At 43.5% G+C, this 142,711-nt stretch overlaps 4 protein-coding genes and 1 non-coding gene across 11 annotated transcripts; 2 read left to right on the forward strand and 3 right to left on the reverse strand.

The window, feature by feature from the left end:
• Window positions 1–9,628: 9,628 nt before the first annotated feature.
• Window positions 9,629–9,701, reverse strand: TRNAR-UCG (transfer RNA arginine (anticodon UCG)). Its single transcript has one exon. It is a non-coding gene; the product is annotated as a tRNA-Arg (tRNA).
• A 322-nt stretch (window positions 9,702–10,023) lies between these two features.
• On the forward strand, window positions 10,024–37,788 carry POLG (DNA polymerase gamma, catalytic subunit). Of its 2 annotated transcripts, none has more exons than XM_088657122.1 (23): window positions 10,024–10,328; window positions 11,794–12,415; window positions 14,073–14,259; window positions 15,622–15,789; window positions 17,333–17,479; window positions 17,786–17,865; window positions 18,998–19,180; window positions 20,228–20,373; window positions 21,868–21,991; window positions 23,041–23,265; window positions 25,125–25,245; window positions 25,563–25,622; window positions 26,152–26,256; window positions 26,910–27,070; window positions 27,541–27,594; window positions 28,775–28,892; window positions 29,314–29,449; window positions 30,128–30,374; window positions 31,218–31,340; window positions 32,386–32,554; window positions 34,372–34,580; window positions 35,181–35,341; window positions 37,407–37,788. In XM_088657122.1, exons 2-23 carry the CDS (start codon window positions 11,832–11,834, stop codon window positions 37,469–37,471), a joined length of 3,573 nt encoding a protein of 1,190 aa, XP_088513248.1. In that variant the 5' UTR covers window positions 10,024–10,328; window positions 11,794–11,831; the 3' UTR covers window positions 37,472–37,788. The 2 variants fall into 2 exon arrangements, with proteins under 2 accessions (XP_088513248.1, XP_088513249.1); XM_088657123.1 differs by having other exon boundaries at window positions 10,038–10,328; window positions 11,777–12,415.
• On the reverse strand, window positions 36,779–66,186 carry FANCI (FA complementation group I). Of its 3 annotated transcripts, none has more exons than XM_088657120.1 (39): window positions 66,118–66,186; window positions 65,802–65,872; window positions 65,221–65,345; window positions 63,306–63,378; window positions 62,283–62,413; window positions 60,118–60,274; window positions 59,967–60,024; window positions 59,063–59,104; window positions 58,445–58,568; window positions 57,891–57,976; window positions 57,577–57,709; window positions 56,229–56,321; window positions 55,931–56,067; window positions 55,405–55,585; window positions 54,819–54,906; window positions 53,588–53,718; window positions 52,923–52,993; window positions 52,108–52,222; window positions 51,892–52,014; window positions 51,446–51,514; window positions 49,728–49,829; window positions 47,726–47,926; window positions 47,513–47,634; window positions 46,837–47,001; window positions 46,455–46,634; window positions 44,531–44,697; window positions 44,002–44,081; window positions 43,620–43,736; window positions 42,950–43,001; window positions 42,290–42,417; window positions 41,883–41,951; window positions 41,618–41,708; window positions 40,829–41,010; window positions 40,320–40,376; window positions 40,151–40,210; window positions 39,863–39,949; window positions 39,364–39,459; window positions 38,370–38,495; window positions 36,779–37,937 (listed from the first exon to the last, which is right to left on the reverse strand). In XM_088657120.1, the coding sequence occupies exons 3-39, from the start codon at window positions 65,302–65,304 to the stop codon at window positions 37,872–37,874; spliced, it is 4,044 nt and encodes a 1,347-aa protein (XP_088513246.1). In that variant the 5' UTR covers window positions 65,305–65,345; window positions 65,802–65,872; window positions 66,118–66,186; the 3' UTR covers window positions 36,779–37,871. The 3 variants fall into 3 exon arrangements, with proteins under 3 accessions (XP_088513246.1, XP_088513245.1, XP_088513247.1); XM_088657119.1 differs by having other exon boundaries at window positions 66,019–66,156; XM_088657121.1 differs by lacking the exon at window positions 65,802–65,872 and having other exon boundaries at window positions 66,019–66,169.
• Window positions 66,187–72,190: 6,004 nt separating this feature from the next.
• RLBP1 (retinaldehyde binding protein 1) lies at window positions 72,191–90,256 on the forward strand. Its single transcript, XM_035132221.3, has 8 exons — window positions 72,191–72,407; window positions 73,602–73,641; window positions 75,449–75,577; window positions 78,580–78,784; window positions 82,608–82,786; window positions 85,566–85,724; window positions 87,876–87,986; window positions 89,181–90,256. The coding sequence occupies exons 2-8, from the start codon at window positions 73,630–73,632 to the stop codon at window positions 89,337–89,339; spliced, it is 954 nt and encodes a 317-aa protein (XP_034988112.3). The 5' UTR covers window positions 72,191–72,407; window positions 73,602–73,629; the 3' UTR covers window positions 89,340–90,256.
• On the reverse strand, window positions 88,559–136,225 carry ABHD2 (abhydrolase domain containing 2, acylglycerol lipase). 4 transcript variants are annotated; one of them, XM_088657125.1, is made up of 11 exons: window positions 135,875–136,225; window positions 125,760–125,841; window positions 123,317–123,518; window positions 112,616–112,791; window positions 110,861–111,028; window positions 107,982–108,165; window positions 104,522–104,614; window positions 102,725–102,835; window positions 101,061–101,130; window positions 100,505–100,589; window positions 88,559–89,032 (listed from the first exon to the last, which is right to left on the reverse strand). In XM_088657125.1, exons 2-11 carry the CDS (start codon window positions 125,806–125,808, stop codon window positions 89,025–89,027), a joined length of 1,146 nt encoding a protein of 381 aa, XP_088513251.1. In that variant the 5' UTR covers window positions 125,809–125,841; window positions 135,875–136,225; the 3' UTR covers window positions 88,559–89,024. The 4 variants fall into 4 exon arrangements, with proteins under 4 accessions (XP_088513251.1, XP_088513252.1, XP_034987113.1 ...); XM_035131222.3 differs by lacking the exon at window positions 88,559–89,032 and adding an exon at window positions 94,002–99,868 and having other exon boundaries at window positions 135,875–136,222; XM_088657126.1 differs by lacking the exon at window positions 125,760–125,841 and having other exon boundaries at window positions 135,875–135,973.
• Window positions 136,226–142,711: the final 6,486 nt, after the last annotated feature.

Consider the following 142,711-nt stretch of genomic DNA (forward strand, 5'->3'; position numbering starts at 1 on the left):
CTGCACGCCAAATAATCCCATTTACACGTGAGAAGCGAAGGATCCCTTTTGTTCCGCGGAAGGCGGGACTGCTTGTTTGAAAATCCTGGTTCACAAAAAAAACCACAACGCCCCCCCACCCCACCTCCCACCCCAGCACTATTTTCCTACAGCTGTATATGTGCCCTTCAGCCAGCCCGATATTGGAGGCTACTGGGAGACATCATAGCCATGCTGCTTCCTGTTTGCAAAGAAATAACCCCGTCTCCACGCGCGCTGCAAAGTGCAGGGGACCGCAGTCGTTTCCCCCCAGGATTCGGAAATACTAAACGTTATAAGAGAACATCATCGTCTCCCACCCGTCTCCACCTCGTCATTATGAATATGCTTTTGCAAACAAACCTGGTACTTCATTGTATTTTTTTTTAACTGGCAAAGGCCGTAGCTGAGTGGCGGAGAGAAGGCTTTGTTTCAGAAGGTCCCAGGACCCACGTTCAATCCCCGATGCCTGAAACCTTGGAGAGCCGCTGCCAGACAGTGTGGACAACACTGAACCAGATGGCAGCTTCTTGGAGTTCTCTGCGTCTTATCTGAACAGAGAAAGCTGTTTTCCACCCGCGATTGTTCAGGATTTTCTGCCTGCCTGGTGTGCCAATAATATTTGGGATTTCTGGCGAGGGTTGGTTGAACAGAATTCATTATTCACTAAATATATACACAGCTAAGCCCCCTCTTCCTAAGACAGGGTTGGGCAGAAGGTCGACCTGCTGCATCTCCTGGTAGATCTCTGAGTGGTTCGCAGTAGATCGGCAAGGATTTCTGACTCCCAATGACTTAACAAGGGCAGCAACAAAACGACCCTACTACCCGCTAAATAACGCTGCTGCGATACTTGGGGTAACCAAGAGGGAGTTTTGGTGTGGCGAGTTCAGTTCAGTTCTGGTCTTCAGGGCAAATTCCTGGTCTTTTGCACCAGGCGCCAATTGGCTCATCAAAGGGTTTCAGTTTGTGTTTCAAAGTAGATCCCACAAGCCTGAAATCTGCCTTCCTTCGTAAGGAAGCTGAGCTCTTTCTCGCTGGGGGGAAAGCATTCTGAGTCTGCTTTTTTCCTTGTCCCTTGCTTCAGAGCAAACCCCTTCGGAAATGCCCATGTGTCATGACTCTAGAAAGGAGTCATTCGAAGGTATTGTTATCATTCACTTACAAAAACGCCTAGAAGAAGCCCAGATCCTTGCCAAAAGGGGTCTTTTCAGAAATCATGCCAGCTTCCTTTCCTTGCACGACCTCTGCTTGTTTCCTACACAAGGGAGCATTTTTGCATGAGAGAGAGCATGGAAGAATCCTAATTTAACAAACTGATCTGTTAAGGAAATCCTACAACCCAAGGGAAGGAAGGAAGGAAGGAAGGAAGGAAGGAAGGAAGGAAGGAAGGAAGGAAGGAAGGAAGGAAGGAAGGAAGGAAGGAAGGAAGGAAGGAAATGAGTTCATATGGGAACAATTGTGATCAATAAAGCTATAGAGCCAGTGGGATAAGAGTAGAAATCCAAGGTTGGGAGGAAAATGAAGTGATTTCATCTCTCATTGAATTAGAAGTGTCTATAGCACACACAAAAAACATATGTATATATTATTATTTCTCTCTCTAAAGAAAAGAGTTTTAAATAAAGATATAGCGCCAATGTGTATTTGGAGAGCAATAACGTCCTGGCACACATTTTCAGCTGGCCTCATGTGGTTGCAATGCCAAGTATCTTTTGTTCTTAGCAGAGGATATAATTCAGCCAAAGTTAAGCATATTTAAGTCTCAGTGGAAGTAGCTGATTGGTGTCTTGTCACTGAAATCAAAGCATTTTTTTCAAAAAAAATGTTTTAACTATGGCTGGATTGCATCCAAGTAGTTTGAGTGTGTGTGTGTGTGTGTGTGTGTGTGTGTGTGTGTGTGTTCTTTCTTTAATGCACTAGACTAGAGTGTGAGATTAGTGATGGCCATTTGAGCAGGGTATGAAAGCTTCCTGTAATTATTCCCTTTTAATTTTAGGGCTAGCACAATTTTTTCCTCTCCTGCTCTGTGTGGACCTGGTGAAGGGCAGATAATAAATCTAACACCAAGAACATTTTCAAGACACAACTGAAGACTGCAAAACAAGATGCAATTATGAGTCTATATGTATATATTTCTTGACTGGCTCACTTGCATGAAGTTAACAAGATCTTGAAGCACTACAAGTTCCTGCAAAGTGCCAAAAACAGGGGTGCCAACTTGAACAAAATATTGAGGGGGGCAGGTAAGCCCTGCCCTGCACAACTGATCACATGATGCACACCATTTCAATGGCAATGCCCATCAACACTATCATGAGTCCCTCTAACTACTACACCAAACTGTTGCTTCAGATTTATTCTTGTCTTTTTTTCAACTTGACCTTCCCTGATCCGTAAGATTGGCTTCTTGTTATTTATGAACTCCTATGATTTATCCACTTTTGTTTCTATAATGCTGTTTTTAACTATGCCATTTTATTGGTTTTTTGTTGTTTTTGCAAACCGCTTGGAGATTTGTTGTTGTTGTTGTTTTAAAAAAGTGGAATAGAAAGACTTTAAAAACAGAAAACAAATATGTGCTGGTCTGGCTACAAGTTATTTGTTGTTGTTTGGTCATTTAGTTGTGTCCGACTCTTCGTGACCCCATGGACCATAGCACGCCAGGCACTCCTGTCTTCCACTGCCTCCCGCAGTTTGGTCAAACTCATGTTCGTAGCCTCGAGAACACTGTCCAACCATCTCGTCCTCTGTCGTCCCCTTCTCCTAGTGCCCTCAATCTTTCCCAACATCAGGGTCTTTTCCAAGGATTCTTCTCTTCTCATGAGGTGGCCAAAGTACTGGAGCCTCAGCTTCAGGATCTGTCCTTCCAGTGAGCAAGTTATTTGTTACCTGTTTTTTTTTTAAACCCTGCTTTTCAGACAATTATTTTCCCCCAAGATGGCTCACATAGGGGGGGGTGCCCATGCCATTCTGTTGCCTGAGCCAAAACGAGAAGGCGCCACCATGCAAATGCGCTACCCGCTACTCACCACCCATTGCCACCCCCACCGAAGCCTCACTTACCTGGGTTGTGCAGCTCGGCTTCTGAGTGCTAGCAATATCTTGAAAGACCTGCTTTAGGCCTGGGCGATGTAGCAATACATTGTCCAGGACTGGTTTGAGAGCCAGAGGATGATGGCGTTTAGACCCAGCGGTATATCACAGGTGGGGCTTGCCTACTGGCCGGCGCCTTAACTTCCTTCTCTGACCGTAGTAGCAGGTGGGCTACTTCCTTCACCCCTGTGCCAGGCACTGGTGGCGGCAGGAGTGACCGCAGCTTCATTCCAGAGCCTCACAGGGCTAGGGCCAATGCTCCTTCCTTTCCAACATCATGATGTATCACTACGTCGTGATGTTTCGCTGGCGATACATCACAGTGTTGAAAACCTGATTATCGCCCAGCCCTAATCTGCTCCTCCTCGCTTCACTCTGGCAGCAAGGGGCGTGCTTGCGGAGGTGCCCCTCGGATTCCGCTGCCTGAGGCAGCTGCCTCAGTCTGCTTCACAGAGGGACCGGCCCTCATTTCCATAAAATAATGAAGGGCAGGGGCGCTGCTACAAGGCTTACAAAGGTGAAATGTACAAGGATAGGGGACTGGTAAAACATGGCAGAAGGGAGGTCCCAGTTCAAGGCCAGAACACACTGGAGAAGTATACAGAGGCATTTATATCCAGCTCAGAAACACCAGTTCATTTGAAGCCATCTTATACCGCTTAAACAGCCATTGCTTCCCCTCCACATGCAAAGAATTCTGGGAACTGTAGTTTGTTAAGGGTGTGGAGAGCTGTTAGAATGCTGCAATTCCCAGTTATACGAAATAAGGCAGGCAAATGGGCTTGGAGGAATCAAGACTAAGGTTGGCATAACAGTGCTCTATTTCCCTTGACGGACCAGCCACCAGTGCCCTTCTGTTCTCCTACCATAGGGCAGCTCCTGCCCCAGAGCAAAGCACTCAGGAGATTTGACCCATGTCTTGTTCAGGAACTGTACACTTCCTTTCCCCTTCTCAGCAAGGCGCACCCTGTTAGCCACATAGGGTGGCATTCCAATATGTGACAAGTCCCTGGTGTGTGTGTGTGTGTGTGTGTGTGTGTGTGTGTGTGTGTGTCCCCTCTGTTTCATTTCAGCTGCTAAGATTTAAAACAAATTCCTGGTGGGCTTCTCGAACTGCCCCAGACCCTACAATCGTCATCTGAGCATCCCCTCTGTGTGCCCCCTTCCTGGGAGGTCTGGAGGGTGGCAACATGAGAACAAACCTTTACGGTGGTGGCTCCCCACTTGTGAAATGCTCCCCCTTTGTTAACCATATTCCAGACTGGCATCTTTGGGGGGGGGGGTTAGGTCAACTATAATTGTTCTCGTTCTTTCTTTGCCCTGACCTGCCCCTACAAAAGGAGGCTGAGATCACAAAACATCATGGAATCTTTTTAGATTCACGAGCACCCAGAAGCGGGGGAAATGACAAGTTTTACCAAACTGTGCTGCTGAGATTTATGGTTGTGGGTCTCCACAACAGCACTGAAGAATTGAGAAGCAGGCCCGTCCTTCCTGCAGCTCCCAATATCTAGGAATTGTTATTTAAACCATTTTAAAAGCCAGGATAGGCACCCAGCCCAGCTGTTTACTGGAAGCTTGCCATCTCATTATCAGGAGTGTCTATTTGAAGGCATTGCTCCAAGAACAAGCCTAAGGCATTAACTTCACAACCATTACGGGTGGTTATTGGAACATACGTTGGATCGTAACATCGTTATAAGCCAATAATGGCTCATAATAATATCTCACTTTTAACCCCACTTGTCACAGTCAGAGGCTAAAGCCTCGCTTCCAGCTTCTTTCTTGAACAGCCTGGTTAATCTAAACAGGGTTCTCCCCCAAAATCAGTTGGGGGAGGGCAGGAGGGCTTGTCCTGACCCTGAAGCTGAAAGTTGTTGTTGTTGTTTTACAAATTTAGCTAGGTGTTAAGTTTTTATGCGCATTGGGTCAAAACGTGACACAGTCTTGAAGCAGTGTATACATGGCATTAGCCACAATTCACCCGTAGCCCGTAGTTTCTTGAGAAATACTCCTCTTGGATATGTTTTCCCTCAAATCAGCTTCCAACCAATTAGAAAATGGAAGCCTCAGGTAAGCTGAGGTGTGTACATTGGAAAGAGTCGTTGCACACATGCAGACGACAACTTCAGTGAACTGGCATTTGGATTGGGGAAGCCAATGAGGTGATGTGCCTCGGCCGAAGACATTTTTGACCCATCTCCAGTGTGTACAGCAATGTGTCAGGAGTATGGGCAGGAGTCAGGCTCTGGGGCCTGTAGTGCTTTGCAGGTCTGGGGCCTGCCTCAGCTTGTGCTGGGGAAGCAAGGCGTGGCCACACAGGTGAAGACATCAGCTTGTGCTGGAGAGGCAAGGAGTAGTCACCCAGGTGAGGCCACTTGAGATCTCACTGCACCTGGTGGCAGGAGCTGGGAGGGATAAAAGCCCAGCATTTCCCTTCAGCTCTTGGCCACAGCAACGCTATCCTTGCCTGATTGCATCTGGCCTCCTGCTCCTTGGACCCTTGCCTTGTCGACGCCTTGCTCCTCGACCCTTGGACCTTCACCTTGCTTCTTGTTCCTTGGACCCTCGCCTTGTCGACGCCTTGCTCCTCGACCCTTGGACCTTCGTCTTGCTTCTTGTTCCTTGGACCTTCGTCTTGCTTCTTGTTCCTTGATCCTTCGCCTTGCTCCTTGCTCCTGGGACCCTTGCTTTACCTTCGCCTTGCTCCTCGACCCTTGGACCTTTGCCTTGCTTCTTGTTCCTTGGACCTTCGCCTTGCTTCTTGTTCCTTGGACCTTCGCCTTGCTTCTTGTTCCTTGGACCTTCGCCTTGCTTCTTGCCCCGTGGACCTTCGTCTCTGCCTTGCTCCTTGACCCTGCAACTGCCTGCTGCTGGACCCTCAGCCCTGCACCTGTTCCTGCTTCTTCACCACCATCTTGCCTCTGGTCCTGATGCCCGCCGACCGGACCGTGTGTCAGGAGTATGGGCAGAAGTCAGGCCTGTAGTGCTTTAAAGGACTGGGGCATGCCTCAACTTGTGCTGGGGAGGCGGGGCCGCGCGGGTGGGGTCCTCGGCTTGTGCTGGAGAGGCGAGGAGTGTTCACCCGGGTGAGGCCAATTGAGATCTCGCTGCACCTGGTGGCAGGAGCTGGGAGGGATAAAAGCCCAGCATTTCCCTTCAGCTCTTTGCCACAGCAACGCTATCCCTGCCTGGTTGCATCTGGCCTCCTGTTCCTTGGACCCTTGCTTTGTTGCTGCCGTGCTTCTTGGACCCCTGCCTCGCCTTCGCCTTGCTCCTGCCCTGTGGACCTTCGCCTTGCTTCTTGTTCCTGGATCCTTCGCCTTGCTCCTTGCTCCTTGGACCATTGCTTCGCCTTCGCCTTGCTCCTGCCCCGTGGACCTTCGCCTTGCTTCTTGTTCCTGGATCCTTCGCCTTGCTCCTTGCTCCTTGGACCTTTGCTTCGCCTTCGCCTTGCTCTTGCCCCGTGGACCTTCGCCTTGCTTCTTGTTCCTGGACCCTCGCTTTGCCTTCGCCTTGCTTCGTGCCCCGTGGACCTTCGCCTCTGCCTTCGACCCTGCTTCTACCCCACCATCTTGCCTCTGGTCCTGACGCCCGCCGACCGGACCGTGACAGTGTGACACAATGTAAGAAAGTGGCTTGACAGGGGGAAATGACCTCACTGCATTTCAAGCCGCTAATGCTTACATGGCCTCAGTTTAAGCAAATAAGAGATGTGACTTGGTAAAAGGCAACCGATTTAAATTTTGTCATATTAGAGAGTTCAGAATGCTCATAAATATTAATAAATATGTATCAGATCTGATGGCACAAGATTAGACTGTGATGAACATGTTCCCATCAGATCAGAGGATTGTAGAAACCACTCAATCTTTTTTTGGTGCCCTATTTTGTGCCATCCCCCCAATGAAAACTAGGGGTTCTCAAAAGTTGGGCCTCTATGGAGAAGGCCTGCTCTTCAGTGGTGGCTGCTGTCCATTGCAAGGGACAAATAAGACAAAGACGCCCTTAGCACTGAAAAGATTATGGTGCCCCCCCATATGTTATTCAAACAAACAAACAAACATCTTACACAATATACACTATTTTTATGTTTGTGTGAGTGTTTGCGCATGTGTATGAATGAATCAAATACATATAACACAGAAGAATATATCAATAATAAAAACCGAAGATTTACTGCAACACATGACAAGACTGGATTTATTAGCATTACAGTGGTACCTCAGTTTAAGAACAGTCCTGTTTAAGAACGATTCGATTTACAAACTCAGCAGAACCGGAAATAGTGTCCCGGTTTGCGAACTTTACCTCAGTCAAAGAACGGAATCCGAACAGTGGAAGGGCACCGGCGCTGGGAGGCCTCATTAGGGAAAGCGCGCCTCAGTTTAAGAACAGTTTCAGTTTAAGAATGGACTTCCGGAACGGATTAAGTTCGTAAACTGAGGTACCACTGTACTTCAGTCTATGTTAGTGGGGCACCCCCTGGTTTAGCTGGGGATCGACAGCACTATATATTCCAGAAAGCAGTTTATCTGCCTGTCCATTTGCTTGTTCTCTACGTGTTCAGACACCTCTTGAGATCTCATCACCAAGCTCAGCATGATGCTTTCTGAGGTGGCAGTCTCCCTCAATGTTTAGGTGCCAGGTGCAATTTTGAATCAAGATGGTAGACTGAAATGAAACTTTGACTTGTCTTTGCCCATTTTTTGGCATACCGTAGGTTCGGCCATCCCTTGATATATCATTACCACCAAACTTTGCACAAAGGTTCCTGAGATGGGGGCAGAAATTTTCATTGGCGCTTGGATCCCACACACCATTTTGAATCAAGAAGGCAGACCAAAACACGACTTTGGGTTTACTCCACCCAGTTTTTGGCATGATGGGTCCAAATGTACAAACTGCACTATTTATTTAAAATAAATTTAAAAATTGCAACATTATTTGGTTTCTAAAAATACCTGGGCAGCACATGGCACTCCTCACTACTAAGTAATAAAAACAGAACAGAAAAATAGAGGAAGAGTGTGTAGTAAGTTCTGATTTTTCCCTATGATGACTATTTCCATGCTTAAAAGCACAGAAAAAGCACCTATTTAGCCTGCCTAAATTTAGCCTATTTAGCACAGATCAGTAGGGCAAAGGTGGAGCCAGAGCCAATGGGAGGCAAGCCAATGGATTATATTTACCCGGTACTGAGTTCTAATCCTAAACACACTTTCTAGGAAGTAAGCCTTGTTTCAGGTGATGAGGATAAGCTGGAAGTGCAACAGCTGGGATCATTCCATTTGTAATTGGAGGGTTAATTAACCAAGCAGGGTGGTGATGGAGGTGGCGTTTGGAGCTGCTTGCAGAAAGCTTGAAGGGCTCTCCAATAAGCAGGAGGGAACTGAGGAAACCATCAGGGTCATCCGTATGCCTTATTGGCAGAAGGAGCAAACACACACACACTAGGAAGAGAACACAGATAGACATAGAGAACTTCATGAAACCTCTACCAACTTCTCAGCTTAGATGAGAACATGCATGGGCAGAAGCTTCCAAACTTTCAGCTTTTGGGGGAATGCTTTTCACATCAGCTTTGCAAAGGGTTCTGGGGCTCATTGTCTGCAGGGAGCATTGGGCAGGCCAGTAGGGAAATGTTGCTGCCCTCTTTGGAGAGCCAACCTTATAACAGACCCATCATTACAAACAGCAAATGCTTTCTTATAGAATGATTCCTCAGGTTTCTGTAGCTTGAAAGTTAGCAAAGAGTGTTAAATACCAACTTATGTATTTTTATTATTAAGAAGCGGACAAAACTGCCACCTGGTGTACAATAGGGAAAATACTTCCTGGTGGAACAATTTAAGGGCCCCTTAATTTCAGACTAAGTGCAATTCAGACGACTAAGCTTCCTTATTTGCTTGCACAAAGCTTAGGCAGAGGTTATCAGGCATCCCCAAACTGCGGCCCTCCAGATGTTTTGGCCTACAACTCCCATGATCCCTAGCTAACAGGACCAGTGGTCAGGGATGATGGGAGTTGTAGTCCAAAACATCTGAGGGGCCGAAGTTTGGGGATGACTGGGTTAGGTGATATCCAGTCTTCATTGAGCATTTTTTCCTGATTTGTTTGCAAGGAAGGTCTGTTTGCAAGGAAGGTCAGTGGACACTGAGCATTCATCCTGATTTGCTTGCAGGCTGTTTACACGCCTTCCCACACTTCCGACAGTAACATGCAGAGGCGTAAGCTGTTACGGAGTTGCGAGCCCTGTTGAGCGCACGAAGACTTCCAGCGCAATAGTGTCTACTCAGAAGTAAGCTCGACTGAGTCCAACGGCTCTTATTGGGGCGACAGCGAAAATGCAAAGGTACCAAATGTTAGCGGAGGAGAACAAGGCGATTGCTTAATTACGGAAGCCAGTGATTCTTGCCAAGATGATAAATATACATAGAAATCGCGACTGCATAAAAGCAGCAAAAATGCAACTTTGCCACTAAGTCCCCTGCCACTCAGTGGCGAGCCCTCTCGACCGCGGCAGGACTCGAACCTGCAATCTTCTGATCCGAAGTCAGACGCCTTATCCATTAGGCCACGCGGCCGCGCTGGTTATAGGGTCTCCGCTAGACCTATAGGAACTTGAGAAGCCGGGAGCTGGTTCTGAACCATCCCGGGAGATACCATTTCCTAGCGAGTGTCAAGGGGGAGAGGGAGGGGGGAAAGTGGGTGGGTGGGTGGGAAACAAAACCAGCACAGCCTCTCTGTCTGAGGCAAACTCATCGCTTTCTCTTTTTTTCTTCCTTCTGCCTGTCCTCTCAATATTTGGGCTGTGTTTAAGACGCGAGAGGATACTTTGGTAGGTTCCATGTAATATTCCCCCCCCGCATCGGGCGAGCTCACTCCAGTCGCGCGCCGGCGGAAGGCTCGCCTCGTGAGTTCTGGGGCGGGGCGGAGTTTGGGGTCGTGGGCAAAAAACACCTCATGGTGTTTTGGGTGCTTCGTGCACCCACGAAAGGGGGCGGGCGGTGGGTGCTGCTGTATAGCTTCTTCCCCCTGCCGCCACCCCATTTTTGTGTGAGGAGGGGCAGCCTTGGGAGGGGGGTAGAATAGCCCAGTTTGGGGAAATGGATAGTTTGTGGGCGCCCCTATTGGGTTGGGGTGCTAGTGAGGAGAATAAATATTAGCTCCTTTGGGTGGCATGGAAAGGAAAATAAGCTAAACTGAGGGGGGTAGGTAAATTTTGAGATAATCTGTAGATATATCTATTTTATTTTTTATTTTTGGAAGGGGGGAATTTGGGACGTTTGGTGTACAAAGTGGTGTTGTTGGTGTTTTTATTGTGTTTTTAATTTTCTGTCTGGAGTCGACCAGAGGGGCTGGGGCAACCCAGTTAGATGGGCAGCATATAAATACTAAAGTTATTATTACAGTCATACCTCATGTTACATTTGCTTCAGGTTACGTGTTTTCGGGTTGCGGACCATGGGAAACCGGAAGTACATACTGGAACAGGTTACTTCTGGGTTTCGCTTCTCACGCATGGACAGAAGCATTAAACAGATGTGCAGAAGTGCCAAATCGTGCAGGCGCGGCACTTCAGCTTGTGAACACTGCAGGTTGTGGGTGTGCCTCCGTCACGGGTTACGTCCACAACCCGAGGTTCCACTGTACAGTGGTACCTCCGGTTCCGAACGGTATCCGTTCCGGAGCTCTGGACAGATCCCGAGGTTTCCGCAACCAGAGGGACTGCTTCTGCGCATGCGTGCAGCGCAGTAGAGCGCTTCTGTGCATGCGCGCACGGCGAAACCTGGAAAAATACTTCCAGGTTTGCCGCATTCGCATCCTGAAGGATACGCAAAACCAGAGGTGTGCATATCCAGAGGTACCACTATTGTTATTGTTATTATCATCATCATTTGGAGCAACCAGAAGGGCTGGGGCAACCCAGTTAGATGGGTGGCATATAAATACTAAAATTATTAGTGTTATTATCACCATCTCAAAAAGACAAGTATGATCATCAATGTTTTCATGGAATTGTAGAGTTGGAAGGGGCTACTCTTAGCAGTCGCAGAAATTGCTTTTCAATTTCATCCTCCAGAGAGCCCGGGACACCTGTATTTATTTACGTGGCACATAGTTAAAACTAGGGAGCTCTCTCCCACAGAAGGTAGTGATGGCTTCCAACTTGGTTGGCTTTACAACAGGATGAGACAAATTCATGGAGGCTCTCCTTGGTTAGTGGCCATGATGGCTATGCTCTGCCTCCACAGCTGGAGATAGCAATGCTTCTGAACACCAGTCACTAGAAACCAGGGGAGAGGAAAGTGCTCTTGTGCTTGGGTCCAGCTTGTAGCTTTCCCAGAGACATCTGGCTGGCCACTGTGAGTACAGGATTCTGGGCTAGATTGGCAGTTGGCCTGATCCAGCAGGCTCGTCTTCCATTCCTATACGTATCCTCATTTACCCTCACAACAACCTTGGGAAGTCAGCCTGACTGAAAGATAGTGATTTGACCAAAGTCATTTTGCAAGCTTTGTGGATGAGTGAGGTTTTGAATCCTTTGTCTGAATCTGGAACACTTGTCTAGGCACTTGATAACTTAAACACTATGTGCCCAGGATCTTGGGCAGGAAGATGGAAAAAATTCCACACTAAACCTTGATTCTGTTAATAGTTTTTGTCTCCTGATAGATCTTCTGTATCCTCCATGCTGCTCCTTTCTAGTGAAGATGAAGCGTTTGGTGTGGAATACAGGTCCATTCAGATTACGGGGAATGCAGAGATGGTCCTCGGGTTCTTCTGCCAGCCGCCTGGTTCAGGAGGAGATGGCACAAGATACTGGTTCTGTCCCCAAACAGCAACGCATCAATCCACTTGGCATCCAGATGCTTTCTAAGCATCTTCATGAGCAGATTTTCCGGGGTGCTCAGGTTGAATATTCAGAGGAAGACATCCAGAAGAGTGTGGCACATTTGCAGAAGCATGACTTGTGGGGCAAAGAGACAACTATTCTTCCTGATGTGGAATTGCAGCTGCCCCAGTTGTATGGGGTCAACATCGATGAGCACTTCCGTATCTTGGCACAGAAGCAGAGCCTCCCATATCTGGAGGCTGCTAAGGAACTTCTCCAGTTTGGGATCCCACCAGTGCCCCTGGAGTGGGCTTGGAAATCTGGGTGGACACGATATGGACCCAATGGGGAGAAGACAGCTGTTGATTTCCCTGATGAGCGGGCCTTGGTGTTTGATGTGGAAGTGTGCATGAATGCAGGCCAGTGCCCTACGCTTGCAGTAGCTGTTTCCTCAAATGCCTGGTAAGATGCCGACAGCTCTGGTAGAAGGGTGAAAGTTTTTGTTCCTACAAACTTTGTGTAAAAATAGAACCTATTGGGCAACAACATGACTTAGCCAGTCTCCCACTACTTCTGTTCCCTGTGTTCCAAAATACTTTTTTCATTGTTCATTGGTTTATTCCTATATACCACTTTTTGGCCAAAGGCCCCTGATCAATCAGCACCCCACATCTTTCTAACAGACCACTTCTCCTTCCTGTTCTTATTCACTTCCAGGTCTCATACCATAGGGCAAGGCTGGGGAGCCTCAGTTCCATGCAGCCCTTCTAGGTCTCTTTCTGGCCCTTAAAGGCTACACCGCTCATTGGCCCTGTTTCATACCCCCCCTTTTTTTTTGAATGATTGAAATGTGTCCTTGCACTTTGATAATGTTTCTTGCTTGCCTGTAATTAGCTTATGGTACATAAGTACAATTTGTATTTGTTGCTCTGCCAATGTTTGCCTTTGGTCCCATCCATCACTGGCATGTGGCCCTCAGAGGTTTGTCCAGAGAGAAATGTGGCCCTTGGGCTGAAAAAACCCCTCTCGCTTATACATCATGCTGCTTTCTTTTCTTCTGGCGTTCTGTTGTGGAAGAGTACCAGAATGAGAATAAATGTCTCCACCCAGGAGTTTCCTGGGTTTTTGTAAAAGAGCAAGAACAAGAAACTCTGCTTCCGAAGAGACAATTAATGTTGTATAGGGGGGCGGGGTTTGTGTGACCTTTCTTTATATATTTGGATGGAGCCCTCTTTGTTGACTCACGATTTCTAACCAGATGTGTGGGTTGTGCACAGATGCTGTGGGACGGTCAGAGATGTGTTAAATTAGAACACTGGAACTCACCTCCTAAACTTATTCAAAGCAAAGTGAGAGTTGAAAAAGGGGTGAGCCCCTGTGTTTTCCTGAACTTCTAAATAACTTGATCTTATGAACCCTAGTTTAGCTATCCCTGCAGTACACGTATACAATATGTAAAAGGTAAAGGGACCCCTGACAGTTAGGTCCAGTTGCGGACGACTCTGGGGTTGTGGTGCTCATCTCGCTTTATTGGCCAAGAGAGCCGGCGTACAACCTCCGGGTCATGTGGCCAGCCTGACTAAGCCACTTCTGGCAAACCAGAGCAGCACACAGAAACGCTGTTTATCTTCCCGCCGGAGCGGTACCTATTTATCTACTTGCCCTTTGACGTGCTTTCGAACTGCCAGGTGGGCAGGAGCTGGGACAGAGCAATGGGAGCTCACCCCGTCACGGGGATTTGAACCGCTGACCTTCTGATCGGCAAGCCCTAGGCCCATGTTAAATTAAAATTTTAAAACAAAATAAATAAATGCTGGTGGTGATGATTCAAAGTGTTTTTACCCTACTCTTCAGTTGGAAAACCCCACAAAGCAACTTAAAAAATTAAATAACACATTATTTGCCCTCATGCTTACAAAGCTATGGAATGAAAGCAAAAAGGGGTTTGGGAGGGAAGAGCCAAACAAGAGGCACCAAATTCTTGATGTTGGTTCTTATAATGTTCTTTCTGAAATTACTAAATTTCAGATCTAGAAAGAAAGGAAGGTGGGTTCAGGTGTTCTATTATGCCCTGGAAAGAGCGCTTTAGTTCACACAGCTGGGTGTGTTTGGTCCCCAGGTACTCATGGTGTAGCAAGCGACTGTTAGAGGAACGGTACACCTGGTCCAGCCAGTTGACTCTGTCAGATCTCATCCCTCTGGAAACAGGCAGCAGCCTTGCCAAGCAGGATTGGCAAGAGAGGCTGGTGGTGGGTCACAATGTCTCTTTTGACCGTGCGCACATCAAAGAACAGTATCTGATTCAGGTAAGTCATCTTTGTCTTCCAATCTGTTCTGCTTACTTTGTATGCAAGCTGTTATTGGTGGCTGAAGGCTAGATGTTTGTGGCAATGTGTATCAATTCAGTTATTATAGCCATGAGCCATAACTGTTAGGAAATTGCACAACAAACAAGATACAAATAAATACTTGTCGAAATGAAGCTTAGCAGGTCAAATATTAGATCTGTATTGGTGCAAAAATTTCCCTGCAGCAGTTAGCTAGTTTTTGTATTACAAAGTCCCTGTGAATCTTTGATGCTACAGGTGCAAACAAAGCAGCTGTCCTTGTTTGTTTGTCCAATGATAGAGCTACCGGTATGTGTTCTGCTATTGCCTTGTATCTTTAAAACCCAGCCATTGCTTCTCTGCAAACTGCTGTCAGGAGGGTACTATTTGTAAGGGAAAAGCCATAAATGAGAAGGAGGGGTGATTAATGCTTCATTCGCCTGCCACTTTTCTCTCCAGCAAGGTTTCAGGCTCCTCTTTGGATCAGATGTATGAGTCTGGAATCCTAGCTGGAGAAAAAGTGGTTGTGGGAAGGAGCTGCAGGTAGATAGAGGCAGAAGAGGGAAGGGTTAAGCACCACCCCTCCTGTCGGCTCCCCACTCTGATGCTGCTTTGCAGGGGAGAAGCCGCAGTCAGAATTTCAAATCCTCAGGGTGGAGATAGCATGTATAGTTTGGGTATGAGGCATTTGGCTAGAATTTCACCTGATAGCAGGGTAGTTAAATTGTGAACTCTGAGTTTGAATGTTGGCATCACAGCCTGCCTGTGATCCCTTCCTGAGGTATGTATTTGGCTCCTGTTGGTAAGACATGATGCTGAACTTGACCCTCAGTTGCCCTGCTCCTGAACATACAGCATAGCAAGTTCTGTGTGATACTCTTTTATCCTCCAGGCTGTTCCCCTATTGTTGTTGCTTACTGGATTTCCTATTTGCACTTCACCATGAGGTCCCAAGGCAGGCTATAACAATATACAGTAAAAAGATAACTTTAAAACTAGTTAAAATAATTTACAATAGGAAGAAGAGGGTTGGCCCTTATAGCATATATCCTAGATGTCATGGTCTAGGGCAGGCATGTCAAACCTGCGGCCCTCCAGATGTTTTGGCCTACAACTCCCATGATCCCTAGCTAGCAGGACCAGTGGTTGGGGAAGATGGGAATTGTAGTCCAAAACATCTGGAGGGCCGCAGGTTTGACATGCCTGGTCTAGGGTATAAAGAGGTGTATTTAGCATATAACAAAAGCTATACCATGCTGTTTTTTTGTTTGCCATGTATGGCTCTTTGTGTAAATGAATGTCGAAATGGCAGTGTATGTGACATTAAAACAACTATTTCAGGGCTCCCAGATGCGTTTCCTGGACACCATGAGTATGCACATGGCCATCTCCGGGCTAACAGGATTCCAACGCAGCCTTTGGATGGCAGCAAAACATGGCAAGCGAAGAGGGCAGCAGCAGGTGCAGCAACATATCAAGAAAACACGGAGTAAAACTGATGGCCCTGAAGTGAGTTGGAAAGGCACAGAGGAGTTGCATGTTAATCCCTCCTTTTCTTCACAAGGCCTCCCCAATTTATATCTATAGGGCTTGCAAAGCGGCAGCGCTAGATAAGATGTAATGTACTCCAGTGTATATTGAACTGGAAATCCCCCCCCCCAAAAGAGCAGAAGGCAGTTTGGAAGAAGGATCACTGCTTGTGGTCTGGATGCTAGCTCCTCTTTGGTCTCCGGTAAACATATTTTTAGGATTATATATTGTTTCGCAAACTAACAAACCCATTTGTCTAGAGGTGACAGTGAAACAAAGATAAATGTGTATGTACATGTTGAGAAGTAAAACTCCTTTCCAATTCATTTTAAGTTTTAAAAAAACTTTTTTGTTTTGTTTTGAGTGTCAAAGTCCTTTCTGGCTCTACATTCAGCATACTTGATCAAGTCATAGTTATATATAACATGGGAATGAGAATGTCTGGCCTTGTTGGATTGTTGTGAGAATGAAATGAAGCTCGGAAGGCACTTTGCAGAACTAAAGTGCTATCTATATTTCATACATACATCACACTTGAATAACTGTTTTTTAATACTCTGTCCTATGAGAGGAGTGGAGAAAGAGGTAGATAGAGATGTCATTTTTATACCTGAGGTTACATTAGCTGGGACTGAACACTTTATTTCTCTCTTTCAAAATAACTTATTGCCCTCCCTCCCTTATAATTGCACGTCTTAATGTGTACAATTTTGCCTCTTACTAAAGTTGCAAAATGCAATTCCACCACCATGAGGTTTTTAGTAGAAGACTGACAGAGATCACCATAGACAGTTGGGAGAGATTTTTTTGGCAAAAGCATTCTAAATTAGTAGTAGAGGGGGAAAGTGCAGAGCCAGCATGGAGGAGACTGGCAACATCCTAGATGTGAGAAAAGTTTTGTTAAGTAATATGGACTTCTGTTGCCTCTTGCATTGTCATTGTTTCATAGGCAATCCTCTGATAGAGGCCTGCCAAACTATAGCTATATTTCTGTATGGATGCCACAGTAAGTCTGATCTACAGATACATCAGAATGAGGTGGTGGAGGGCTGAGATGGTATATGGTTTCACTTTAGACAGAGGGATCATATATTAAAATAGTCACATTTATTTTTTTATTAAAAAAATAGAAAACAAACATGGTTGACAAAGGACTAGGATAGAACCTTTCTCCCTACTGTGCTATTTTTCTCTTGGCAGGGAGGATTTTTTTCTTATGTAGAGGAGCATTCAAAATTGAATTATTTGTCTGCAGTAATGCTGTTCAATATACCATCTCAACTTTCTGCCGCCTCATTCACATGTATAGACTAGGCCTCCTAGGACTTGCCATTCTTGCAAAGATCCTGGACTGTGTAGATGTTCTGTATAATTCTGAGAGTTAGAACTAATCAGAATGGAGGTCTTATTCCTACAGATTGAGGACCCAATCTGATGGTTTCTTAAATGTTTTAAATGCTTTTCATCCCAAAATGGGCATTTGGGGGGTTTGTGGACTAGTTACTGCCTTACTACCTTGCAGATTGCCTCCTGGGACTGGGTGAACATTAGTAGCATCAACAATCTAGTAGATGTGCATGCCTTATATGTTGGAGGCCAGCCACTGGAGAAAGAAGCCCGGGAACTCTTTGTCAAAGGGAGCATGAATGACATCAGGAATAACTTCCAGGTAGGGAGATAATCTACAGGATGGTGCTTTTTAAGGGAAGGATTCAAGAGACCACTGCTCTGTTGTAGAGCATATTCTTTGCATGTAAAATGTTCCATGTTTAAAGTCTGGCATCGCTAGTGTGAAGGAAAGGGTCTTGGTATACCTGGGAAAGATGTATGATTTCAATCTGGAGCACTTTTGCCAGTCAGAGGAGAATACTAGGATAGACTGACCAGTGATGCGACTTAGTGGAATGTGGCTCTTGATACAGGTGTACATAATTTATATTCCCATTCCCTCTATTCTCTCTGCCTCTCTTCCAAGGACCTGATGAGATATTGTGCCCTTGATGTCCAGGCTACTTATGAAGTATTCCAGGAGCAGCTTCCTCTCTTCTTGGAAAGGTGAGGACTTGGGGTGGGCGGGTTCTAAACTGTGGGATTCTTTTTTTATGGTGGATCCTTCTTCCTCCTCTTCTTCTTCTTCTTCTTCTTCTTCTTCTTCTTCTTCTTCTTCTTCTTCTTCTTCTTTGGCGATCACTCGTATCCATTTATGAGATAGCTTGCTCTGGATTAGCCAATAGTCTTAGGTTGCCTTTGTGTGCCAGAATCATCTTAGGGACAATATGGTGTTCGATTATCAATAAACCCCTTTACACTTTACCCTGCTAGGGATTCCAGTCTTGCCTTTCTTTAGATACAGATAAAACTTGAAAGGTTCAGTGTAGTGGTAAAACATCAGTACAAATCAACCAGTGTTTCAATTTTGCAAGAAAGAAACAAGAAGCAGTATCTCCCCAAACATCTTAATCCTTCAGAAGTGGTACAAGTGCATATATACAAAATTTCTTAGTGAAAGAAACACATAATAGTTAACTAGAATTTACAATGCACGTTGGAAAACTGAGCCAAATAATTATGGGAGTTACATCAAACAATGTACTAGATTATCGTATTAAATAAAATGTCTGTCGTGATGGGCAGGGAGAATGTGAGGGGAAAGCTTGTACAATGCAACAACCTGGGGTGGGGGGTGGGAGTAGGCACATAATCTCTTGTCTCTTGTGGAATTTCATTCCACCAGGTGGGAGGAATAGCCCTTGTGGGCAATCTGTCCTTGCGGACTGCCCAGTGTCAGGAGTAAAGAGTACACTTTTGACTTTGCTATATAAAAAAAAGAGTGCCCCAATTCCAGAACTTAATTTTCTCCATTGGAATTAATGACATCCGTTCACATATGGGAGAGAGTGAAGGGGTTCACAATGAGAACACCATTGTGATGGGGCTAAAACTGTTAACTGAGATTGGTGTTCCCGGCTATTGGACCTTGTTCCTAGCAATGTGGCCTCGGCCTTTCGTCTACATGGATCCATCCTTGGTTCTGTCTGTTGGTCATGCACAGTGTGACAGGCTCTTAGAATCTGCTTCCATTGTATGCTAAGGTCAACAAAAGCCTAAAGTTTATATAGCTTAGTCCAGTTGCTTCTAACATACTGGCTCCACTCTGTTATTACCCCCTTTTCTATTTCTTTGTTAGGTGTCCCCATCCTGTCACATTTGCAGGGATGCTGGAAATGGGAGTCTCCTACCTGCCTGTCAATCAGAACTGGGAGAGGTACCTGGATGAAGCTCAGGTCACTTATGAGGAGCTGCAAAAGGAGATGAAGAAATCCTTGATGAACCTAGCTGACAATGCCTGCCAGCTGCTTCATGAGGCAAGGTAGGGATATTATTATCCTAATCACTGTTACAGTGCACTGCTGCTTAAGCCAGAGCTTCATAATTGGTGAAGACTTGGCTCTCCACTAAACAGTGGCAGGAGAGAACATTATGAAGCAGAAACGGAGCTGGAAGGAGGATGCAACTCTCAACCCTCCCTCTGGTTGGGGTCCCAATTGCATGCTTCCTACATCTCAGGGAAACTCAAATGAGGAGGTGGACTGGGACAGAAGATGAAAAGAGGGAAAGATGTGGAAGAATTAAGGATGCACACACACCTGCCACATCTCCCCCTCATCTTTGCAGTTGGAGAACTGGGTTTTCAGACCTCAGTTTTAGCTGACCTTTAGTTCTGGCATTAAAATCTGTAGTATGTTTTATGGGGTAGGCAATTCCCAAATGGAGGACTGCAAGGATGAGATAGAATTGTGAAATGCAATACTGTTTCATTAAGCAGACTACTACTTAGTAAAGGAATTTGTTTGGCACAGTTTCAGCAGTGGGTGCATCTAGATAAACTGAGACGTTGTTATATGACATGGTGGAGAAAAGTACCCTTTCAGCTCCTCTCCTTTGCTGTAAATAAACAGGAGCTTGTAGACCAAGATCTCACTGATGGAAATAGAAAAAAGTATTCTTCAAATTAAGGGACACAGGTGGCGCTGTGGGTTAAACCACAGAGCCTAGGGCTTGCTGATCAGAAGGTCGGCTGTTCGAATCCCTGCGACGGGGTGAGCTCCCGTTGCTCAGTCCCAGCTCTTGCCAACCTAGCAGTTCGAAAGCACGTCAAAATGCAAGTAGATAAATAGGAACCGCTACAGCGGGAAGGTAAACGGCATTTCCGTGTGCTGCTCTGGTTTGCCAGAAGCGGCTTAGTCATGCTGGCCACATGACCTGGAAGCTGTACGTCGACTCCCTCGGCCAATAATGTGAGATGAGCACGCAACCCCAGAGTCGGTCACGACTGGCCTCATAGTCAGGGGTCCCTTTACCTTTACCTTTATTCTTCAAATTAACCTGTGGTGGTTGGTCTGATGTATCAAAACAGGTACAAATGTGATCCCTGGCTATGGGATCTAGAGTGGGATCTCCAGGAATTTAAGCAAAAGAAGAAAAAAATTGGGAAGAAGAAGAATGAAGATGTTGAAACGCCCAAAGCCATGGAAAAAGCCTCCATGCTGGAGTGGCAGGAAGGTAAGAGCATCATCATAATTAACTACTAGCTTTCTAGCACACAGCAAATCACAGATGTCCCTGTTAGGATTTTGTGTACCCAATGCTAGGTAGTGTGATTAGTATAAATCACATGAGATGTCTGACAAGAGTGCGGGAACGGAAGACTGTCTTATCTCTGAGCATGTTATTGTTACTTTACTTTCACTTTTGCTGTATGCAACCGTCTTGTTCTGCCTGATCTGGAGAACACAGACGTGATTATGGATTCTCTGTACATAGTGTGAATAAAACATAGTTTAGATCTACGGATGATTCTTTCTTCTTGCTGTGTTAAATGCGAGAAGACTTGCGTACATTTATCATAAGAGAAGTGTCGCAGAGAGGCACTCTGGAGTGAAGGGGCATGCCATTCCGGAGACATGCCTACTGGGAGATGCACAGAGGCACCGGGGGTTCGCCGTGTCCCCAGGTGCATTTTCCAACAGTCCCCACTGTCTACTGGCAGTTGTAATATTTCTCTCCTAAATCTTGATCAGAAAGAGAGAAAGAATATACCTTAGGTGGAATGAGACCTTTTGTCCATCTGGCTTAGCATTGTCTGTACTGATTAGCAATAGCTCTCCTGGGTTTCAGATAGTCTTTACCAGCCTCACCTGGTGATGCTAGGGGTTGAACCTGTTACCTCTTGGATCCAAAGCATGTAATCTACCCTTGATTCAGATCCCTTCCGCTAAGCTGTCTTTGCAATTGGGTAGGAGCAAGCATCCTTTTAAATCTTATTTACAAGCCTGAAACACATACCTCAGTGTGCATTGCAGGCAGAATGTTTTGCATCCAGCTCTCAAGTGATTTCAAAGGATGATAGTATTACCAGAGAATTTTTAAAAAGTCCTGAGATCCCAGAGGTGCCGTTTTAAAAAGGTGTTGCATTTTTATGGTGTTGCATTTTTATTTATTTCTTAATTACAGTCTTGGAGGATAAATATGGAATACACAGGTGTTTGGAGTGCAATATAGAGGCAGTGGAGGAACATAAGAACTATGGAGTGTTACGGAGCTGACACATTTCAACAAGAAAACATTTCTTTGCTGACCATTAAAGTTACATTTCTACTCTTCCATAGGGTACTGTGCGTTAAACACTCATGTACTGTATTTGAATTCTTCTTTGCCATTTAGAGCAGGCATTCCCAAACTGCGGCCCTCCAGATGTTTTGGCCTACAACTCCCATGATCCCTAGCTAACAGGACCAGTGGTCGGGGAAGATGGGAATTGTAGTTCAAAACATCTGGAGGGCCGAAGTTTGGGGGTGCCTGATTTAGAGTTTTAGAAATTTGCTAGCTGTCAAATTCTGCATTGGATTATAGGCTCTGCAGGCTACCGAATAACTGCGTCCATGTAGATTCTTAAGCCTTTTAATGTAATATGTACTGTAGTTATAAAACAGCCTTGTCAACAACTGTACTCATTGAAAAATAATTGCTTTCTGATTTGTTGTATCATGGAAACAGATCCAGGACCCCCAACTGAAGAGGAAGAACAGCAACTCCCTGAGAGCCGATTGTGCTTGGACCGTCTGAAGGGGACTGTAGCTTTGCAGCCAAAGAGAATTCAGCACCTGCCTGGCCATCCAGGGTGCGTTACTAAAGGGAAGTTGTAGACAGTGACCTTCCTAGGACCTTCTGTTCATCTCTTTGTCAGGAAGTAGGATTCCAGTTTAGTCTTTAATATGTTTTCTCTGTGCTCTGTGGATTTTTTTTTATAAGGAGCATTTGCCCACGAGAGCCTCCACCTGTTATCAAAAGTGTGCAGCTTAGAGATAGATTTACCCATGTTCCTGAGAAGTAGACCTACTTTACAGTTGGCTTTTAAACAAGGGCAAAATAAATTGTTAACATTCCTGTAATGCTGAGTGGATTTTTTTTTGTCTAAAAGTTAGAACTGTTTGATTTGCATGATTATTGATCAAACAACCACTTATTTGTCTGAATTATTCCGTTTGCTGTGAACACACAGAATTCCGTTGGCAAGGTCACAGGCCTATGCAGTGTAGTGAAGATTACAGGTGGCTAACTTACAGCCCATATCCAACCTTCACAAAAGTATTTTATGATCCCCAAGCCTCCCCAAATTCAACCTCTTTTAAAAATGATTAAATTTAATTATGAATAATGAATGATGAATAATTATTTTCAATAGAGTAGAGTGGCTGGTGGGAAAGTCTTTCAGAAGGCAGCCTTTTGAATGGCAGCTCTTGCCACACCCACTTCTTACACTGGCCACACCCAGTTTCACACGTAACCCCTCCCCCCAAGGGTTGGCCATAAGATAGTGCGGCCCTCAGCCTGAAAAAAGTTTACTACTGCTGCTAACGAAGCATAACATTGTCGAATGGAAGCCCCACCCTATAATTAATTTCCTGCAATGAGGCATGCTTCTTTGTATTCAAACTCAGCGGGCCACCTGGAAGCATCAGTGACAGAGGAGGTAGCTTTTGTTAAACTGAGTAAAATCAACCCTGACAGGAGATGTAATTATTATTTAATGAATTTTCATACAGCTCCTTGGTAAAGGCCTTTGAGCAATTTGGTATAAAATTTAATCTGAACAACCAATACAAATTATCTAACATTATTGAGGAAAGCTTTTTGTTGACTTTGTGGTCCACTCTCCCCTTGCAATAGGTGGTATCGTAAGCTGTGCCAGAGACTGGATGATCCCAGCTGGGTGCCTGGGCCCGGCCTTATCAGCCTTCAGATGAGAGTGACCCCAAAGCTCATGAGGCTCACCTGGGATGGCTTTCCATTGCACTACTCTGAGAAATATGGCTGGGGTTACCTGGTGCCAGGGAGGAGTGACAACCTGCCAGAGGAGACTCCAGATGTTGACTTGCCTACTTGCCCCTTCAGGTAAGAAGTGCATTTTGGGGTGAATAAAGCAACAAAGCTGCCATGGTCTATAATTGTTGCTAGTAATAATATTATTTGATGCAGTGCAATCCGTGTATTCATTGCATCATACAGTCACACAAAAAAGATATGTCCTTACCCTAAGGAGCTTATAGTTTAAAATTGCTGAGTTTGCAGTGGAAGGCAGCAAAGTAAGAGGTAGGACACAGAGGTAACAAAGAGGGGAGAATTGTTAATTATGCTTAGTGAATAAAGCACTACTGGGTTGCTGCCACCAGAGTTATACTTGGAACCCAAAAGAGGGGATAATTGTGAGAAGCAAGTTTTAAAAAGTTGCATGCATGGTTCTCCAGGAGATTCACCTCCTTTCATAGACCATTTGTTGTACCCTGCAGGTGTGATTATTTTAATCTGCTTCCGGCCTAAGCAGTTGCCTCCAAAGACAAGCAGAGAAAGTGCTCTCAGCAGGAGAGAGCATCATTTAGTCACTTTGATACCTTTCAGGGACCGCCCAGGTGGATTTTTTAGGGTGCGTTCTGTAACATATTTATGCAACAGTAGTGGATTTGTACTGGATAGTCCGCACATCATTCCATTTTATTCATTGTTCTGTGATGGTTTCCAGTTCCAAGAAAGGGAGGGGCAGAGTTCAGTTTTGAAATCAGTGGCTAAAATCAGTGCAAAAGGTTCAGTCTGCCACCTTGATTCAAAACGACATCCAGTTGTCTCCCAAAATAGATGAAAACATGCTTTTTGATCTCAGGAACCGTAATGCAATTTTTTTTTTAGCAGGCCCCAAGGTAGATGGTACTTCCTCAGGCTGCCTACAGCTGTGTCCCAGTCAGCTGCCCTCTGCACACTCAGTTCTGGGTATAGCAGATTTGTTGAGTTTCCAGGGGGTCCAAAAGATGGGGATAGGGGCCCCCACCACTCACAGCTCTTTCTTCATCCTCCTTTCCTCCTCCTCTTCTTTCAGCCCCACAGTGAATTGCAGTGAGATGTAAGAAATGTTCCCTAGCCCCGGAGAATTACATGTAAGAGCCAGGCCTTGTAAAGCAGTGGTGGGGAACTTCAGGCCTGGGAGACCAAACTCCTGGCCTCTGTCTGGCCCTCAGGACTCTCTCCAGGCCACTCCATCCTCCAGTTGTTTTGCCTGACTGGAATTTGTTCATGAATGGCAATAATGCCTCTTGCTTGTCTGGATGTAGAAATGTAGGCATAGGAACATCTCACTTCTGTATGGCTGAACTATAGGTAAAGGCAAAGGGACCCCTCACCATTAGGTCCAGTTGTGACCGACTCTGGGGTTGCAGTACTCATCTTGCATTATTGGCCGAGGGAGCCGGCGTACAGCTTCCAGGTCATGTGGCCAGCATGACTAAGCCGCTTCTGGCGAACCAGACAACACACGGAAACGCTGTTTACCTTCCCGCTGGAGCGGTACCTATTTATCTACTTGCACTTTGACGTGCTTTCGAACTGCTAGGTTGGCAGGAGCTGGGACCAAGCAATGGGAGCTCACCCTGTCGCAGGGATTCGAACCGCCGACCTTCTGATTGGCAAGCCCTAGGCTCTGTGGTTTAACCCACAGCGCCACCCACGTCCCGGCTGAACTATAGCCAATTGCAAAAAGGAAAGATATTTTTAGGTCTGATATTTGCAAATGAGTAAAGGTGTGAAGTGCTCAACATCCTTCAATGAAAAACTTCTTTCATTAAAGTGAGCAGGCCCAGTGCACCAATCTCCTTGTTACATAACATTCTTGTGGCAAAGTTTAGCCTTGCTTTGCAAATGGGATCAAGAAATAGGATAATTTGCTGAATTCAGTGAAAGCAAAATTACTTTCCCCTTAACCGTAGGGTTATTGAGCATCTGTACCGGGAACACTGCAAGGAGAAAGGCAAAGAGCAACCTATCTCACTGGACACCACGCTGGAAGAAGAGCTCATGTTAACAGAAAATAGCACTTTCTGGCATAAGGTACCAATTGTGTGTCTCAGAGCTGTGATACATGATCAGTAGAATTATGTGGTGCAGTTTTTGCTAAACTGTACAACTTCAGGTAGCTGGTAAAGGCATTGCATACGTGATTTCTCTGCATATTAAAAAGAAAACTCACTGGATACAGAAAACTAGCATGTCAAGGATGAAGCTAAGCTAGGTTTCTACACACAAAGAGTTTTTGTTTTTCTCACTTGGGAAAGACCTCCTTGGTCAGATGGGGATCAGGAAAATGATTAGATGTGGGAGGAGAGAATGAGCTTAGCTGTTAAAGAGATCTCTTTCCCTCATGCCAGGTTGAAGAGCTCAGCCGTGCGGAGATGGAGATGGATTCAGATCCTGTAACCTTTAGTGAGGTAATGGTATACCTCCTTGAGAGAAAGACAGTAATTGAGAGAAAATCAGTATTCATGTATTGCCTAAACCTGTGTGCTTTGAGTAGTAGATCATGGGAGTGCTGGGCAAAAGCCTGAATGAGGGGCTCGTCTGATTGGGGAGGTAGGAAGAGCATTCCCAAATGCCCCAAACCCTTTGTCTAGTCCAGCAACCCTTAGATATAGGAGGGGAGGAACCATAGCAAATTGGTGGCATCAAGCATTGCAGAATTTTGAGAGCAACATCAAGAGTTCCTAGAAAGATTGAGAGGGATCTATTTTCCCAACTTTTTGGTGATTGTTCCTCTTAAATATGACAGAGGTGGATGAGGCCCTGCTGGCATGAATGGTAAAAACATCATTCAGATATCTAATCAAGAATGCTTCTCTAAATGCTTTTTGCTTTGCCTTTATGAGGTGGGGTATTCCTACATCTTGAGTTGTCTATTTTGTTTTCTTGTACATCCTTGTACATTCAGGTCCAACTAACCCTATGTTGGTTTGCCAACAGAATGAACTGGACCATTCAAAAAGTCATCCTGATTATCACCATGGCAATGGTCCTTACAATGAGGTCAATATCCCTGGGTGCTGGTTTTTCAGGCTACCTCACAAGGTGAGCAGGAATTTCTTGTATATAGAAATAAATTGATGATTCAAGTTCAGTTAATTGAACTTTAAAATCAGAAATGCATGAAAGTATGTATGCAAGAAAGTGTCCGTGATATATGGAGGATGTTACACACCACACAGGGAACATCCCCCCACCCCCTTGAATATACACTAATTTTCCCCCACTTGATTATTTTTCTTTTTTCTAATATCCTTGTAGGGGGGAAAATAAGAGTGTAGTTATGGTTTTATAGACCTCTCAAGGCTATGCACCTTTGCCACTGAAATGAAGCCTCTTATTAAATTCTATTGGAAATGTACTGTAATATTTCTTTCCTGAATAAAACAAAGTATGTGCAAGAGGTGCCAAGTGTTCAAATCGGCCTAGAAAATGCAGCTTGTGACCTAGAAGTCTTTATCCCTATTGCCAGATGTGCTCCAAGACATTGCTTCTTTAACATTTCACTAGTGTTAAGGAGGCCATAATCCAGTTGTCGGAGTCGCTGCTGGTCAGAATAGATGCTGCTGGACTGGACCGTTAAGGGTTTCTGTAAGGCAACTTTGTATGTAGTAGGGAGGAGGGTTTTATGCCGGCTAATCCTGTTTTATAACCGATACCTTGAGCTAAAGCAAACTTCCATCTTCTGCTGTTAAAAGGATGGGAATGAAAACAACGTTGGAAGCCCATTTGCTAAGGATTTTTTGCCCAAAATGGAGGATGGCACCCTGAAAGCTGGCATAGGGGCCACAGAAGGGACACAAGCTCTTGAAATCAACAAGAAGATCTCCTTTTGGAGAAATGCTCACAAAAGAATCAGGTGGGGTGTGACTTCCTTTGAATTAAATTACCAGTCTGCAGAACTGCATGACAGACTTTACTCCATGCTCCCATGCTGTATGTTGATAATTCAAGTTCTGCTTTCAGTACCAAGGTAAATGTGCTTCTTGTGCCATGAACCATTCAGCTTGTATACTTTACTCCAATCTTTAAATTTTTATCTCTGCAACATGAGAGGATCCCCTCCCCTGAATCATCTTCAATTTGCTAAGAGCTCCGGGGAGGTAGGTTTCTTTTTTGAGGTGTGTGTGTGTGCTTGGTATAGTTCAATCTTATTAGTGGGCTTGTTGAGCCCTGGATAAAATGCTAGCTCAGCTCAATTCTTCCTTTCATGGCTAAGGGCTTGAAACTTGGTGTGCTCAGGCAAGGTGACAAGGGCCAATGTAAGACATTAGTTATTTAGCTTCTGCTGTTTGCTTTCTGAAGTTTGTTTCTCTTTTGTTTTGTCAGTTCCCAGATGGTGGTGTGGTTGAAGAGAGGAGAGCTGCCTCGATCTGTGACCAGGTACACACACAGAGATGTTCTTTTTCCTTTTATTTCTTCCCCACTTTTCAGCCAACTTTAGTTACCAAAGTGACATAACTAAAATAGTAATAAAATACAATATAATTAGGGATGCATTCACGAGTCTCTTCTGGTCTCTGGGAGTAGGGTGTGTGTCTAGGTTCCAAACTTTTCTGTTTTTCTGCTCATTCTTCAAAGATCTTCAGTCTTACAAATCAGACTGGCAAGTTGCATAGCTGGCTGCTCACAGAATCAGCGTTTTTGTTTGTTTCTATTGTACTACATCTCAGTTTTCCCTGTTCCCCCCTCGTCCAACTCCTGCGGAAAAATAGCAGCCCTGTTTCGCTATCTGATTTGTATCACCACCAGCTTTTCCTGCCTGTTGCTGGAGAATCTTTTGAGCTGTCAGCAGACAGAGTTTATGCATGTTCAGGCTTCTCTCCCCTGGCAAGTGTAATGTGTAGCCAAGCTGTAAATTACCTGGGCTGTGAAAGTAAAAGGATTCTGTTTTGGGAGAGCAGCTGATACTCAAAGAATCATAGAATGGTAGAGTTGGAAGGGACCACAAGTGCAATCTAGTCCAACCCCCTGCAATGCAGGAACCACAGTTAAAGAATCCCTGACAGATGGCCATCCATGTCTTTGCTATTGGGCAGGGGACCTTTCCCCCTTTTCCCCTTTTGTATGCTGCTATTCCATAAGTCTAGATGGGCTAGTAGCCTGACTTGGAATAAGTTCTGTGTCCTTTCACGAATCTCCACCAGGTTATTGGTTTTCCAAGCAAATAGCAAAGATGTATATTACCTGAAGAATAACAGCCAGTTAAGAGTGATAAATGTTCACAGTTACTCCAGCAAAATCTTTTAGAACCCTTGGCCTCTGTAGGATGTGTTGGTTTACCCAGGGCCGGCTCTTCATAGACCCCCAGTGGCGCAGTGCACCATGGCGCGGGGCTGGTAAGCTGGGCGCTGGCCCGCCGCGCGGAAACCAATTGCGCCCTGCGAGGGCGGGGTGGGCGGCGGAGCGATCTCCGCCCCTCAGCACCAGGGCGCGCGATCTGCTCAAGACGGCCCTGGGTTTACCTGCAGTCTTAGCTGTTCCTGTCAAGTAGCTACTTGATCACTAGCAAGGCTGGCTTCCTCATGTTATATGAAATGGGCTCACCCTGATGTTTCTGTAGGCACCCAGACTATGACGAGGAGAATAGCTATGGAGCCATCCTGCCACAGGTGGTAACTGCCGGGACAATAACTCGTCGAGCTGTGGAGCCCACCTGGCTGACAGCCAGTAATGCCAGAGTATGTATGGATTTTCTAATGCTTTTTATTCTTACTGAGAGAGAGAAACTGAAATACAGTTGCCCAAAGATATGTCCATCCTGCTTTTCTTGTCCATAATGAGAATTCCAGTCTATAAGAAATAGACACCTTTGGCTAATTTACAGGAATAGAGAAGTCATTCTGGCAAACATAATTTATCGGTTCGTTTATTCATTACTACAAAGTCCAATTAGTTAATTAGCTATTTCAAGTTTTGGAGCATTGATTTCCAGTTACAAGCTCAGGCTATCACTAGAAGATTCTGTAATAATATATCCATGAGCAGGAGAGTGCTATTGCACTCTGGGCCTGCTTAGCCACTGTGTGAACACAGTGATGGACTAGGTGGGTCTTTGGTTTGATCTAGCAGGAATCTTCTTATGTTCTCTGTGTTCTGCAGACTGACCGGGTGGGCAGTGAGTTGAAAGCTATGGTCCAGGCCCCTTCTGGCTACCATCTGGTTGGAGCTGATGTGGATTCCCAGGAACTTTGGATAGCAGCTGTCTTGGGAGAAGCTCATTTTGCCGGCATGCATGGTGAGCATTTCCACTCACAACACCCCCCTCCCCTGTCTATTCCTTCAGCAGCTGGTAGTCAGGGGAATACTTACTGCCTGGGAATGTGAAAGCTCTGTTCAGCTATCATAGCTAATGCTGTTTTGAAATACAGTTTTTTATTATAAAATTTTACAGTACAGTGAGTAAAGAAACTGCATATTAGAAATTCCACTTTTCGCCTTCAGACCAACATATCTCTTTAAAATAATTTATAAGGGTCTAGAGACTCCCATATATTTGTGTCCCGAGCTCACTCAGCCAAGGAGGACAAATGGCTCGCAGTTTAATTCTTTATTGACAAAAGCAGACACTTACAGAAGCTCCTAAGGTGCACAGAATACACATACACACACACTTCTGGCAGCTTCATAGCTGTCATTTTTTCCAAGCTTGTGCCCTGGCTGAACAGTTGGAGCAACAGTGTAGCATCCCGCAAGTACCCTTGTCCGACAGTGTGCATTATGGTACCTAGGCAACCATAAGGACTACAAACTTGTTTTTAATTGAAATCTGAGGTTCTAAGCTCCATTTTGTATCCAGTGCCATATTTTGTTCCTGTACAGAATTTCGGAGATACACTTGGCCCCGTTTCACTCCAAGCTCCCTTTTATCACACCCACTTCAAGACCACACTAACCTCTTCTTTCCCCACCAAAGGCAGCACAGCTTTTGGCTGGATGACCCTTCAGGGGAAGAAGAGCAATGCCACAGACCTGCACAGCAAGACGGCCTCCACAGTGGGGATCAGCCGAGAACATGCCAAAGTGTTCAACTATGGGCGCATCTATGGGGCAGGGCAGCCCTTTGCAGAGCGCCTCCTCATGCAGTTCAATCATCGCCTGACACAGCAACAGGCCAGTGAAAAGGCTCGCCAGTTGTATGTTGCCACGAAAGGGATTCGGCGGTAAGACGCACTTGGGGAAGAGCCCACCTCTGATTAATCAGTTGGATAGTATCATGTTCGTGCTCTGTAGTAATTGCTCCAACCTTGATTTTAAAAAAGCTTTGGTCAATTAAAACCACTCCTTTTAATTGGGCAGTGTACTTTCTAAACAACAAATAAGTGATTAAAAATACTACTGCCTGCAGTTTGTATATCTGGAAAGAACCATTCCCTCTCATTGGAGGAAATGGCTCTTCTCTGGTGGTGCCTTAGGGTAAGTCCAGTCTAATTTGTATTTCCCTTGTTTTTGAGAATGTCAGTGAACATAGCAATGGTCAAGTAGACATTGGGTACTTGGACTTTCAAAAAGCTTTTGGTGCAGTACCACACCAGAGACTCCTGAGCAAGGAGGTCCTCTTATGGATCAGTCACTGGTTAAAGAGCAGGAAGCAGAGCTTGGGAATGGATGGACAGTTCTCAGAATGGAGAGATGTAGAAAGTGGAGTCCCCCCAATAATTGGTATGGGGGCCTGTGCTTTTGACTTGTTCATAAATGATCTTGAATTAGAAGTAAGCAGTGGGGAGCCCAAGTTTGCTAATGACACCAACTTTTTCAGGATGATAAGAGGATGTTGTGTGAGGAGAGTGGGGATGTTTCTTTCCCAGATCATGTGATTTAGCTCTAAACAGTTTACCACCAAGGCTATTAGCTCTCCCTAAGTACTTGTTTGGCTCCAACTTGAACTATGGCCCGAACTGCCATGCTGAAGGCCCTACTTAGTTTGGACTTTGGGGGTGTTTTGTGTTGGCAGTTTTGGGTCCCTCCCAACTCCTGTGGTTTCTTATTCCATTCTTCTCTCACAGCTGCTATCTGTCCGAGGAAGGGGAATGGCTGGCGAAAGAGCTTGGCATCCCCATAGAAAGGGAAGAGGATGGTTCTGTGTCCCTGGAAGATGTGCGGAGGATAAAGAAAAAAGCAGGAAAATGGTAAGGTGTTTTCTATGTTTTCTACTGGAAGGTTATGCATGGCACTAAAGTAAAATAAAACTTTTTTTAAAAAAATCAAAATTTTGTGCCATGGTCATCTAAACTCCGTACCACAAAAATCTACATGCTTCTGTTCCATTTTACTCAGTTCCTTCTCCTGCTGGTCACAGACAAAGGCAAAAGGTTATGTGGGCCACTGAAGCCTGGCCACTGGAAAAATTATTTAGCCATCCTTGTGGCTTCTAAGTATCACTAAGCACGCTTAGCCTAAGGGTCACAAATGTGTTTTGGAAAATGGAAATCCTTGAGAAGCTGAAGCCTATCCCTCCTATTACCACATAATGTCCTCCCCCACCCCGGTGGTGGGGCGGCATATGTGCTGTAGCTATTCAGTCCTCCTTTGGATTTCAGAAAAGTCTCTGGTGCTTTGCAGGTTTATGGGATACCAGAACATAACTGGATTGTGAACAACCATGGCCTTTTCTCCAGAAGATGATGAAGTTTTAGAGATAACTTTTGATATTCTCTCTTACTTAAGGAGAGTAACCCAAAACAGATTATCTGTTCCCATCCATGGTCAAGGCAGTTTGTGCAAGCCTGATTTTAGGGAGGAGTCCTTCCCCCTGCCCCACCCCCTGCCTGCTACTGAGACAAAGCATTTATCTGAGCAACTCTATCACTGGGATTTAATGCCTTGCTTTTGCTTAACTTGAGTTTTTTCTTTCTCCACTCTGAGCACTTAGTGGGACGGGACCCAGTGTTTATATTTTGGGTGGTGGCTTTAATTTGTGAGGCCTACAAGTAGAGGCAGTTACAAAACTTTTGCAATGTAAGTGGGAGAAAGAGAGATGTCTAATGGAGAAGAAATAGGTGGGCCGGAGTTCCAGATGTGTTTTCCATGCTGCAGAGAAAAATGTCAAGAGGCGGGTAGCTGGTGACAGAGTAAGCACAATCCATGAACCCTGGTACCTGCATGTTGGCAGATCCCTAAAGAGAAGTCTGTTGCTGAATGGCTAGTTCAGCTCTTACGTTCTTCCTATTGCAGGTCTCGAAGGAAAAAGTGGGATGTGGTGAACCGGCGAGTGTGGGCCAGTGGGACAGAGTCTGAAATGTTCAATAAACTGGAAAGCATTGCCATGTCAGAATCTCCTCGCACCCCTGTGCTGGGCTGCCACATCAGCAGAGCATTGGAGCCAGCTGCTGTCAAGGGCGAGGTGAGAGGGAACCCTCTTGACTCTCATCTTTTGACTCTGAATTCTAGCCCAGGCACCCCCAAACTTCGGCCCTCCAGATGTTTTGGGCTACAATTCCCATCTTCCCTGATCACTGGTCCTGTTAGCTAGGGATCATGGGAGTTGTAGGCCAAAACATCTGGAGGGCCGCAGTTTGGGGATGCCTGTTCTAGCCCTTGCTTCAATACAGTGTGTTTTGGTGGCAGCAGTAGTTGGCCAGCTTGCATTGTGAGGGTGTTCCCTGGAAATGTGTTACAGTGGTACCTCGCAAGACGAATGCCTCGCACAACGGAAAACTCGCAAGACGAAAGAGTTTTGAGTTGCGCGAGGGATTCACAAGACAACGAGGTTTTCTATGGCCGCTGCTTTGTCTTGCGAAGTGCGGCCATAGAATGTAGCGCGGGAAGGCGGCAAAGGAAGATTAGCGTGGGAAGCTGACAGCTGATCTTCCTTTGCCTTCTTCCCGCGCTACAGCTGGTTTCCCGGGGGCTGCCCCCGCCTGTCTTCCCAGAGCCAAGGGGAAGACGGGAGGCGGCAGCCCCGGCAAGCAGCACCCACCGTGCTTCGGCTCCGTCTCCCGGAGCCGCCCCGTGCGCTGCGTTTGCCCTAGGGCCGGGCTGGGATTGGCCGCCTCAGCACTGCCGCCGCCTGGCTTCCCCGAGCCAAGCGAGCAAGCGCCGCCACCACCAGTCCCCTGGAGCCCATAGGAACGCATTAAATTTCAGTGCGTTCCTATGGGAAACGGTGCTTCGCAAGACGAATGTTTCTTAAAACGAATTGACCGGTGGAACGAATTAAATCCGTCTTACGAGACGCCACTGTATTAGAAGAATGGGAAAGGAAAGATGGAGGTATCTAGCCAATGACCAGCAACATGTAGGAACAATATTTCATTTAAATTGTCCAGTTGCCTGTATGAAGCCGAGCGTGCAGCAAAAACGTTTGCTGTTGGGCATTACTCCATGATGTGCTTCATGCCACACAGTGCATGCCAATATTCATGTACATGATGTGATTGTGCATGCTGAAGGCAGGTGGGGGGGGGAGGTGCATTCCTTTCCAGGTCCATGATTGTGGAGAAAGGCTGAGAATGATTCTGGCAGCCTTCCCAAGAAGAGCAAGAGCTGTAGTGCAGGATTTCACTGCCTGCAGTGAGTAAAAATCACCACTAGACAACCAGGCAGGGGAGATCTACAAGGGTTAGTAATTTATTACATAACAACAGCAAAAAAGCAACATGTATTTGCAGGAGGTTGGATAGTAGAAATTGTACACCTAGTAAGTCTTAAAGTTACAGTGGTACCTCTAGTTACGAACTTAATTCTTTCCGGAGGTCCGTTCTTAACCTGAAACTGTTCTTAACTAGAGACATGCTTTTGCTAATGGGGCCTCTTGCTGCCGCTGCGCAGCTGGCACACGATTTCCGTTCTCATCCTGGGGAAAAGTTCTCAATTCAAGGTAACTTCCAGGTTAGCGGAGTTTGTAACTCGAGGTACCACTGTATTTGCAAGGTGGTTGTGCTTTTGGTTATCCGTAGGTAGTGTAGCAAGCTATGTCGTGGATCAAGTGTTTGCAACAAGTTGTCTTTTCCATGCCAAGTGCTTTCATTGTATCTCTATGAGCAGCGCAAGCTCCCAGCCACCTTAAAAACATGTTCAGATATTGTGCAGTAAAGATCAGGGCTCAATAGTTTTCAGTACTTGTGTACACTGATATGCTGGTCATGCTTTTCAAGATGTAGGCAGCCAACAAGAAAAGCAGAAGTTTACAATAGAAAACAGTCTCTCTCTCTCTTCCAGTTTGTAACCAGCAGAATAAACTGGGTGGTTCAGAGCTCGGCTGTAGATTACCTGCACCTGATGCTTGTGTCAATGAAATGGCTCCTTGAGGAGTTCAACATTGATGGACGGTTCTGTATCAGCATCCATGACGAAGTGCGATACCTGGTGCAAAGTGAGGATCGCTATCGGGCAGCTCTTGCCCTGCAGATCACAAACCTCCTTACACGGTAAGCACCATTTTTGTCATGGCATCCTACAGGCCAATGTTCAGGATATCTGTTCAGCTGGAAAATAAGGGACTGCCTGAAAGATTTCTTATAATACTAGCCTACCTTCCATGGCTGAGAGCAAATGTATGAAGCACTTGGGAAAGCAACTACATAGAGAAGACATAGTATATCAACTTTGGGGTTGTGGGGCTCTCTAAATCCTTGCAATAAATACTTTTTCTGGGTAGAGTGAACGAGGTGTCCATCCCATAATGTATTAAGCCCTGTTTCCACCTGAGAGATGTGAGGAACTACATGACCAGCTTTCATAGACTATCCTCCACTCCTGTCCTTGCCTCATGTTCCTGTGAGTTCTGGCTGGGGAAAATGCCCCGACTGTTGGAGGCATTATGCCTCTGAATATCAGCTGCTGGCAATCACAAGTAGGGAGAGCACTACTGCTCTCAGGTGAGTTTGGGTTTGTTTGTCTTTAAAAAAAGAAAAAGAATTGTAAAAGCATGTGAGGATTTGGGCTTGTAGTTGATGTGATAACTGAAAGCTGACACCTTTCAGAAGAATTTCCTAAATCTGTACTACTTGCCTTGCTTGCATTTTCAGGTGCATGTTTTCATATAAACTGGGTATTCAAGATCTGCCTCAGTCAGTGGCCTTCTTTAGTGCTGTGGACATTGATCGGTGCTTAAGGAAAGAGGTGACAATGGATTGTGTCACTCCATCTAACCCAACAGGGATGGAAAGAAGATACAACATTCCCCAGGGTAAGTATTGTGCCACTTTCTTAATTCTAGAGAAGCTAGGACCTCCTTTTCTCACAGAAATATTATCTGAATCCTGTTGTGCTACTACTGAATAATAAATAATTATGTCTACTCGTTAGAATAGCCATGTAAACCAGGAACGCCATATATATTGATCCACTTTGCATATGACACTAAGCCAAACCATGGTTCAGCACCAAATGAGTGAGTTCCTGGAATGAAGATCATAGTTCCTGTGCTACTACCCAGCGAAGGGTAGCTTGTCTCTCATTCTGGATGAACCAGTTTGTCTAGAGCAAGGGTCCCCAAACTAAGGCCCAGGGGCCAGATGCGGCCCAATCGCCTTCTAAATCTGGCCCGCGGGTGGTCTGGGAATCAGCATGTTTTTACATGAGTAGAATGTGTCCTTTTATTTAAAATGCATCTCTGGGTTATTTGTGGGGCCTGCTTGGTGTTTTTACATGAGTAGAATGTGTCCTTTTAGTTAAAATGCATCTCTGGGTTATTTGTGGGGCATAGGAATTCGTTCAATTTTTTCCCCAAAAATATAGTCCGGCCCCCCACAAGGTCTGAGGGACAGTGGACTGGCCCCCTGCTGAAAAAGTTTGGTGACCCCTGGTCTAGAGTGAGGCAAACCACAAGACTGGCTTCAGATACAATATGGGAAGCACAGCAGTAAAACTGGCATGAGCACAACAGCCATGACCTGCACTTTGGGAACCCATGACTTTATTTCCACTAAGCCATGGTTCTATGTGCAAACTAGGCCATCCCCAGTATATGGTTTCGGCCCAAAACTTGTAAATATGTCCTTTTAAAGCCTTCCAGTTCAGCAAGGCTCTGCTTGGATCTCCCTTCTCCTCTCCCTTGTCCTCGGAGGGAGTCCAGGAGCCAGGCTTGCACTTGCATGTTCCCTTCGCCATAGGAAGAAAAGAGTGACCAAACAGGAGATCCCTATCTGCTTCTGTAACACTGGGGCTGCCACTCCTGCTTGTCTTGCTCTGCTACCCCTCTGTTTACACAAGCTCCATCACTGTTGCAAGGCTGCTTCCACCCTCCTTCCCTTAATGGCAAGCAGCCCTTACTCAGCCAGGCCACTCACTCATTTGGATCTTGAGCGTCCTTGTGTTTGTGTGTGTGTGCACATGCAAGTAGGCAGCGGCGACACAGGGAATATGGGAAGGCCTTCCTCGGCCACCTGCCTGCTCACTCACCCCACCTGCGGTTGTCATGTTGTAGTTTGTGTTGGTGCCACAAGTACTGCAATATGATAACACCTTACATTTTTGTGCATGTAGAAAGATAGCCATATTACCCAGCAGAAAACCTCTCAATTCACTGACGCTAATACTTAGGTAAGTATGCACAGCAGCCTTAGTTTCCCATGGAAAGGAAAGTCTCCATCTTCACAATAACTGTGGGATGTCCCAGTCAGTCTTTGTTTCTTTGTCCAATGTAACATTTTATTCTGCTTTGATACATTTGCATTGGAAAGCCATTCCTCCGTACTGCTTGTTCTCACTCCATCAGCTCTAGGCTTATTATCCAGCCACTGACTGGAAACAGTGCAAAGGTACAGTGTAAATAACAGAGTGCTTACAAACACTTCAAGATGAAATCTTGTATCACAAGTAGTAATTACGCTCAGCACTTGACATAATCACTTTTTAATTGGCGTGAATTAATGAGTGTTTAAACAACTTATAACTAAAGCTTGTTAATTATTGAGCTGCAATGGCAATTTTGTTTCAACTACGACAGGTTGAGAAGAAACCACTGCAGGAGAAGGGTTCATGTATTTTATTAAGCTCTGGCAGGAATCCTTTAAAGCAAATCTTTTAGGGAAAATGCATTTTAGAAAAATGGCAGTCAGTCCTACATTTGGGAATATTCTCCACCATTCTCTTGTAATATCAGCAGTTTTGGAATAAAGTGGTGTTGATTATATTCCCTTCCCAGCTTGCTAGCTATTTCAAGATCAACAAGTAGATTTAAAAGTGGATTTCAGTATCTGTTATTTGGCTGGGGTGTGTGTGTGTAAACATGACTATTTAATTTCTTTCAGGTGATGCTCTTGATATATATCAACTTCTCAAAATAACCAAAGGCTCATTGCAGAAACAAAAATAAGGTGCAAGACTTCAACTTATCAGCTCAATAAATCCTCCCAGAAGCAGGTTAAGCAAGGAGACCTACCCACTCCCTGTGATTTGCACTTTCTTCACTGAGAAGAGGGAGAAGACTTTGGGACTATCATTAAAACAGGCTACAGCTGCAAAGATGAATAACTGACAGAACATCCAGACAGGGCCATAAGGACAGATTGCACTTTAACTGGGTTGTGTCAGGATGGTTATTCAGTAGCCTGTTGTGGTACAAGCATTCAGAGAATTGCATGTCACTTGTATGGCAAGCAGAAATCTAATTAAAGCCCATCTTAAAAATGAGACATTCATCTTTCTCCATTAATGCTTCGCAGGGCAAGCAGAACCAAGCTACAGTAGTCACTTGGGAATGACCAAGGCAGCTCTTATTTTTTACGTCGCCTCTTAGTTTTGGGTTCCTGGCTGGTGTTGGATTGGGTAGATGCAGTGCTCTAAAAGAGATGAAAACGAGGGAAGGAAAACGAAGCTATTAGTAAATGCACCAGAGGAGTCCTGAGTTACTGAAACACAATTTTAAAACCTGCTGTTTAAAGCAATTTTTACTCTGAAAAACACCTTCTCTGAAAATTAACTTCTGCTAGAAAAGTGTCATGTTCTTCATTTTTGTCATCTTGTTAGCATTCATGTATCTTCCTCACCCCCACAGTGGCTGCTGAGACTCAGGATGACGCAGAGGGGTTATTACCCACACTTCAAAACAAGTTGCCATTGTACAGAACTGGGTATTTACCATTAGCATACAACTGACTAAGCTTCATAGGAATTTCATAGAAGGCACCTTGGAAGTACAGATTTACATTTATATTGGCAGAAAATAGTTTGCTCTAGCTTGGATCTTTTTAGAACGTCTACTACCTACTGACCTGGTCGTTGGCTGGCTCATTCTCCCTATCTTCATCATTCTGTTCCTGTAGAGCGCTCTCCAAAGTAGACACATTGATACGGAAGTCCCGGGAGGTGCTCAGTTTCATATATTGCATCAGGTTGACCTGCAGCAAGCAGCCCAAAGGGTAGTCAGAGTGAAAGCTTGCACCAACTTATAGGCATAGCTTATGAAAACTTAAAATGTAGAAGCAAAACAAAAAACAAAAACAAGTTTATACACAACTTTTCATCACAAGTGACCTCAAAGCCATTTAGATACTGAAAATTACAGAACACAAATAGTAAGATATCAGTAGTGAAACCAGTGTCAAGGCTCAAAAAGCTAGTGAAAACATGTACTTTTTGTACCAAAAGTGATTCAGACCATACCGAATCAATATCATGAATATTGGATACATAAAGGAGCAGGTGTCCCTTATTCTAAGATCTACAGTATATTCCTGATGAACAGCACTTTGAAGCACAGAAGGAATTTGTTGAATTATTTACAAAAAAAAAATTACTAACATTACTTTTATTTATTTATTTGTCTGTATTCCTTGCAAACGGTAGGCACAGACCTTTCTGGGTTTCATCTTGGGTTCTAACAGATGTGACTCATTACACCAAAGTACTTAATAAAGATTACCAATTACATTTTACAAAATGTATTTGATAAATGAGTAGTCTGTTCAGCAGGGACAGTCCTTCATTTGAACTGCTTAGCTTTTTAAGTGTCAATATAATAATTCAGCTTCCTGTTAACTTGCATGATTTTCATGGAATCAGAGTTCGAAGGGACCACAGGGGCATCTAATCCAACCACCTTGAATTCAGGAATCCTTTGGCCCAGTGTGGCCCCATGACCAAGAGTCTAATGCTCTACCAGCTGAGCTATCCTAAGAAGTTAATTGCTAAGGTGCCCTAAAGTTGCAGCTAGATTCTTAGACTACTGTATTACCTAGATCTTAGACTAGATTCTTAGAATGTTACCTTTGACTTTTTCGAGAGATGGATCAGAAAATTCTCATATTGTTCTATGGCAAAAATCAAGTTAGGAATTGGCTTGGATTCCCGCAACACTTTGGCCTACAGAGGGAAGGAAAACGGAAGTATATTAAATACAGCGGCAGCACAGTTACAGGATCTCACAGTAAATAGCTATGTAGGCCTTTCAATCATTTTAAATCTCATTCCAGAGTCAGTATTATCCACATGATTAGGTAATCAAATTTAGGGAGATATAGATGCTCTGAATTTGATTAGACCTCTGAGTGACAAAACTGACTTGAAAAACATAGCTATTTGTGCAACTTTATCTGTCCTCCACAATTCAAATTGCACCTGTGAGTATTCAGTGGTAGTTTACGCTGCCATCCTCTGCTACTGAAGGAGCAGAGACTTAAGGCTTTAAGTACACCCCATTGAAACTCAAATAACTAAGGGTCCAGTGTATTTCTGGGCAAAGTACGGCACAAATAACCATCCTTACCATGACGGTGGACACCTCAGCTGTTGTCTTGTCCTTTTTCTTCTTTTTCTTTTCTCCTGCCATGCTCAAGTTTTCACTCTGGATATTCTGAAAGGAGAAGTTGCTTGACATGTAAAGATAGGGGATTGAGTCTCTGTATTAAGAGGGTTAACAAGCTGGTATACAATGTTGGAGCAATTCATAAAAAGAGAAAGCCCCTTTTACAGGAAGTGTACATTTCCCCTAGGTTAATAGATGCACTGTTAGGGATTGGGAGTGTGAAATGGGAAATTCAACTTTTTGACTTACCTGCACATATGTGATGAAGGCATAACACTGGGGGGTCAAGTGGGAGCCAGAGAGTCTAACCTAGAGAAGATAATGCCACTTATTCCAAGAATTTTCTTCCGGAATTAAAGCAGAAAGCATTTATTCAGCACCTACTAACAGGCATTGTACAGGATCTCGTAACACCCACCAGCTTTTCTAGCCGTCCTGGAATCGCCCATGTTGTGGTTCGGCATACTTGGAGATACTAAAAAAAAAAGCAATGCAAGAGGACATGGTATATGAGCCATAGGAACTCCCTGCTACAGAATGCAAATGGTCTGGGCATCCTTGCCTGTTGTTAGCATTTGTGTTTTCTAAGATCAACAGCAGAGAGCCTACAGAAATAATACTTTCAGTGACCCCCTCAACTGAAATTTGGCAGGTAGCAATTTATTAAGAGTCAGGGTGTTCTTAGTAGTGGTGGCCTTCCACTGGGATTTTCTGCCCAAGTAGGCTAACGTAAACCACCATATGAATTAGTCGGGCTAGATAGCAGGTAATACATTTTAGAAACAAACTTACATGATGTATGCACTACTGGCTACCTGAGAGTAGCCCATCATCAGTTTTTAGACACCCAGGCTAAGTTGGGCTTAGGGAAAGTTGATGATCAGGCCCTCAAACCCAAACCTCATGCCTTGGGTCAAGAGCACTCACATATTTCACAAGGGTTGTAAGAGTGGTGTACATCTTGCTGACACTCCTGAGCAGTGTGTCCACACAGCTTCCCGGAGGCAAGGCTGTTTGTACCAGTTCATGGTATGCAGTCAACAAAGTCCCAAGCTGAAGAATGATTGCCTTTTCCAGAGGCTGGGCTGGGCTTGCTGCTTGAGAGGCATCTACAAAAGGAAGAAAAAAGCTTGGTAAAAACCAAACAGACAAAGGTCCTTGAGATCTAGAAATAGGTACATAGCCTGTTTGAATGGGTTTGCATTCCCCTTTAAAAATCAGGTACAGTTTAAAGGTGTTCCAAGTTCAAGCCTAGTTCCTGGTTGGTCAAATAGCAGCAGCATCAATTAAGTTCACTTCTTACAGCTTTGATTTATGTGTCTTTTCCTTGAGATGCTGGCCTTGGTCGTCATATCCTGATCACTACTGGAACAAGCTCTACTTGGTGTTGTTCTTGAATTCAGTTTGGAAATTTCATTTGGTCTAGAATGTGGCTGTCATCTGTATTGATTAACAAATTTGAGCTTAATTCAAACCATTTCACTGAGTTGACCATGTTTGGGGCAGATGGGCTGTTTTTTGTCCTATGAAAACTTGTTTCTCTGGGGTCTTTTCCTAAAAACTGTGCCAAAGGGCCTTTTGTCCCTGATCCTGTGTTGTTTTTTCTTGACTTGACAATAAGGATGAGAGTGGGAATCATCAGCTGAGCTGTTCTTAACAAGAGACAATGCAATAGGACAGTGCAATGCATTTGAGAACTGCTGTTCTTTCTCTTACCTGCTGCCTCCAGTCCCAAATGACTTTTCATCTTATTGATCAGCCAGTCCACCTCTTCGAGGACCTTCTCTGCTCGACTCAAAATCAGTAACTAAGAGAGAAAGAAATTGCTTTGAATAGCACATTGTGCCTTGCAGTCGCAGGAAATTGCCAAGCAGAATTTACTTGTCACATTTATGTATCACTTTTCATTAAATTTGAACCTAGTTTATTATTATTATTATTATTATTATTATTATTATTATTATTACACAAACCAACTCACACAAGCTGTAGGAGCTGCTGTCTTGGCATTCACAATAGCAAAGTGGGACTGGTGCTCCATTTCAATATCCTAGGCAGGGAGTGGGGGATTGAAAAGATCAAACAAGCAGTAATTTAGATACCTATCGTTTTTTTTATTCCACCATTCCTTTTTATCTTCACAACAACCCCACGAGGTAGGAGTCACTGGTTCAGTGTCACTCAAGTGAGCTTAGTCTCTAAATGGGGATTTGAACCCAAAATTTCTCTGGTCTAACACTAACCACTACACCAGACTGATTCTACGTTCTTTCAACAGCTATATCCAGGAAGGGGATTTGGGGATACAGAACAAGCGCACAAGCTCTGCATTGGCAAGTGCATGCAGACTGATAAGCTCAGTCTAAAATGCCCAACTGATCCTGTTACCTGGTCTATGTCCCCAAGCTGAGCATGGATATCCTGGGCAAGCTCACGCAATACACTGCCTGGGCTCTTGATGAGAACATGCAGACTGAACAGCAGGGCTAGCAAGCCCTTGCAGCAAGGGGCATCATCTGCGGAGAGCGAAAACACAAGTAAGCTTTGGAGACACCATGGCTGGGTCAGGCCAACAAACAGCCCAGCCCAGCATTCCATCTCTTAACAGGCCTTCTGCAAATGTAAGACTGCTTAATCTCATTTTCTCATGTTCAAAGCAAATTAAAGTTAGCGTGACATCCACACTATCATACTTTTCACTAACCAGGGCTAAAAAGTGTTATTTAGTGCTGCTTTTGTCAAAAAACACTGATACCGGCATAATTCTGACCGCAGTTCCAAAAATGATAAGGGAGAGACAAAGAAGAGAATGTGAGCCCACCTAATCAAGGCAAGGAAACCAAGCAGTGTTGCACTTGCATTAGGCCACATGAAGATGTTTAGTGGCACAAACTTCTGTCAAACAACTTTAGGTACCCTTATCTCCCATTAATTTATTTAACCCTTTCTTTGAATCTGGATGCTACATTTCATTTGATAACCTAAGCTGCAGAAGTCATAAGGCCTAAGAGGCAGGGGAATGAAGTCTTACCTGGTCAGAAATCTTACCTAGGCTAGTTTCCTTGCAAATCTTGACTGTCCAGGATAACAGCTGCATGAACTGCACAAGAACAGAGTGGGTGACTTTTCTCATTACAGAATTATTAGTGTTTATGTTGTTGGACGCAAGTGGCGCTGTGGTCTAAACCACAGAGCCTAGGGCTTGCTGATCAGAAGCTTGGTGGTCCGAATCCCCGCGACGGGGTGAGCTCCCATTGTTTGGTCCCGGCTCCTGCCAACCTAGCAGTTCAAAAGCATGTCAAAGTGCAAGTAGATAAATAGGTATCGCTCTGGCAGGAAGGTAAATGGCGTTTCCGTGCGCTGCTCTGGTTCGCCAGAAGCGGCTTAGTCATGCTGGCCACATGACCCGGAAGCTGTATGCCGGCTCCCTCGGCCAGTAAAGCGAGATGAGCGCCGCAACCCCAGAGTCATCCACGACTGGACCTAACGGTCAGGGGTCCCTTTACATTTATGTTGTAAAGCCACCATGAGAGCTTTTTTCAATGTGGGTTGAAATGCAGATCAGAAGAGTTAAGAGAGAATAAATGATACATATTAAAAGCAAGAGCTTAATCAGATAGATTGGACTGAGGGCTGGTCTACATGTAACATAGAGACCAGCTTAAACATGAGGAAAGGCTGGTGAATCAGGCCAGTGGCATCACTCTGCAGTATATACCTGGAGGGAGGAGGGCTCCAACAGTTTGGAAAGAGTTGCAAGGATGTTGATTAACAGAAGTGCTTCCTTGCTGCTGAAGTCATCATCAGCGTTGCTGAGCTGGTTCACTAATGACCTCTGAGAAGGAGGGGGAAAGGAAAATGAATTTCATGAGCAAACAACAAATGTAGGAAAGGAATGAAAGGAGGGGAGGAAGTTGGGGTGAAAATTTGTTGAGACTCAAACTTTCTGTTCCTGTCCAAGTATTCTTAGGCAGTTCCCTAAGTAGGAGATGCTCCTTTCCTAGATCTGCTCCAATGGCTTTGCAACTGTAAGCAGCAAACTGAGAGTTGATCCATCCCTTCAAGCAGTTCAGCCCCAGCACCACCTTTCTGCAGTTCACCTGAAACTGTCGAATCTGAAAGGCCGCTTTCTCAGTGACGTTAATGTCCCCGTCTTCTTCCGCATCTTCGTTTGCAATATCTGGCAAAAGGGGGGGAAAGGAGGAGGGAGAATGGCAACAAGGTAGAAGTTGAGATCAGGAGAGAGAATTCATCACAGCTATACACATGCAGATGATCATTACTTTGAAAAGCAGTGGCTGACAGTATATCTGTTTATCTTTATAAAAAATAATACTTGTATACTGCAATTTCTTTAAAAAATATCAGTAGTCTACAACAATTTTATATGCATATACAATTTTTAAAAATGCAAAAACTTAAATTCACAGATCATCAGCTAACTATGACAGAAGATAGCTTTCTTAATTGTCTGCGTAAGCTTGGCAGCATAGAAAAGTGTTTAGCAGACACCCAGAAGTTAACAAAGAAGGGGCCTGCAGAATCTTTATGAGCATTCCACAGGAGTGTCCCAATGACACTTCCAGCCCTTCACTGACAATTCAGCAGAAAACTAGCCTCAATGCTTACCCAGTGCCTGCAGAAACTGTGGGATCTTTGCTGGATACAGCTGTTGCACAGTGTTAAAGATCCGCAGCAAACCCTCCAAGCACAACAGTGAGATGCTCTTGCCCTTCTCCTTCTTGCCCGATTCTTCAGCTGCGGTTGGGATTGAGGTGTATCTCCACAGCAGGACTCTGGGGAAAGGGGAAAGTAGGGGGTGATTTAAGGCAGGCTTAATGGCCAAGTGTGATGACTAGGAACAGCAAACCCTTGTACCCAAACTACTCATCCACTATTGCTGTGCTTAACTCTCTATTCATGCATGCAAAGGAGTATGGGCACAAGTTCACATCAGGTCATCTCTTACATGTGCCTCTTGCTCAGTACAGTCAAAGTCAGGCCTGCACAGTTTGTGGCCAACAAAACCAAGCACAGCCCGCAAGCCACACACTGGGCACGCCAGCTGCTTGATAATTTATCAGGTTCCTGCCACCTCAGGCAGGTAAGCAAAAACAGAATATCAAATCCCAGGTCGGCCACTATATATAGCTGAAAAGCTGCACCCTACTGTGAGTGGGTTACAAAATATGCAAAAACATCTTATGACAAGTCCTTCATTATGGCTAGGACTTCCCCAGTCCTCAGTGGCGCAATGTGATCCTAATAAGAACTGGCCAGGAGTCCACCTAGTCCAGCAGCCCATTCTCACAGCGGCCAGCCTGTGGGAAGCCTGCAAGCAAGAGCTGAGGGCAGAGGGCAAGAGCATTCTCTCCTCATGTGGTTTCCAGCAACTGATATTCAGAAGCCTTACTGCCTCTGGGGGTGGAGGCAGAACATAGCCATCAGGTGTACTTAACATGCTGCAGCCTGTGCAGGGAACCTAGCTGTCACCTGGCATCCCTCCACTAGTGTATCGTTCGCCACTGTAGCTGGTGAATTTCGGTAGAGGACCCTGAAAAATGTATGTCCTCCCCTGGACTTCATTCTGCCCCTACTGCCGTCGAGAAAGAGCAGAGCGAGGTGGGTGGGTGGGCACAACGAAAGGCAAAGAATTCCTGCCCCCAGAGAGAAGGAAAACATCTGGTTGCTGAGTATTAAGCCTAGAAGCCTACCTCCCCACCCCACCCCCGTGGCTTCTGTGGGCATCAGCAACATCAGCAAGAGGGTAGGGGAGAGGATTTTAAGAATCACTGTCTCTGCATTGCCTCCAACTTTCAAGAGTGCTGAGGACTGCGGGTTATTGATACCAGTAACACCAGAAATGCCTGATGGACTCTTAACTTCCCTTTGCCCCCACTGTCCCTGAGGAAGAGCAGAGTCAGGGGAAGCATGGAAGATGAACATCTGCTCAGGTTTGCTTGCTATCATTGGGAACCACCGGCAGACTTAAGACAGACAGCTTCAAGAAACAGCTCATTTCTCTTGCCCCGGGGATTCTCTCAAGCCAGAAGGATAAAATATATTCAGGATGCATATTCTTCCTGCCTAGATACACTTTATGATGGCAGTATCTTCTGCCTATATTATAGATCTGAACTTATTATTGGAAACATCTATGATAACTTTGTTTACAATACTGCAAAAACCGTACAAAACAGTTTGACTTAACTACTGAAGTCTGCTGCTCAATAGCCTCAAAGACCAAGAGGCTACTTGCTCAGAATCCCAACACTTGCTTAGTTTCAAACTCCTCTTTGTTTTCTTTCTCCACCTTTTAATATGTAGAGCTTGAGATATTTAAGAGTTAAAGGTATAGGGACCCCTGACCGTTAGGTCCAGTTGCAGACAACTCAGGGGTTGCGGCGCTCATCTTGCTTTATTGGCCGAGGGAGCCAGCGTACAGCTTCCAGGTCATGTGGCCAGCATGACTAAGCTGCTTCTGGCAAACCAGAGCAGTGCACGGAAACACTTTACTAATACCACAGCAAAGTCTTCAGGCCATGTGACTCACCGAGTGATTTTACAGAGGTTCTGGAACATCTTATCTCTGTTCTGCCCATCAGGCCCATCTGTTTGTCCCGTCTCCTCCAACTGCTGCACTTTCTGCAAGGCCACATTGACAGCATAGCGCATAAACTCATTGCTGGAGCGCAGAACAGCCAAGCTCTCCTCGTGGTTCTGGGAACAGTCCCTGGGGCATCAGAAGAAAGCAAATTCTCAATGGTCGTCAAGATGGCAAAAAGGAATCAGGGGTGGAGCCAGAAGAGAAAGTGGTGTAATCTCAGGTGACTTAAGCTACCCCTCAAATTGGGTAAAAGCACATTCAGGCATCAAGAGAGAGAGAAAATTTCTAGATACCCTAGATGAACGTCCCTTGAAACACAGGTCCTTACCTAAAGAGACTTGTAAGTAATGTGCACACAAAGCCCATGGAAAGGAAGCTTCGGGCAATTTTATTTGCCGAAGTGGGTTTGTTCTTCCCAGCTTTCTCTTTCAGGATTTCGCAAAGTTTGGTATAGCACTTGAACAGGCCCAGAACATCTTCAAACTTGTTCTTGCTGCAACACACATTGCAGAAATAAAAATGCAAAAAACCATGAGACAAACTATTTCAAAACAGAACCTAGGTACCGGGTATTTTTATTTCATGTTTCACTCATGAAAGACACAGACAAACATGAAGATATTAGTCATTCACTAGAACAGATGGGGAACTTAGTTGGACCCGTTTGCAAAGCTGTTTTAAACGAAATTGAGGGAGGGTAGGACAAAGTAACGTCTGAACTCATTTCCATCCTACTGGGATTAAAGGACCACTACGACATGAGGAGAGCTGGGTTTAAAACCACTGGCAGTCACTTGAACCCAGAACCTTCGGAGACTTAGTCAAGGGTCCAAGTGTTAAGCTCAACAAGACCATATAGGTTTTCTCACTATTTATGCTACCAGGAATTGTGCTGAACTTGCAAGCTCTATTCCATGCAGTTTGCAGCTGGGAAGTCCTACTGGCTGTATAGAAGCATAGATGCTGGTGGAGGTCAGAGGGAGGGTGATAATTTCATTCCTTACCTGAAATTCCCTATGCTAAAGTTATACTCAATGAGGACCTCACAGACGCCCATCACTAAAATAGCATAGATATTGTTCTTCAAGCCCACTCCTGTAGACTGAGAGAAGTCTGCCGACTTATCCTGAGCATAAAAAGGAAAGAAATTAAAATCTCATCTCCAAGGCTTTGCAAAAAGAAAGAAAGGAGCAGTCTTCTCCCTGTTCCTAACTTACCAGTTCAAAATCTTCTAATTCACTCTTGATCATTCGCCGTGTGATCGACTCCAGCATCTCCTCCAAGTCTTGCTGGAGACCCTTATCATCATTATCATCATCATCATCATCTGGGTCTTCTTCTTCCTCAGCCTGTCGGCGCAGGCTTAAGGTACTCTTATACCAGGTCAGGCAATGCTGAATACAGCAGAGTAGGTGAGCCTGAAGGAAATTGCAGCATCAATCATTAATGGTCATGCAGGTTGCTCAGATGCTTCCTCCCTCCTCAGGAAAACATTCTTGCCACAGATACCTGTAGAAATTGGGGTTCTTGGTGAAGTCCAGAAATAAACACTAAATTTGAAGAACTCGGGCCAGGAGGAAGATGAATTTCAAGTGAATCTTCAAAAGGTTTTATTTATGTAATGAAGAATTCAAATAGGAATCAATTCCACTATAATAGGCAAATAAAAATAAATTCCAGTGAAAAAATCCCAGGACAAGGCCCTGTTTCGACAATTCTTCGTCGGCAATGTTTTAATGGTCAGAGTGTACCAAGAATTGTCGAAACAGGGCCTTGTCCTGGGATTTTTTCACTGGAATTTATTTTTATTTGCCTATTATAGTGGAATTGATTCCTATTTGAATTCTTCATGACATAAATAAAACCTTTTGAAGATTCACTTGAAATTCATCTTCCTCCTGGCCCGAGTTATTGCAATTTACTGTTTATTTCTTGCTACCAGCATCATATAACCACCATGCTTAAGTTGAATTAATGCACAAAGGGGTTAAAACTATAGAGCAGTGGTTTTCAATCAGTGTGCCGTGGCACCCTGGGGTGCCTTGAATGATGGTCAGGGGTGCTGCAGGCAACACTGGCCTCTGTCCCTCTTTCTTTCCCTCTCTACTCTGATGTCCTCTTGTGTGTCTGCCTCCCAAAGGCTTGTACAGGAGAGGAGGCTGAAGGAACACTCTGCAAGGGAGGATGTTCGAAAAAAAGGTGAGAGGCTGCCAGTTCTGCAGGCAATGGGTGACATAACTGGGCTCATGAGCCCCACAGGGGTGTCGCTGAAAGAATGTACCCTGTTTCTCCTAAAATAAGACGTAGCCATAAAATAAGCCATAGCAGGATTTTTAAGCATTCAAGGAATATAAGCCATACCCCGAAAATAAGCCATAGTGATAGGCAGTTTAACTTTGTAGGTTAAACTGTACCATACTTAATTAAAAAAAGACATCCCCTGAAAATAAGCCATAGTGTGTTTTTTTGAGGAAAAATACATTTAAGACGGTGTCTTATTTTCGGAGAAACACGGGTAGTTGGTTTAGGGAGCCTTGGACTCAAAAAAGTTTGAAAACTTCTGCTGTACAGTAATCCGTTCTGCCAGGGCCAAACTGGACAGGACACCATTCACACCATTTCACTAATGGTGTGGGTGGGGCTTTAACCCTCTGCCAGCCTCCTCCCTTGTGCTTCTGATTCAGGCCCAGCAGCTGCTAACTGCTCTGGAAGCTTTTCTTCCAAAGTAATGGAAGAGTAATGGGTTGTTTGAGATAAAAGGACCTGCAGTTTATTTATTTTATTTAATAAATTTATATATTGCTTGATTGTTAAAAACAAACAAACCACCACCTCAAAGTGGTTTACAAAAAAGTAAAACAATAAAGTGGAGAAAAATTCACAACCATACTTTAAAAACATACAAAATTACCCCAACTTTCTAAGCATCTGGGTAGGCTTGTCTACTAGATGCCGAAAAGAGTACAGTGGTGGCACCTGCTTGATCTCAATAGGCAGGGAGTTCCAAAGTTCAGCTGCTGCCACACTAAGTGATCAAGTTCTTACAAATATGGAATGGGTATTATGTGGCGTCTGTAGTGGTGCCAGTTCTTAATTTATGAGAAATATGCTGGCACTTTCCTTTCAAAGATGCCAGTTACAAGCTCCAGATATCAGTGGAGCTGAAAACAAAATTTTAAGAGCCATTATCCAAGTGACTCAATCCTCCAACGCTCTCACCAAAGGTTCTTGCAGGAAGATTTGGTCTCTCTGAGCCAGGATGCATCCCTCTAGTTTTAACGGGGGCAGCAGGTCAGGTTCTGGCTCATAATACCGCTTTATCTGCCACAATAAATAAGGAACAACATTTTACAAGTGAGAATCATCCCACTTTACTGCTAGGCAGGAGAGGGAACAGGGGAGAAAGGCTAAACAGCTGAATTAAAGTTAGAAAGAAGAAATAAATCTTCCCTAGCTTAGGATTGCTGAACTAGGGTGAAAACAGACACATACTTCCTACCCCCACTTCTCTGCCCAGGAACAGGAATAGTTATTTTCCTCCACCGTGGATGAGATCCACTGACATACATACCTGGCTCAAATATACATCAGCACAGATTTTTCAACCCTCTCCTCCCACCTCCCACTGCTCCCATTTAGACCAGCTTTTTTTCCCCTCCTAGGGCCTGACATGTTTTTTCTATTTAAAGAGTTAAAAAACCAACCAATCACCAACTCTATGCTCCTTTGTTTTTAAACTTAAAGCAATGCTCTGGGCAGCAAGAGAGGGAGGTGGAAAGGAAGTGTCTTTATGACTGACACAAGGGGAAGCCAATTAACCTTCTGCACAGACAGCTTCACCTGGAAAAACAGCTTACTCCCAAGTTTGGGAGTTTGTACATCTGTCCAAAAAAAAGGGGGGAGCACGAATCCACATCTCAAGTGCGTTGTTCCAAGATATGTGCATTTGCCTTCTCTCTTATGTAACTAATGCATGGCTCACTGACCTTCCATCTGTTTTATTTCCCCTTCCACCATGCGGCTTCTAATACTTGTTTTGAGTTTCAGGTGCTCTGAAGGAGAGTTGGAGAACCCCAGGCCTAGGGGCCAAACGTAGCTCTCCGGGCACCTCTCTACCTGAGCCTCAGGACTCTCCCCAGGCCACAACCTCCACTGACAATGCTTTGCACCCACTTTGAATGATTTCGCCTAGCTGGAAGGAGTCCCTGATCTGTGATAATACCTCTCACTTGCATGGATGAAGGATGAAGAGCAAACACACACAGGGTCCACCGTAAGAGTCACTTCAGTTGCTCTGCCCACTTTTGCCCCTGGTCCCACCCACTTTTTACTTCTTACTCTGCCCGCCACAAGCTTGCAGCTCTGAGGTTGCCAATGAGGGAATAAGTTCCATGGAAAGGTTCTCCATCCCTGCATCCCTGGTTAAACCATCAATGACTGTGCATTTCCCATGGTGGGAGCCAGAAATACAGGTATAAGCAGCAGGTAAAAGAGAGAAGGGGGGGGGGGATAAGATTCTAAGTTGATGCACATCCTCACTTGTCATCTTATGAGTTACCTCTTGTTGTGTAAACTCTGCTACCCCACCAGATAGCAAAAGCAATGAAGTGTCCTATGACATCTTAAAAACTAACAAAAAATGGCAACAGAAAAACTTTCCGGGTCTATTTTGTCCATTTTGTCAAAACCAGGATGTTCTGGTTTGTGCTCTTTCCCTATAAACCTGAATTTGAAACCAGAATCAGAAACTAGGATTGGTAATGGCCCTTGGCTATACACAATAAAGGCCTGACTTGACCGAGAAGCCAAGATCACACAAGGAGGGGAAGACTGGGGAGAAGAGAGCATGTGAGCCTGGGGCTGGGACATGCAATACCAAACTACGGTTTGTCATACTGTCTGAACCAAGCCTGCAATGTTTTGATCTTGCCATATACCTGAGACAGCAGCATCTCCAGAATGGAATTACTCAGTTGGGAGTTTCTCCGCAGGACATCATAAAAACCCTGAGAGGAGGGAAGAAAGGTTTGTGTTTTTTTAAAGAGAGCCTTAAAAACTCTCACAGACAATTTCCATCACTGTAGGCAATGGAAGGCAACCATGCTGCCTCTGCTGCCTGCCACTAAGCTCAGAAGCAAAAACTGATCCTCACAATATAACACACAAAACCAAATCAGGCCCCATCACACTGCCATGAAGCATGGCAGAGGTGTGGAAGGGTGTTATACAACTAGAGCACTATAACACACCAACACACAAACACTTACCAGAAGACCAGGAACCAGCTTCCAAAGGCCTGCAGATGCCGACATTAATCCACAACCTCGACGCTGCTTGAACCGAAGAAATTATGTGGAAACACGGCCAAAGGGATCCTCCTTACCTCATAGAGCATGAATCTGACATCAGCCTGCTGACTTAAGCATCGCCTCAAGCTGCCCAGGATTTCTAGGCAGAAGGCCTCATTGGCTGCTGCGTTATAGCGGGTATGAACATCCACCTGGACCTAGAAGGCAGTAACAGAGTCATGAGAAATCATCTCTGCAATCCTATACAACTGGGGCTGCACAGGATCTTTGGGAAGCTGCTGGCTGCTTACCTGACTCGCACCAATTGCCTGGCTGCACTGGGAGGAGGTCAAGCTACCCAGAACCTTAAAATTCTTTAGGAGGAGCAGAAATCCAGCAACTGCTGACTTACGGGCCTCCAGCTGCCTGTGATGGAAACAGAGGCAAGGGAGAACAATTAAGGACACCCATGGATGCTTCTGCTGAGAATTCTGGGGCAACCTGTCCTCCCTCCCTTGTTCATGCTGGACAAAGCTTTACGAGCTGAATTCCCTTAAAAGTTGGAGCGAAGAGCTAAAACGACAAACAAACAAACCTAGAGTGGAAAACCACAAAGGTATTGTTTACGGTATGATCAAGTGGATAAAATGTGCTGCGTGTTGTTTTTTTAAAGACAGCAACCCTGTTTTTTAAAGACATCTACTTATTTTTACATTTTATTATTGAGACCCATTATAAATAATTATGTCTATCAACCAAGCATGAACTTGGGTTCATTTTTCATGTAGTGGAGAAACTAATTCCCCCAAGTCTTCAGAAAAGGGCTTGCCCACACTTGCCCTGTGCCTAGAAAAACCTACTCTTTTGTGCTAAATCAGAACAAACAGCAATCTGCAGAAAACCCAGTTGCTGTTTGCTCTGATTCAGTGCTAAAGACTAACGCATGCAGAATTTGGAGCATATGGTACTCCAGGCGACTCCATCTGGCTCTTGAGACTCTCCTCAGGTTACATCCACATTCCACATGCGTTGTTTATGTGATAAAAGTAGTGAGGGGTGGGGTAGGGAAACCAAGGAACTTCATAGATGTCTATTTATTTTGAAAGCATAAAAAATGGCAGCTTACCCAGAAAACATTGATTTGCGAAGAACAAGGATCAGGGAGTCCCTCATGGACATGCTAATTTTCAGCAGAGGCTGGGAGAAAAAAACAACGCATTAGACCAAGTGTTCTGCAGTTTTGCTAAAAGAGCAGCAGCAGGAAGGCCAAGAAGAGAGGGATGGGGAGGAATTGTATCAGCATAATCAATGAGCCATGTCAGTCATTCCCAATCTATGAGCCACAAGAGAACTCCAAGAAATAAATAGGAAGTCCACAAGCAAGATCTGAGTGTAGCATTTGACACACAGGTGAAAGCATCACCTAGACCTTTAGAACGCCTTGCCAAGGGGAACCTGTCCCACGTTCTCCACAACAACTTTATGCCACTATGCAGAAACATCCGTTTTCTAGCAATTGTCTGGCCTGCTATTTGATCTCCGAAACATTAGCTGAAGTGCTTTATATCCCATGCCCTTTCCATCTTTTATCGATTTTTAAATATAGGGATGAGATCGCAAAGTGCCTCAAGCATTTATTTTAAATGGAAAGAAGGGATAAAAAGATATTTTAATGAATGAATTTAAGAGTAGTAACATATTTCAAAGTATTTTTTTAATATGCTGCACTCTTTCGCAAGATATTTTGAGGACTTTTTGAGCTGAAAACTGACTAGTATAAAAGAATTTTACCTGCACAGCCTTAAGCAACCCTTGTACTGTGTCAAGAGGCAGGAATGACAAATGATCAAAGGCCTCTGCGACTTTTGAAGAAGACTGCTGAAGGATGAGCGGCGCAGACAGGATAATACCGGACAACAGATCTGAAAGAGAAAACAGTAACAAGGAGAGCTGCAGCCTTCCATAAGAGAAAGAGAAGGCCAATATATCAGGAGCCAGGGACAGAAAAAGAAGTACATTTTCGTAGGTTATGAAGCCACCTTCCCAAAAAAGCAGAACAGTGAAAGATAAGAGGTCATACAACTGATTTCTTCAAATATGTACTCACTAAGGATTGAGGGCCAGACACTAAGTATTTCACACAAGGACCAAAAAGACTCATGTTCAAAGCCCTAATCAGCCAGGAAGCTCAGTTAGTAAACTAGAGTCAGTCTCCATCTCTCAACCTAACCTACATTGCAGGGTTGTTATGAGGATAAAATGGGGGTAGGAAAATAACTTTGTATGCAACTGGGGCTCTAATTGGGTGTAAACTACATTTTGACTACATCTGCTACAAACCATTGGTTTTTAGGTTTGGCAGCAATCTGGTGTGATTTCCTCTGCACAAACTCCCTTTCTGTAAATGGAAAGACTGGTATAGTTTTTTGAAAAACAAAACATATAATAACAACATGGAACAAGAGAGAGTGTCTAAACCACTGAGCCTATTGGGCTTGCCGATTGGAAGGTCGACGGTTCAAATCTCTGTGACTGGGTGAGCTCTCGTTGCTCTGTCGCAGCTCCTGCAAACCTAGCAGTTCGAAAGCACACCAGTGTAAGTAGATAAATAGGTACCGCTGTGGCAGGAAACTAAACGGCGTTTCCGTGTGCTTTGGTTTCCATCACGGTGTGTTCTGTTGCGCCAGAAGCAGTTTAGTCATGCTGGCCACATTACCCGGAAAGCTGTCTGTGGACAAATGTCGGCTCCCTTGGCCTGAAAGCAAGATGAGCACCGCAACCCCATAGTCGCCTTTGACTGGACTTAACTGTCCAGGGGTCCTTTACCTTTTTACACAAGAGAGTATGAGTGCTATGTGTGACTTCTACTTCTTAAAGCCAGACAATTATGGCTCTGGAAAACAGATGGAGCACTACTCCCTTCTGAAGTTGAGGGAGGAAGGAAACCAAGAAACTGTTTTATCTGTGCAGACGTGAGATTTCCCTTGCAATATTGTACCCCCTTTGTTCATTTCACAGTTACCTAAGAAGTGGCTGATAGGGGAGCTTGCATTTGTGATGACTCTGTTCAGGACCTGCTCCAGTATTTCACTTCTGATTGGTTCATGGACCTGAAAGCAGACAGGACGCTAAAATTCAGTCATAGGTCGACTTTTGAGGTTGTAGCCAGACTTGCAGATTTATCAGACTATAAAAAAAGTTTACTCCAATATTGCTGCTATGACTAACATAGCCCTCACCATAACTATGGAGCAAGTGGAAGGAAAGATTCTCACCCGAATTAATGTCCATCCAGCAAAGGATGATGGATCAGTCACTTTTGGTGCAGACAAAGGCAGCTAGCCAACCTCAAAATTTGTGCATGTCACTACTGTGTGCTTAGCTCAGCCTAATCATAAGTTGTGCTCAGAACTGTGACTCGTGCAGGAACGTACAAGGGGTGTGCAATTCCTTCTCTTATATGGTGTAAAAGTAAACGTTTTTGGATTTAAGGAAGAAAAGTGTGGCTCCAATTTAAATGAAAGGAACAACAATGCTTGAAATGTTATCAAAGAACTGGAGAAGATAATACAAATCACAGCTGTTTCCCTATAATGGCATCTCCTTACCTTGAAGGCTTCCAATAGGAGATCAGTTCCCAGCTTACAAGCTTGCTGGGCTGGAGTTTTAGAAAGGCCGTGGTTCGTTTCCACAACTTTGCCTCCCAAAGTTCTTTTTGGCCCATAGGAGTCCATCAGGATGAATCCAAGATCCACCAGGCCCCGAGTCACATGATCCCAACCAAACACACTGGATGGAGTCATTAAAAGAAGGGAGAGGGAGACAGCAACTTTAAAAGAACATTTACTTTTTATTCATTTGCTTACGGGCTTTGCATAAGCATATAGTTCACCACTGTAAGAACAGGTTGCTGAACCAGATGGGCATAAGCAGATTCTTTTTATGTACATTCTTGGGCATGGGCAGAACAGGGCATTTTTGCAAAGGCAACAATACTCTCTAGCATCCTTGTCTCCCCACTTTCTGAATGTGTGCATTACCATCAAAGAATAATGCCAGGGGTTGAGGAGAGAGAAGGGAAGCGGTGAGAACTTTGTCCATCAAGTTCTTAATTGGTGGACTGCAGCAACTCACCTGTTTGCCACAACTTCCAAAACCACGGCAGATATGTTATAGTTTTGAGGAGCCAATTCCTGCAGGAACTTGGAGCCCTGAAGAAACTGCTTGTCCTTGAAACTCTTCATAACTGAAGATTTCAAAAAGTCAAAGACCTAAAGCACAAAAGTTGAGTGGGCAAGAGAGAATACTGAGCATCCCAGCCAGAACCAAACATTGCGTGAGCAAACCTGTCAACTAAAAGCTCCACCAGCCCACCTAAATATTCTCTGCCAGGCTCACTGATGTAGTCAAGCGCTAGCAGGGAAAGACATACCTGGTCTTCAAATCGGTGTATTCTGGTCACTGAGAGAAGAATGGTTATGCTGAAGGGACACAAGACCTTGCTAAGATCCCCTTGTTGTTCAGTCTACAAAGCATCAAGCAAATGGAGCAAGTTAGAGGGCTTCATATTTATAATTATATTGTATATATATATATATATATATATATATATATATATATATATATATATGAATGAATATGAGATTTATAAAGTAGACCAATAATGGACATGAGTGTTTCTCTTGTCTCAGCGGACTAAGCTTGGCAGCTATGTCACTGAATCTGTTTCATCATGTAATTTATTCCACATCAAGCTGTCTTATAGTGAATCAGACCATTGATTCATGTAGCTCAGTGTTTTCTGCAACAGCTAGCATTGGCTTAGTTATTCGGACACATAGTTCTCAGCTTTGGTTGAATGTTCAGCTCTTCTAAACAAAAGTCAAAAGCCAAGTTTGCACTTGGATGGCAGAAGCCACCACAGCATTCTCAAAGCCCCTCTGGATCCTTGTGCCCCAAATACTTTCTTTTCTCTCCAAAATGTCAACAAAAGGTGGGGATGGTTAGGCAGCAGAGTTGGTTCAAGCCTGTGTAAAGCCTTTTGCTCTCCTTTTTACAGGAAAAGAGACCATCTTGCAGATAGCCTCGCTAAAAAGAGTCCTCTTTGAGATACTGCTCTGCTATAAATGCAGTGCTTGGGACTGTTTTGTTCCCACAGCTGTGTAAATGCTGCAGAGCTGAATTCTGCATTTCCCTTCTATCCCTTTCTCTTTGTCTTGCAAGGAGAAAGAGCCAAAAAGAGGACACAAGTCCAGCCACTAGGTCCATGTGGTAGGGTTAACATGAGCCGGGCTGCCAGATTACTTTGATTTTTGTGTGTCTCTCTTTCTGCAAAAGAGGGCTCCATTTGGATGTAACATTCCCAATTTAATAAGTCATAATTTATTAACCTGGGAACAGAGCCACACACACTTGCCAGTTTCAGCAAAGCAATTTTGGTTTAACATGGTAAGTAAGATGACATTACACCACAGCTCCCTATAAATTAGACATAAAGAAGTGTGGCTTAAAACAACCAGGAACACAGTGCCAAAGCCGGCAAGCATTTCACCCAGTTGAAAAAATATGAAAGCAGGTAAAACATCACAGAGGTCTAGGAGTGACTGGCATTCCAAGCCACAATTAGCTTAGGGAACAATGCCCCATGGGGTGAGTTCAATCCTAGAAGACTGCTATCAACACAGACCAAATTATATCTAACATTGGCATAAACAGATTAATGCTACTATATCTGGCATATCAGCGACATCCTCAGCACCAACATTATGCATTTGATATACCTTTAAGTATTTTATTAGCTCTTTTCCCAAATCCTGGTCCAGAGTAATAGCCAGCACGATATGCAGAATGACGGTGCCTTCTACATGGCGAAGTTGGTCCAGGGGCACTGTGGCTTCTTCAAGGTCCATTGATCTGAAAAGAATCAGTCATAGAGAGGCCAAAGATAGAAAGACAGTTGTAGCACGGATGGAATAAGGGCAACCGCAGAGAAACTAAGACAACACATTTGCCCCACAATCAAAAGGTGTCCTTACAGGGAAAAGAGAGTAACAAATATCAGGGCAGAAAAATGAGAATATAAGAGGGGACTCACTCTGAATTTCCCTGCTCTTCTTTTTGCTTTTTATCCATCTGATTGAAAAAGCTGATTATCCCTTCCAAAATGTTTTTCTTGCTGCCCTGAAAGATCACGAGACAAAGTAAACAGAAAGCACACCACAATATTACAGTAATAAAGCACAGTAACAAGAAACATTCATACAAACATTTGGAGAGATATTATGTCTCAGTGGTGCAGCGCATGTTTGGATGAAGCAGGTATCAGATTAAAACTTTCTGGCATCTCCAGCTAAAAGGACCAGGTACCAAGAAAGATCTCTCCCCAAGACCCTGAAAAACGTCTAACAGTCAGACTGGGCTAGATGGGAAGTTGTTAATGTTTAATGTTAGATTACGTTTTTATATGTATTGGAAGTCGCCTAGCCAGATGAGCAGGGTATAAATAATAATTATTAGTATTATTACTTATTGTTGTTGTTGTTATCATGATCATCATCATCTGATCTGAGTCATCCACAGAACCTAATGCATGTCAGGGTCCGGATTTTAAGATTTGCGGAGCCTGGTCAAATTTTCCAAAAACCTTACCTTTGCAGAAAGCAACAGAAGCTGATAAACTAAAGGAGGGATTTCTTGGAGGTCCAACTGAGAGAACATCCTTAAGACCTTTTCCACCACGAATTGCAGCTCTTCTGCACTCAATGGGATGTCCCTGCAAAGTAAGGAAAAAAGCCAGTCCAGATCATATACCCAAACACCAGTCCAAAACATCAGCAGAGAAGCCTCTGGGGCCACAGAAACCACAGCACGAAAACCAGCAAATATTATTTATGATTTACATTCATAGCCCACCTTTTCCCCAGGGGCTCAAGGTAGCCCCACCCCTCAAGCTATCTTCACAACAATCCTGCGAGACAGGTTAGGTTGAGACTGGCCCACAATCATTCATGGCTAAGTGGGGATCTTAATCCAAGTCTCCATGCTCCACGTCCAATACTCTCTCCACTACAGTAGCCCCCAAATGGTATATCCCAGAAATCAGCCTTGGTTCAAGAACCTTTCCCACTTAGGAAACACTTGGCCAACTAGAACTTCTTCCAAAGTGCAAGCATGGATTATGACTGACATGCCTAATGACACTGCTCTCCCCTCACCTCTGTAAGTCAGCAATGAAGAAGGAAAAGAAAAAAATTGTAGAGAGGCTACCTGAACATGGAGGAGAGATGTATCACATGTTGAGGACTCCACCTGCCCATATAAAAATCAATCAGAAGGTTTGAAAACAGAAAATAAAGTACTAACAAAAATACTTTCAGCAGGGATACTTGTGCTACACATGTCAGTTTGTGAAATAAAGGGATGGTGAGAGAGATGTCTCTGCCCCAGTACACCTACAGTTGGATTAATTGCAATGTATTCTACATGGAGCTGCCCTTGGAGCTAACTCAGAAACTTCAACAGCCAGATTATTGGCCGGGGTCCTAGTTAGAACACATATAATTGCCCCCCCCTTTTCTAAAAAAGAAAGCAACAACCCCGTGGTTGCCAGTTCATTTCCAGATGTGATTCAAGGTCCTCATGTTGGTGTTCAAAGCCCTAAAAACTTAGCCCCCAAATATCTGAAGACTATCTCCTTCCTTACAGACCCTCTTGGGTGTTAAGACTGGCAGAAGGAGCCTTCTTTGTTATTCTGCCACCCTCAGAACTTCAATGGTGGCAGCCCAGGAGAGGTGATTCTCTGTGGCAAACCCCTAAGCTGTGGAATTTCCTTCCCAAAGAGGTGTGCCTGGCACCTTTATTGTATAGCTTTTCTCATACGATGCAGGCACACTTCTTTACCCTTGTCTTTGACACCTAAAAATATATTTAGGACCCACCCTGTTGTTCTGATTGTAAAATGTTTTAACTGGTTTTGCTATTGCATTTTTATGTTGTTGCAACTCACCATTTTGGTGGAAGTCAAGTAAGAACACCAATAAAAATCAGTACCAGAGTTTAATATTTGACTGGGTAAAACATAGCAAAGAGTTGCTTGCCTAAAACTGGTGCATTCTGAACAATTCTAAAAGCAAGCACAGAACTGTACATGACCTGCTGAAGACATGCCTACCTGCTGGAACAAAGTGTATTGATCAGCTGTTTCTTATACTCTTCCCCACTCAGCTCACCTGAAAAGGGGTGGGAAAGCACACAGTACAAGGGCACTTCGGACGAGTTGCTAGTCAAATGAAAATAAGGAAGAAAGAAGGGATAGGGCTTACCTGCCCCATAAACCAGCGTCTCTTTAGCTGTTGCTAGTGCAGTCAGAACTGTAGGAAATAGCTCCAAAGACCTGCCACTGAGCAAGATGCCACCTTTGACAGCTTCAACAAACAAAGTTGCCAGGTCAGCCAATGCAGAACCTGGCAGCTCATGAGCCTGAAAAATGAGGGACAAGATATGGGAAGATGCATATGAAAATATGCACCAAGGGGATTCCAGACTAAAATAACAAAAGTATTTTAAAAATGCAATCTCAAGTTGCCAGTGAAAGCTGTATTAGAAATAGTTGTTGCATGAACACACTGGGATGTCCTTCCTTGGGTGAAAGGAAGTTAACGGGGTCACATATTTATTACATGACACATTAGCCAATAAGAACCTGAAGGCCTAGAATGTTCTAAGTATACAAACTACCTTTGATCGTAGATTCAAGTAGGTAGCTGTGTTGGTCTGCCGTAGTCAAAATAAATTAAAACAATTCTTTAAAAAGATAGTTAAAAAGACTCTTCTTAAAAACCTAAAAACTCCCTTAAGAGAATCAAGTCTTCAAAAAAGTTATATGATCTAAGAAAGTCTTTAAAAGAATCCTTCCAAAAGAATTTAAAAATTATAATGTAGCACCTTACAGACCAACTGAGTAGTTTTAGGTATAAGCTCTCGTCATCAGACCTTTATACATAATGAGAGGGAGGGAATGGGTGATTGGCTACCTTTGATCGTGTTAAATTTGCACACGTGCAGTGGGGTCCTGCTCCTGTACTTCAAGCATAGAAACTGAGCAGATGAAAACGTTCCTGTCATAGACCTAAGTAGTAGGAGAAGCTTCACTTGCAAAATTACACTGTGCTGAACTGCTGTCAAAGGCACAGGTGTGTAGGGATGGCGGCCAGGCTTGAAGCACACTTCACTGCAGGGGAGGTGATGGGATGACCTCACCGCGGTGGAGCACACTCCCAACCACAGACGAGCCACAGCCATCAGAGAGTCATACCCTATATGACTTGTTCTACCCAGACACTGAGGTCCAGCACCAAGGGCCTTCTGGCGGTTCCCTCACTACGAGAAGCCAAGTCACAGGGAACCAGGCAGAGGGCCTTCTTGGTAGTGGCACCCACCCTGTGGAACGCCCTCCCACCAGTGGTCAAAGAGAACAACAATTACCAGACCTTTAGAAGACATCTTAAGGCAACCCTGTTTAGGGAAGCTTTTAATGTTTGATGGATTTCTGTATTTTAATGTTTTGTTGGAAGCTGCCCATGGGCGGGGTATAAATAATAAATTATTATTATTATTATTAATTATTATTATTATTATTATATACGACCTTAGCTCTGCCTGAATGCCATGAACTTTCTCTAGCCTTCTGCTTTCTCAGTGGTTTGCCCTGCCCTGCCGGTGGCCTTTGTCTACTTTCGATTAACCTTTGCTTAAGGGGAACTTGAGGCCATGGAAACAGGTACTGACATCACCTTGTGTCATCCCGCGACCCTGTGGTTAGAGGATGTGCAAAGGTCATAGTCCGAAAAAGTATCTGCCTGGTTCTGTATTTTCTGCTAATAAAAAGAGCCTCTGCCAAGCTTGCCATTCAGCTTGCTACGTGCACAGCTCACTTGCAGCAACCCCCTGACTCGGTTTCTTCACTTCACAGGTGCAACACCAGGAGGAAACCTATGACCTAGAAATTATTTCATCACCAACGAGATGGACAGAGTAATGGAGTGTGCGTATGTGTGTAGAATCCATGCCTGGGGAATGAGGAGGCTTTGGATCTGGAAAAATCACAGCCTTCCACAATGTGTCCCCATTCGTGGCTCCACCACGCACAGAGCATTGGTGGCAAGTCAGTGACCACAGCATTGCTTTCTTCCACCACACTGGGGACTCCTCCATCTGCAGAGAAGGAGGCCCACAATATCAAATGGCCCCTTCCTTACCTACCCTTCTTAGTAGTTAAGGATTGCTCTCTAAAGCTGCAATCACATGTAGTGTCTTGAAAATCAGCCCCACTAGACAACATGCGTGTTCTGCAACATGCATAGGGTCAGGATTCACAGGAGATGACCGCAATGTAATTTAAGTGTGGAATCTAGAAGTGGAAGGGAACCATCATCTCCATTACACTTTGCAGAGCTGGAGAAACCAGTTTTGATAACTCCATTCCTACCTCTAACATAAGCAGCCGTATAATTTCAGATGCAACTTCCACATGCAGGTCCCCCGACTCCACCAATTGGACACAATGCTTATAAACACTGAGCCTCCTAACAACACCCGTTTGTTGGAAGCAAGGAGAACCTGGAGTGGAATTTCCAAGGGAAACAAAAACAATAAAGAAGTTACTTGACCAAACATTTTAAGACAGCTCTTACAAGAGATAAAAGAGCAGTTGGTGGCCTAGACTTCACCAACACTCTCAACAATTTTTCTGACCATTTACTCGCTTTCTTCTGTGCAATTTAAACAGCTAAATGGTTCTGCATGACTCCCAAATCTTGCAAATTCCTTTATTAACAGAAGCTCCAAATTAAAATATCCCCCATCGTAGTCTATATTTTTGTATCTTGTTCACAAATAAACATCAGTTGTGTCCACATGGAATTACTTAACACTGGCACATTTAAGTGGTCAGGAAACCCAACTGCTGGGACAAGTTCAAAAGAATTCTCCTCACCTGCAAGCAATACTATCTAGAACAGGCATCCCCAAACTTCGGCCCTCCAGATGTTTTGAACTACAATTCCCATCATCCCTGACCACTGGCCTGTTAGCTAGGGATCATGGGAGTTGTAGGCCAAAACATCTGGAGGGCCGCAGTTTGGGGATGCCTGGTCTAGAACAAGGGTTCCCAAACTGTGGTCTGGGGACTTCATTCAGTTGGTCCACAGCATGTCTCTAAAAAAAACAATAAAAATCTAGAAGATTCTTTACTGCACAGTCCTATATTTCTCTGTTCAGTAGCAAGTCCCACTGAGGTCAGCTGAGTTTACTTCCAAGTAAATGAACACAGGATTGCAGCCACACCCAAGTACTTGCTTAAGGCTGCAATCCTACGGTAACCCAATTCAACAGGACTTGCTTCTGAGTAGACATGATTAGGATTGCACTGTAAGATATCAATGTCGTACATGGAACAGTTGGGTAAAAAAAGGATTCATAGATCAGTCTATCACAACTCATTGTGTGGTACCTTTGAAGATTCCTCTCAGGAGGGCACCAATCTCCTTTCCCTTCAAAGCCTGCTTTGTGATTAAGCCTTTCAACTGCAGCAAGAAGGAGGGGGGAGCACAAGATTCATTTATCATCACTTTAAGCTTCTACATCCAATGATAATAGAAACACTGTGTATAACCAGGTACTAATTTCCATATAATCATCACTAAGGCACATAAATTTACCCTCCTCTTAATACGGCCTTGCAGATACATCCAAAATATTTACCAGCCTACGCATACTTACATTAATCATTTGTGGCTGCCTAACCCTAAACTTTTTTCAGTTCTCCATGCCTGGTCAGCTGGAAGCAACCTCCACTCATCATAGATGACTAGATGAATGGCCTGTTACTAGACAGTCTGACATGCAGTTAAAATACACCATGTTCATGAAAAGGGAGAACCCACAGAGGAATGAATGCACCCAAAAATATTTTTGTGAATTATATACAGTACTACAGTAACACTTGAAGGCCATGAAAAACTAGAAGTGACAATCCAGTTGCCTATGATTTCTAAGAGGAGCAAAAGTCTGGTAGGGAAAAAAAGAGAAAGGCATTTGATATACTTGTCATTAGCAGTTAGTAAAAGGCAGGAGACTTGGCAACCTTAACACAATGATGAAAAACGGGAGCAAAACAACATTATCTAGCTGTCATAAAACTGTACAGGAGGTAATGTTACAGGAGGAGGGAGACGTATAAAAACATACAAATTGCATGAGATTCTGTTTTGGTTCCCAATACAGTACTGTATAGTGCAGAATGCAAAAGTTGCAGGACCTTGGCATACGGCAGATGCATAGCTGCCCACTGACAGAGTCACCACAATTTTTACCATTTTCCCGAATGCATGGGACTTCCCACAGCTATGCGTTAGTAGAAGGAAACGGAAATACAACAGGAATAAACACAAATATCTAGCGACTTGCAACTCGTGCAATTAGCAAACTATGAATAAAGGTAAAGGTAAAGGGACCCCTGACCATTAGGTCCAGTCGCGACTAACTCTGGGGTTGCGACGCTCATCTCGCGTTATTGGCCAAGGGAGCCGGCGTACAGCTTCCAGGTCATGTGGCCAGCATGACTAAGCCGCTTCTGGCAAACCAGAGCAGCACACGGAAACGCCGTTTACAGTGGTACCTCTACTTACGAATAACTCTACTTACGAATGTTTCTACTTACGAATGGAGCTCTGTCCGCCATCTTAGATGCGGTTTAGATAGGATTTTTTCTACTTACGAATTTTTAGATAGGGTTGCTTCAACTTACGAATTTTTTCTCCCAATGCATTCCTATGGGATTCGACTTACAATTTTCTTCTACTTACGAATGTGCGTTCGGAACGCATTAAATTCGTAAGTAGAGGTACCACTGTACCTTCCCACTGTAGGTAATTTATCTACTTGCACTTTGACGTGCTTTCGAACTACTAGGTTGGCAGGAGCTGGGACCAAGCAACGTGAAGCTCACCCAGTCACGGGGATTCGAACCGCCGGCCTTCTGATCGGCAAGCCCTAGGCTCTGTGGTTTAACCCACAGCGCCACCTGCGCCCCTAAACTATGAATAAAGGTCCATTAATGGTATATATGGATGCCTCACAATTTGGACACAAAACTACTGATCATGGAAGCCAAACAAATACACTGAAAAGAATGAGCAATGTCCAAACAAAGGGATAGGAGTGATTCTCCATGTGTTGTTGGCTGAGAACGCCCACTGTCCTTGACCAATAACTATGCTGGTTTGGGTTGATGGGAGTTGCGAGTTCAGCTACATATGCAGGACCACAGGTTCTCTTTCCCTCTTTACAATTAGTCCCAAACAAGGGCATTATGAGTGGATTCCCCCCCCCCCCAATGAAATGCTGTGAGAATCACAACAGCTCACCTCATTTTCTTTCAGGCTTTGCAGGCATGCCTGAAGTTGCTCAGCTTTTTCATCTGCCACTAAGGTCAGGATTTTCTGGTCCATTGTTAATAGAGCCAGCGAAACAACAACAAAAAACTTGTGGTCTGTAAAATTAACAAAAAAGAGTTTTAACCTACAGAAACAAACAGAGGAAACTCATATCTAAGGCCTCTAAAGGTAAATTTATGGGAACAGCAGCCTCAAACTGTAAAGCTTTTTGTGGACTGCACCACTCTGTTTGAATGTACTGCCAATAAAAAAAAGTGCATTACATAAATTGGGGTGGGGTGGAACTGAAGCTTGGATGACTACTTAATGACATACTGGCGTTGCCTTTGTATTTTTGTATGACTGCAGCGAGTGGGGAAGTATTCAAATGTACAGCCACTTGCCACAACTTTGCTGCAACCGCTGGGTTTCTTTTCACATCTTCTACCAAGCTTTCCTATCTGGGGTTACACAGGTAACCCCATGATGGTGCAGCCAAACTAGGAAGACTCTTGTTTCAACACACACACATAAAGCTCAATAGGCCAATCTCAACCCTCAGCCAAACCTACCTCACAGGCTTGCTATGCTGACAAAACTGGAAATATAGGGAGTGGGAATCATTTATGCCACTTTGAGCTCCCTGTAGGGGAAAAAATTGGTACAGAAACCGTTATAAACAAAAGAGGTAATCTCCACATGCTCAGAGGCACCGTTTCACCGCCCCCCCAAATACTTGTCATTTTTTAGACTAATGACCAACAATCACCGCTCAGCCTCGTGACCCACCTTCGGCCACTATCCCGGCCACGTGACCCACGTTCGCGCCCCCTTCCGCTGCCGGCCCTCTTCCCTGTTTTGCCTCAGGCGGCGGCTTCCCGGCCTCACCTCCCTTCAAAACTTCCCCGAGCGCCGAATTTCCCGCCTGGAACTTCGTCGGCGTTGCCCCGGCACCGGAGTCCCGCCCCCGCCGAACAGCTTCCGTTTCCCTAGGCAACCCATGCACCGCCTCCGCTACCCCGTTGTTCTCTCCCCCCCCCCCAAACCCCGCGACAAACCAAGTCCCCGGATGGTGCTGTGGAGCAGCGCGTAGGGTGTCCGGCGCGGTAATCGGAAGGTTGTGCGTTCGAGGCTTGCTGCCTACCGATTTATTAAAAGGCGGAGACAGGGACAGAATGAAACCAGATAAAAGGGACGCTCACTAAATAGAAACCCAAAGAGACTCTCCTATGAAGAACGGTTTCAGTGCTTGGGGCTTCTTGGTTTTAGCAAGTTCCTGGTACTTTATACAATTATCCATGGATAGAGAAAAGTGTTTCTCCCTCTGAACACAAGAGATCATCTGGTGAAGTTGAATGCTGGAAGGACAGATAAAAAGAAAGTACAGTGGTACCTTGGTTTTCAAAGTTAATCCGTTCTGGAAGTCTGTTCCAAAACCAAAGCGTTCCAAAACCAAGGTACGCTTTCCCATGGAAAGTAATGCAAAATGGATTAATCCATTCCAGACGTTTAAAAACAGCCCCTAAAACAGAAATTTAACATGAACAAGACCATTGATCCATAAAATGAAAGCAATAAAAATATACAGTGGTGCCTCTGGTTGCGGACACAATCCGTTCAGGGGTGCCATTTGCACCCTGAAAAGTCTGCAACCAGAGCGGCGCTTCTACGCACGCACGAACCGCGATAGAGCTCTTCTGCACAGGCGCAAAGCATGCAGAACGCTTCTCCGCCCGCGAGGCAAAACCGCATTCTTAACTTGAAAAGATGCAACCTGAAGCAGATGCAACCAGAGGTACCACTGTACTGCAGTCACACAATCAATCAGTAGCTGAACTGGATTCCACACAGTCACAAAAAACAAAACAAAAAAGCCACAAAAATGCAAAATAAATAGCAAAAACAGACAGACCTCAGCGTAAGACTCAAAACGGAAGTGTGGCATTCACGTTCGGCTTATGAAAAAAGTTCGCAAACCAGAACACTTACTTCCGGGTTTGCAGTGTTTGGGTTCCAACTTTTTTGAGTACCAAGGTGTTTGGGAACCAAGGTACCACTGTACTTCTTAGCACTGCACATATTTAAACTATGAAACTCACCCCCACTGGAGGCAGGCAGGGATGTTCACCGACGTGGATGGCTTTATAAGGGGACTGGACTAGATTGGGCTATGGGCGTCATCCAGTAGGTTCTGTTGATGGCAGCAGAGTATACAGTGTTATATTCAGCAATAGGCCCACTTAAATTAATGGACCCAAATGGCTGTTTATCTTAGTGAGTCTACTCTGAGTATACATTAGTTTAAAGCAACCCATAGTCCTTCTGTCATACTCTCTCACACACCATCCAAAATGAGGGTCACATCAGCAAGACCTGGGAATCTGCTTCTGCCCTGACCTCATCCAACCTCTCTCTCTGCAAAACAATCTGATTTTTTTTACATTTCATTTACATAACATTTGTTCCAATTGCTGTTGTCCCGTGCAGCCTTAACCCTTGAGTGACTTTTCTTCACTGCCAAAAGCTCGGACAGAAAGCTCATTCAAGACCTGCCAGGAAGGATGATAATAATAATTATATCACCACCGTGAAGCCAAATCAGAGTGAGGGTAACACTTCTTGCACATTGGCCTTTTCCTGGATTTCTTTTTTGCCTCACGCGTGGCTTGGATCATTTTGTACAAAACCCCTAAGTACCCAGCAACAAGGGGAAGCCTTTGTTCCATGAGGCGATTTCAACCTGTGTTTAAAAGGAAGCAGAGATTAACCTAAGTGGCCTTTCTTTCTTGTTGCAAACACACCAGCTTATTTCTGAAGCTTTCCACAAAAGCCTGAACTGTTCAGAGATGGGAGCTAACACAAGAGAACAGAAGCCATCAGCGGCACAATTAGGTAATTTTAGACTAAGCGGCAATTTTTCACTTTTTGCTACTGTACCCATCTAGGTTATATTATTGGGGGGGGGCCCAAATGTGGATTATATACTGTACTTGCAACTGCACGGTATGCATCTCTTCAGACTCAAGAGAACAGCACTGGAAGCCAGTAGCCAGTTTGCTTCATTCCCCTACACAGCCAATCCATCGTATCTTCACATGCTAAAAGAGTTTGCACCAATTTATTTTAGAAACAAAACAAAACAAAACACCCTTCCAAGTTGGTTGCGTGAAGCAGCAGCCCTGAAGACTGGTTCAAACATGCAGTTGCTTAACAGTTTGTTTGCGAGCACTGTGTGCTAATATAATTCATACAAGTTACAAATCTCTAGATGCTAAATCATGAGGATTATTTTGGGGAGGGGATCTGGTTGGCTTTTGGCTGAACCTCATCCAAGTCTTGTTCACACAGCTCCACCAATAAATAGTCCTGTACAGTACTGTACCTCTTCTCTCCCCCTTTCTCCCTGCCTCACAGTGGGAACTCATTTCCAACCACAGTTCTGGTGACAATGGAATTCAAATCCTTAAATCTCAACCCCTGGGGGTGGAAGGTTCGCAGGCTATGAAGGACCTGCTCACAAATTTATTGACAGCTGCGCAAATTTTTACAGCTAGGAAGTGGAAGGGGCAAGGTGAATATAAAATAGAAGAACGGTATAAAGAGGTGCGGGATATAGCTGTTAATGATAAATTAACATGTGCTATTAAGGTGAGACGGGGAATATGCAGGAGAAGTGGTTTTGAGGAGATTTGGGGGGCATTTGTAGAATTTGTACTGTTAAAACAGAAAGGGGCAAGAGGTGTTGAAATTGTGGGAAGTCGGATAGTTACAATGGAATGGTCTCAGGGGTGGAGTGTTCATGTTTATCTTTATTTATTAAGTATTATTACTTTGTTAAAATATGTAACTATATATAAAAAATAAAAATCTCAACAGTTACAAAACATGCCTTGCATAAGCTCCCCATAGCGTTACACCATCTGCTTTGCCCCATGGGAAGCCCCCTTTGGTGTGAAGCTCTCTGGACTGAAAGAGGAAGGCAAAATTGGCTGTTGATAATCACTGCTGTCTTTACTGCCAGTGAATTCTCTTCGGTCAGAATTCAGCAGAATCTTCTGTTCTGGTTACATAGAAAGAGACTTAAGTACCAGCAGTGCTGCCAAGGTAGGGCAGAATTCCAGGGATCAATTCAACAAAATAAGCAGGATCCCCCCCCCCACTCCAAACACAGCAGAGCTGGCTTACCACCTTTTGAAGAAATTGTGCACAGTACCATTTATTTAAAATATTGTTTATTATGTGCCCTCCACCCTGAGGTCCCCTAGTGGGTCACAGCAATCTAAAATTACAACATGAAATGTACTTTAAAACAAATGACAATCCGAAGAATAACAACAGCAAAGTGCACATACAACAAAAGGAAAGGAAACACAGAATCAAGTTACGTTTGCATTTTTTTGCGGCTGTTTTTTTTATTATTTTAAAAAAGCAAATATATTAAAAAAAAAACATCAAGCCAGGCTGCAGCTTATAGTGCAACCCCACAAGACCCTGTATGAGTAGGCTTGCCATATGTCGGGAAAATTCCTGACATGTCCTGGTTTTCGGGTGTAAAATTGGCATTGGGGAGGAATTTTGCCGAATCGGCAAAATGGAAGAGGAAACCCGGACGTATGCAATTGAAAAAGCCTTGGAAACAGCTCAAAAAGCTTAAATGAAACTGATTTGTAAAAATGTTATGAGAGACATTGCACATATCTTTGTAAACCAAGAAAACCTTTAATAAAATAAAATAAAAAAAGCTTAAAATCACTATTTCTGGGATTGTCAGGAATTCTACTTTTTGAAATATGGCAAACCTATGTATGAGGGTTCGTCTTAAGCAGATCCTATCTGCCTGCACTGGTGGAGGAAGGGGGTGCGGGGGGTGCGGTCCACCCTGGGTGTCATCCCTGGGGGGGTGGCATCTCCGCCCCGCCCCCTGGAATGCTCGCCGCAGGTAGCGCCCCCCCCCCTCAGGATGCTCGCCCCGCCCCCGCAGGCGGCTAGCCAGACCCTGGATGCACAGCTAGCTCTACCTCTGCCTGCCTGATGCCATTTTCCATCAGTTTTGACAAGAATATGTAACACCTAACAAGAAACATTTTGTCCTTGACTAAGGGAAAGGCGAAAACCTCCCGACTAAGGGACAAATTTCAGTTGGGAGCCAAATTCCTTCCTGGACCAGAAACCAACCAAGTCCCCTGTTTAGAGAGGCTTTTAATGTTTAATTGATTATTTTATTTTATTTTTCTGTTGGAAGCTGCCCAGAGTGGCTGGGGAAACCCAGCCAGATGGGTGGGGTAATAATAATAATAATAATAATAATAATAATAATAATAATAATAATATGGGCAAACAACAAGGAAGAGTGACTGGGGTGATCCTGAGGTGAAAAGGGGCATATTCTGGGCGGCCAGCCGTGTCCCATCTTGCAAGAACCCAGGAGCTCCTATAGGGTTTCACGAGAACTAGGGGTGAGCTGAGGCCGCCTCCCTCTACCATTGGAGTTCATCACACAAGGCAGCGAAGAACCTGATTTGCACAACCTGAATTTGTCAGTGAGCGATTGAATCCCACCCCAAAATTAGCAGCAGCCTGGAAGCACCCTAGAAATTGAACCTAGGGGCCAAAGTATGACGACATTAAATGCCTGGTTTGGCATTGGCCCTGGGGGCCGCAGTCATAGAAGAGGGGATTTCAGCATGGCCTGCTGCTACGTTAGGGATGAATGAATCAATTCATGGTTCCTCTCAGTAGGGCTGGCACTGGATGCAACCCATTGTTTAAATGTACATCAGAGAACAATGGGTTTTTAACTTGCCCTAAATAAGTCCTCATCTGCACTGCATGTTTAAAGGAGCGTCATAGGTAAAGGGACCCCTGACTGTTAAGTCCAGTCGCGGATGACTCTGGGGTTGCGGCACTCATCTTACTTTACTGGCCGAGGGAGCCAGTGTTTGTCCGCAGACAGGGCCGTCTCAAGCTGGTCAGGCGCCCTGGCGCCGTGGCGTGGAGATCGATCCGGCGCCCCCGTGGCGCCCTCCTACTGGCCCGGCGCCCTGGTGTCCCGCGCCACCGAGACTACACCTTGAGCTGGGCCTGTCCGCAGACAGCTTCCAGGTCATATGGCCAGCATGACTAAGCCGCTTCTGGCAAACCAGAGCAGCACACGGAAACGGTGTTTACCTTCCCGCTGGAGCGGTACCTATTTATCTACTTGCACTTTGACATGCTTTTGAACTGCTAGGTTGGCAGGAGCAGAGATCAAGCAACGGGAGCTCACCCCGTTGGGGGATTCAGATTGCCGACCTTCTGATCAGCAAGCCCTAGGCTCAGTGGTTTAGACCACAGTGCCACCTGCGTCCCAAAAAAGCAGTGTCAAATCACTTTAAAAAGACTTGCCTACCCATGTACTATCTGAAACCAAAGGGGTACATTGGTTGCCAGATGTGATTCCCCCCCTTTTGCCCTACTCCACTATACAGCTCCCAGGCTGCTCTGGGGGAAGCCATGACTATTTAAAGTGGCATGATGCTACTTTAAACATATTGTGTAGATGGGGCCTATATTTGTCCATCTAGGCTAGTGTTGTCTGTCCTGGCGGACATTGGTTCTCCAAGGCAGAAGCCTTTCCCACTTTTGCTTAACTAGAGATGCCAGGGATTGAACCTGGGACCTTCTGCATGCAAAATATGTGCTCTGCTCCTGAGCTACAGCCCCTCCCCGCTGAAGTTATGGACCCTCTTTCTTCCCTCCCTCCCTCTGCAATGTCCCCCAAAGCCTTCCTTCCACCCTGCATGTTACACTAATGAGTGTGGCCCAGTTATACAATAAGCAGCTTTTATACTTGGCTAATCGGCCCCAGAATCCTGCCAGCCTCCCTGCCATGAACTTCTGTGAGCCAAGACCACTTGCTCGCTCAGTTTTCCCCGCCCCCTCCTCACCGGCCTTTTGTAATTTTTTAATGGGGTCCCTCGCCTGGTTTGTGCTGACCTAATTAGAGAGCTCTTGCGAGCGATGCCTTGTGATGGTCTAATCCCAGCCCGGTGACTCTACAAAGCTTTTGCCTGGGTTTCCTCTTGTTGCACTTCAGCCTTTTCTCGATTCTTTGCTGCCTGTTGCATGTTCAATTTATTCACTACGGTGATTCTGCCTGGATTGCACACTGACCTTCTTGGAACTGTTTCACCTCCCTGGTGAGTATTTTGAGATTCTTTTTTTCAGCTTAGTTATAGGTGCTGCAGGTTTAATACTGCTTCAAATCACAGCAAACACAGCCCAGCCGTTAAAAACAACTGGATGTATTTCAGCAAGGACTAGATGTCTACATGTCAGGGATGCTCTGCTTGGAACCCTATATTGCAGATTCGGCATTGCATGGGGTTGGACTAGACAACCACTCGAACTCAGTGAGCTGTGTCCAGCGTTTTCTGCCTGCTAGCGTGAGGGCTGCTGTGCTAGCAGATGGATGAGTTTCGGTGTTGCACAACGGAGGAATCCAGCGCAACAGTTGCACTAGTTTTGCAAGAGATCGCACAATCTTGTGCAACAAGTTACCAGCAGCCTGTTCATGTAGTCTCTTATGTAGCAAACCTGTGAGTCTATGAACACGGGAACTTAAAAGCAGCATTATACCAGGGCAGATCCTTTGTTTATCTGGCCCTTCACTGCCGCTTCTGACAGGCAGCTGCTCTCCAGGGTTTCCAGCAGAAATTTGGTCTCTCCCATCCCTTGCTAACTGGAGATGTCAGGGAGTGAACCCAAGACCTTCTACTTATTGTGCTGGCACTGAAATAAGACATAACAGTCAGTTCCAATGCATGTTTACTGCCACCAAGTTTAATAGGACTTCCTGTATGTCCCATCATCCCTGCCAACTAGTCCTGCTAGCTAGTCTTCAGCCATCTCTGTACTCATCATGGCCAAGGATAAACAAAGGCAATTAGGACATTAGCTGACGTGGTGACAGGACAGGGATGTTGGCCCCACCCTTATCAGCAGATAAAGACTCAAACAAACAGGAAGAGTGGTAAAAGCCATATAATTGGGAAGTTCCACAACCAACAAAGGCTGGCAGCTGGAAGCCTTTAGCAACCTAAGAAAGAAAGTAAACTTTGGGGACTGTATAAGTATAAGACATCATTAAAGGAGGCGGCCCAGCAATGTTATCTGAAAGTTAAGTTCCTGGTAATGAGAAGAGGCTGGGACTTCCTGCGGGGATGACAGCCTCAGTAGGTCTCCTCTAGAACCCTCAAGGCAAACTTGGGATTCTGAAGGAACCTCAGCTGGCCGAAAGTTGCCAGATCTCTCTGAACCAGAGAGTGAACTGCAACAGGTGTCAGTGTGTTGCCTCCTGTGTTAGCCTGACAATCCTCATTCTCTCTTTTCAGTGGTTGCGTGGATTAGGAAAACGACAACATGACTTCAGTGGTGAGTACAAATCCTGCTTGTTCCATTCCATTTGTTCCCTTTTGCCGATTCTTAGATTCTTAGATTAAGGAGATCTTGATTCATCTCTGCTCTCAGCAGGGCTTAGCATCAGTCTCCTACACCCTCAGGCTGCTAGCAATGCTGAGACCAGCGCTGATGACAATGTCACTTTGGCTTTGCCACATGGGACAAATAGTGGCTGCATCCATGAAGCTGCCCACCATGTAAAAATGTTGTTGAATATTTATATGCTGCAGTTTGGGGGGAAAGCCCTTCCAAAGCATCCTAGCCCACCCAAAGCAATGGGAAGATATTCCATGGATGGGGTAAATCTGGACTGGCATTTTTATGCTGATGCCATTGCATGGGCACACTGCAAAAACCTTACATTCGTGAGCAGCGTTGAGCCCACAATAAACACCTGTCTCTGTCTTGCTTCAGCCCAGATGTAAGGAAAAGGTAGATGAACAGCAACAGGCACCTGGAGAGCTCTGCCTCTAAGATGCATAATGTCAGGAGCAGGTATCAGGAATAAATCACACGGAGTAAGTGATTCAGAAGAAATAAGATCTGCTCAGGAATGCCAGGCCTAACGAGGACAGCAACTCTTCTCAGTGGGTTTTGCCCCTATGAGGCAGTTGTGGGGACTGAAGGTCCCCGCCTGCCTTCCCACAGCTGCCTAAATCTCCACCTTCCTCAGATCTTTCCCAAGCAATCTGAGACTCCACTGATGCGCCTGTCTCTGCTCCTCCCTCTTCATACCTCTTCAATTCCTGGGAGGACAAGGGGGCAGGGGAGCTTGTCACAGCAGGAGGGGAAGACACCCAGCCTGGCTCATAGCTGCCTCTTGGCCTCCCTCCTCTCTGCACCCACCTCTGATTCTGATTCTGGACTTCTATCTGCCACAGATTTTTCCTGCTCACTAAACCTTGTTACCTCTACGGCTTCTGACCCCTCCTCCTCCCAGTCTGCTCCCTCTTCTTCCTCTGACCACTCATCGTCACCCCGCCACCAGTCCCCAGATTGAGCCCGAAACCTTCTAGATGCAAAGTATGCACTTTGCCACTGATCTACAGCCAGAGGTGTAGTGGCAAATTCAGTCACGCAGGGTCATGATAGTTAAAGCCATCTCCCCTGTCAGCCACACCCCTTCAAACATTATGCAACCTTCTAAGCTTATACCGTAATCTTATACAATAATAATAATTAAGGAAGCATTGCAACGATCAATGCAAATCTCCACAAGTTGCCTTTCAGATAGATCGACAATTTTCTGTGCGTGTACATGGGCAAAAATGATTTGGAATGCTCCAATGTCTTCTTTCTGAGTGTCTTAACCTGCGTTTTCCATGAAGTTCGATTGTACGTAACAGAACTTGGGCACCATTCTCTGGAAAGAGAAAACACTTTGTGTTTTCAGTGTTCCTAAATGCTCTGCTTTGGGTGTACAGTGGTGAAAAAAACTCCCCTTTCATGCTGATTGGGTACCACCTTTAGAAGACATCTGAAGGCAGCCCTGTGTAGGGAAGTTTTTAATGTTTAATGTTTTGATATGTTTTAGTATATGCTGGAAGCCACCCAGTCAGATGGGCAGGGTATAAATATTTATTTATTTATTATTGAGATACCTGTAAGGACCCTGCTGCAAACAATATTCACAGGTCTTCTCCTTTTAGAGTACTGTAAATATTTTTTACATAGGGTGCCAAGTATTATGCAAGTTTTGCCAGTTTTTGCATGAACTGTCGACATGATGGGGGATGTGTTAAGTCAGGAGTTCATTTCCCCCTTGTGGTTCCACCCCCAGACTGGCACATTCAGGATTGTTTCCGAGGAGGAGCAAGCCTTGCGTTCCAAACTTGAGAGGCTGACCACCAAGGACCATGGCCGAGTCTTTGGGAAGTGTGAGAAAATCCCTGCCTATACCTTGCAAAAGGTGAGCATCACTGGGCGGGGTGGAGAGGGAACCAGGGACTGAGAGGTGCTAATGATTCCAGAGGGTGGCCTGTTCATGGAGCTCAACGGGGATAAATAACCTTTCAAAAACTAACTAGCTCTGTGTGTGAGAGAGAATAAGAAGTTTTAGTGATGTCAAGATGAACAGTGGTCCATCGTGAGACTGTTGTCTTACCTTCCTGAGAAAACAGAAACTGAATTTTTATGCCTCGTCTCCCTGCCAACAGAGCTAGCTAAGAATCCTTCAGGGACCCTTCTTTGAAGTTTGCCCATGTTTTGCATGGCTGTTCCACTGCAATTTAAGCCAGTATGCTTCTGTTCATGTCATGTAGCCAGTGGAGACCGGGGGGGCAGGGGGAGAGAAAAAGGGAACACACACAGACACACATGGGTCCTGGGTCCACCAGGGCTTCTGCTAGGCCCTGAGCCACAGAGATAAACCACACAGCCCAGGTCCATCACTGGCAGTCCTAACAGTAGTTCTGGCGGTTACCTTGTTCTCCCTTGAAAAGCACAAAGAGCTAAAGTAGAAGGTTGGAGGAATGACGCTCCAGATTTGATGCTGCCATTGATGTAGAGGCAGAGACAACCCTACAGTGAGGCCCAGTGTGGTGGCTGCTTTATGCAAGAATCATCAAAGGGCTGCAATGTGTCCATTCTTTAATTTCCTACTTACAATTGTATCAAAGGCAGAAATCGCTAATTAAGAGCGTAAGTCCTGTTAGGTCAGACCAAAGCCATGTCTATCCCAGGGTTTCCTACTGCTGTGCTGAAAAACCCCCTCTTGCTTTTTTACCATTCTCCATCAATTAATGAGAAAATAAATTGCATTATGAAAATTATCAAAGGGGAGAGGAAGTGCTCAGGGCTGGGGTGCATGGTTTTTTTTGGTCACACTCACCTTACTTTTGAGGTTGCTGAGGGATTATTTGTGAATGCCAGGGATGTGAGTGGCGCTGTGGTCTAAATCACTGAGCCTCTTGGGCAGGCATCCCCCAACTTCGGCCCTCCAGATGTTTTGGACTACAATTCCCATAATCCCTGACCACTGGTCCTGTTAGCTAGCGATCATGGGAGTTGTAGGCAAAACATCTGGAGGGCCGCAGTTTGGGGGTCCCTGCTCTTAGGCTTGCCAATCAGAAGGTATTTTTGGAAGATATTTTTCTAAGCTCACATTGATCATTGGACAATAAATATAATGCACAGGGCCTGAAATGGTTGGAATCTGTATTAATTTATATAGCCTTCACTTCACGGGAGTCTTGTAGGCATATCTTAGGGTCAATATACTTATTTGAACAAATATGGTGGAAGCGCTATCAATCACATTATAGTCTCCTTCACTGGGGGCGCAGGTGGAACTGTGGTCTAAACCACTGAGGCTCTTGGGCTTACCGATCAGAAGTTCAGCAGTTCAAATCCCCGCAACGGAGTGAGTTCCTGTTGCTCACCCCAGCTCCTGCCAACCTAGCAGTTCGAAAGCACACCAGTGCAAGTAGATAAATAGGTACTGCTGTGGCGGGAAGGTAAACGGCGTTTCCATGCGCTCTGGCACTTGTCAGTGTTCCATGCACCAGAAGTGGTTTAGTCATGCTGGCCACATGCTCCAGAAAAGGTGTCTGTGGACAAATGGCGGCTCCCTCGGCCTGAAAGCGAGATGAGCACCGCACTCCATAGTTGCCTTTGACTTGACTTTACCTTTACCTTGTGAATGCCCTTTCTTCCATACCAGTGGCGACTGGGTTATTTTTAATTAATGGAAATTTTTTTGCAAGGGGAGGAAATCTGGATTAAATGTAAAAATAAAAGTATGGGATGCCCACAGAAGTTTAGAGTTGGGTGGTATATTGGAGGCGTTTTAGTTTAACCTGCTGCTCAATATAGGATTTGTGAACCAGCCCACTTAATATCCGGAAAATGATACGATTTTGTTAATACCAACTATGTGAAATGACAGCACTTGGATTCTACAGTGAAAACTAATTAAAGCGAGCTGGGCTGGACATTCCTTGCCTATTTTACTGCTTGGTATGCCAAAATACATTGGGACAGTTGTCTGCAAAGTGTTTTCCTTCGGTGGCTCCTCACTCAGTGAGTTACCTAGCAATAGCAGGCAAAAGCCATTTTAGTTCACTGACACCAATTTTCTTCCTGAATAGTACAACCACAAGTGGAAAGCTAGGTGTGTTGTTCTATATATACTGTACTCTGGTTGCAGGGGGCAATGGTGATAGTCAACAGACCTGGCCGTCACTCCATAGAAATATTAACAACATAGGCCAGAATCCTTTGCTAAATTCTGGGCTTGTCTGGCAGATGTTCTGGTGTTGCTTAGAAGACGAGTTGACCAAGAATAGGGCTCAGCGATGGAAGGAAGTTTGAAGTCCCCAGGCATTAGGGCAAGAAAAATAACTGGTTGAGCACTGAGGGCCATGCCAGATACTGTATCATGAGCAATGGTCACAGCTAGCAAACATGTTTCTGTTTAGGAGAACATTTCCTTGAATATGAGTAAAGGTAAAGGTAACCCTGACCATTAGGTCCAGTCGTGACCGACTCTGGGGTTGCGCGCTCATCTTGCATTATTGGCCGAGGGAGCCGGCGTATAGCTTCCAGGTCATGTGGCCAGCATGACAAAGCCACTTCTGGCGAACCAGAGCAGCACACGGAAACGCCGTTTACCTTCCCGCTGTAGCGGTTCCTATTTATCTACTTGCATTTTGAGGTGCTTTTGAACTGCTAGGTTGGCAGGAGCTGGGACCGAGCAACGGGAGCTCACCCCGTCACAGGGATTCGAACCGCTGGCCTTCTGATCAGCAAGCCCTAGGCTCAGTGGTTTAACCCACAGCGCCACCTGGGTCCCACTGCTACCTGGGTCCCACTACACAAGCGCTATTTTGCCTGGAAGAGAAAGGAAAGCAGGTATTGTCCTGTTCCAGTGAAATCATCTACCTTTGAGACACTGTCTCTTCTCCTCCGCAGGCCAAGGACGAACTGAACGAGACCCTGGAGAAGCGGGAGTTGGCTGTGAAAGAGCTGCGGGAACTGGTGCAGGAGAAAGCCAAAGGAGGAGAGGACATCTGCAAGGTGGTGGCTGAGAAAGTGAAAGGAAAGGATGATGCTTTCTTCCTGCGTTTCATCCGAGCCCGCAAATTTGACATCAGCAGGGCTTACGATCTGATTAAAGGTGGGGATTCTTGGCATGCAAACAGACTCAGTCAAATCTTCTTGGTATGGTGCTGTAGTCACCCTTCCTTAGGGTAGCATAGGGAGTGGGCAGGTGATATTGATTTATGTATCCAGCCTATTAAAAAGAAAAATGGAGGAGGGGGGGGGTACACCTTTAATTGCCAGCAAAACCCAAAGTTAGATTGTAGGAAGAGGTTTTTCTCCATCTGGGTGCTTCCGCTGTGTATTGTTACCTTATATTGTGTTTTTCCCCCCTTTCTCTTTCTGAGAGGGATTTTACTGGCATTCTCCCTGGACTCTGGTAAACTGGAGAGATTATCCTGGAGAAGGAAAATATTTGCTTGGCTCCATTTCAGAGCTCCCTTTGTTTATGCAACAGGGCAGTCATTAACAAAACTAGCGACGGAGATGAAGAACAAGAGAAGCTATTGTCAATATAGGATTTTTGCCTGTTTTTATTTAACCGCCCCAAGCTACGTTTCCCCATTTCACGCCTGGTAGCTCTTAACAGGAAACAAGTGAAACAAGGCTATTACCCCTGCAGAATGGAAATCTGGGTTGATCATCCCCTTGTTAGTAAACAAGGATGAGAAAAATAAGGAGGCAGAATGATTTAGTTTTTCCTGAGAAGGAAAGTAGATGGGCGGGTGGGGGATGAAAAAAAATGAATAAATCCAGTTAGGTTCCTGAGTCCTGAAGCAGCAAGTTTTAAGTACCGTGGTAAAAGGTAAAGGGACCCCTGACCATTAGGTCCATCTCGCGTTATTGGCCGAGGGAGCCGGCGTACAGCTTCCAGGCCATGTGGCCAGCATGACTAAGCCGCTTCTGGAAAACCAGAGCAGCACACGGAAATGCCGTTTACCTTCCCGCTGTAGCGGTCCCTATTTATCTACTTGCACTTTGACGTGCTTTCGAACTGCTAGGTTGGTAGGAGCTGGGACCGAGCAACGAGAGCTCACCCCGTCGCGGGGATTCGAACTGCCAACCTTCTGATCAGCAAGCCCTAGCCTCTGTGGTTTAACCCACAGCGCCACCCGCGTCCTGTGGTACACTTAGGCAATTCCAGAGTTTGCACTTCATGATATTATTTGGGGGGGGGGCAGTGGGAGTGGGCTTATCGGAAGCTGCCTAATAATAATAATAATAATAATAATAATAATAATAATAATAATAATAAACAACTTTTATTTATATCCCACCCTCCCCGGCCGAAGTCAGGCTCAGGACGGCTAACATCAGATATATCACATTGGTATAAAATCAAACAATAATTAAATTACCTCCTAAAAACAGGTAAAAATCAAATTAAAGTCTATAATTAGATGGCTTTCCGCAGGGTTAGGGTTGGGAACAGTAAATGCTCATCGGCCCAACTGTTTACGCTGATCTTATATGGGTCTGTGAGAATGCTGGGTGTTGTACTCACCTCGTACTGAGCGATACGTTTGGTCCATCTAGCTCAGTACTGTCCGCACAAGGAAGGGGAAACCTGTGCTCCCCATCCCTCAATGTTGGACTTCAGATCCCTTCATCCCTGATCACTGGGCATGTTGGCTGGGGCTGATGGGAGATGGAGTCCAACAACACCAGGAGCGCACTGGTTACTGATGGGTTTTATCACCGTAGGTAGTGAGGGGATGCATTAACTACCTTTTATCCCTCTGCAGGCCCATGTGTGTGGGTTGGGAGAAAGAGAAAATGGGGCTGCAAGCCTCCCCCCCCTCAAAAAATACAGGGTTTTTGCAGATACTCCCACGAGAGAAAGCCCTCTCAGCAGAGTTTATAACTCCCATCCGAGGCAGTTTAATTGGAAGCATAGGAATTAGCCGTTAGGCTGATGTCCCCCTTTTGTTTCCTTGTTTATCAAAGAAACGGGTTCCAGACTGAAAAGCAAGTTTAAAATGTATAGTTTACTCACAGTTGGCAAGTCTCCCCTCAGTGGAAGTACAGGCCTGGCAAAGAACTTTTAGCTTCTGGTTCTGTCTAAACTCAAATCCCCCCGGCTTATTACCTCTAGTACTTCAAGATCCTCATAAAAGCACCTGGACCAAAACTGTCCATCAAAAACTACTCTCCTGTGGCCTATCCCTACAACACCTACTTACGATGGCCCCTAACAAAGCAAATACTGTAGTCTAAACCAGGCATAGGCAACCTTGGCTCTCCATATGTTTTGGAACTACAACTCCCATGATCCCTGACCACTGGCCCTGTTAGCTAGGGATCATGGGAGTTGTAGTTCAAAAACATCTGGAGAGCCAAGGTTGCCTATGCCTGGTCTAATCGGTCAACATTTAAAAGACATAGAGCATCAGAACAGCCTGGCCACTATAAAGAAATTTTGCCCCTGGTACGCTCATTTCCCAACTTCCAACTTTGATTCTATGCCTCCATATTTGCACAAACTTATTATCCCAAAATACAGACGTGCCTTTACACTTGCAAGACTGGACGTTCTGCCACCTGCAGTTCTCGAGGGTCGATTCCAAAAGATCTTATTTGAGAAACGACTTTGCCCCTGTGGAGATGGTAGTATAGAAACAGTGGCACACGTCCTCCTGTCCTGTTCCCTTTATAAAGACTTGAGGAACGAGATCATTACTCCACTCCTTCTAAGCATCCCAGGGCGCTCAACCATGGCCATAATGCATTTCCTTCTATCAGACCTAAATGACCAGACAACAGCTAAGGTTGCTAGCTTCATTGCTGGGGCAATCAGAATAAGGGCCACCGACTGACTGATAATTCAGGATTCCAATTTGTGCTTTTAATAATTCTTTTATTGTACACAGTGTATTGTTTTATTGTTGCTATGGCCCCTGGCTAATGCGAAAAAAGATTATTATTATTATTATTATTATTATTATTATTATTATTATTATTATCATCTCACAGCAAAGCATTTGTCCTTAGCAGCAACAGCAGTAAAACCTAATGCAAGTAAAATACTTGTATTTACAGCCAAAACAACTTCAGGCATGTGTCTGATGCAGGAACAAGTGGAGAGACGGTTGCTCCCATGGCTGGTTGAAGAGAGGGGGAGGGGAAAGGAACAGGAAATACTTATTTGCTCCTTTCCTCCCAGGAGAGGTGGGTTAATGACATCACACAGAGCATTCTCTACCAATTACATTTCTATGGTCTGAGTCTGCCTATCAGCAACACAGCTCTATGGTCTTAACCCCTTCATGTGCTAACTAGCAAAAATATGCATTGTTAGATTTGACTGCAAAACTTCCATAGTTTCTCTTACCCTAGTCTACTCTGACTGGCAGCAGCTCTCCAGGGTTCTTTCTCAGTCCTACCAGGAGATGTCGAGCATTGAACCTGTAACCTTCTGCATGCAAAGCAGACACATTACCACCAAGCAACTGACCTTCCTCTGAGATCTTTACCTGGTTTCACTACTTACCTCAATATGTGATGAGACATCACTGCTACGTTAGCTGGTCCTCCTCCTTCTGCCAATTGGGGTCCTGAGCTTCGGACCTCAAGTTCTGCCCTGATAACCCCACCGTTTGAGCACACAGCCTCCTTAAGCACATTTGCAAGGACATGGGAACCTGTGGGCCTCCAGATGTTGCTAGACTACCACTTCCATCATCCCTGACCATTGGCCATGCTAGCTGGGGATGATTTTTTAATGTTTTATTATGTTTTTATATGAGTTGGAAGCTACCCAGAGTGGCAGAGTGGGGTATAAATAATAAAATAACACCAGCACCAGGAGGGCCACAGCTTCACCCATTCCTAATCTAGCTCAATGCTTCAGTCTCTCTTCCCAAGCTCATCATTTCCATCTTTCTTCCCCCACACACCAGGTTATGTCAACTTCCGCCAGCAGTATCCAGAGCTCTTCGAAAACCTGACTCCTGAGGCTGTGCGCAGCACCATTGAGGCTGGCTACCCAGGCATCTTGACCAGCAGGGACAAGTATGGACGGGTGGTGCTGCTGTTCAAAATCGAGAACTGGGATTACGAGGAGATCACCTTTGATGAGGTGAGCATCTTCGAGCAGAGGTCCTACACTTTAAGCACTTGTGCTTTATTTTCTATTATTAAACTACCAATGCTTACCACTGGTATGGGTAACTTGTGGCCTCCGTATGTTACTGAGCTACAATAGTGAGTAGGGGACCTTTTCCACCACGAGGGGCACATTCCCTTCTGGTCAACCTTCCAAGGGCCAGTGGTGGGTTAGTGAAGGGTGTGGCCTTTGCAGAGTTCCACGGGCCAGATAGAGAAACACAGAGGGCCACAACTGGCCCCAGGTCTGAGGTTCTCCACACCTGGACTGCATCTCCCACCATCCCTGACCACTAGCCATACTGGTTGGAGCTGATGAGAGTTGGGAGTTCAATGGCACCTGGAGTGTGCAAGTTTGTATAAGCATACACAGCAACTAAATAAGACATCAGAATGTCTCAGATTATTTTCTTGTATATTTGACCCACCTCCTGGTTTGGGAAACTTGGTAGTGAACAATGGCCTGATGTGATAGGTAATAATAATAATAATAATAATAATAATAATAATAATAATAATAATTTATTATTTATACCCCACCAATCTGGCTGGGTTTCCCCAGCCACTCTGGGTGGCTTCCAATAGAAATATTAAAATACACTAATTTCTTAAAGATTAAAAGCTTCCCTAAACATGGCTGCCTTCAGATGTCCTCTAGAAGTCTGGTAGTTATTTTTCTTTTTGACATCTGGTGGGAGGGCGTGCCACAGGGTGGGTGCCACTACCGAGAAGGCCCTCTGCCTGGTTCCATGTAACTTGGCTTCTCGCAACAAGGGAACCGCCAGAAGGCCCTCGGCACTGGACCTCAGTGTCTGGGCAGAGCGATGGAGGTGGAGACGCTCCTTCAGGTATACTGGACCGAGGCCATTTAGGGCTTTAAAGGTCAGCACCAACACTTTGAATTGTGCTCGGAAACGTACTGGGAGCCAATGCAGGTCTTTCAGTCACCAGTCTAGCTGCCGCATTCTGGATTAATTGTAGTTTCCGGGTCACCTTCAAAGGTAGCCCCACGTAAAGCGCATTGCAGTAGTCAAAGCGAGAGATAACTAGAGCATGCACCACTCTGGCAAGACAGTCCGCGGGCAGGTAGGGTCTCAGTCTGCGTACCAGATGGAGCTGATAGATAGCTGCCCTGGACACAGAATTGACCTGCGCCTCCATGGACAGCTGTGAGTCCAAAATGACTCCCAGGCTGCACACCTGGTCCTTCAGGGGCACAGTTACTCCATTCAGGACCAGGGAGTCCCCCACACCTGCCCGGCTCCTGTCCCCCACAAACAGTACTTGTGTCTTGTCAGGATTCAACCTCAAAGGTGCTTCATATCATCTGTGCAGGACTATTTTCTTTTTGTGTTAGAATCCCACCTCTGGAGCAACGGAAGGAGGTGGTGGTGGGCAGTGGTGGAGGAAGAAGAGTGCGGGGGGAGCACCCTGCCCCCAGCAGCGTGATCCCGGTGGGGTGCCATCACGACTGTCACCCCACCCACGCTGGGCGCCCCGCCCCCGCAGGTGGCATGTCACGCTCCCAGGGTGCTAACCACGTTCCCAGAGTGCGTGCCAGCCCTGCCCCCGCCTGCTCTCCACCCCCCACCCCCGGTGCTGGAGCACTGGTGGTGGGGAGCCCTCTTGCAACTATTTCAGCCCTCCAGCAAAGGCAGTCTGCCTTGCCTCTGGGGACTGACTAGACGAGGAGGGAGCGCTTCTCGCTAGTGCAAGGATGTTCCTGAAAGATTATCCCAGAGGGAGAACAACTCGACAGAAAAACATTCCTCATTCCTGCTGCAAGCTACTGCTTCTCATCAAGGTGTTTCAGGTTCTTTAGGGGAACCTTTGGTCCTCTAAATGTTGCTGAATTCTCAACAGCACCACCAAGCATGGCCAATGGCTGGGGACGATGCGAGTGGTAAATTCAGCAACATCTGGAGGGCTAAATGTTTCTCACACCTGGCTGCTGTTTGGAGGGGTTGCAGACTCCTAGTGTGATGCTTCTGCATCAGTTGTTGACCACTCAGTCATATGGGCTAGAAACATAACTTAGCTTTTTAAATGAAAGCTGAGAATCTCAGATAGCTGAACTCTGCCCCCAGCTGGGGGGGGGGGGAGTTTCCCCACATCTGCTCTGCATTCTGCAAGGTGGAGCACCATTTGGGCTTTGGGGATGGGTGGGTATTGTTTTCATTTGTTATTATGATGTTGTTGGTTTTTTGTGTGTGTGTGTGTTTCTATTGAGGTCCAGTGCCGAGGGCCTTCTGGCGGTTCCCTCGTTGCGAAAAGTAAGATTGCAGGGAACCAGGCAGAGGGCCTTCTCGGTAGTGGCATCCGCCCTGTGGAACGCCCTCCCACCAGATGTCAAAAAGAAAAATAACTACCAGACTTTTAGAGGACATATGAAGGCAGCCCTGTTTAGGGAAGCTTTTAATCTTTAAGAAATTAGTTTATTTTAATATTTCTGTTGGAAGCCGCCCAGAGTGGCTGGGGAAACCCAGCCAGATGGGCGGGATATACATAATAAATTATTATTATTATTATTATTATTATTATTATTATTATTATTATTATTATTATTATATTGTAAACTGCCCTGTGATCCTCGGATGAAAGGATGCATAGAAATTTAATTAACAAATTAAATACTGACTTCAGCAGCATTGTACAGAAAGATTGCCTGTTTCCCAAGGCATGGGAGGAAAGAAATCCATCAACTTGGCCAGAGTTCTGGACATAAGCTCCTGTCTCCATGTATTTTGATCCAGATTCTTCGCGCCTATTGTGTGATCCTAGAGAAGCTGCTAGAGAACGAGGAGACGCAAATCAATGGCTTCTGCATCATTGAGAACTTTAACGGGTTCACCATGCAGCAGGCCTCTGGTATTAAACCATCCGAACTGAAGAAAATGGTGGACATGTTGCAGGTGAGACTACCTTACTGCCCTCCCTAGAAAGCAGTGAAGACAACCTGGCCCCCATAGATTACCGGTTATGCAAGAGGCATTCGTAGAACCAGGGGGCAAGCAGCATACCTCATGACCATTGTGTGTCATCAATAATATCAATCAACCCTGGACAGTTCCTCTGTAGAAACATAGGAAGCTGTCTTCTACAGATTTGGACTATTGTCCAACCTGCAGTCTTGCCCCTGTACAGTATATTCCTCCATGCAAAACTCATTCAGGTGGCAGCAATTTCCTTCTCGCCAGCTTGCCGTTGCAGCCGAAGTCCTTTTGCCTACGAAGTACTCCCTCTATCTAGGCTTGTAGGCAACTGAGTGATGAAAGTCTGCTGCTTATTGGTACTCAGAATGGGAACAAAAAGGTGATGTATCCACAAACAGAAACATTCACAGGAACATTTGAGGTGCTGGAGAGAAAGGGCTATGGTCCTTCACGAACCCATGCAAGTAATCACTTATCAATCTGATGAGCGTGATGGTGCAATTTGGCCCTTTGGCTAAATTTCAGGCGGGAGAAGAGATCTGTAGCAGGAATGCATCCAGAACTGGTTAAAAGGATGAACTAAAAAGCCAGGAACAGGATACCGAACAGTTCCTGTTAAGGAGAAGGTAGAGGCATCTAGAGCACGGTCAAAGGAACAGATCTTCCTACATCCTATACTTGGTGGTGGTGCTTTTTGAACCCAAGCGCTGCATCCTATTATGGGAAACCTCCCAGGGACTGCATTCCAGTGGTAAACGAGGCCAGAGGCACGAGAGGACTAGATGCTTGGTATTGTTGGAGCCCCACCTGGCCAGTGTCTCTCTGAGTGGCCCGGAGAAGGGCACAATCCTTTGGATGGGGGGCAAGCGGGGAGTTGTAGCTGTGTCGTGTGGCTGCTTCTTGAGCAAAGGAGGGTAGGATAAGGCGAGGCAAGTCGTTGCGGGAAGAAGTGAACGATCATCCCACACCTGCATTGGTGTTACTCAAGGAGAGGAATCAGGGCATCAGGCAGAGTTTGGGGAGTGGATGGAGAGGACAAGGGGAGATGCCCCTTCTTACTACTGGATTAACTGTCCTCCCCACATTTTCAGCTTTCATTTAACAAAAAGGAAAAGAAAAGAACACGGACTGGTTTTCTACCTAAACCAATCACCTTCTATATCCGGCCTGTGGTCTGGGAATCTGCATGTTTTTACACGAGTAGAATGTGTCCTTTTATTTAAAATGCACCTCTGGGTTATTTGTGGGGCATAGGAATTCATTCAATTCCCCCCCCCCCAATATATAGTCCGGCCCCCACAAGGTCTGAGGGACAGTGGACCGGCCCCCTGCTGAAAAAGTTTGCTGACCCCTGACCTAAACACTTTTGCCCTTTAGCTCAAAAATGTGCGAAGTATTTCCTTCAGTCTTCCAGGCTGCTGTTTCTGTCATGGATGCTTTAGCTAAGATTCCTGCATTGCAGGGGGTTGGATTAAATGACCCTTGGGGCTCCTTCCAATTCTACAATTCTATGATGGATGAAAACTCTTACTTTTTGCACAGGCGGCTACATTCCAGCCACCCAACCGTTGACACCCTTCCCGTTTCCACCCTACATCCCATCAAGCAAGAGATGTTGTCTGTGTACAGACAAGAGATTAGAAGTACACCTTCCCCCAAGAATCCTGGGAACTGTAGTTTACTCCCCGCAGAGCTACAGTTGCCAGCACCCATAGCAAAACTAGTTCCCAGGATTCTTTGGCGGGAAAATGTGCTTTAAATTCATGGTGCCTACACAGCCATTATCACAGTTCAGAGAAACATTCAAGCCAGGCAAAAAAGTACTTGAGTGAGGGGTGTGACTGGGAAGAGTCCAGAGTATTTGGCCCCTGGACACAAAGTGCTTCATCCCTGCCCTTTACATCCATACAAAGAGCACAGCCCTCGGTGGTGGGTTAGTAGAATTGCTTTGCTTCACTTCCTCCACCCACCCAAAAAGGAGAAATCAGGCTTTTGAAGCAATAAAATGTCCCCTCTGCCTAGCTGCTCTGTCTCACCTTTGCATTATTATTATTATTATTATTATTATTATTATTATTATTATTATTATTATTATGCCTTAACCATGTGCTCTTTTTTGGAAATCTCTAGGATTCTTTCCCAGCTCGGTTCAAGGCCGTCCACTTCATCCACCAGCCGTGGTACTTCACCACAACCTACAACGTGGTGAAACCGTTCCTGAAAAACAAACTGCTGGAAAGGGTGAGTGATGCCACAGAAGGGTAAGGAGAATAAGAATAAAGCATTGTCAGTCAAGGAATGCAAGCATGTCAGGCCGGGAATGAGATGTTAGTGGGACTGGGCATCTTCCGCCAGGAACTGCAGGCGTGGAGACCTTTTGGCCCTGCAGGTGCTGCTAACCCTGTTATGCAAGTTAGGCCGAGAGGCAGTGTCTGATCCAAGGTTGCCCCACCCAGGAAGCATCATGGCCCAGTGGGGATTTGAACCCTGGTCTCCCACATTCTAGCCTGACACGCTAACTGCTACACCACACTGCCTGCAACTCCTATCAGCCCCAGCAAGCATGGTCAATGGTCAGGGATGATGGGAGCTGTAGTTCAGCAACATCTGGAGGGCCCAAGGTTCCCCCACACCTAGCTGCTGCTTGCAAGGGTAGCAAGCTCCTGGTGTTACAATTTTGCATCACTTGTTGACTGTTTTTCAGATTTTATATCCAGTCTCTCAGTCATATGGGCTAGAAACGTGTTTGGCTTTTAAAGTGAAAGCTGAGAATCTCTCTTTTTCACACACACACACACACACACACTATTTGGTTTTTCAGATTAAAATTTTACAGTCATATATTGAACGTAGAATATAAAAACAAGATTCCAATGAATCTCTTGGACTTCCCTCCTCTCCTTTGTAGGTCCTATGGTTAGTCATTTCCTCCCACATCTTTTATGATGATCCAAATCTTTTACATCCCCATTGTGTCCAAAATTCACCATTAAACTACAAGCGATATTCCAATCCTGCTAACAATTTTAGCTGTTTACAATGGTCCTTAAGATAAGGAATGGGGGGAATTTATAACTTATTAAAATTTTGATCTTTCCGATTTCTGATTCTTCCAGTCATTTTAGCCATTTTGGCATAGTCCAACAACTTCATCTGCCATTCTTCTCTGGTAGAAGACTTTATCTTCTTTCCATCTCTGGGCTGATAACATCTGCGCAGCTGTGGTCGCTTACATAAATAGTCTTTTCTGCTTCCTTGGGATTTCAGCACCTAGAATTCCTAAAAGGCTGGGTGGTTTTTTTTAAAAAGCAAAGATTATTTTAAACATATTTTCCAAATCATTATATATCATATAATAGCTCAAATAGCTGAACTCTGCCCCCAGTTACACAGCATCTCTCAGCTCAACCTTTTTGCCTTCCTTTTCGCACTCAGGTGTTTGTGCATGGCGACGAACTCGACACTTTCTACCGAGAGATCGATGCCGATATCCTGCCAGCAGATTTTGGGGGCAATCTGCCCAAATACGACGGCAAAGTCATCGCGGAGCTGCTTTTTGGGACCCGACCTGATGCTGAAGACACAGCTCTTTAAATAGCAGCATCTTGGCATAGAAGATAGGGCGCAGAGGTGTCCCCCAGCCATCCTGTTAAACGTAGCATTGGTTGAAAGATCTGTCGTGGCCATAAAATCTGGGTGTACATTGCTTTGCCACTCTCTCTCATTCTTTGTCACCAGATGGCAGTAGAGCAATGAAAAGTCCCCTGCCATTTCCCTCAAGAATAATCCTTTTTCCTTTTATTACCTCCACCCACCCAGAAAAACAAGCAAGCAGAATGAAAGAGAGGGGGAAGGAAGGAGAAAGAGATGGTCTGTGGTGGGGACATTCTAGATGAGTCAGTAAGAGCTTTGTTGACCAAGCACCCAGGTAGTCAAGTAGTAGAGATGTGCCTTCATAGATTTACTGGCTTGCCCTATAATGGTGGGGAGGAAGTGTACACCCACACATAGCTATGTATTTTAGAGCCCAGGTGTTGCTGGATTTGGGGGCAAGTGGCTAAGGAAAGAGGAAACAGACAAAGCTGTTACACAGGCAGTGCAAATGGCACAGCCACAGTCCATTACTGCAGCAGCACACAAGCCAAGGACTGTTTTCAATACAGAATAAAAAAAAACCAACAGCAGCAAGGGTATTTTTCTTCATTTGTGAGTCACAAAAAGCAACATTCACCGAGAAGCCCGGTTGTGCAGCCTGCGATAATTACGGTTGAATTTTTTGCAGAATATTTTCAGTAAATTTGCACTATTTTACATGCTTTCGTGTTCCTAGCAACCATGCCATGAGCTATACATGGCATTAAGGCCCCATACTCCAACCACTAGAAATCCTAATCTGCAATTCCTCCGGCTTCAAAGATTTCAGAAGGCATTGATCAAAATGTTCAAGTGTATGCTCCTAACAAAGCTGTTGTTGTTTTAAGGAATTAAAAGCTTAAATTCTTAGGAAGCTGAATTCTGTGGGTGATTCCACATTCCGGCAGTTTTCTGCACTGCCTTGAATCATAGCACGCACGCACGCACGCACGCACACGCACGCACACGCACGCACACACACTCTATCACTCATGGGCAAAAGGTGAAAGAGGGAAAATGGCAGCCACTGGGAGAGGAGACATGCCTTCAACATATGTATTCGACATTTTGAATGCAACTTTAGCAAAAGACCCAGAAATAGCTAATTGGAAATTTTATCAAATGAAGCCCTTCACAAAATGATGGGCATTGCTGTTTCACAAGGCCCAATTCAAGCAGGTTCTGTGGGCAGAATGAATGTGCTTTGAGGTTTGTGGAGACAATGAAATGGCTTCACCATCAGAAAAAGCTCCAGGTTTTGTGGATTCCTAGAAAAGACACCCACAAAGTTATCCCCCCCCCATCACGAGTTTGCTTTACTTTAGAGATGGAGGTCCAGAGGCTTGAGGGCCAAATACAACCTTTCAGGCCTCTGTATCTGGCTGTTAAGACTCTCACCAGCCACAGCCCTCCCCAGCCCTGCTTTGCATCTTCCCCGAGGGTTTCTGCCTGGCTGGAACATATCCTTGAACTCTGATAATGCTTCTAGCTTGCCTGGATGAGGCCAAAGGGGAATGTGTTTAGAAACTAGTCTATGGTATAAAAGAAATTCATTGAGTTGCCCATTTTTGCCTCTGGCCCTGACCACCATTGGCATGTGGGCCCCAGAAGGTTGCCCAGAAGAAAATGTAATCCTCAGGTTGAAAAAAAGTTCCCCCATTCTTGTTTTACTTCTTCATTTCCATGATCTTCGTTGGTCCTCCATGCTGGTTTCCAAGGCCCCAGACAGAGACGCCGTCTTGCACCCAAGGCTGGGGAGAGGGGGCTGGCGCACATTGTACACGTGTGACATGCACTCAGCAACAAATCTGTGGCAAGGTTTACTGTGGCCTCAGCCAGATTTTTCATTTTTACTGCACACTGACCCATTGCATTCTCTGAATACTAAATTTCAGATGAGGGTATGTAGTGATATAACCAGTTGACCAATTTCATTCATACAACCCATGTTGCAGATAATACTCCCCCTTTTGCTCATTAAGGCAAGAGGCACTAGCAGTGCTGGAAAGCAGACATGCTTACCCAAGGAGTAGATTTTCTTCCTTGTTCCATGACATTAGATCTACAGCAATCCCCACCTCTCTCCCATTCCTCTTCCTAGAGATAAATACCAGGACTGTTTGATTTGTAAAGCAAACCAGCGGGGGTCCCTCTGAAACAGAAAAAGCTCCGGAAAAGCCTACAAGAGGTGCATTCATTAGACCACTGGCTCCCACTAAAGCCAAACTGGATATCTACTCTGATGCTGCAAAGAAGACAGGGGTCTTTCAGAGTGGAGAGTGGGGTGGAAGCTGGTTGAGCTACCCACTTTCAGCATCACAATCTCACCCTACCCAGAGGCATTAAGATGACTTTGGTGGAGCAAGGGATGTGGATGGAATCCAGTGTCCCTCTGCCACTCTTTCTGATGAATTCGCCCATGTTAATTCAGGTTAAGGTTTCCCAAAGAAATAAAAGCAGCACCCATCACAAAAATCAGCAAGTTATAGAAAGGAGTTCCAGCTGCACCACTACCTTTGACTTGATGTTTTCCCAAATGCAGGGAATTTAGAGTAAGCAATGCAGACCTGCAGTCTGCTGTGACAGAGCCCAGCAAGAGCAGCACAACATGATTTTGTGGGTCATATACAGCTTGGTTCCTAGAATTTTTGGGGGCTTAATTAAGTTGCAGTACAAAAAGCCAGTTTGTTGTGTATTGTTGACTAGAAGCCAGCAACCCCAAATCTGGATGGTTATTTCAGATCAATTTGTGAACTGCAGCATTGTGCGTCTCTGCAATGCTGGTACTGCCTCCCCCCAGGTCTCTTTCTCTAGGCCTCTTTTCTCTTAAATAACTAGGTTAATATTAAATCTGGATATAAGCATGTTAACAGTACAGTTGACTCAGTTCAAAGATTAACTGTAGAGGTAGCAATGCTTCCACTAGGTACATTGTGAGTTAAGAGGCTTTTCCATGTAAATGAAGCATCAATGTGATTATTTCTCAAAATATGTATACAGTGGTACCTTGGTTTAAGTACATAATTGGTTCCTGAAGCGTACTTAACCTGAAGCGAACTTTCCTATTGAAAGTAATGGAAAGTGGATTAATCTGTTCCAGACGGTCTGCGGAGTACTCAACCTGAAGTGTACTTAACCCGAAGTATGAGTGTAATTGGTTCTGAAAGTCCATACTTAACCTGAAGCGTACTTAACCTGAAGCAAACTTTCCCATTGAAAGTAATGGAATGTGGATTAATCCGTTCCAGATGGGTCCGCGGAGTACTTAAACTGAAAGTACTCAAACCGAAGCGTACTTAAACCGAGGTATGGCTGTACTTAACTATCTGCTGTGCCAGACACAGACGTTTTCATTTTCATTAGATGGAAACAAACCGTTCTAGTCTGCCCAGTGACTCCCAGATTTTTCTATTTTGCTGTGCCTTGGGCCAACTCAATCCTCACAAAAACCAAGTGGCAAGTGAAAGGAAAATGCTAATCACTGACACGTATCAGTCATTTTTGTTTGCTGCTGGTTCTGCAAGGGTTGGGGCTAGCCAAGGCATAGAAAAACAGAAATGAGGAACTGTGGAAAGACTTGTCCAGTGCACAGGTTCCTAATTTCTCACACCCAACCTCACAAATGTTATGGAAGCTACTTGTAGAAAGAGCTTGTATTGGATTTTCATTGCTACCTATCTATTTAAAGAAAGCATGCACAATGTACAGCATTACCTTAGTTTATGAACTTAATCCGTTCTGGAAGTCCGTTCTTAAACCAAAGCGTTCTAAAGCATGGTGTAGTGGTTAAGAGCAGTAGCCTCGTAATCTGGTGAACTGGGTTTGAGTCCCTGCTCCTCCACACGCAGCTGCTGGGTGACCTTGGGCTAGTCACACTTCTTTGAATTCTCTTTGAAGTCTCTCAGCCCCACTCACCTCACTGAGTGTTTGTTGTGGGGGAGGAAGGGAAAAGCACAATACAGTGGTGCCTCGCTTAACGAATGCCCTGCTTAACGAAATTTCCGCTTAACGAAAGGATTTTTCGAGCGGAGGTTGCCTCGCTAGACAAATGCGTTTTACGAAAAATTCGTCTAGCGAATCGCGGTTTCCCATAGGAATGCATTGAAATTAAATTAATGTGTTCCTATGGGCAAAAAAAAATATCAAAAAAATAATAATCAATGCATTCCTATGGGATTTGCTAGACAAATTTTTCGCTATAAGAAAAGACGCATGGAACGAATTAATTTCACATAGCGAGGCACCACTGTATCGAATCCAAACTCCTCCTCTTCTTCCTCTAAGGCAAAGTTCACAAACCAAAACACCAACCTTCTTGGTTTGCAGTGTTCTTAATCCAAGTTGTTCATAATCTAAACTGTTCTTAAACCAAGGTACCACTGTATACTGTGTGACAAAGAGCTCCAAGGCCTGGTTATAGGAATGAAACTGTAACTAATACTCTGCTTTGCTGTAAACTAAACTTGGTTTAGTAGTCAGATTTCATTGCAGATCAGTTTCCCCGCCCCCTTGCTGGTTTAAAATTATCATTTAAAATCAACCCACCCTGAATAGCTGTCATAATATCACTTCCATTTTGTACCTTCTATGCTAGCTGAAACCAATGACAGACAGAACAACGTGTTCCGAACTCAAATAAGTTCTTTATTTTTTTAAGCAAAGAAATTCCATTGAATCAAATATAACAAAATTACTCTGTTCCGCATGACTCTGTTTATCACACACAGAACAAAAAAAAATTAAGAAAAAAAAGATCAAGGACACACTTTTAATAACTTGAAACATTAGCAGATTTAGAAAAATTGCATTGCTAGTTGCAAATTTTCATCCCAGCAGCAACTGGTTCCTAAGAGACAAGAAAGGAACCAGCAACCACGAGAGTCACTTACACACATGAAACCTGTTCAGGGCAGCATTTTTGTTTCCAAAGGAATTAGGAATGTGAAAGTGATGTTTTCCAAAATGTCTGTCTGGAAGCAAAAATTACCAAAAAAAAAGAAGAAGAAAAAACTGAGGTTCAAGAGACATCGTCTTTCTTTAAAAAAACAAAAACAAAACAACCCTAAAAAACCAAACACTCAACTCACTCCGATAAGGCAGCTGCAGTGACAGAAATCAAAGAGCGCACAGGTACAGGTCTAGCTTCCTGAGGTGTTCGGATATTCCTCTGTGTGTTCAGGAGAAAAATGGGGTGTTTATCTTTTAAAGTTGTGCTTTCTTAAATAAGGTGAAAGGCTGTCAGAACGAATCTATGATTTTACTATCAAATGCAATCGAAATAGCTGTGATAAAATAACTTGAACGGACAGACTCACAGATTCTAATACACTACACTGATGAATCTCAATGGCAGATTAAGTTCTTGAGGTTCCCAGTACACTCAAATTAAGCCATGATGTCTGCATAGGCTTTTATCAGCCACTGATATGGAACTGAACCTACTTCAGTTCTAGAAAAGGCTGTTTGGTACAAGCAGAGATTCTGCTGCATATAGCAAAATAATAACTCCTGCGAGTTGCAAAAAAATATATGCTGAAAAACAGTGAATCCCCATCTCAGGAATTTTGAAACAATGGGTTATTCTACAAGGATTTGAACCCGCAAAAGTGCTGGAGGGTTGGTGGTCCCAGAAACTGAGGAAATGTCTTGCATGGAGAAAACAGGGATGGTTACTCTGGTTGCAAAATGGGGGGGAAAGCGGGGGTTTTTTTGGGGGGGGGAATACCAATTCTCAGTTCCAGCTTTATAAATGCTGCCCTTTCATGGTTGTGCCCTTTAATGTAACCAGCAAAAAGAACAGAACACCAGATGCTTCAATGAGATACAGTACAGTTCTTGATAAAAAAGGGGGGGTCGGAGATCCCACTGCCCCCGCATTCCACCCGGCTGATTTCATCTCATTTTGTCAAGCAACCAAACCAGAGGCGCTTCAAGGCAAAGGAGACTTTAAGAAGAAAACAATTCCACATAAGGAACATGTGGAGACAGCAAAACAAGATGTTAGAATAGTACGAAGGCCACAAAACTCCAGCAGCGTTGCATGGCACACAGCACCCCTTTTCAATGGAGACCTTGCTCAGTACACCAGCAGCAGGCTACTTTTTGCCCTCATTTAGATCACTGGCAATAAGTGTGCCTGGTGTGCAACTAAGAGGTCTGCATAACATGTAGCTAAGAAGGATTGCTTAGGCAACTGATATATGGGAGGGGGCCGGTGGTGTGTTTCAGATACTTTACCACCTTCTTGTTGGCCATTATTACTCTTGTCATGACTACTCAGTGATACACACCTGGACCTCTCCTTGTAGAGATGCTTTCCTATGATAAGAGTCCCCAGACAGGGAGTTGGAAGTTCTATTCTGGCAGAAAACTCAAAGGAAGGCCAATGACAATGCAACCGGAAGAAAACTGTTAACCTCAGTATGTATAACTGAATGTAGGGCATGCCCTTTTAGAAAATAATATACCAAACACTTTCAGCATGAGTCTGGGACAAAAAGAGAGTTGTAAACATGACCTGCTACCTAGTAATATAAGCCTTCACAAAAAGACCAGAGCCAATCTTAAAAAGGTACCCAACCTTAAGAATCCATGAATATCTGGAATACAAACATTTCACCTACAACCAGGCCACTTTAGTGCAGGCATCAACAAAACAGTGAAGATATGAATGTTGAAATAGATGCACAGCTAACAGAAAGCTGCAGGTGTTAACAGTGAAGAGCTGCTTTATGCTTTCATCTGATGAAATCTGCTTTGAAAATAATTTGAACATGGCAGCTCTTACCACGTGGCAAACCAAATGAATGCAAAAGATCACCTCAAACAGAAAGGGCTGAAGTGGCATGCTGCTTTTTTTTAAAAAAAGTAACCAGATCTAGTGAGCTCCTATGCACAGTTACAAAAATAATGGGATGGAAGAAATGTTAAGTGTACTGCATGTAGCTTCCTTGTTTTTGTTTGTTTGTTTCCATGTAATATCTTTGGGGGGGGGGGTTGCTACTGATAAACAGGGAGAAGCATTACAGCAGAACCACCTATTTACTGGAAAATACTAACTGAAAGTCAGAATCACATTATTTAAATAGAATTTGTAAAGCCACTTCCTCCTGTTGGGTCAAGTTAGCTTGTTCTTTCCCCTACGGGGTTTTTTCTGGGGGGTGAGGAGCATTAAGTGTATCCCCAAGCATGTCTATCAAGCAGATTGAGAACCTCAATTTTATGGCCTTACTGGCAGTGTTATGGGGCAAACAGGTTTCCAAATTTCTATATGGCCCTGTTAGTGAGATCTAAAGACTCTGTAACAGCTCCACATTTTTTTGGGGAGGGGTGTAGGGAAAAGGGATCCCTTCTAACATTTCACAAGAGCACTCATGATTTTCAAGGGTTTGATGGTTTTAGACAGAGTGGTTCATGCTCTCCCCCATTTAAAAGAATTTTAACCACTGAAGTGATCTTCTTTGAAAAGACTGCATTACATAGGTGCATTGCCATGTGATCCCTGAGTACTGAAGCTTAAGAATGCCTAAATATGAACACTGGAGTGCCATCAAAACCAGGCATCAACTTATCTTCTTGTTCAGGTGCAAAACCAGTTCCATAGCTGAAGGGCCCTTTATAAATTGCATCCTCACATCAACCTTCAAGCAGGAGAAGGTAATAAAAGCCTTTCCTTTGCGAAAAATGTAGTTTCCCTTTTAAATGCATCAAAAAGGTCTTACTTGGGTAGAAGTCAATGGTAGTGTTGAATTCCACTATTTAGTACCCATTTGCTAAGAAGTGGGGCAGATGAGATTTATATGATCTAAAGAGAAACCAGAAGTGGGGCAGATGAGAAAGATGGCTCTCAGTGGCAGGTCTAGAGGAACTTCTATGCTTAGGTGCTGCTAGGCAAACTCTTTTTGGCAAAACAGCTGCAAACTAAACAGGAAAAAACTAATATTGTGGAGACTGATGTGAAACAGACACTCTCATAGCTAACTTTCTAAATTTTGAGTGGGGGTAAAGAAGCTACATTCACTTCCAATATATATATCTGCAGTTAACTAAAAATGATTTCAACGCCTACTTCCACTCAAACAGAAAGCAGACTCTAGATAGTGACCTCCACTGCTTATGCACCTATAATTTCATCTGCACACTAGGGTTTATGTAGGATTTTGGCAGTTTATGGATATAGAAGAAAATTCCAAAAAATAACATAGAAATAGGCTGAAAAAGAATGGAGAGCCCACTCTTTTGAGGAAAACGAAAGAGGCATAAGCACTGGCCAAATCATGCCTTGCTAGGCTTGGTCTTGGTCAGTCCCTCAAATCCGAGGGAGTAGAACATGAGTTCTACACAGCTTGCCAGACATGTCAAGGTTGCTGAACTAAGGCTGAAGGAGTTTTTATTCCTGATGTCAGAAATGCACCTCTGCTACAGTAGCTAATTATTGCTCAATAAATAAAACTAGAAGAGAATAGAATAACCCCCGAAAACTCAACATACACCTTTCTGAATGTCAAAGCTGCTCCAGGATATGTTCTACGAAGCATCCAAGTTCAGAAAGAATTCCTATCCATGTAAAAAATAATAATCACACTATAATTAAAGTGCCTTGAACAACAAAAACAAAAAGGTTTAAACAATAAAGTGCTAACTGTTATGGGACTTGGGGTGCGTAAGAACTGCTGTAAAAACAGAGGTGAAAGGGACCACAAGGAGGCAACCGTGAGCTGACAATTCTGAAGGGAAGCCGAGTCTTACTACAATGTTCCACTGCCTTAATAGAAAAGTAATCTAAATATCAGATTTTTTAAAAAAATCTTATTAATACATTTATGGCTGAAGATTTTTCTTCCAGGGTGGAAACTCTGTAGCTCAGTGAAGAAATATGTCTCTCTATTGTGTGGTAGTAAAAAATCTTTTTCACTGTAACTCAGCCTAATGCATCATTCACCAATTTTCTGTTGATGTTTTTGCTCTGAAAGAAAAGTCAGAACACTGGACTCATCAGATTGTCCTATATAACCCAGTAACTGTAGATGCATTAGATACAGAACTTTTTTTTCCTTTTAAGCATTTCAGTATTGTAGACACCAAATCCCCATCTCCTCTAAGGCAAGGCATACTGACTGAAAATAGCCAGTTCAACACTTTAGAAGTCTGGGGATTTAATTATTTATCTACTATGTTCTTCCCTGGCAGACATGAAATGTGGGTAAGACAAAAAAAAAAAGCATAGATGGATATTATATTCTCTCTTTCACACACACACAAAGTTCCTAAGAGCATACATATAGATTTGCTAAGAAGTACTCTAGAAAACAAAGCACAAAAAACAGGGCCACCTACAAACTGATAGCAAGTGGCTTCCATTCGGAGACCGTATTAAAAGGCCTGGGTTAAGAGCACACAAATGTCTTGTGTCAAAATAAAAATTCCTTACGCTAGAAAAGGCAAGTATCACAAGGCTACTTGTTTAGTCTCGAGTAGTAACACAACAGGGAATCCACTGGACTGATCAACCCAGAAGCCGTCTTTGAGACAAATCTCAACAAAAAGCAAAATGTGACTGTACACACCCAGCCATCACTCCAGAATTCTGGAGCAACTGTAGTGCTGATTACACATCAAACACTTTCAAAGCAATCTAAACCCTCGAAGTGCATTAATCAAAAAGGGCAAGCCCCCACCCCCACCCCCTTCTTAAAGGGATGCAATTCCGGAAACTCATAATTCTTTCAACTTTCCCCTTGTTTTGTGGACAGCCTTTCCGATGACTTGCAGAGCGAACTACAACTGATTTCCTCTACAGATAGATATAGATGTCTCCCCCCAGGTGGGGAGGGAAAAAATGCAACCACAAACAGACTGTAACTCCTAACGCACATCACTGACTGCTAGACAAGTTTTGTTTTTTTTGCAAAAACCAGGAGTGGGTTTTTTTGTTTCAGTTTCTATCAGTGAAAGTGTGAACAGATGGTCAAGAGCATCAAAACTTCTTGCTAATCTCAAAAATGTTCTTTTGTTGCACTTGTTTCAGAACCCTGAAGCAAGCTATAGATGGCAACCCACCAATACAGTGCATCAGTTCTTCCAATACACAACTGTACTGCAAACGATCAAATATACTCCCAACTTGCTCAGTGCCCGTCATTAGCCTCTCTGGCCGTAGCTCTACTTTGACATGAAACACTATGGTCAATGCCTAAGTTCAACGTGTTCAGAAGTTAGGTCTGGAAAAGCAGAAGAGATTAAGAGTTCCAGAAGATGGGGGTTAAAGGTGAAACAACCTGAAGTCTTTGGAACTGTTTATTCTTGGCCAGATGATTGTTCCGTATCGGAGCATTGTGATTTATTCTTCTCCCACTGACAGATGGCATTGGCATATTGGACCACAAGCTTATCCATCCAGGTGAGGGGTTCAGGAAAGAGTACTGCACCCTCAAAAAAACCCAGGTGACCTCCATGCAATGGCAAAACAAACATGACATTCTCCCGCTTTTCTGCAAGAGTGAAAAAACAAAGTTTAGAACTCAACAGGACCTGCATCTTACCAAAGTACAGTACTTTGTCCAGTAAAATCTCAGTTTAAGGCATAGAATATATATTATTTTGGCTTGAAAATGTGGTCCAGGTAGGCATGATACTCCAGTTATAAGGCAGTTGCATTAGTCAAGATGCAAGCTACATGAAATCAAGTCTGTGCTGGATACTTCCCACTGATCCTTCTAAAACAGGCATCCCCAAACTGCGGCCCTCCAGATGTTTTGGCATACAACTCCCATGATCCCTAGCTAACAGGACCAGTGGTCAGGGATGATGGGAATTGTAGGCCAAAACATCTGGAGGGCCGAAGTTTGGGGATGCCTGTTCTAGAAAGTAAGATACCCCATTACCCTCTTCTACTGCTCCTTTAGTGTCAAATTTTAGGTTGCAAACTCCTTGGGGAAGGGGATTATCCTTTTGGACTCTGTAAAGAATATGCACATTATGGTTCTATGAGACACTTGCATAGGTTACAAGTCTGTCTGGAAAAACAAACATGCACTCTGCCCTCCAAGTACCTCCAAGGCTATCTTTAGGTTATCATAACGCTACACTGCCTTGTAGAAATCTATTTACTGAAGCTTTCAGCTCACCTGAGAGGGCTTTTGGTATTGATAAGAGACTATCGTGCACCAGAGGGTCATCAGCAGCATTAACCAGCAAGAGGGGAACAAAGATCTGCAGATTAAAAAAAAAGAATTCTGTGTTGGAACACAATCTTGTTTGTAGTCTAGTTATGAAGTCACAATTGAGTACATCCTGCTGTAGATGTCCTGAACCTGCAGAAACACCATTGTTCAGATAATACACATTTAAAATTGATTTTAAAATTGATGGGAGGAGCTCCTTAGCGCCAACATAAGTGATTTCTGTCACAGAATATTTTGAACTAGTATAAAACTCAAGAGTGTAGAATTGGCTACAGTGACTTAAACTTAACATTTCCAGTGACAGACACCTGCTGCTTTCTGAATTTAGGGGAAACGGAAACAGGATTGGGGGGAGCACTAATGACAGCATATGTAGCCTATTCCATAGAAGTTAATCAGAAATTGCCTTACAGAAAAACAATAGATAGATTCTATAAGAAATGTTGGTCTCCATGTGGTGCATGTCAAAAACTAGAGTAACAATATCATATCAACTTACTTTCTGCAAGTAATGCAGGCAGCTCTCCTGTTCATAGTATTCCTTTAAGGTGCTGTAGCCATGGAACTTCCTGAGACACAGTAAAAAGAAAGCTTAAGCATTTTGAGATTTTCTTGTTATTGAATCACACATATTTTCTTCTAATTCTTATACACAGGATTACAATAGTTCTCCAAATGAGACACTTGAAATGATTACTTCTATACAAGTTAAAGCCCAAATTCTGCTTTCAAAAAAACCATCTAGTGAAACATCCAGAGAATATGGAACTATTTATATGTCCCTCTTGTTCTTAGCTTTAATATCTAAATTCCATTTCCCAAGACTGTCTGTCCTGCAGAAAAAAAGCATCAAGAGAAGAATGTGGCTACTTAGTAAACAATTAGCTAGGGAACAAAATACCAGGCAAGGAAGCAGTAAGATAAATATGTGGAAAGGAGTGTACACACCGTAGCCATATCAAATACATTGGAAACATCCGATTTAACTTTCCTGCAGAACCCAAAGTTAGGGAAGTTAAAACTAATATTACTAGCCCCTCTTTAGATGCAACATCAGGTTCCCAAGTTCTTCTAAGAACAGAAGTCAATCCTCTACCCAGCTAGTAGATCGTAATGCTGATGTTCATATTACTCTCAGCCATCCTAAATATTATTTGTACTGGTTATGAGCTATAAACAGGCCATCCTATGAATTATTTGTGTACAATACATTCCAGCACTCCTTGAATGAAGTAACAGAAGCAAGCAAAAACAAGCAAGGAAGCACACGTAGGAGGTATAGCAACTCCTAGTCTGCTTATTGGGGAATGCAAGTTTTACTGAGGAACAATACTGTGCAGCCAAACAAAGGATGGTGTCCTCTGAGGACAGGGCTGATTTCTTGCCATATCACTATAGGGTGTAGGGGAAACTAAGGCTAACCAATGAAGGCTTGATCTAGTTTCTACTGGAAAACCTACCCTTGAAACTCCATGACAGAAGTTCAGCTATGTAACACAATATGTAAAAAGTGGTAAGCACTGATCATAAGGAATCACAAATTTTTACTTATGACAATGGCTACTGGCAAATCAGTATATGAAGAATTTGATGCAACTACAAATCTTAAATACATATTTCATTCAGACCAGCTTCATTTTCCATCTATACCATAACTGAAAGTGATTCAACACTGGTGCTAGCATTTGGGGGCATTGGTGCTTCTAACAAAATGACACTCTTCTGGCTCTATTCTGATGAATGTTTACCAGCACCCCTCAGGTGTTTCTGTAGCACCACCAAGTAATTCAAATTATTGGAGTTTGCCAAAGGAATTTGATGACAAGGATCACTGTTTTCTAACCATTCAGAAAAGATTTCTAGCACTGGCTTAAGATGTGTTTCACAAAAACACTGTAGAACCTCAACTGCATAGTCTGATTAGTCAACCCTGCACCCTAATTTTACTCACTCAACAACTTTGCTATTTATAGCATGGTAAATTCATTTTAAAAAGTCTAATGACCAAGAGGCAAGACAAACCTGTAAACCATAAGATCTAGAAAGAATTGGGAGTTATATGCACAATGATGATAACAGTAGCCTCCATTTCAGGAAGGTCTAAATGGCAATACACTGTATCTACAGGGGAGAGTTACCAAATGTGCTTTTTGATGTTCATACCTCATGATACTGTCATCAATCTGCATAAGGGATGTTGCTGTGTGAAGTCTGCTCAAGTCTGACTCCAATAAACTATGAGGCTTTTTAGGGCTCTCAGCAAACAAGGTGTGTCTGAAACAGAGAATGACGTAACTATGAAACACAGACATACTGTAACTATTAGAGAACCTACTCTTTTAGGTTTACTGCTGATCTGAAGGTTACTTCATAAATTGCTTTGTGTTGACACAGATCTTAAGATCCATGTTACTGTCATCTCCAACACAATTCTGAATCTGTCCCATGTGAAAAAAATACAAAAGGCAGTTTTGTTCAGCCCTGAAGACTTGATACTGGCAAGGGTTTTGACATTGGTGCAGAAACTGGTGCAGATACAAAGAATACACCTGAAGGAGCGTCTCTGCCCCCATCATTCAGCCCAGACACTGAGGTCCAGCTCCGAGGGCCTTCTGGCAGTGAGAAGTGAGGTTACAGGGAACCAGGCAGAGGTTACAGGGCCTTCCTGGTAGTGGCACATGCCCTGTGGAACACCCTCCCATCAGATGTCAAGGAAATAAAACAACTATCTGGCTTTTAGAAGACATCTGAAGGCAGCCCTGCTTGGGGAAGTTTTTAATGTTTGATGTTTTATCGTGTTTTTAATACCAGAGTGGCTGGGGAAACCCAGCCAGAAGGTTATTATTAATTGAGTAAAATTGAGCCAAGGCCAGAAGTGCTTAAGAATCAGTGTTCTGCAGTAGTCAGGAAGTTGGCCTTAGAGAAGTAGATCCCAGTTCAAAGCCCTGCTCAGCCATGAAGCTTGCTGGTGTTGACTTAACTTGGGTCAGACACCTGTGTCTTATTTTTCTCAGTGTTGCTGAGAAATAAAATGGCAGAGTGTGTGTGTGTGTGTGTGTGTGTGTGTGTGCGCGCAACCACGTATGGCACCTTGGTCTCCTTGAAAGAAGGAATCTCTCTGCCCATCCCAGTGCTGGAATTTATTTCCACTTTGTGCTGCTGCAAAAAGCAGTGGGGTCTTCAGGGGCTGAAAAATCTGCTTGGGGAACTGAATGAGGCCCCTAGGCCAGAGGTTAGCACTCCCTGCACTAGGACCTGTGGACAATTATATTACTAAGCAATAGCCCTGTCAGCAGAGGTGAGAACAATGCAAGAGGGTGTGTGCTGTAGACTATGGACCAGATGCACGATCATGTTCTCCAAAAAGCAGAAGTGGAGCAGAAAGTGTGCAAAAGGAACTTTGGTTTGAGGGTTGGCCTTGGAGCACAAAAGATCCATTATGGAGACAAAAGTGTTTCTGTAGATTAACAAGCCGTCCTTCAAACCTGCCAAACGTTGCTCATGCTTACAACTAAGAGCTCTTTTAATAAGGAGATTAATATATTTAGTTAAGTTGTCATAATATTTAGTTATCTGGGATGAATTAAGGGGGTTCTATAGCCTATACATAATTAGAGTCTCTTAAAGCTGGTTCTCCATACTGGCTTAAACAGGAAGCAATACAGCAACTACAGTTACAACCTTTGACTGCTGCTAACCTGGAACTGTTAAAACAACCAGTTATTGTAGTTTCACACCCTTTCCCCAAGCACCAGCCAAAGTGTCACAGACTTTCTTAAGATGTTTCTGAAAGTAAGGTTACTAATGCACATGGTTCTTCAGTAGCTACTGATCCAGAGAAGAATTAATTTTGTCGGTACCCTGCTCAACTTGGCGACACATAAGAACAATTTATGGTACTGCACACATTATCAGCTGACACAGAGGCCCATTTAAAATATAAAGAACATCATTTTGTACCTGTGAGACAATATGATTTTCTTCAAGTTGTCTGCCATGAGGAAGTTGTAAAATCTCCGACACTGATCCCATTGCATGAAGGTTTCCTGTGCCCTAAAGATATGACATGGGGGAAATAAATTGAAAGCTGGAAAAGCAAACTTCCAGGGTCATAGCAACAAAAGGTACTCTGCAAATAGATGGCAGCATTTCCACATAACTAATTTGATTCACTTCAAGGGGCAAAATATAACCTATGACAACTTTAAAATGAATCGGCGTTCTCTTTTTTCAAACGCACAGTAATGCGTAAGAGAAATGTGTCATTAAAGGATTCAGCCAGCAGGGGAAACAAAATCATTAGAAAATGGAGCACAAAACAGCCAACAGCTTGCAAAACAGAGCTTTCTAGGGAGAGATGGGTTCAGTTCTAAGTTGACTCAACAGGTAATTTCGAACATGCATTAGAAAAATTGTCAGAGCATAGACAGATGAACTCAAAACTGTATTTGAAACTGCTAATTTTTTAAAAAAACAAGGTTAACTAGGTAAGGAAAACACAGACAGAGCAACTAGTACTTATAAGAATGAGAGGTTTTTGCACAATACCCACCTCCCTTTTAATATTGAAGTCTCTGAATGTGTACACATGCCAAATGTGGCACGGTCTTGTGAAGCAATTTGTAAAAGTGTAAAATCTATCTTGCAGTTACATGCAGTATCCTCACATTTTTCTCAGGTTCAAACAAAGTTTGACAAATATTTTAGAGGTGATGAGGAGAGATGACACGGTGTATTAATCTTATGTTGTTCCAATTTCTAATCCTCTTGCTTAAAAAAATTAATCCTGCCACAAGATTTCTGCAGCTGCACAGTCTTAAATATAAAGGGAGCCTTTGTTGTCCCGTTTGGAACCAGAGCTGAATTGATATGTGTTCTATTAATATGGAGGTTGTCATTTCCTTAGCTTGCTTGACACCTTCTCCAACCTGAAGGGCTCCTGTGTAGTATTTATGTTCAGATATAAAATCCTTTAGTTAAAGTGCAGTTACAGCTACAGTACTGCAACTAATGGATTTCAATTACATTTATTTCCTAATAAGCAGAACTTTGCATACTAAATGTCATTCCAACTGTAAATCCATTTGTGCAAGCGGGTGATGAAATAAGTTATTGGTTGTTGTTTTTTTAGAACAGTAACCTCCCCTTGGGTTTTGACCTTAAAATACACCAGAGCTGATCAAGGTTAGGTTAAACCATTTTTAACCTTTCTTTCAGAGTACACTACCCTCAGTGCACAGGCCTATAAAAAGCATGGTAGCTACATACTCTGCCTGAATTAACTTTACTGTAACTGCACAAATATCTAATCAGATCTGAAAGAACACCAACAAATTCCCTTCCTAAACCTCTACTCATCATTTGGAGAGTGGCAAGAATATAAGACTATCTTTCAATATTCCAGTGTAATCTGGCTTTATAATACTTTTGATACCATTGACCATGGTGTCCTTCTGAAACGACTGTCCGAACTAGGGGTTGGGTGGCACCACTTTGCGGTGGTTCCAGTCCTACTTGGATGGCCATTCTCAGAGGGTGTTGCTTGGGGAATGCTTTTCAGCCCTGTGGAACCTTCACATCTACATAAAACCGCAGGGTGGGGTTATCCAGAGGTTTGGAGTACATTGTCAGCAGTATGCTGATGACACTATTTCTGCTTTACATTTGCAGGTGAGGCAGTGGAAGTGCTAGACCAGTGTCTTGCCTCGGTAATGGACTGGATGAGAGCCAAAAAACTGAAACTCAATCCAGATAAGACTGAGGCACTGTTAGTGGATGGTCCCTAGACCAGATGGGTGGAGATCGCCTGCTCTTGATGGGGTTACACTTCCTCTGAAGGAGCAGGTTCATTGCTTGGGGGTACTCCTGGATCCTTTGCTGTCGCTCGAGGCTCAGGTGGCCTCAGTGGCCCAGAGTGCCTTCCATAAGTTTCAGCTGGTGGCCCAGCTACGCCCCTATATGGACAGGGATAGCCTAACTACTGTTTTCTATGCTGTGGTAACCTCAAAGTTGGATTACTGCAAAGTGTATACGTAGGGCTGCCTCTGAAGACGGTTCAGAAATTTCAGCTAGTGCAAAATTCAGCTGCCAGGTTGCTCACCAGAGCAAGATGGCTTGAGCATATTACACCAATCCTGGTCTGACTGCACTGGCTACCAATTGTTTCCGGGCCCAATTCAAAGTGCTGGTTTTGACCTGTAAAACCTTAAATGGCTCAGGACTGCAGTACCTCAAGGACCACCTCTTCCCATATGAACCTACCTGGACCTTGAGATCATCTCCTGAGGCCCTACTTCGCGTGTCTCCTCCTTGAGAGGTCCAGAGGGTAGCAACATGAGAACGGGCTCTCTCTGCAGTGGCTCCCCTTCTGTGGAATACTCTCCCCAGGGAAGTTCGCCTGGTGCCTTCATTATATAACTTTAGGTGCCAGGCAAAAACTTTCCTTTTTAACCAGGCCTTTGGTTGATTTGACTGACATCCTATGCCCTTTTAAAATGTGGGGGTTTTTTGGGGGGGTGGGTGGGTTGTTGTTTTCATTTTGATTATATATTTTGTGGTTTTATATTTTGATTTTGTTCTGTGAACCGCCCTAAGACTTCCGGGTATAGAGCAGTATATAAAAATAAAAAAAATAAAAAATAAAATAAAATAGTAAAGTAAGGTAAGCTAAGGTAAGATAAAATTGGTTCATATTCTTCCCACTGGCACTTTCCCTAATTATAATAACCTCTGCCCAGCTAATGTATCCCCATTTTACACCAGAGTTCTAGATTTGTGTTTATGCAAAGGGAGGTGGCAGCTGAAAAAGGTCTGGATTTTTGCAGGAAAAAAATGCTTGCAAGGTTAAGCACACTCTAGTCTCCCCCTATTCCTCTGCTAAAAATGGCAGCCTCCCAACGCTAATTTTCATTTATACGTACCTCCCACCCCCACCCCCCACGGAATTTGTTATAGTAGTTTGCAGGGGGCATTAGTTCAACCCAGCTCTCAATCCAAAATACACAGCACAACTGTAAGCAGAAATGATACTAGCAGCAATGACATAGCATAACTAGATATCAAAATTTTTGGCCATGACAAAGCTTCAAAAGAGACTGCTAATATTGAAGAAAAGATTATAGATCAATAGGTTGTGTATATGTGGAAATGGTTTGCACCCTTTGCTCTCAACTAAATGCCTACAGCAACTGAATATGCCAACAGCAATTTTAATGATGAAACTTGTTGTAAGTTCCCAGTTCCCTTTTTTGTGCAAAAAGTTCAAAACACAGTTCAGTCACAAAAATTCACACAACTAAAGTTTTCATGCCCTTGAACCCCAAAGAAAGCTTTTGGTATCTGTACCATAGCTCCATGACCAGCAGATTGTTTCCTTTGACATGTACCATACGTTTCTCCTACTCTACAAGACCAAGCTTACCTCAGTGCACTGTATCCTTGACATACGCTGACACAGCACAATACACCCTCTTGGTTACTCTGGTTCTCCCCCAGATATTTGCACACTATGTTTCCACCGAGGCTGAAGCCCACAACAACCAGTTTGGACTGAGGATAAGTTTTCCTGATGTAGTTCACCATGGCTCCAAATTCCCAGGTGCAACCTGTAGAACAGCAAAAATAAATAAATAATCATGACATATCACAAATGCATCTAAAGTCCCAATCTTCCCCTAGAGCTGACATATGCACTTCAAGAGACAACATTTCTAACAACATTGTTCATTATGGAAGCACAATGGGCATTTTTGCACATATACAGTGATATTCCTCTGCTTAAAGACCTCCAAAGAAGGAGACGCCACCACACTCCTTGGCAGCAAATTCCACTGTCGAACAGCTATTACTGTCAGTCATAAACATAGCACTCTCACTGTCTTCATACACATAGCACTCCTATGCAAACATGGCCTGACTATTATTTTCTACTGTCAATGGCCACTCCTTCAAAAACATTTACAGGAACCTAGGAAGCTGCCTTATACCGAGACAGATCAATGGGGTCCATCTAGCTCTGTATGGTCTACAATGACTTACAGTGGCTCTCGATGGTTTAAGATGGAGCCTCTCCTAATCCTTCTTGGAGATTATGAAGACTGAATCCCAGACATTCTGCATGCAAAGCAGATGCTCTACCTCTGAGCGACCTCTGGGCTTGCTTGCAGTGACTGAAACTGGACTATGTTGTGTTGCAGCTAAGCAACATAACAAGGGTTTCTGAGAAACTCTGTCAGCCCTTAGGTGGGCACAAAAAGTTACTGCTAAGCTTCTCACCTCCATATTCTGGAGGGTCACAGAATATGGGGAGAAGGGGATCTTGGCAAAACATTTCAGACATTGGTTGGGCAGTGAGCTTCATATTGGACCCTTGGCTACAGATGCAGTTTCTCTTCAGCTCCCACCCTCTTCTCCCATTAGCTCTCTTGGGGCTGCAGCAGCTCTATCGCCATCTTACTTTCTTTTACCTTCCCACCACTGTGAAGCAGCATGCTTCCCGAACTTAGAATATAGCAGCCTCATTTGTGTTTTACCTGCCTGCCTTCTTCTCTGGGAGAGGAAAGGGTACTTAGCTTTGCACTAAAGTACGACTGCCACATGTCCAGGAATTGGACTGCAATTTTTTAAATCGGACTGCAATTTGGGAATACGGCAACCCTATACTAAGGTTTGGGATGCACTTCATCTCTTTCCTTTCAGAGGATGTCTTCCCAAAAAGAACAAGAGGATAGGGTGGTTAGGGTCAGACCAGATGCAGCTCTGTGGCTGGGCATGCTCAGGCTGGAATATGCTCAGCAGGTACTGAGTTGATTTCCCAGTCTCTGAGAGGATACATGTGTCACAGCTTGATATTTAATACTTTGGGGAGGAGAGACATTGCAAAGCATTTTTTTGGTAGGGAGGCTGCATCTTCATTCTTGAAAATGTTTTTCAAGCCTTGTTTATGAACACCATACCTAAGCCTCAAAGAACATAACTCCCATAGGAAGGAGGGGCGGTGCAGAGCTTTACAACACATTTTGGGTTGCTCAACAACACTCCAGAATTATCTCCTGAGGGCGGTAAGAGACTATGGTTATTAAAGAGCAGTCATGCAGTAGACTGCACCCTGGAGGCTTGAGATTCTACTCACAAGCACTGAGATACAAGATGTGACAAGAGCCAACAGGCCTACATCAGCTAAAGAGATCTCCACTCTCCTTTAATAGGTATCAGCTTTATGCTCACCTGCTCTCTAAAGCTATCTTGAAAAGTTATACATCACTTACTTTTCTGGCAAAGAGAATCTGAGTACAGTGGTACCTCGACATCCAAACAATTCGACTTCCGAAGTCGATCACTCCGGAAGTCTTTTCGCCGTGCGCGCCCCACACGCGCGTTCTGCGCCTGCACAAAGCGGCGTGCACAAGCGCAGAAGCCCCACTTCCGACAACCGAAGACTTCGACTTACGAAGACTGCCGCGGAACGGATCGTCTTCGTAAGTCGAGGTACCACTGTAAATAGATAGCTACTTTTCTCCTAGGTGGATGAATATACTGGACACACAGACGCTGGGAAGCTGGTAATGCTATAGTGGTTGTGTCTTCAATTGCTATCTCAAGGTCATCCCATTATGAAGCATTATATATGGCAAAACATTGGCATGGTGATCATGCTATTATCTCATCAAGTCATCTTATCCCTACTACTTTCCCTTCCCAATATAGTGTGCAGTGGGACCTTGGTTTAAGTACATAATTGGTTCCGGAAATCTGTATTTAACCTGAAGTGTACTTAACCTGAAGCAAACTTTCCCAATGAAAGTAATGAAAAGTGGACTAATCCGTTCCAGACGGGTCCGTGGAGTACTCAACCTGAAGTGTACTTAACCCGAAGTATGAGTGTAATTGGTTCCGGAAGTCTGTACTTAACCTGAAGCGAACTTTCCCATTGAAAGTAATGGAAAGTGGATTAATCCGTTCCAGACGGGTCCACGGAGTACTTAAACTGAAAGTACTCATACCGAAGCATACTTAAACTGAGGTATGACTGTACTGTAAAGAGAGGGGTTTTAGGAATCATCCTTTGGAAACAATATTAATGCAGACTTAGCACAAGTAATGGCTGCTACTTCAAATACTGGTGTTTTTTTTAAAAAAAATTGAGCAAAGTAATCCTGCCTGCGAATTAGCAAAAAGGAGGTTTTATCACAGACAACACTCTCAAGCTTCAGAAGGCACCATCTAGTGTCCTTTGACATTAGAGGACTTTGTCCAGTTGCAGTAACTCTGAAAGGTTAAGATGAAAGAGCCAATATTTACCATAAGTGAACATGCGTGGTGAAGTCAGTTCAATAGTTGGCAGAGCTCCAAGGTGGTTTAGCACAGCACATCGATAGCCATTCTTCTGGGAATAGTCAACAAAGGTGCGGATGTACTGCTTTTCACTGTGATTGGCTATTCCTGGACAAATTACCATTGTGATATCTTCTGCACAATGAAAAAGGTCGGGAGAGGTAAGTTTTAAAGCAAAAGCAAAAGAATACATGCTAGTTATACCAGTTTCATATTCCACAAAGACAAAACACATTTATTTAACAACAAAGCTATTTTTGCTCCTCATGCATACAGTTTGTTCAATCTGTAGTGATGTTTTATATGCTATGTTTATAACATCAAGGGAAATGCACAATATGCCCTGCACAATTTGAGAGTTTGTTCATCTAAGTTCTTTCATCTGACTGAGAGGAGTTTATTTTAACACGCTACTACAGATGTTACCCCAAACGATGTCCCCGAGAGAGAGGATTTCTTTCAGTTTTGGTACATTATTTTGAAACTCTTCATGAAGAACCTTGAGGAGGAGGAGGAAGAAGAAGAAGAAGAAGAAGAAGAAGAAGAAGAAGAAGAAGAAGAAGAAGAAGAAGAAGAAGAAGAAGAAGAAGAAGAGGAGGAGGAGGAGTAGTAGTTTGGATTTGATATCCCGCTTTATCACTACCCTAAGGAGTCTCAAAGCGGCTAACATTCTCCTTTCCCTTCCTCCCCCACAATAAACACTCTGTGAGGTGAGTGGGGCTGAGAGACTTCAAAGAAGTGTGACTAGCCCAAGGTCACCCAACAGCTGCATGTGGAGGAGCGGGAACCCGGTTCCCCAGATTACGAGTCTACCGCTCTTAACCACTACACCACACTGGTAATGTATCTGATTAAAACTGAAGGTCTTTGAGGCTAACTAGAAATAACTTTATAAGAGAAGGAATGGTTTGTTTTTGGCATGTCTGTTGACTAAATAAAGGGTCCAGATTTACCGGTATACACCTATCTGAAAAATATCCATTTGGTCAGCAATGCTTCCGTCTTTTGAAGATCATATCAAAGTTGTCAGAAAGCAACTGCTGAGAACACCTCTACAGCTCACTGCATTGCTATCTATACTGCGAAACAATGCTTGGTAGTAAGAATCAACCCTCTAGCATCTTGTACAATTCCACATTTGAGAGCGAAATTCTTAGAATATTTAGCAGCAGCTTCCTATGCACTAGAGCAAAATTTCAAAACAAGCAGAATCAACAGCCCCTTATACCTCACCTTCAGGAAGACATGTCATTACTCACTAAATTTTGATATACTGTTTTTAACACACACACACACACACACACACACACACACACACACACACAGACACACACATTCCAGATGTGATTGAGCCCATATACACAAGAGAAAAGTCCTACAGGCCAAGCAGCCTGTTTAGAGACCTTAATCCTAAGCATTATGTTATTTATGGGTCAGAGGAATAGCATTTCATGCCCATTAACTCAACTGGAAATCTAGGCCATAAACCTTGTATCTTATGACTCAGTTGTAAAAACTGATTTTTTTTGGTATACGATTCATAACAGTACTAGCTGCAGAAGCCTATGACCATCTAAACATGTCCCGGAGTTGTGAAATCAGTGGCTCCCTAGCCTGCCAATGGTAGCCAAAAATAGTAGTGTATTTTCCCACATTTACTCAAACTTCTAATAAAAAACAGCTAATAAACAAGCTAATAAAACTAACAGCTGGTTATCTTACCTCTAATGCAGTTTTCAGCCACTGGTTCAAAGAGGTCAAAAGTTGCTGTTGCACCATCTGACATTGTGAGGTACTTGCGAAGCCCATAAGGATGCGGTGATCTTACTCTCCCCATCTTTCCATAGAGGGCAGTCTGGATGTGCCCACTCTTCCCCCAGATCAGAGGTGGAATGTACCTAAAAAGAAAACAAATGCATTTATTTGATTTAGGACAGCAGATCTGCTATTGAAAGAAGGACACTTCCTTCCTAGAGTAGTATTTTGTGATGTGTAGGGGTAAAAATAAGGAGCAGCTGCTTGGTAAGTGCATTGGCCAATAGATATAGAACCGGAGCCCCCAACCTATTGATCTGGTATCAGGTATGATTTAGTGACCTCTGAAAAACACTTGCTACAGAATGCTTACAAAAGCATTTCCTTTCAAAGGAGAAGAGAACATCTGTACTATGCTTATCAGGAAGGTGGTAGGCCTGGTGCCAAAGCAGATGGCCTTTTATCTCAGATTTATGCTTCCTGATGTACCCCGTTTCTCATATTTTAAGACATACCCATAAAATAAGCCATAGCAGGATTTTTAAGCATTCAAGGAATAGAAGCCATACCCCGAAAATAAGACATAGTGATAGGCGCAGCAGCAATGCCGGCTGCGGCAGGAGGAGGAAAAAAATAAGACACCCCCTGAAAATAAGCCATAGTGTGTGTTTTTTGAGGGAAAATAAATATAAGACGGTGTCTTATTTTTGGAGAAACACGGTACTGAAGAAGAAACTTGGTGGGGGTGGGGGGAGGGGGAGGGGAGGGAGAGAGAGAGAAATATATAAAGATGATAACTTTATCTGTTTTAGGAACACCAATCTAATGGGAAGAAATCAGTAGGTGAGCAATAGAAAGCTGCCAGACAGGAGGGACTGTCTATCAGGAAACCTAGTTCATTACTCAAACGAAATATGTCCTTGGTACCAATACAGAGGTCATGAGCATATCTGAGCATATCAAAATGGTGGAAAGCAAGCTTACGACTGTACACAGAACAATCATGCCTGACACTGGTGAGCTCATCAGAACCTGAGCTCCCAAAATAAAAGTATAATGAACATCTAAATTATGTGCTACTTATACTATCATTGGATTTTACCTGTCAAGAGAGTCTCTAGGTGACTCACAACAGAATAAAACTCAATAAAATTTAAAATGGAGCAGTTACTGTATCACTAATTTGGAGCAAAAATACAAAACACTCAGAAAAATACAGAAAAGCAACAGCATTAGAATGTCACTACACATTGTTCTACAGCAACTGACTGTCTGTCAGCAACTGGTTCTCAGTAATTCCCAGCAATACACAAGCAATGGACCAAAACAGTACATTCTATCAAATGCCTTGGCAAAAACATGAACTCAGTGCTGAAAAGTTGCTAACATAAGCACCAGACAGTCATCATAGGGGACAACATTCCTTAACCAGGAGCTCATAAGAGAAACAGCTCTCTTCCCTTCTTATGTGGAGAGGTGCTCCAATACTTATTGTGTCCTAAGCCCTACAAGGCCCAGGAACCCATTATGAAAATAGATCAGGTCAACATTTGATCAGTAAAACTCATGTGCATGCACCTGCTCCAATGAATAAATAAATCAGTAATCTGACCAGTCAAACAATAGCCAAATATTGAAGCACAGATTTATTAGGAGAGGAATATGAAAACTACAAGAGATACTGTGGCTCTAGAAAACTTCAGAGCCCAATCCCTTCTACATGACCCCAGAGCAAATGAAATGGTCTCAGTGATAGCCCCATGCCTGGGGAATTTGCAACATGTGCATGCTTGATTTATGCTTTCTCTTGAATCTTACTTTTGATTAGACATGGCTGTACTTATAGCACATGGCCAGTGGGAAAAGTTGGCCACATGGCTTAATTTGGAAGAGGGCAGGTAGGCATATTGAAATTATTGCAGAGCTGCAGCTAGGTCACACTGTATCACATACACACACTAGTATTGTTGCAAATGCAGGAGCATTAATCAACAACAGATTCCCAATAATGTAAACATTCTTAAGAGGAAGCCAGTCAGGGACATCATATTCTGATGGAAGATTGGGAAAAATTATGGAAAAAGAATTTGAAATTTACTGCGTGTAATCTTTTAAGAGAAAATATAATGAAAATGATGTATAGATGGTATCTTACACCAGTAAAACTAGCAAAGATCTATCATAATCAGGATAATAAATGTTGGAAATGTAAGAAAGAGGAAGGATCTTTTTATCATATGTGGTGGACTTGCCCACTAGTAAGGGATTTCTGGGAGAATATTTATAATGAACTAAAGAGAGTGTTGAAAAACACATTTATTAAGAAACCAGAATCCTTTCTATTGGGTATAGTTGGAAAAGAGATTCCCAAGAAAAATGTTAATTTTTTTATGTATGCTACAACGGCAGCAAGAGTATTATTAGCCAAGAACTGGAAGATCCAAGAATTACCAACAGTGGACGATTGGCAAATGAAAATGATGGAGTACATGGAACTGGCTGAGATGACCGGGAGAATACGCGACCGGGGAGAAGAAGCGACAGAAGAAGAGTGGAAAGACTTTAAAGTTTATTTTAAAAAATATGGTACAATTGTATCTTGAGATTAGATTTAGAAGTTTATAGAAACTGCGGGTTTGAGAATTATGTTAAATAAATTGATGTATGAGAGATTTGAAATTGCAAGGAGTTTTAAACAATGAATTGGAAATTGCTAAAGATAAAGGAGAAATGAACCGCAGATAGAGGGAACTCGAGGAAGTCCCCTCTCACAATGTTAACGGAAAAAGATCGTGGTATTTTGATTTTTATGTTTTCTTATTATTTTTGTAATGTTGTTTTTTCTTGTTATTTTTGTTTGTATTTTTGTGTTTAAAGTGTTGTGTTTTTCTGTAAAATCAATAAAAAAATTATTTTTTTAAAAAAGAGGAAGCCAGTCAGTCAGGGTGGATAAAAATCAATGATTTTTTTTTAAAAATCAAAAAAATCGGATTTTTTTGATTTAAATCGGATTTTTTTGATTTAAATTGGATTTTTTTTAATAAAATGCTTTTTGAGGAAAATATATTGCCACCCAAAGGTTATTCCATCATGAAATAAAGATTAGTTTTTTAATTATGTAGAATAAGGTTGTATATGTTTAATTTTTGGGGTAAATAAATTCCATTAATCCATTCACAATGTCATGCTCTTCCAGAGGTTTTTGTAAGATTATTGGGCAGTTTCTCTGCCTACAAGATATTATCACAGGTGCTTGGTTTACTTTTGCAGTTCTCAAAACTGAATTTGACTCTTCTTCCCAGCAAAAATGTTATAACATGAACAGAGTTGAGAAAAAGACCTTAATCCTATTGTTCTACAAACCTATGGATACAGAAACAACCCCTTCAGTACTAAGTTTCAAGAAGTTCAGTGAATAGAATAGAAACAATATTTTTCTGATTGTTTGGAGTGGACAGTATTTAAGTTTTTCATGTGTAGGCTGGGCTGACAGTCTAAGTTTCTTAAAATATATATATATTGTTTTTGTTTAGCCAAATTAGTTAACAAACATGGATGTTCGTTTAAGCAAATAACATATGCTGTAATGTTATTGTTTCAGTTGAATAAATCTATTTAAATTGTTATTATTAAGGTAATGATTATTTTTCTCCTTCCTAAGTACAACAGTAAAGTTGTCCAAATATGAATGATTAACCTATTAAACTGGGGATAAAAAACTAATATGAAAAGTTGTTATTCTAAAAATCTTCATCTACTTGCATATTAAAGTTATACCAGCAAGAATTAGTCTTTATGTAGAAAACTATGATTTAAATCAAGCCTTACTGACTAGTGATTTAAATCGTGATTTAAATCGTGATTTAAATCAAATCCACCCTGCAGTCAGTATTGCTTAAGAACATAGAAAAAGTGTGTAGATCAGTAAAAGAAAGCATGTTGTGAACCGCTCTGAGATCTACGGGTGAAGGGGGAATACAAATTCAATAAATAAATAAATAAATACAGGAAACACAGAGTTGCAGTGCAGAGGTGCCTGCACCCTTTTAAAATTAGACAAACGGCTTTATCGAGTCTTGTAGGTAAAGCAAAAGGGCCCTCAATGTATTGCTATCAGAGGACAGCATGATACAACGAAAAAGGGGGGGGGGTGTCGCACAGACTTTGTGATTTTTTGGAATCTTTGAAAGTAATCAAATAACAGGTGGTCAATTGACTGGCACTGCAATCCTATCCAATTTGTTCAAACACATTCATACATATTTCATATCCTGAGCAATGTTTGGTGTTGCTAATAGAATTATTCATGAAAGGTCATCAGCATGATCTAATTAGACATTAAACACCAGCAGTGGAAATGCAGATAGTTGGTGGGTTCTTTAGCCGACTGGAAAAAAGAAATTTCCATTATGCAGTTAGCTGTCCTAAACTGGTGTTCTAAATGCTCTTAACAGCCTTGTGTTTAATAATTCCAAAATATATAGACCAGTATCGTGGCAGCTCCTACAACAGTACTGTAGTGCAAAAGTCATGTTGATTATACGCAAGTAGAACATATGTACACAGCCATTTAGCTTCAGTTTCTACACAAAGCTCCTCTTCTTGCTCTAGTAAACAGCACTGCATTCATGCAATTGTGCTGCTTATAGTCATGTTACTCTGAAAAGAATGCCAGAGATGCTCCTAGCTTCCTGTGGACAACAGTAAGAGCATTTCACAGGATCTTCAGATTAATAAACTGCACTAGCATTTAAATTGCTTGTTCCCATTATAGGCATATGACAAGACTTTGAAGTTTGGAAACTTTACTAAAGAGAGTGTTGTTAAGATGCTGCTTAAGAATATGCCCGAATCTTTAAAAAAAATGTTAAGGTAGAATTCTCATTAGCCAAATTTGAGCAACCCAAAGTTTTATCCAAATTTAGTCATAATCAAAGTTGACCCAATGACACTAATGGACATGACTAAAATAAAAGATCTGCTATGAGTAAACTTTAGTTGGGGCACAGCCCTCATTTCCCAAATTAAGAAGACTGCCATCAGCTACAAGGTCTTGTTGATACAGTACTACTATACTCCACCCTGCTGCAGCTAATTAGGTCTCGGTCAGCTCAGCAATCGCCTGGGAACCATATAGATGCTGCCTTGGGTTCCGCAATGGAAGAAAGGCAGGATTCAGAACAAATAATAAATAAATAAGCAAGAAAATGATGGCGCCTAGTATTGTGCATTTGTCTTGGGCTTCTAGTGCTACAGCTCTCACATTAAAGTTAAATTTCTGCATACTGCATTACTGATCCAGAATTATTGCCAAACTGAAATAGTTTAAGAGGGGGAAAACATATAAATTAATATTAACTATGCTGCACACTGTAGAAACATAGGTTACAGAAGGACACCCTAGGCTGATGGCAACTTAACTTTAATTGTCAATGGTTCTAAGTGTTTTGATTAGACCACTGATATCAGTGGGACCACTCTGAATATGACTTAGTTGTCTTACCACCACTGACTTGCACCACAGCACTGTTCTTCTCACAAAGTAGTTCTTGCAAAATTTCACAGTGGGAACTACCTTTTCCTGTTTTTCTCACCAACACAAACATAATACATTTATATGGCTCAAGTGTTTCACCAAACTCTACACTTCCTTTATGAAGCAAAGCATTTAGCAACTTAACACACAGCTTCTTCTCCTTCATGTCTGTTCTCATAATAAAGGTGTATTTGCAGTGCAGTTACTCACAATTCAAACATGCATTATGCTGGCGAGACACACAGAAACGGTGCATAGCTGCACACAATTACATTTGATAACAGATAACACTGTCACTGGGGAGTGGTTTATCAGTGAGCAATTTCTGTTGTACTGCCGACAGATTTTGGGTCAACGCTCTTTTGCCACCATTCCATGGTATTAATATCTAAGGGCCTCTCAAGAGGCCCCCAATGTGCAATTTAATTCACATCCAACTACAAGAAGTCTCATATGAAATAGCTCATGTTCTGCAAGTGGCCCAAGAACGTTGGGAATAATGATGAGTCTGTGCAATGCTTCTCAAGCCCAATGCAGAGTGTCTCATAACCAAGTGCCCATAACCAAAGCACTAGTGATGCAAATGTATGGAATATTCTTTTGGTTTGAGTGTTAGTATTTTGCTTTCCAAATCACATTCCTCTAGCAATCAACTAGCCTCTCAAGATCATGTACATGGAAATATTACAAGTTTAATAAAATTTTGCTTTTCACCATCTCAGCACAGGAAACCAACTGTCTAACCTGCAACATGTATTCCATATCACCCTGAGAGCTGATCCAAAAGCAAGCAAGCAAAAGCCATTTTTACTTGGTTGTTAAAATTGTGCTCTGCCTTTCTACCCAATTGCACACTTTACCTTAATATAGAATATAAAATGCTCAGCTTGGCCCATTATCCATTAAAATATTTTATCCAGGCTGAACACAGAAGTATTGTGCCATGTACTATGCCAAGAGGATTAAAACATTTTATCATGTGCTGCTTGCAGTCCTGCTGACCCTGCCACCCGATGACAAGTGTTCACTACTGCTGAATGATTTGGGGGGAAAGAACAAAAACTCAAAAATTACAACAAATGCTGGTCAGGTGGAAAGCGAAGTTAAACCTCATCAACTGTGCTGTGTCTGTTATTATTTTACGCTCCTTTCAGGAGTCCAGTTCCAACACAAGCTAACTTGATTAAAACAAAAATTACAGTTTGAACTGTGTGTGTTTTTACTCACTTGTTTCAGCAGTCCTTTAAAATCAGAGATCAAGCTAGAAGAGGCATGCAAAATCCCTTAAGCCTCACTAAGGTCCTTGGAATATCACAAGGAACACAGTAATTAAGATTCCATGCATTTTGAACAGGGTTTAACAGCAGTTTTTTCCTTGGTTAACTGGAACCCAATCCTGCACATGTTTCATGAGAAGGAAGTTCCTCTGTGTTCAATGCTTACTCCCAAGTAGATTAAAAAAACCCAAAAAAACTAACATGCTCACTAAACTACTAAAGAACCTTCAAATTCAGACATTATCAAGTCTCAGTGATAAAAATAATTCTTTACATTAAAAAATTAAGATTTTAAAATTTTGAATAGGATTTTAAAAATTCAAATCAGATCGTTTATTGTAAATGCATTTCTCTGAATAAATAACCAGGTTAATATTAAACAATCTGATTCCAGTATGCTAGCCCTACAGTTTGTGTCTGACTAAAATAAATGTCTCTACCAAATATATACAATGCTTCTTCTAAATTAGTGTAAATTAAGAACCGATTTGTTCATTCCTCAGATATGAATATTTGCATTCCACCTGATGTAAATAAAACAAACTGCTCAAATCTGTCCCGTAATTATCACATCTTACTTAGTTAAATTAATTGTGGACATTTAATTTTGTTTTCTACCTTACTTTTGAGCTGCTTGTCAGCCCCAAACAACCAGTTTGTGGACCAGCTCTGGTCTAGATATTAAAACAAAATCATACTTCTGCTTTACATCAGAACCAAGTCAGAGTGAGAGAAGGGGAGGGGCTTTTTTACACACGTGTATGACAAGTATTTGGCCATACAGCAAATTCAGATGGCTGAAGGTGGTTTTCCTTCAACCCACTCAGATTATAATGGCAAAAAAACCCAAATAAAACAAAACCGGGTTAGATCAGGTGGCAATCTGATATGCAGTATTTGAAAAGGCCTCATTCATAGCTGTCAAGTTTTCCCTTTTCTCCCAAGGAAGCCTATTCAGCATAAGGGAAATTCCCTTTAAAAAAGGGAGAACTTGACAGCTATGCTCATTTCTGGAAAGCTCTCCTCCCTAGGGAGAGGCACCTGACACTTTTTTCCTGAAATCTGTTTTTACTGCTGTGAGGGACAGAAGCTACAGGCAGGTCCCTCCCATCTTGAGCACCAGTTCGTCGCCCAGCGCTAGTGCTAGTGGGGAGGGAAAAAACTCCAGCGGCGACCAGGGTGGATTTGATTTAAATCAAACTGATTTAAATCACGATTTAAATCATGATTTAAATCACTAGTCAGTAAGGCTTGATTTAAATCATAGTTTTCTACATAAAGACTAATTCTTGCTGGTATAACTTTAATATGCTGGTAGATGAAGATTTTTAGAATAACAACTTTTCATATAAGTTTTTTTTATCCCCAGTTTAATAGGTTAATCATTCATACTGTATTTGGACAACTTTTCTGTTGTACTTAGGAAGGAGAAAAATAATCATTACCTTAATAATAACAATTTAAATAGATTTATTCAACTGAAACAATAACATTACAGCATATGTTATTTGCTTAAACAAACATCCATGTTTGTTAAGTAATTTGGCTAAACAAAAACAAAATATATATATTTTAAGAAACTTAGACTGTCAGCCCAGCCTACACATGAAAAACTTAAATACTGTCCACTCCAAACAATCAGAAAAATATTGTTTCTATTCTATTCACTGAACTTCTTGAAACTTAGCACTGAAGGGGTTGTTTCTGTATTCATAGGTTTATAGAACAATAGGATTAAGGTCTTTTTTTCAACTCTGTTCATGTTATAACATTTTTGCTGTGAAGAAGAGGCATGTGATCTCTGTTGAGTCAAATTCAGTTTTGAGCACTGCAAAAGTAAACCAAGCATCTGTGATAATATCTTGCAGGCAGAGAAACTGCCCAATAATCTTACAAAAACCTCTGGAAGAGGATGACATTGTGAATGGATTAATGGAATTTATTTACCCCCAAAATTAAACATATACAACCTTATTCTACATAATTAAAAAACTAATCTTTATTTCATGATGGAATAACCTTTGGATGGTAATATATTTTCCTCAGAAAGCATTTTATTTTTAAAAAACGATTTAAATCAAAAAAATCTGATTTAAATCAAAAAAATCTGATTTAAATCAAAAAAATCCGATTTTTTTGATTTTTTTAAAAAAAATCATTGATTTTTATCCACCCTGGCGGCGACTCAGGAAGTGGTGACCGAGGCTCAGGCAAGGTAGCGGAGCCCATGCCCAGTGTGGGAAGGGAAGTGGGAGGCAAGGGAAGAAGGCCGATCCCGCCGACCCCGGAATTGCGCAGGAAATGACGGGGGAGGAGATTCAGTATGCCTAGACTACTTTGCTGGAAGAAAACGCGCAAATCTCCATTCGGAGGTTCTGACCCCTAACTGACAACATGTACATAGCACTGCTCTGCACTGTAAATAATCAGCACTAAATAAAAGCATGAAAAGACAACGCTTGGAGGAGTCGTTACTCTAGAGTAGCCGCTACCACGTCTGTGACAACTGCTCTGCTGTTTTAATACATATTCATTTTCCAATCCAACATTTTGTTTATATTCACATTTAAACAAGACTTGCAATAGTTTACCTGTATAAAAATCTTTCCGATTTTTGTTTCATAAAGGTAGGAAACTTTCTACAAAGCTATTGCTTCCCACGCATATAAAACATGATTTTACATTAATGATTTAACCAACACTTTATTTAGCTACATAATTATATACGGTATAGATCTATCTATCTATCTATATAAATGTAGGCATTGCACACGCGGAGGTCACAGCCTTTCTCCGTAACTGCTGAACCGTAATGTAACAAATTTGGCCACAACGTTCCATGCCCATCAGGGAGGGATCTGGCATAATTTCCCCCCCCCAAAAACCACACCTTTCACACCTAAAATGATGATTAAACACAAAAAGTGGCACCCAAATTAGACGTCACCACCAGAAGCTCTGAAGACTCCAGCAGCATCCAATAGAAAGGCAGATCGCACGCTGCTGCCTTGCCTCCAAAGCTGCGCCACCAGATGACATCACAAAATTTCCTTTTGCAGCAACAAGGCCCAGCTTTTTCAATAGACCACAGCATTGCCAAGCAGGGAAAACTGAGTAGGCCGCACCATTCAGTAGGCCACAGGCAAAAACAAACAGAATAGGGCCTTTCACAATGGGGGGGGGGCGCAGGGATGAGCCACAACAGAGGGAGGGGGGGAAAGCACATAGCCATGGGGGGGGGGACCCTGAGTCAGCTAAAGCAGTGAGGGGTGGGTTGGGACAGGGAAAACTGAGTAGGCCTCACCATTGCCCAGTAGCCACAGGCAAAAGCAAACAGAATATGGGGCTTTCACAATGGTAATTTTAGCAAATAACACTGATGCTAGACTGATAGCTCCAAAAAGTACAGGAGCACTTTCATTCCCCATACTAGATCTGAAGACTGAATAGGGGAAAGTCATTACCTTAACTGCCCTGCTTAGGATCACCAGAGACATGTGATTGTCCGTAAAAAAAATGGAAAACAGGACTAGATGGGCCTTGGAGTTTGATCAAGCAAAACAGGTTCTTTCCACGTGTTACATGGCAACAAACACAGGCTTGCTACCAAGTGTGAACTCAACAGGATGCAGTCAGCCTGGCTCTCTTAAATCAACATCTCTATACAATACACAAGTTTCCAAAGATAGAAATGTTTCATTCACATAATAAGCCTTTATGTTCTTAGTATTCGCACAAAAATGTTCCATTCTATTCCCAATAAAAGATCTCTTCCCATTCGTAAATAATTCCCTTCTTATGTATGAATTTTTGCATTTGGACACCTAAACATTCATATATTTGTTGGGTACTCACTCTTTGGTTAGAAGAGAGCATGACTTGAGTAGAAAGCGGGACAAAGGAGTGTCTTGGTATATGAGATCTGGAGGGGCAGTTGGGCTCTTCAGATTCAAGCAGCGGACAATAATGTAAAGAACAGCAGCTACAGCAGCCAACTTCACCCCATCAAATACTGCCGGCAGCTCAGGGGTTTCCATTAAGGAATTCATCTTGAAATCTACGAAAGAAAAATAAAGCTCAGAAATTTATTTTCAGCAACAGATATGCTTACAAAGCAGTGCCATGGAACAGTGTTGTTAGAAATGCTTTTATGTATAAAAAATATTCATAAAAAGCCCAGATCAGGGCAGGCTCACACAGAACAGATTATCCAGTTTAGCTTAAGAGCTACGTGTACATACTCAATACATCTCTAGACTCTACACCAGAACATTTTGACAAATCAGAGGTTTCTGTTCTTGGTTGACAACCCTTATCTTGATTTTTATCTCTATATTACCTATTAAAGATTAGACACTCCACAGAACAACTGCATGACAACTACCGGTATCAGTCAGCTGCTTTGACAGTGTCTAGAATTCTGTACTTCACACTGTGCTAAGGAGAATTGGGATATTTATTCCAACCCCCTCCCCCAAATGCTGTCTAAATGTTGTTTGATGACTCTACCAGTACTGTATTGATAAAGCTCCTATCCAAGCAAAGGATAAAAAGGAACAATTCTGGTGCCTATTCTAAAAACAAAATCAGTTAAACTGAAACAAGATACAAGAATCGCAAGAGAAGTTACACAAAGATGCTAAATCATGGAGGGGTAGAAGCAAATGCATCCATGCAGGAGATGACTTGTCAATGGCAAGGAGTGTCTATTGTCAGCACCAACACTAGCTGGTTTGCCAGCTTCAGCCATTCCTTGACAAACTTGCCACAGAAACATGGTTGGATAACCTTGTATTTCTACCCCATTCTACCTACCTTAAGAGCCCAAGGAAGAGTACAGATAAGCAAAGAATACAAATTACAACTTTGAAAATGCAATACAGAATATCAGTAAAACAATTTAAAAAACACAAAACAAAATAATATCAATAATACAATTTAAGACACAGAACTCATAAGTACAAGAGACAAGGAATTCATTGGCCCCATTCTCCTTTCCTGGATAAACAAGTGGGGTCCTTAGGAACAGTGTGATAATTATGATGTAAGGAACAATCACAACCCTACCATGAAGGAGTTCTGCTATGAGGCTGCAGCTACAGAGACGTCCCTATCCTATGTAGCCAGCAAAAAGGCCATGTCCACTGATGGGACCACAAGTGGGGGCTACCCTCTAGATCTAAGGCTTATGTAAGTGCTGAGGTTATGTGGCCAATTATACGGCTTGCTGGACCAGTAAATATTGCATTGTAATTTTTATCCAATAATCTGATGACATGTTATGGTAATGATTAACGTCACTGCAATAGCCCACTCTGTTTTACGTTGCTTTTTATGTTGTATCCCACCCTGGGATCATTATGATGAATGCTGGGCTTGTAAAATGAACATATTAGTGAAAAACGCAATCATCTGTTATTACTAAGCTCAATTTGTTCCTGCAGTTTCTCTCGTTGAAGCTTTTAAGAGTTTCTCCAGAACTAACAAGCTACAAAAGTCCAAGTGAACATGGCAATGAGTAAGGCTGCTTGTCCTTGAGCTCTGTGGTCTGTTTTAATTTGTTATTCTGAATACTTTTAAAGTCAGTTGGCTCAGCCATTAATGTTAATTGCAACATACAGGCAAGGAGCATATTTGTTTTTACTTTTACATGGGCTTAAAAGCAATATATTTTAATTGGAGGACAGGCACTGGGAGAGTAGCATTTAGCATTCAACTGATAAGGAATGCTTTTTAAAAGCTCATTGCAATGAAGGAGACTCTGCAGTTTTAACATGGTTACTACAAAAACACAGACCCATAGTGCTTCAGATAAATTGTCTGGAACTCCTTTGTCAGGTTTAGTCCAGAAATCTATGCTTGACTATTGTGAATCAGCAACTAGAGCAGCTAGAGCAAGGGAGGCAGAAGTAATTGCAAAGCAAGATGAAATTAATTTGTCTCATATGGACTACCCTGGTTCTTCATATGACAAGAGTGCAAGAAATGGGGCAGGAGATGCCTTATCTCAAGTAAGAGGTTTTGCTAAAACTCTATTGAAAGCTTAACTAACTGGTCAGCTGATCTGGACTTGTTAGGAGCCGATACATATGCTCCCGGGCAACCTCAGCTTCCTCCATATAATAAAACCTCAACAACAATTTTGGCACAATAGACTCGGCGACATCTGAGACTAGCAGAAAAAGCATTGCTAGATTACATACCAAAATAGCAGCACTCCGTTTAGCAACAATTTGCAAGATGTTGAGAGTAGTCCTTGACAACTCTCAAATAATGCATTCAAGCACATAAAACCCACCTTGTGCAGTGTGCCACTTATTCTTAAACGCAGGAAACTCAGGAATCATCTAAGCAAATACGTTGTTCAAATCAAGGTTAACCTATAAAATAGAGATATACTGCATGTTATTTTACTAGCAATAATAGCACAGCAAAAGTCACAACAGGCTCATAGAGCACAAGAGGATAGCTGTCATAGGTCCACTTCATGCAAGCCAGCTACCCAGGGGCCACCTGAAGTTGAAGACAGCTACTGGTAATCATGTGCAGTAGCTCACCATATGAATCTGTGAGTATGATTTGCCTCCATGTTTTGGCAAAACCACATTGCAAAGACAACAGCATGGCAGCAGATATAATCTACGTAACAGTAGTAGATTTTCATTTTTATACAACAAAAAGCCAATAAAAGCTAGCATAATCAGCAATACTGATGCCACAAGACAGATAGTCCTGTATACCGGTAAGATTTATGCTACCGGTACATAGGAGAACAAGGTTGTACAGTACATCTGCCTGAGTCAGAATTAAGCTGGCAATAAAAACTTTTGTACCTATAAACTATAGAAAGCTGTTCAACCTGAATTCTTCTAACATTAGCAAAACTTGTATTGTTCAATATCAGCTGCCCCAACACATATCTGACAGCAGCAATGTTTTACCTGAAGAAAACTCAAAGGAAGTCTACACTGAAGCTAAGTCAATGCTAATGCAAAACTATGCAAAATTTCTGCTGGATGGACGATGGTTGAAGTGATGGCTGTTACAATGGATAAAACCTTTGGTGTGCGTAATCACAGGAAGGAGGAGATCATATAATTAATGATACATAGTAAGAGCTGAGGCAGTACCGTAGAACAGGCTTCCTCAAACTCAACCCTCCAGATGTTTCTGGCCTACAATTTCCATGATCCCTAGCTAGCAGGACCAGTTGTCAGGAATGATGGGAATTGTAGTTTCAAAACATCTGGAGGGCTGATTTTGAGGAAGCCTGCCATAGAAGAGTATTAAAGCAGAAACAGATAAGGTAGTATAATGCTCTGTAGAATATCCCTATGAAGGAAAGATTTGGAGGGTGGGACAGATAAGAGATAAGATCAAATGCAACACCCTGTGCTAGCAATTAAATACTCTAGAAGAAACTAAACCAGCCTAAAGCAAAGGAAGTTAGTAATAACTCAAACTCCAATCAAGCTCTTGACATTTAAAGAGAATGTTTGCAGAAGTGGAGCATACACCCTTGCCGCACCCAGGGAACAGGGAGGAAGGAGTATGGCTGTACTGTCATTCACCTCTTTAATAAGCTAAATAATTCAAAATTCAAAACTGGAATATGTTCTATATCCTTCAAAGGTATAAATGGCAGAGCCTGTTATCACATGTACTGAGAGTACTTCCAATGGGCACTGATACAGTACTAAAAATAAATTGGAGTCTACATACCTGACAAAGCAGAGAAGTCCACAAGTATCAAATGCATGCCTTTCATTCCCTATGTTTACTGCCCAAACAACTAAACTGGCAAAGAAGGCCAAGTGCTAATAAGGACATGAAGTTCAGAATGGGTGCTGCCCCTCCAAGACGAGTTAACAGTGGTGAATTCACTAATATGCATTATTTAGAACTGGGAAGGACAAGCTATTAACAGCCACTAGCCATGATGGCTATGTGCTACCTTCAATATTAGAGGTTGCTGGTGAGCACAAGTGGGGAGAGTGCTAATTGTGGGTTTCCATAGCCATCTGGTTGGCCACTATGGGAACAGAATGCTGAACCAGATGAGCTTTTGGTCTGCTCCACCAAGGCTTTTATGCTCTTGGGAGAACAGACTCCAAGACATGAGAGCTGGGTGTACACCAGGCATCCCCAAACTGCGGCCCTCCAGATGTTTTGGCATACAACTCCCATGATCCCTAGCTCAGTGTTTCTCAACCAGTGTGCCTCCAGATGTTTTGGGACTACAACTCCCATCATTCCTGACCACTGGTCTTGCTAGCTAGGAATGATGGGAGTTGTAGTCCCAAAACATCTGGAGGCACACTGGTTGAGAAACACTGCCCTAGCTAACAGGACCAGTGGTCAGGGATGATGGGAATTGTAGTCCAAAACATCTGGAGTACCGAAGTTTGGGGATGCCTGGTGTACACAGTGTCTTTAACAAGGAAGCATTCTGGTAATTAGACAGCAGGAATCCAGGAGTTGTAGCTTCAAGTCTGACTGCTCCGTAGAAATTGGGAAGCAAAAGGCAGTGAGTGTTAAACCTGGTGCCCTCTCACTTGAAACTATGTGAGCTGTTCTAAATATCAGGAGGACACCAATTTGGGATAGGCTAGTTTAAACCCTGGTGTCCATGAGCATTAATTATCCCCAGTTTAGTTGTCTCTAATGCAGCGAGCTCTGGTCCATGGGGTCACGAAGAGTCGGACACAACTAAACAACAACAATGTAGCTTAAGTTACCTTTGACAGATTCCTCTCAGTCTGCCCCTAGGATGTTTAAAAGGAGAGGTGGCTGAGCATAGTGACATCTCATTTACTCTGGGGGTTTCTGTACATTCCACCATTGTGATGCTTTCCAATAGCAATGCATTTTACATTGAGGAGGGTAAGTGAGAAAGGGCTCTTGTGAGTCCTCAAAGGGGAGAACCTTTGTGAAAGGTTTCAGGTGCCAAAGCATCCAAGATCTTTGAAAAGATTAGTGCCTTTGAGGCTTCACAAGAGCTCTTTCTCTATTATTCTCCATATGACCAGTTCATTACCTAATGTTATAGTCAATGCTACTAAGAAGCACCACAATTGGAAAGTCAGAATCCCCCAGTGAACTGTTGCTACATCCAGACACTTCTTTAAACATTCTCGGAACAGACAAAGAGAGGAAGCAGTTACTAGAAACAAAGCTGTGTCAGAAGCATGGGAGGGGGAATCTTAAAAGGTAAAGATAAAGGGACCACTGATCATTAGGTCCAGTCACAGACAACTCTTAGGGCCAGTCTATAATAACAGTATACCCAAATCACAACTGTGCTCATCTAGAGAAAAGGTGGAAGGGGACAGGAGAAAGAAAGGAAGAGGAGTGGAAATCAAATAATCTAAAAAAAAGGCCTTTAGCACTCTCTTCTATTTGTTAGTCTAGTTCCTCCAAGAAGACAGCAGTACTTACAACCAACTCAACATTTTCTCCTTACCCAATGCCCTTTTTAAAAGCTAATAAAAGGAAGGAAAAGACTGTTCAGAGAATTGGAATTTGAGCTCACAGCTGTTCTTTCAACATTTATAAGAGCTACTTCTTACAATTCAGGGTGGAACACTCTTAACTCATACGCCATCCCCACTCGTCTCCGCCCAAGATACCAGGGTTCAGAAACGCAGTTGCTCGGGGCATAGTCCATGTGTGTTTACGTAAACTGTCAGGTATCAGAAAAGTAAATAATTTTCTCCATCAGGAAAATGGGATATGAAGGGGGTTTTATTCAACATATTTTCATTATCAAGAGGAAAGAGATTATTAATATATGGACTTTCTATTTTCAAGGATTGTGCAAGTATGAGGGACAGAGTTACAGATTTGAAACATCTGGGGTCACTGCTCACTAATATTGCACAAGATCACTATCTAAGTTCAGATCTCCATCTTTATAAATTGGAATTATTATAGTTTCTAGCTGGGTTTTTGATAAAGGATGAAGAAGCAATGTGCAAAGTATTTTATTCTTAAGAGTCTATAAAGGTAAAACAAAGGTATGATAAAGGTCTACTGTTTTGGACTGGATGGATGAAGCATTTAATGTACAGTCAAAAGCAAAAATAGAGATCATCAGTTACTGATGTTAATGAAAGCATTTATATGCCAACGCACTACAGAAATTCTACAACCTAATATCCAAGGTTTTTGGAAACCAGCAATCTCTATTTCAAAAATATGTACCATATTTTTTGGACCATAACACACACTTCCCCCCTCCTAAAACGGAAGGGGGAAAGTCGCTGTGTGTTATGGAGCGAATGCCAGAGCCCGCACCAGAGCAAGAGCCCTGCAAGAGCCAGAGCCCCGCAAGAGCCAGAGCCAAAGCCGCGCTCAGCGGGAAACCGGCTCTCGGGCTGCTTCCGTGACAGCGAGCGAGGTGAGAGGAGACACAGAAGGGAGCCCCTTCCGCCCTCCTCCCAGCTTCCTTCCTTTCTTCCTTCCCCCCTCTTTCTTTCTCTCTCTCGAGCCCCTTCCTTCCTTCCCTCCTTTCTTCCCACTCTCCCGCTCTCTCTCCCTCTCTATTCACCCCTTCCTTACTTCTCTCTCTTTCTCTCTCTCACACACCCCTTCCGTCCCTCCCTCTTCCAACTTGAATAAAATATTGGGGGGGCAGGTAAGCCCCATCTCACATACCGTATCAGCCTCCCCCTGCCTCCACAGCGTTCAGCGAAAAGCGGGGGGCAGCGGAGGGATGCTGCTCGTTCTTCCCCGCCAACCCCCACTGCCTCCTTTGCTCCCCCTCCAGAGCCCCCTCCCAGCCTTTTAGAGGAGGAAAACCAGGGAAATATTTTTTTCTTGTTTTTCTCAAAAAACCTAGGTGTGTGTTATGGTCCAAAATACGGTACATTTCACTTTGAAAAGTACTGAATATCTGAAACACATGCAAAGACTAATCCACATAATTTCTATCTTTAACTGGTGCTTACATTATTCCATTCATGATTCTACCCCTCAGATAATACAATGAGGGTCAAATTAAATGCAGTTTGTGGAAGATCTGTTATTAAGATCTCTCCCTTCTCATTCTTTTAAACTCCATAAAAGCAATCAGCAGCTTCATAGTCAGCATTGGCTCTCAATTTTGGGAGACTCTTAGGCAAAATGTCCTCAGGAAGCCCATCTGCTTGCAGCATTCACCACTGCCTATTTGCTTGTGCTATGAATGACCCTATCTAGGTAAAGCATCCTGTTTCTCTGAGTGGCCAAGCAGCTGCATTTGAGACACCCACAAAGCAGAACACGATGGCAATAGCATTATATTCTCCAGCAACTAGGGACATAGTATCTCTAATCCTGGATGTGTGCCATAATCACTGATAGCCTTATCCTCCATAAATTTGTCTAATACCCTTTTAAAGCCATCTAAGTTGATGGCCATCACCACATCTTGCAAAAGCCAAGTCCATAGTTTAATTATGCGCAACTATGAAGTACTTTCCTATTAACTGTTCTGAATCTCAAATCATTCAGCTTTATTAAAATAATCTCTCTATCTACTTTCTTCACAAATTTTATAAACCATTATCATGTGCTTCCCTCACCTGCCTTCCCTCCCCAACCAGAAACCCCAAACACTATGACCCACACATTTTTCCAGTGCTGCACATGGAACTAGGTGTGTGCTTCTTTGGGCTCCACCTTGTGCAACTGCTTGCAGTTATTAGAAGAGACCTTCTGCTTGTCAGAAGATGGACTTATCTACTTCAGCCCCTTCTTCGTTTTCAATTGCAGTCGCTGAAAACATTTTCTGAGCTAAACAAGCTGCTATACAATTTAACTTCCACACTGTAGTTCTGAATACTAGTTTGATGATGAGCAATATTTCATTCTATATACATTTTCAGGCCTACAGGATGTTCTCAAAAGAAAGTGAACTTTGGGATATACCGGTAATCATTCATTGCTGAACTGTTACATAATTCTGACAAGTACGTGATCTGCATATTTTTAGTGCTAAATGACAGGACGTTCCTAATGTCCTACTGTATAATTAAACTGTAAATACCGGTATTATTAGTCACAAGGCCAAACAGGTCAACAGTGATGCTAAATAGTTCTCGTTTATTTTGCACATGCCAGTTATCAGCATGAGTTTATTTGCAACTAATTCTAAGCCACACAACTAAATATTTTAAAAAGACAAAAATACCCTGATTCTCCTATGTGAGAGCTTTGGAAATCTCTACTGCAGAACCCAAAGTTTCCACTCCTATCTTCAAAATTACCATACTTCTTCTATGAAATGTCATAGTAATTCAAGATTGCACAGTATTCAGGATGAGAAGAAAAGTCTGAAAGAATGCTATAAACCAAGCTGAAAGATAAACATTAACTCATAGCCAGCTAGCACCTTCATAGTATAATAATAAGCAATTTCAAATTTAGCGCCTTTACCCACAAAGGGAAAGAGCCCTCTTTATTTCAATAATGGAATCTAAGTACCAAACAACGCCTTCATGAATCTATAATTCCACAATAAATACTTATTATTTTCCAAAATAGCTTAAAACCTCCTCCACTATGACTCGAATGCTTAGATGATTATTTGATTGTTTGTCTCAGCTGCCTTTTAAGACATGAAAGTATCTGCCCAGGAGAGTGAAGGACTTTATAAAAGCAGACTGATCCAAATTCTGTTATAATGATAATGTTATAATGGCATGACATGACACAGATTAGAAAGAAAAGAGCAGAACATGAATTTTAAAACAAATGGAGTAATAGTATAAAATATTAAAATCAGTTAAAGCAATTTGCAATCAGAAGAATTGGGTGGGTCCATAAGGGATGGACAAAGTGATACTGTGGGCAAAATATATGCTGTGAAGAAGACCTGGATCCAGTAATATGTCAGATATGTTTTATATTATATTAGTTATATTATATTATATTATATTATATTATATTATATTATATTATATTATATTAAAGTTTTGAGTGTCAGAACTCTGAAGAGGAAGAGATAAACACCCATGCTGTTTGCTTACAGAAGCAACACTGTTGGACTCTGCAAGATAACTCTCAGAAGAGGGTTTCTTTTAAGGAAGGTTGACTGCTTGCAGTTGCTGCCTGTAACTTGAAAAGTGAAAAAGCAGGAATTGTCTAAACATAACTTCTGATTTATGGAGTATGATCCTTTGACAATGTTATGGGTATTGAATGATATACTAATATTAAGTTATCAATTAAAAGGCAAGGAGAATCAATAGGTCTACTCTGAATAAGTCTTAGTTGGACAATCACCTAAATCTTTTAGAATAGTCAAACCACATTGATCAAAGTACTACTACAGATACACAGAACATATTTCAGAACAACACATACAAACCATTATAGATCTTTCTTGACAGTTCTAAATTGACTCAGAACAGAAAAATATGCAAGTACATATTTAGGTATTTAGTAGATTTATATCCCTTTTTTCAACAAAAGTCCTCAAAACAGCTAACATTTATAAAATGTAACAGATAAATCAAGCAAATAATAAGATGACAAGGCCCACAGTGAATATAAGCACAATAAAGCATTATCAAGAATCACAAGACACATATTCAGCAGGAGACATTTGGTCTTTATGGCCAAAAAAGTCTCAGAAGGATCAGAGAAACCACATTTCTTGCCGCTCAAAGCCAGCACCCCCTCTGGCCTTTGTTACTGCATCTCACTTTTGGCTATGCAGAACATGTATATACGACTGGGTGACAAGCCCTGCCAACTATTTGTTTTAAATGCTACATACACTGTATTACAGAATATGTACAGTTGAATTTAATACCCTTAAGGGACACAATACAAGATTTACAGTACTTTTCATTTCTTCATGCAAAGCTGACAAGGTTGTCATTGACAAAACAGAAACTGGGTGAAATATAAAGCAGGATACAGAAACAGTCCATACAGTAATTCCACCACTCACTCCAAACAGAAATAATGGATCTAGAGCATGGTAAATTGCTGAAAGGCAATTAATTATCAGTTCTAATCAGTATAACTGTATAACACAAAAGAGCAAAAGCAAAAGGGAGAGGGAAATGCCCCTTTTAGTCTTCTTGTGCATGGATTATTTTAGATTAAGTCTTACTCTATCAGTGTAACCTCATCTACTCTATGGCTTATAACAACATCAATTAATCAAAATAATAAAAACTCCCAGGTGATTGGAGTAACTAACTTTATAAGCTGTCTTTAAGTAACCGACCTATAAAGCCTAGCTACAAGGCAAGTGTGGAATAGATAAGATTCAAGAATAGGAAGACAAAAGTCTACACATTAACTCACATTCCACCTGCAAGACAGTGCCCTTCCAGGCTTCTTGCTTCAGAATTTCATTGACATTTGTCCTTATTCCCTCAGGCAACATATACTTGTAGAGAGGGGATAACAACTAATGTCAATGAAATTCTGAAGCACGCCTGGTGGGGCACCATTTTGCTGGCTGGATATGGGCGTACATGTATCCATTGCACAGAATATCATAATCACCAGTCAATATATAATAGGAAGTCTGTCTTGTGTACAATTCAGAAACAGCAGGAAGTGGAGAAAGTCCTTAGGAGGAACAGCGAGCTAGTTCAGTGAAATCCCCCAAAGTAGAAGCAACACATGGATCAAAGGACTGAGGTGACTAGCACTTGGATAACCATAGTTTGGACCAGAAAGTAATATTGTTTATTACTTTCTGGTCCAAACTATGGTTATCCAAGTGCTAGTCACCTCAGTCCTTTGATCCATGTGTTGCTTCTACTTTGGGACAGGAAGGGAAGCATATTTGAAAGAAAAATTAGGGAGAGTAATTTTTACTCAGTGGGAAAAAGATGCTGAACCTAGGCAGTAAATGTTGCTGCCCTTGCACACATAAAAATATTGGGGAAGAGGAGAAAAGAGGAGAGATGTGAAAACTCACCTCAACCCATTACCCCAGTCCATAATGTAAGAAGAGGATAAACTGAGTCTAGTAATACTTCATGTTATGTTAAACCCATGCAGTAATGGGAAAGAACAACAATGGGCATGATAGGTGGGGCATAGCCCATGAAACCAAACCCATAAAACAAACAAGAGCCTTTGTAAGAGGCAAAAGAGGAAACAGTTCATAAAGGACAGATCTTTAGGAAGAAAAAAGTAGACTCTGTTACAATTCTTGAGTTGTAGACCCTATCATTTCTCAAGAGCATTTCAATTATGAGAAAGAATAACCACATAAAATGCTGTTAAGATGACACTTTCTTCTTCTTTTACAACTTAATCTTGGGAGTAATTGTTGTAGCTCTTCACTACATTTGCTGGGGCACAGGAAACCCGTTATTGAACAGGTGTGGACCCTTGCCTGCAGGCTTTGCTTACTAAATAGACCTTTATTCTGATGGGGGGGGCTGTTTTTAAAACACACAGCCCTGATATTGAAAACTCTCCCTCTTTTCCCAGTTTTGAAGTGACGGACCTGCTGTTTTTAACGTGCAGAGGAAAGTATAGGGACGCCACTGGAGAGTAAGACAGTTTTTTCTGTTTAGGCTACTTTTTACACCCCATCATTAAAGTAATACTCAAAGAGATGGAACAGTAACAAAATAATTGTGTGTGGCGGGGGGGGGGGGAGGTTGGAGAGGAGAGAACCTAAGAACCACCCTGCTGGATCAGGCTCGTGGCCCATCTAGCCCAGCATCCTATCCTCATAGCGGCCAACCAAATGCTTGTGGAAAACCTGAGAGAAAGAGAGCGATTGGGAGGGAGAAGCCCACATAAGATGCTATGGCTCTGTGTGTGTGTGTGTGTGTGTGTGTGTGTGAGAAACATCTAATTAAAAATGCCTTTAAAATTCAATTAAACGAACAGTTTGAGGAGGGAGGTGGAGGAAAAGAAAAATAAGCTGGAAAGGAGAATAGGAGAAATCAACAGCAGAAATTTAGGTATTTGGGATGGGGGGCTTGTCTTTCCCTGCAGAGGGTGGTGATGATGGATGGGCAGCCCGGACATGGCTGGGAATGTATATTGGCCTCTGGGCCAAGGTCACAAAGCCGCCTCCCCCCCCCCCACGTTGTCGCCGCTTTGGATGGCAAAATGGGGAGGGTGCGAGAGGGGGGGAAATCGACAGAAGCCCACCAGCCGCGCTCCTCCCCACCCATCACCTGCTCCTTTCCGCCACATTAGGCAGGTGCGTAGGTGCCTCGACCACCCGCATCTCCCCCCCTGTCCAAGTGGAAGAAGGGCGAGGGGACTGCTAGCGCCAACATATCCTCCCCCTCCCAATTTAGGGGGGTGTCTATTGGTCGCCGCCCAATTTGGGAGATTGCCTCAGGCCCCCCACCCCACCCCCTCGCACATAACAGACATCCCTTCCCCCTTCTTCGTGCCCGCCCCCCTCCACCAGCGCACCTCACGCCGCAGCCTCACCTGCGTAGGCCCGGTCTGGGCGCTCCCGCTCTCTCCTGTCTTGACTGCGACTCCCATCTAGATACGCCGCCACACACCCGCGCCTGGTTCGGGTTCCCAGCTTACCCCTCCCCTCTCCCTCTCCTCAGCCGCCGCCTTTGTCACTCCATTGGCGTCCGCGCCTGTCACTCTCCACCTTCAGCCGGCGCCGGATTGGCTGTCGGAAGCCGGCCTTTCGTCCAAGAGTGGGAACGGGGAAAGAGAAGGGGGTGGGAAGAGGTTGTCAGGGCGGCGGCGGCGGCAAAGGCGGCGGTAGCAGCAACGACGCCGACGCCGCCCTGCCCTCTTCGCAGCAGTCCGGGGAAGAAGGGGAGGAGGAGAAGCATGCCCATTGGTTCCTTATGACGCAGTTGGGCGGAGACACGAGGCGCCATTGGACCAGGAGGGGTGTCAGTCAGGGCTGAATGGAGAAGTGACGCGTGCCTGAGCGTTGCGTCGCGCTGAGGGGAAAGAGGAAATGAGCGGGAAAGTGGCGGGGTGGGGGTTGGGTTTTTGTTTTGTTTTTTACCTCAGGTGGAAAATGCTGCCTCAGTTCTTTTGCCTCAGGCTGTCTTCTTGCTCATTCATTCATAATATTTCTTCATTGCCCTCCCTTTCCAAGAGAGTAACATACCTACAAAAAATAAAGATAAAAAAGAGCAAAAAACTTCAAAAGATCAAAATATTATATAGAACAGAAAGGAGCCATAGCTCAACTATGAGAGCAGGTGCTTTGCATGTGAAAGGGAGCCAGGTTCAGTTTTTCAAGTGGGGCTGATGCCGATCTGTGTAGTAGACAATACTAAGCAACATGGGCCAAGGCAACTTTCTGTGTGATGTTGAAAACAACGGGGCAATCTGAAAAAATGGGCAAATAGGAAGGCCTTCGCCTGGCTTGGGAAAGCTTATAATGTTAGGCAAGCCATGTTTTCCCCTCAGAATGTATATTGGCCTGTGCATGACTTGTTTCCTCCCCACTGGGAAACTGCCAGCTTTCCCCAGGACAAACGAATCGCGGCCGCTTTACAGTAAAATCAAGCAAAATTAAAAAATGTTCCATTAGTGAAAATAACATACGAAATGCATATCAGCGATGTTGCTTTGCAAAGATTTGTATGTTACGCAAAAACGCATACAAAAACATGCATATTAAGAGGAATTTGCACTAAAATGCTGATTATTTTTTATGATTGCTTTTGTGGATCTAATTCAAGATTGGGGGAAAATGGCAAACTGAGAGGAACTGAACGTGGCATATTTGCTCATCCCTAAATAGCACTATGCAAAACTGTAGCCATTTATTGACCTTTTCTCAAGTGGTTGCCTACATTGTCTGGAGAGAGGGTGGAGTTCCACAGATCCTTTTGTGATGCCCTATGATTCATCCTGCGGGCCTCTTTAAGTGCAGTCTTAGCCTCTGCACGTGGCAGCTCATGTGTTTATGAACAGGTCTCTTGTCCAATGCCATTCATTCTCCTCCTCCGTGTGCAAAGCCAGCCTGTAGGCTGCGCAGAGAGGCTGGTCCAAACAGAGTGAGCAACAGTCCCTTTCATAGTCATCCAAGTGTGCAGGCCCGTGCTGCATGCAGAAGATATGAAAGGAGGAAGGCAGCTGCTGTGCACAGACTGCCAATGAGATCGAAAAGCTGCCTTTGCAGTTCCTGTTTCAGTACAAACATTTGGCTGCGGGCTACCACAAAGAGCTGGCCCTGCCTATCTCCCCCACCTCCCAAGTGTGCCCCAAGTGACATACTCCATGTGACAAGCCATGTCAAAAAATACAAGGGGGCATTAAAACAAAAAGTATTTTGGGAGAGACAAGGGCATGCCATGACTGTGTCCTTGTCCCTGTCCTGTGATTGCCTTTGTCCTGTAATACATCTGCACTTACAATTCACTCACTAGCCATGACTTACTCTCATTGCAGCAAAATAAAAAAAAATCCTTCAGTAGCACCTTAAAGACCAACTAAGTTTTTATTTTGGTATGAGCTTTCGTGTGCATGCACACTTCATCAGATATATCTGATACTTCTTCAGATGTATCTGAAGAAGTGTGCATGCACACGAAAGCTCATACCAAAATAAAAACTTAGTTGGTCTTTAAGGTGCTACTGAATGAATTTTTTAATTTTTGCTTCAACTCAGACCAACACGGCTACCTACCTGTAACTAGTCTCATTGCAGCCATAGTGAACATAGTTTAAAAGGATGGCCAGGGATGAATTTTTCCCTCTACAAACCCCTCCAAAGAAAGAAAGAAAGGCAGGCATGCAGCTGGTGAGAGATACATTGGTCTGACTCATGCTTCTATGCTTTAACCTCTAGATCTTCCTTTCCATCAGCTATTCTTGGATGAAGAAAGAGATGGTGCCTTTTAAAGAATGCTACAGTTGCATGCATTAGGAATTTCTATCCTAAATATTTGGACAGCGACTGAAAATTCTTCATACTCAACTTACCAGAGCACTAAAGAAAAGTCATGAATAACAACCGGGGGGGGGGGGGTGTCCTCCACAATAAATAGGAATTAGCTACAGATCTGAGTGTTTCCTGTTATTGCTATCATTAATAAAGAAGGAAGGAACTGCAGAAAGAGGAGAGCAAAAGACAGCAAATAATTTTATAAAAATCCCAACTGCAGCCATTGAGGCTTTATTTATTCCCCACTCAAATGAGGTCTCTTAGATGCTTTAAAGCTGGTTGATGGTGGGCTTACACTAATAAAATAATTGTTCATCACATTTGCATCCAGACTTCATTCCAGTGAGCTCTGTGCTAAGCATACTGTGTTCTTTTATTTGATCCTCACAGCAACCCTGCGAGGTACGGGCAGCTAAGAAACTATGATTAGCCTAAGGTCAATGAGCTTCCTCCTGAAGGGCAAAGTACACATTGTGCACAAATTTTATTTTTAGAAAAGGGAGCAAGTTAAAGGGGAAAGGCAACGAAAGAGAAGGCACTCTATTTTCAAGTGTTTAAAGCATAACTCAGTTTCAGTGATCCACATATTTTCCTTATAAAAATACCAAATGTTATGTCTTTTAAAAATGTATTATTACAAGTGATACCTTCAATGGAACATTGCAGGCTGGAGCGCTCCTGCCGGATAGTAATATACTTCTTCTGGCTACTGCATTCCATTTCCCCTTCTAGTTGGACTGTTTCACTCCAACCGTCAGTCAGCATTGCATGGACCCTTAGCAAACCTAATCCTCTGGGCTATTTTGGGGTTTCCCTCCCCATTAGGTGTTCTCTGTTTTGTTTGTTTTGTTTTGGTATGTGCACATCTGCAAAGCTTGGGCTTCCCATGAGCCTGCTAATATCTCCCTCTTGTGTGTGCATGGTGACATTTTGGCACAAAAGCACTGACACTCACATTTGGACCCTGAATATAGAAAGAATGGTTTGCTTAACATTTGCCTGGCCTTCAAATTATCATGTGCATGCGATTGCTATACTAGACCTTCATAGCGACTGCCAAAGGTGGCACTTGCTGATTCAACGTGACAGCTCCTTTGTGTGTCTTGGATTCACATGTGCTTACAGAATAATTGAGTCATATGTTCTCATTGCTGCCTCTTGATAGCAGCGGCTGCAGTCCTCCCACTTATTTCAGATTGGTCCTACTAAATTTAGTGGAAGTGCTCCAAAATGGCTTGAGGACCAAGTGTAAACATTTATTCAGTTTGGTAGATTAGTCCAAACTGCAGCTGGTAGCTGTAATAACAGTCACCAGCAAAAGCAAAAATAGACCAAAAATAATACTTATTCTATCTTGCATATTGCATGGCTGGGGTAGAAGATATGGGGGACCCTGTGCCAAACCAGATATAGGAGTTCCCAACTCTCTATAAATGACTCTCTTTTCTTTTTTAATTCATACCCAGAGACAGCCCCTGCAGAGGATCCATGTGACTACTAAGTACATTACTTGGGCATACAAACTCTTGTGGAAGCAACATCTTTGGACCTGAGCTCAGGAAATCCTCTTTTGTCAGTTTGCAGTAGGAAATGATGATCGATGGCACTGATTGACTGGTACCTGTGCTGTAATGCACTGTCATAGAAGGCATAAAAGGACACAGCAATTGTTGCTTTATGTGGGGCTGCCGTGGAAGATGACTTGGAAACTTCAACAGGTCCAAAATGCAGCAGTCAGATTACTGGCTGGGGTTAGGGTTGCCATACGTCTGTACATTACTGGGATTTCGAAAGGTGGAATTGACATCCGGGGGTAATTTCTGAAAGGCGGCACTTTGTCCTGAATCTTAGACAAGTCAATTGAAAATATGGCAACCTTAGCTAGGGTTCCATTTAGAACTCATACCGTAAGTTTTAATTGCAGTGGTTGCCAGTTTGTTCCTGAGCCCAATTCTGGGTGCTGACATTAGTGTATAAAGCTCTAATCAATTTATGCTTAGAATTGTTCAGAATGCACCAGTTTTAGGCAAGCAACTCTTTGCTATGTTTTACCCAGTCAAATATTAAACTCAGGTACTGATTTTTATTGGTGTTCTTACTTGACTTCCACCAAAATGGTGAGTTGCAACAACATAAAAATGCAATAGCAAAACCAGTTAAAACATTTTACAATCTGCATGGACGCTAATCTGCATGGCGGGGATTTCCATGGTTAAAGAAGATAATTAGGCTTAAATCTATGGACATACTTCAGAAGGAGGGAAAGAAGCGCTGTTTACTGCTGAGAAATTTATGCTGCCGAGTGAGAGGAGTCAAAGATTGTACTGCATCTGGAAGAAGGATTGATGGGGACGGAGCGATAAGGGGAGTGAGTTTTTATTTTATTTTTTTTCTTCATATTGTTGCCTCGTACCTTCCCGGACGCGATGTCCTGGCTTGTTTGGAGTGAAAGAGAAGCAAAAGACTGTGTGAGTTGAACCTTATAACTGTTGTTACTGATGAGAAAAGCCCCCCCCTAGTCGGACGGAAGGAGTTCTGAATGCGTTTGGAGGATTTATGAGCTGTGACGCACTTTAAATTGGAGCAGCGACCTGAAGCTAAGTTCAGCTATAGGGCAAGGAGATCCATTAATTTACCAAGAGTCTATGGTTTGATGTTTGGGTCTCCTGCCTGGAAAAGCTGTAAATTCTATAATGATCGTAAATCTTCATGGCTATGAGAGAAAAGCGAAAGTGATTTGAGCTTTTTAAGATGGCGCTACTTCGAATTGCTTCAACGCAACAGGAGCTCCATTAAGAAGATATATGGGGAGGCTGGACTGATTAACTCACACAGGAGAAAGAACATCTGTGAGACTTTGTTTGATATTTATATCAGCAGCTGGGAAACAATCGTGAAAGTGGAAAACATCTATGTGACTGTAAGGGGAAGATCTGGATTATTATGAACTTGAAGGACGATTTGAACTTTAGAAAAAAGACGGCAGTGGACAGTTGCGAGGAATTCCCAATTTCTTGAAGCATGGGAACCCAAATAAAAAATTCTTTAGATGATTTGGCATAACATTCGGTCTGATTGATATATATATGTGTATAATTTGAAATATTGAATGTGATATAATTGGTTTTAATTGGAAAATTAATAAAAATATTTAAAAAAAAAAAAACATTTTACAATCAGAACAACAGGGTGGGTCCTAAATATATTTTAAAACCTGCCTTCTTCCCTACAGACTCTCTTGGGTGTTCAGATCAGCAGAGGGGGCCCTCTTGGTAGTTTTACCATCTCAGGAAAGGGCATTCTGTGTTGCAGCCCTTAAATTGTATAATCCCTTCCTCACAGAGGCGTGTCTGGCACCACTTTGTGCAGAGAATCCTCACAACTTTCAGGACACTTAACCCTGATACTTTAAACTAGAAATGCCAAGGATTGAATCTAAACCACATTTTCTACCACCCTGAGCTAGAATCTTTCCCCATAGTCAATGTTTGAGGCAGCCCTGTTGTCCAAGTTTAAAATGGTGACTTGGTCCTAAATTATACAAGTCTCAACAGTACAGTACTATTCTACATTAACGCTGACTATATTAGTATCCTGGGTGTTTGACATAGTTCTGTAAAAATATCCTTCCTTCACTACTGTGTTGGGTTTTTTGTGTGCATTTGCTGAAAGCGTAATTTATTTAAAAAAAACAAGTTTGTAAGAATGTAGTCACATTTTCCAAAGGCTAGTACGTCTGTCAAGGTGACTAAGTCCCAAAGATTCTGAGTCACCATGGAGGAATGGAACAAAGCCATCAGGAAGAAATTGCTAAATTTAAAACATGTAGCCTGATCCCATGGGAATTTGGCACATGTAAGCCTGCTTAATGAAGTAATTGAGCATAGATATGCCTGACGCTGCCTAGAGTACTGTCATGGACTGATTGGACACAAAGGAATGGTGGGAGGAACCAGCTGGGGAACCATCTAGGAAAAAAGGCTCAGAGCCCAGGGAGTGGTGGTGGGACAATGATGAGTGGTCCGAGGGAGAACATTGAGAAGATGAGGTGTTGAAAGCTGAAGAGGTAACAGGCTTTCATGAGCTGGGAAAGTCTGTGACAGAGAGAGGTCCAGAATAAAAAGCAGAATCTGAAGTAGGTGAGTAGGAGGAGGGACGTCAAGAAGCAGAGATGAGTTAGGCTGGTGAAGAGTCATGGGTGTATTCCACTCCTGCTGCAATAAGCTCTCTTCCCCACTGGCCTCCCAGAATGAAGAGGGGCATGAAAAGAGTGAAGGCAAGGTTGGTTTCACGCAGGTGCAGTCTCTGACTGGGAAAAAGGAGAGGACTTAGATGGCTGTGGGGAGGCAGGGACTATCAGGGGACAAGACCTACCAGGGGAAGAGCTGCTGTCTTCA

This window comes from Zootoca vivipara, chromosome 13 (assembly GCF_965207765.1).
Source record: "Zootoca vivipara chromosome 13, rZooViv2.hap1.1, whole genome shotgun sequence".
In the NCBI taxonomy this organism is placed as follows: Eukaryota; Metazoa; Chordata; class Lepidosauria; order Squamata; family Lacertidae; genus Zootoca; species Zootoca vivipara.

Bases quoted from the DNA above. Each gene is read 5' to 3' on its own strand.
- POLG (XM_088657122.1), top strand. From the start codon at position 11,832: ATGAAGCGTTTGGTGTGGAATACAGGTCCATTCAGATTACGGGGAATG. The intron at 12,416-14,072 runs GTAAGATGCCGA...TTTGGTCCCCAG, and splicing joins GCTGTTTCCTCAAATGCCTG to GTACTCATGGTGTAGCAAGC. The intron at 25,246-25,562 runs GTACCAATTGTG...CCCTCATGCCAG, and splicing joins ATAGCACTTTCTGGCATAAG to GTTGAAGAGCTCAGCCGTGC.
- FANCI (XM_088657120.1), bottom strand. From the start codon at position 65,304: ATGGACCAGAAAATCCTGACCTTAGTGGCAGATGAAAAAGCTGAGCAA. The intron at 57,710-57,890 runs GTGAGTCCCCTC...GATTCTTTTCAG, and splicing joins GAAGAGCAGGGAAATTCAGA to ATCAATGGACCTTGAAGAAG. The intron at 41,011-41,617 runs GTAAGAGAAAGA...TTCCTTTTGTAG, and splicing joins TTTGGGACTGGAGGCAGCAG to ATGCCTCTCAAGCAGCAAGC.
- RLBP1 (XM_035132221.3), top strand. The intron at 78,785-82,607 runs GTGGGGATTCTT...CCCACACACCAG, and splicing joins GGCTTACGATCTGATTAAAG to GTTATGTCAACTTCCGCCAG. The intron at 85,725-87,875 runs GTGAGACTACCT...GGAAATCTCTAG, and splicing joins AAATGGTGGACATGTTGCAG to GATTCTTTCCCAGCTCGGTT.
- ABHD2 (XM_035131222.3), bottom strand. From the start codon at position 125,808: ATGATTCCTGAGTTTCCTGCGTTTAAGAATAAGTGGCACACTGCACAA. The intron at 112,792-123,316 runs GTGAGTACCCAA...TTTTCTTTTTAG, and splicing joins TGCTCTCTTCTAACCAAAGA to GTACATTCCACCTCTGATCT. The intron at 101,131-102,724 runs GTATGAACATCA...ACTGTGTCTCAG, and splicing joins ATTGATGACAGTATCATGAG to GAAGTTCCATGGCTACAGCA.